General features: G+C 42.5%; 14 protein-coding genes across 29 annotated transcripts in view; 9 read left to right on the forward strand and 5 right to left on the reverse strand.

Moving 5' to 3' along the window:
* The window catches only part of LOC117754573 (ras-associated and pleckstrin homology domains-containing protein 1-like), a 48,696-nt gene extending 44,430 nt beyond the window's left edge, over positions 1-4,266 (reverse strand). For all 4 annotated transcript variants that reach the window (XM_034573537.1, XM_034573535.1, XM_034573536.1 and 1 more), the window contains exon 1: positions 4,073-4,266. The gene's annotated coding sequence lies outside the window, so the exon portion shown is untranslated. The remainder of the gene's footprint in view (positions 1-4,072) is intronic.
* Positions 4,267-7,519: 3,253 nt separating this feature from the next.
* On the forward strand, positions 7,520-11,873 carry cd28 (CD28 molecule). 2 transcript variants are annotated; one of them, XM_034575170.1, is made up of 7 exons: positions 7,520-7,539; positions 8,872-8,963; positions 9,055-9,136; positions 9,748-9,956; positions 10,368-10,524; positions 10,598-10,749; positions 11,462-11,873. In XM_034575170.1, the coding sequence occupies exons 2-7, from the start codon at positions 8,895-8,897 to the stop codon at positions 11,525-11,527; spliced, it is 735 nt and encodes a 244-aa protein (XP_034431061.1). In that variant the 5' UTR covers positions 7,520-7,539; positions 8,872-8,894; the 3' UTR covers positions 11,528-11,873. The 2 variants fall into 2 exon arrangements, with proteins under 2 accessions (XP_034431061.1, XP_034431062.1); XM_034575171.1 differs by lacking the exon at positions 7,520-7,539 and having other exon boundaries at positions 8,898-8,963; positions 9,072-9,136.
* Positions 11,874-14,368: 2,495 nt separating this feature from the next.
* LOC117755390 lies at positions 14,369-19,328 on the forward strand. Of its 2 annotated transcripts, none has more exons than XM_034575162.1 (7): positions 14,369-14,537; positions 15,283-15,421; positions 16,621-16,826; positions 17,656-17,773; positions 17,992-18,197; positions 18,567-18,742; positions 19,130-19,328. In XM_034575162.1, the coding sequence occupies exons 1-7, from the start codon at positions 14,474-14,476 to the stop codon at positions 19,205-19,207; spliced, it is 987 nt and encodes a 328-aa protein (XP_034431053.1). In that variant the 5' UTR covers positions 14,369-14,473; the 3' UTR covers positions 19,208-19,328. The 2 variants fall into 2 exon arrangements, with proteins under 2 accessions (XP_034431053.1, XP_034431055.1); XM_034575164.1 differs by having other exon boundaries at positions 18,582-18,742.
* Positions 19,329-23,550: 4,222 nt separating this feature from the next.
* Positions 23,551-25,423, reverse strand: LOC117755389 (trace amine-associated receptor 3-like). Of its 2 annotated transcripts, XR_004612587.1 has the most exons (3): positions 25,117-25,423; positions 24,067-24,992; positions 23,551-23,563 (listed from the first exon to the last, which is right to left on the reverse strand). XR_004612587.1 is itself a non-coding variant. In XM_034575161.1 (2 exons), the coding sequence occupies exons 1-2, from the start codon at positions 25,287-25,289 to the stop codon at positions 24,167-24,169; spliced, it is 999 nt and encodes a 332-aa protein (XP_034431052.1). In that variant the 5' UTR covers positions 25,290-25,423; the 3' UTR covers positions 23,750-24,166. The 2 variants fall into 2 exon arrangements, 1 of the variants encoding a protein (XP_034431052.1); XM_034575161.1 differs by lacking the exon at positions 23,551-23,563 and having other exon boundaries at positions 23,750-24,992.
* Positions 25,424-27,489: 2,066 nt separating this feature from the next.
* Positions 27,490-35,774, forward strand: LOC117755386. Its single transcript, XM_034575158.1, has 19 exons — positions 27,490-27,577; positions 28,161-28,222; positions 29,046-29,146; positions 29,266-29,493; positions 29,594-29,677; positions 29,830-29,935; positions 30,073-30,202; positions 30,300-30,543; positions 30,919-31,075; positions 31,551-31,638; positions 31,725-31,787; positions 32,408-32,607; positions 32,856-32,990; positions 33,422-33,609; positions 33,706-33,860; positions 33,969-34,214; positions 34,572-34,734; positions 35,063-35,155; positions 35,304-35,774. Exons 2-18 carry the CDS (start codon positions 28,180-28,182, stop codon positions 35,153-35,155), a joined length of 2,424 nt encoding a protein of 807 aa, XP_034431049.1. The 5' UTR covers positions 27,490-27,577; positions 28,161-28,179; the 3' UTR covers positions 35,304-35,774.
* A 2,470-nt stretch (positions 35,775-38,244) lies between these two features.
* On the forward strand, positions 38,245-39,412 carry LOC117755391 (trace amine-associated receptor 13c-like). The gene is made up of 2 exons (XM_034575165.1): positions 38,245-38,414; positions 38,599-39,412. The coding sequence occupies exons 1-2, from the start codon at positions 38,245-38,247 to the stop codon at positions 39,410-39,412; spliced, it is 984 nt and encodes a 327-aa protein (XP_034431056.1).
* Positions 39,413-40,962: 1,550 nt separating this feature from the next.
* Positions 40,963-42,872, forward strand: LOC117755393 (trace amine-associated receptor 8a-like). The gene is made up of 3 exons (XM_034575167.1): positions 40,963-41,126; positions 41,371-41,891; positions 42,574-42,872. Exons 1-3 carry the CDS (start codon positions 40,963-40,965, stop codon positions 42,870-42,872), a joined length of 984 nt encoding a protein of 327 aa, XP_034431058.1.
* Positions 42,873-44,316: 1,444 nt separating this feature from the next.
* On the forward strand, positions 44,317-46,226 carry LOC117755394 (trace amine-associated receptor 8a-like). The gene is made up of 3 exons (XM_034575168.1): positions 44,317-44,480; positions 44,725-45,245; positions 45,928-46,226. Exons 1-3 carry the CDS (start codon positions 44,317-44,319, stop codon positions 46,224-46,226), a joined length of 984 nt encoding a protein of 327 aa, XP_034431059.1.
* Positions 46,227-47,670: 1,444 nt separating this feature from the next.
* Positions 47,671-48,892, forward strand: LOC117755392 (trace amine-associated receptor 8a-like). Its single transcript, XM_034575166.1, has 2 exons — positions 47,671-47,834; positions 48,079-48,892. Exons 1-2 carry the CDS (start codon positions 47,671-47,673, stop codon positions 48,890-48,892), a joined length of 978 nt encoding a protein of 325 aa, XP_034431057.1.
* Positions 48,893-50,858: 1,966 nt separating this feature from the next.
* On the reverse strand, positions 50,859-52,829 carry maip1 (matrix AAA peptidase interacting protein 1). The gene is made up of 5 exons (XM_034575169.1): positions 52,481-52,829; positions 52,317-52,388; positions 52,095-52,221; positions 51,863-52,013; positions 50,859-51,767 (listed from the first exon to the last, which is right to left on the reverse strand). Exons 1-5 carry the CDS (start codon positions 52,787-52,789, stop codon positions 51,689-51,691), a joined length of 738 nt encoding a protein of 245 aa, XP_034431060.1. The 5' UTR covers positions 52,790-52,829; the 3' UTR covers positions 50,859-51,688.
* On the forward strand, positions 52,733-55,340 carry tyw5 (tRNA-yW synthesizing protein 5). Of its 2 annotated transcripts, XM_034575159.1 has the most exons (9): positions 52,733-52,869; positions 53,014-53,133; positions 53,668-53,822; positions 53,897-53,966; positions 54,049-54,093; positions 54,212-54,349; positions 54,508-54,595; positions 54,732-54,848; positions 54,958-55,340. In XM_034575159.1, the coding sequence occupies exons 2-9, from the start codon at positions 53,053-53,055 to the stop codon at positions 55,275-55,277; spliced, it is 1,014 nt and encodes a 337-aa protein (XP_034431050.1). In that variant the 5' UTR covers positions 52,733-52,869; positions 53,014-53,052; the 3' UTR covers positions 55,278-55,340. The 2 variants fall into 2 exon arrangements, with proteins under 2 accessions (XP_034431050.1, XP_034431051.1); XM_034575160.1 differs by lacking the exon at positions 52,733-52,869 and having other exon boundaries at positions 52,881-53,133; positions 53,668-53,816.
* A 326-nt stretch (positions 55,341-55,666) lies between these two features.
* Positions 55,667-87,156, reverse strand: lrrfip1a (leucine rich repeat (in FLII) interacting protein 1a). Of its 5 annotated transcripts, XM_034575173.1 has the most exons (28): positions 86,961-87,156; positions 76,218-76,304; positions 72,903-72,920; positions 72,683-72,754; positions 71,958-71,999; positions 71,166-71,216; positions 70,921-70,956; positions 70,259-70,315; positions 70,139-70,180; positions 69,927-69,993; positions 68,883-68,944; positions 68,161-68,244; positions 67,920-67,994; positions 67,431-67,508; positions 66,283-66,381; positions 65,794-65,820; positions 65,555-65,680; positions 65,143-65,214; positions 64,633-64,803; positions 64,354-64,446; positions 63,976-64,068; positions 63,758-63,850; positions 63,172-63,310; positions 57,972-58,021; positions 57,224-57,344; positions 57,058-57,137; positions 56,871-56,975; positions 55,667-56,782 (listed from the first exon to the last, which is right to left on the reverse strand). In XM_034575173.1, exons 1-28 carry the CDS (start codon positions 87,048-87,050, stop codon positions 56,675-56,677), a joined length of 2,238 nt encoding a protein of 745 aa, XP_034431064.1. In that variant the 5' UTR covers positions 87,051-87,156; the 3' UTR covers positions 55,667-56,674. The 5 variants fall into 5 exon arrangements, with proteins under 5 accessions (XP_034431064.1, XP_034431065.1, XP_034431066.1 ...); XM_034575174.1 differs by lacking the exons at positions 63,758-63,850; positions 63,976-64,068; XM_034575172.1 differs by lacking the exons at positions 55,667-56,782; positions 56,871-56,975; positions 57,058-57,137; positions 57,224-57,344; positions 57,972-58,021 and adding exons at positions 58,395-59,960; positions 59,997-60,069; positions 60,100-62,083 and having other exon boundaries at positions 68,883-68,942; positions 69,937-69,993.
* LOC117754942 (ras-related protein Rab-42-like) lies at positions 84,486-92,772 on the forward strand. The gene is made up of 6 exons (XM_034574304.1): positions 84,486-84,600; positions 86,851-87,231; positions 90,319-90,470; positions 90,561-90,686; positions 90,779-90,872; positions 91,531-92,772. Exons 1-6 carry the CDS (start codon positions 84,486-84,488, stop codon positions 91,659-91,661), a joined length of 999 nt encoding a protein of 332 aa, XP_034430195.1. The 3' UTR covers positions 91,662-92,772.
* A 3,992-nt stretch (positions 92,773-96,764) lies between these two features.
* Positions 96,765-118,845, reverse strand: mlphb (melanophilin b). Of its 5 annotated transcripts, none has more exons than XM_034575178.1 (15): positions 118,711-118,845; positions 116,112-116,261; positions 111,862-112,083; positions 111,348-111,487; positions 107,560-107,615; positions 106,032-106,121; positions 105,524-105,635; positions 105,036-105,286; positions 102,542-102,625; positions 100,685-100,975; positions 99,861-100,010; positions 99,704-99,772; positions 99,334-99,382; positions 98,781-98,875; positions 96,765-96,936 (listed from the first exon to the last, which is right to left on the reverse strand). In XM_034575178.1, exons 2-15 carry the CDS (start codon positions 116,234-116,236, stop codon positions 96,910-96,912), a joined length of 1,761 nt encoding a protein of 586 aa, XP_034431069.1. In that variant the 5' UTR covers positions 116,237-116,261; positions 118,711-118,845; the 3' UTR covers positions 96,765-96,909. The 5 variants fall into 5 exon arrangements, with proteins under 5 accessions (XP_034431069.1, XP_034431073.1, XP_034431072.1 ...); XM_034575179.1 differs by having other exon boundaries at positions 96,910-96,936; positions 107,560-107,612; XM_034575182.1 differs by lacking the exon at positions 106,032-106,121 and having other exon boundaries at positions 107,560-107,612.
* Between the last annotated feature and the right edge of the window lie 3,889 nt (positions 118,846-122,734).

Here is a 122,734-nt window from a genome sequence, read left to right on the forward strand (position 1 = left end):
AGAGAAGCAAACCACAACATCAGATGGTGACCTGCTCTGACCCCCTTAGCAGCTACCAATGAGAATACACCGACAGACGGCACCAGAGCAGCTGATCCAGATGTAACCAGTGTATCCAATTCGATGTTTACACGACGACTGCCGAGTTGCCGGAGGAAGCACGCAAGGCCAACATCGTCTCTGAACGCTGTCGGGCCGGTCCAGCGCCCGGAAATGCAGATGTGCGGTTCCCACAACAGACATGAATCCACTTCAGGGCCCCTGAGTTAGACAGGGAGGCCTCCAGCAGTCGCTGAGCATCGTTCTGGATAAGAGCGTTATCCAAACTAATTATCCACATTTCAGTTTTGTCTGAGTCATTTTATCAACTCTGCAACTTCTTGAGGACAAAACTTGACCCGACAGAGAAAGCAGCTCAACCTCTGGGGAGCATGAATGTGCTGTTACTTCAATTTAATACTCAGCTGCTCAATCAATAGGTGCTTTTGCATCACAAGTTCAAGAGGGTAAAAGTTCCTGCAGCTCCTTGTGACTTATGTCTCCACAAAAACAGTCAAAACCCTGAGGCGATCAAACTTAACGAGTCTCATGACACATCAGAAGCACAAAAGACGCCTTTTGTACATGTGTCTAATGTCGTCCTCTGCAAACATCTCAACGAATTCTGGACTTCATTGTTGTAAAATCAAATTTTCAGCAGCAGAGTAAAACTATCTCCAAATAACTTAATGTAGACCCTCGTTCTTTCAGTGGAAACATCAAAAGGTTCAAGTTCACCAATGAGAAGCTCCTGCAGTGGAAATTCACCAACTTTAACTTCTAGTTCGCACAACACGATCATTAGCCAGATTTTCCAGTCGCCAACAAGTTTTAGAAGTCGCCAACAAAAGATCTGAGACTAATTGGAGTTCATTCAAAAGTCGTCAATCACACAGTGTGAACTCTTCAAAGACACGAGTCGCTTCACAGACTATATTTCTAACAGGCAAATATAGAAGAGTCAGTGAGAACTACAGCGAATCAGAGCGCAGGACAGGGTGAAGGTACATCTAATGGTGAGGCCTCCCCTTGTTCTTTACACTGCACATGTCTGTAATCTGAGAAAACAAGCAATGGCCATGTGTGTCAGGGACAGAGAAACAGACTCAGCTTCTTTCATCAGGCTCAGGTCGCGTTCGGTCAGAGAAACACGCTCCAAGCCGCACTTTATTCTTTACAACTGTGATGTCCACTGAAGCGTTTCACCTCCTCCAGTTTGACATTTCACTCCGGGTCTGTTTTCGTGACCAAACATAGACCAGACATATGAGTCGGGGGGGTTTTCTCCTCTTTAAAGATCATGAAGTGTATAAACCCATCGGCTGCAGCCAGTTGTGCTGCATTGACTCACAATGGCTGCAAGACTCCCGGTCACAAGACAGCGAGTCGTGAAGTGTGAACTGCACGTTGATCTGACAACTTCCAATGTTGTGTAGCGTGAACTTGGAAGAAGGAAAAGAATGCCACCAACGAAATAAGGAGCGAAATGGATCGACAGTCTGTCAGTGGAAGCAGGAGCCTGCAGGTCTCAGGGGTAAAACTCAAGCTGAGTGGCTGGTTGGAAACAGTCGGAGCTGCCTTTAGATGAAGTAGGGCAGTGGGGATTTTCATACTCCAGTTAACCCTCAACACAACCGGGAGAAACTGAATTGCGTCCCACTTTGCTGCACGCGAGTGTGTTACAGAGGTGGAACCTCTCAAGTCTGTCATCACGATTCCACTGAAGCTCTGATGGGCCTGGTTACAGATTACAGCTCCCAGCAAGGGACTTCAACTTCGAAGCAGCTCAGTGTGATTATTTAATGTTCTCTTGCAAATTCTCTTATACATAGTATCAATACAATTATTTTAAAATCTAGTTACGATAAGCTTCTGTATTTCTACTCATGTTTAGATGACTTTTAACATTGGAAAACTTGTGAGTCATCAATTAAAAGAAATAAACAGGTTTGTAAAACAGTATATTTGTAGTTCTCAATATTAAGCATCACCTTTATCTTAAGCGTCAAAACTAAACCTCTGGATTGATGAGAAATAAATCATTTTTAAACAAAACCCAAACCAGATATCGCTGCATCGAAAACAGCATCTTCATTTATTTCAATGGAAAATCAATCCTGACTTTTTTGCCAAAACAGTCCAGCCTCATCTGTCTGATACGAATCATTCACTGCTGCACTGATGCTGTTTGGTTATAAAATATTATAGTTGACTCATTCAATGACTCATTCAATTTGTAAGGATATGATTTCAATAGATTATCACTGACTTTGTATGGGGAAGAAAAGGGCGTTTGACAAGTGTTCAATTATAATAAGTGAATATTTTGACATGGGACACATTTAAGTAAATAGCACAGAAATCCACTCAGAGAAAAGGGTGAAATAGATAAAAAAACGATGCTAACGTTAACTAGCCAGGATGAGCTGCACAGCACAGAAGCAATAACTGTGTGAGGACTGAAATGAAGTTTATTAAATCAGTAAAGTCCGGTGTGCTCCTGCTGAAGTGAATCTATTCCCTTTTCTACCCTAATTGATTCCTCACTAAAAAAAAACATGCAAAGGAGAATAAATCCACGTGTTGTCCCGTTGTTTTTCTTTCACCCTGAAGGATCTAAGACATTTACGTGTCTCCATAACGAGACTGTTAAAGAATGTCAACACAGAATGAAGGTCAGGTGAGGTAGAGGAGGGATTCACCTGCTCAGGGGAGGAGTTAAGAAGAGGAGGAATAACATCTCGTCTACTACGCATGTAAACAGTCGTAACACTGTAAAATACAGACTTTTTACTGCACAACAGCCGTTGGCAAAGACAACAGGGTCAGTGACACCGGTAATTGATTCTCCATGTTGTGTTCTAGGGGGTCACGTGACAGGAGACTGACGAATCAGCGAAAGGCTACGTCGTGACCGAAAAAACCCAATCAGAAAGCACCTGTGAGTTTCTACGTCATTGTTTTCAAACCTCGTCCAGAATAAAACGCGTTTACGAACTCCAGAGTAGAGTGTACGACAGATGTATGTTTTCCAAACGAAAACGTAGCAATGTGGATGTAGCCTAAGATCGGAATACTGCGAATGTGCGAATTTGATTATCGATTGATAAGTAGGCCTTATTCAGACGATCGTCTTAATCGGGTTAATATCGGAATTCTGGTGCCCATGTAAACGGAATAGGACGAGTCTGACAGCTAGAAGACATCCTGCAGGAAGATGGGTCTACCTGCCAGATGATGGTGAGACAGACAGACAGATGGACAGGAAGACAGACAGGCAGGCAGGCAGGCAGGCAGATGGCAGCCTGCATGTCTGATGATGCTGAATTGTAAACGAGCACTGGGTCAGACCACCTTCATCTTAACGATGCACCTTTTCAAACACACGTCCACGCGCACTGACGGGATATGACTGAACCGCACATGGTAGAGGTCCGTGGTGATGAGTGGCAGCTGCGGGGAACACGCCCATACCCGTGTTAAGACGATGCCACGCCTTGCCTGTGTCAGCACGGCTCGGCACGCCTGGCCTCCGAGCTGCAGCAGCACCACACACGGCTGGAGAGGCGCTGTCAGCCGGGGAACCTGCGCATCCAGGCCGGCGTGTGTGTGTGCGTGTGTGCGTGCGTGCGTGCGCTCTGCAGGCCCTGCGGCGTTTCATCAAATGGCACCAAAATTTACGCACAATGCAAAATGAGGCTGAGGTGCGCGCATGCAAACAGCAGAGATGCATTGAACCGCAGCTGCAGAGGATGAGGAGGTTTTTATCTGAGCCCCCCCCCCCCCCCCACCTTCACCACCACCACCACCCCTCCACCCCCCCCCCCCCCCCCCCCCCCCCCCCCCACCCCCCCCCTGCAGCCTCTAACGGGATTAATTGGCCTTTATTCCGGGGGATGATAATTAAAGGACGCGCTCAGTCCAGAGACTCGAGATGAGACAGACACGGTTTCGTGTCGCTGCTGCGGCGGAGGGGGGCAGCGGAGGGAGCGTGGATCCACCGGGATGCGTTAGGGGGATCGGGGATACTCACTGTGCGGATCCCGGAGGAGGAGGAGAGAACCGGACACGGAGGAGAGGCGTCCACCGGAGGAGCCCGCGGTGCGACGGCCGAGGCTTCGCGGGGATTCTGCCGCTGTAGTCCGGGTTTTCACCGACTCCCCTTCCCCGGATTTCCCAGATTTCCTCCGCGCTGCCACCGAGTCCCAGCTCCGCTAACACTGACGTCAAGCTGGTGGGGGGGGTGGGGGGGACGGGGACGCTCCACGTCCGGGAGAGACTTTCACAATAAAGTAAAAGAGGCGACTGTAATACACAAGTGATAACAGTGACACTGTGCAGTTTATGAATCATTTTTAAACGAAGCTTTAAACTTCTTATAGTTTTTAAGGAATATAAGTACTATAAAAATACATATATATTGTAAAGATCCAATATAATATTACAAAGCTCTAACGTTTAAATTTGAATGCTCTTCATCCCATATCTCATTAATTAGACCCAACCAGTCAATCAACCAACCAGTCAATCAACCAACCAGTTAATCAACCAACCAGTCAACCAACCAGTTAATCAACCAACCAGTTAATCAACCAACCAGTTAATCAACCAACCAGTCAATCAACCAACCAGTCAACCAACCAGTCAATCAACCAACCAGTCAATCAACCAACCAGTCAATCAACCAATCAACAATCAACCAACCAGTTAATCAACCAACCAGTTAATCAACCAACCAGTCAACCAACCAGTCAATCAACCAACCAGTTAATCAACCAACCAGTTAATCAACCAACCAGTTAATCAACCAACCAGTCAATCAACCAACCAGTCAATCAACCAATCAACACTCAACCAACCAGTCAATCAACCAATCAACCAATCAAATAATCAACCAATTAATGAATAATTCAATCAACCAATCAGATATTTTTTTCATTCTTATATTATCTAATGAACACACATCACACATGCAGGGCATACACACTCAAACACATCTACACATACACACACACACACACACACACACACACACACACACACGCACACACGCACACACACACACACGCACACACACACACACACACCGTTCAAATCTGTTAGTCTTTTACTGTGAAGCCAGTACAGCCTTACTTCCGGTGTGTCACACTGTGACTTGACACATCCTCGAGCTCTATACCGGATCCCAAAAAACTCCTCGGGAGCGCGTATCCATTCCCTGCGCGCTCCCGATGCCTGGTTTCCTGTCCTGCCCAACCCAGAAATTAGCCTGAGCCAATCAGCCCCGATGAGATCATTACACTATATTATTACATTTCATTATCATATAGTATGGTAGTTTTTATTATATTTATTATGTTACGTTATGTTTTATGTTATATTATGTTTAATATTATATTATATTATGTTAAGTTATGTTTTATTATATTATGTTATGTTATGTTATGTTATGTTATGTTATGTTATGTTATGTTATGTTATGTTATGCTATGCTATGTTATATTATTATATTATAGCATACTTACATCAATGTTATTATATATACTATTAAATATTCAGTTCTGATGTTTGGAGGATCTTTCTCTCTTTCCGTCTCTCTCTCATACACACACACACACACACGCTCACACACACACACACACACACACACACACACACACACACACACACACACACACACACACACAGAGAGAGAGAGTTCACCTCAGTTTTTAAGCCTTTTCTTTTCATACTAAAGTCTGACCTCTACTGGTCTGACGCTGCCAGTGTAGTGTAAATGTGTGTGCGTGTGTGTGTGTGTGCGTGTGTGTGTGTGTGTGTGTGTGTGTGTGTGTGTGTGTGTGTGTGTGTGTGTTTTGTCTTTATTTGTCCTCTTTGTGACACACTTATTAGCGGCTGTTCTGAATGATGATACATGAATACATTTGTTATTATTATTATAAACACTTTACGCTTTACAACATCCTAGGCAGGGTTAGTAAGTGTTCCTAATAAACTGCCAGCTGCTTGTTATATCTGTGATATATCTGATTCTTCTGAGTCAGAAAACCAACAGCAGATCTGCAGGATGTAGTTTTATCTGAAGTGATCCACGACGAGAACACGTCGTTCATCCAACAGCTGAAGAGTTCGTCAGAAAACGCAGAGGAAGGAAGAGGAGGGAGACCGAAGCATCAGAGTGAGTAGGAGGGAGCACCAGGTAAAACAAAACCTCAACCCCGACCTCAAGTCATCTGGAGGTTTCAGTAGATGTCAAACATCACATCGAAACCTGCACAGTGACGAGCAGCAGATTAAACAAGCGAGCAGAGAGGAGGGACGTCCCCTGTTTGATTTCAACTCATAGCTGATGGAATGAATGAATTCAAAGTTTCCATATGTATAATTGTTTTTGTAGCAGAAAACCTTTAAATCATAAGAAAAAATACATTAACTCTTTAACACATATCTCAGTGTCTTCACAACCTTTCCAGTCCACAGTTCATTGCTGTCTCAGCTAATCACTGCACTCCACCCACTGCAAATGTCTCTGTACATACGTTTACACTGTACATATTACATTTGACTCCATTAATACTTTTCTCATATATCCTTACATTATAGGCATACTACTTCTTATTACTTTACTAATTACTAATATAAATTAAGGCCCCTGTGGTAGTCACTCTTTCCTGTTTGGTAATCTGTCTCCAGCGTAAAAGCACAATGTTTGTTTTGTTCCTGAAATGCTTTACATTGAGCTGAATTACAGAACTTTTATTTTGAAAAGTTGTGAATGAGTTGGTTGTTTAACAGACTCTGAAATAGCCGACGTGCAATATATATATAAAAAAACAACATCACTTCAGTAAATCATTCAAACTTGTATATAAACCAAACACGTGAATAGTAATAAAAGCAAATTCAGTTTAATTTGATGAAAAATAAATATCTTCAGTGCAGATAAACCAGGTGGGATGAACACAAAGTTTTCTAACCTCACTCTGCACACACACACACACACACACACACACACACACACACACACACACACACACACACACACTTATATATAAGTTGCACCATCTGTCACCTCCAGATGCTCAGATCCCTTTCACACGTCTCCAGTCTCACACAGTTCATGTGATGCAGGAGTTAAATCTTTGTTGAGCATGAATTAAATCCAGTTCACAGCAAATTTCAGCTCAAACTGTGGTGAGATATTCTTTTTGATAAATGTTCTGTGATGTGTGAACGACGTCTTGGTTTCCACAGTGACGGACCTTCTGGTTAAATTTCAGCACTCTATTCTCAACACTGAACAATAGTGAAACGACGATGTAAGCAACAAAGAAACCGCTGTTTTCCAGGTGACTGTAGTTGTGACTGTAACTTCTGCAGTGAGAACAAATGGGGCTCAACCCCACAGACGGTTTCCAGGCAGAACGCACACATGTGACGTCAGCACGGCCCTGAAATCACAAAATCAGCACTTTCACCCTGATGCTTTTTAAATCTACGGTTAGTTATTTTCCACAGTTTGCAGCTTATCACCGGGCGTCGAAGAAACTCGCATGAGACGAAAACGCAAAAGCGGCTCTTTTTATTCCAAAGAAGAATCAACTGATGAAATGACAGTGGAAGATAAACGCTTACCCGTAATGTCAGAATAAAACGTGAAATTGACTTTTACTGCATCAGCCAGTTTTAAATTAGACTTTTAAACGCTTTGTCATTGCAAGGCCTTTTCAGTGTAAAGCTCTGAACTGATATAATCCACATTTGTTTGTGATCTGGTTGTAAATAAAGAAGTCGATGTACAAACATATCTATATGAAGGTAAATGGAGTGTTTAGTTATAATATGGTGCAGATAACTAACTTTACTCCTCTGTACCGACTGCAGCTTGTAAAGCAAAGTGTGCAGGCTCGGTCCGTTACTCACAAACGTATTATTATTATTTTTACTATTACTATTTTTACTATTATTTAGAATAAATGACCAAAACTCAGCTTTTTTATTACAATTAAAGTTGTAATTGTACATGTTTTCCTGTCAGGGACCACTAGTGGAGGACATCAGTTAGGACGCTTATAGACAAACTAATATCTTACAATCAATTTTATCTATCTCCTTTGTATCCAAGCATTTCCAACATATAGTTTGTTTTGTGCTCTAGTTTTTTTTAAACGGTTGTATTTTTGTATTTCTCAAACTGCTTCAGCAAACAGCCTCTGTTAAAGTTTAAAATATTATTATGTGAACCAAAAATGTATTTACTTCATTTATCCAGAGCTTTTTCTGTCAGAAATGTAATTTCTACCTAATATCTTCAGAATAAAGTTTGTACTGTGGGTCAGTCGTGGCTGCAGCTTAATTCAGAACACACAGGACAAAAAAAACACTTAAAAACACATAATTTATCTTCTTATTCAAATAAAGACTTAAATGTTCACAATCACACCCTGTAAAAGTTTCCTCTTGAACAAGTGGTTTGAGTTTCACAGTTTGTTTTTTCCACTGGAGTTCGATGGTTTAATAGATTCCTGAAGCAGATGAACCTGAAAGACACAAATCTCATAAAACAGAAAGTCTTTCCACTGAGCGCAGCAGCAACATCTGGAACAGAAGAAGAACACGATGTAGAGTTTGGATAAATTCTGGATTCAATTCGAATAAAGAAAATCTGTTGTGAATGCATGTTTTCCATAATGATACGCGAGAGGAGAAGTACTTTTTTTAATACTTTATTCATTTCACTGATTGATCAGGTTTTTGTTTCTCTGAGGAAAAAGACAAATAGTCTAATAGAAATTCAGATTTCATCTTCTCATCTTTCCTGAACAACCACAGCCTGTGATCAGCAAAACACCGTCATGATCATTTCCTGTGCTGGCAAAGGCGACAGTTTCCATGCGAGCCGAGGGACACGCTCAACTATAAAGGTGAGTTTCATTGTTTTTGTTGTATTCTACTGGAAGTGTGTGTTTTCAGTGAGAGTGTGCGTCCTCACCAGAGTTGTGTGAATTATAACAGTGTGTGTGTAACGGCAGCATGTTCCTGACTCTGATGGGATGGACCCTGGTGACCCTCAGCCTCTGTCGGCCCGTGTGGACCGGTGAGTAAACACCGACTCACACCGATGGGATGATTTCCTGTGTTTGTGTTGATGAGAACTTTTGACACAGTTCAGGGTTAATAGAAGTTAATAAAAGTTCATAATAATAAAAGTTTTCTGGACGTGTGGAGGAGGTGGAAACTAATATCGTGGCTCAATTTCTAACACTCAGATTCACACATTTAAGATTAGATCTGAGAAGTTAATCTTACTTAAAAATATAGAAAACAAACTGTATTGAGATAAGTAAATAAAACTATTATTCTTAAGTTATATTTACTTATATATACTTGTTATTTCAAGAAATTCTAATTTTAAGCCAATGACAATCGGACAAATGGAATTTTACAATCATGATACTTTAAATGCTTTAAATGATATTTAAAATAAATCTAGAAATACTGAAGATAATTTTTAATAGCTTGAGCTTGGCTTTGGGAACATATGACACTGAAGGGATTTCATACAGGCTGGAATTCAGAGAGATGGATCTTGTGAGATATTCTCAACTCTTATATTATTACCAATAAATCCAGACTGTTCCTGATGGATCAGACTCTTCATCCACTGAGCGTCACATCTTCCTCAGACCTTCTTTGTTTTTCCATCAGCGGCGAAGGTGATCCAGCCGTACAGAGTGACGAGCATCAGCGGCACAGCTCAGGTCCAGTGCTTCATCCGGACCCAATGGTCCGACTACCCTGACCCCGAGGAGGTCCGTGTGACTCTGCTCAGAGGCCTCCACGGCTCCCAGGGCCTCTGCTGCACCACGCTCAACTCCACCGAGCCCAGAGAGACAAGTGTGGAGGAGGTGGGGGAGGTAAGCTCATTTGTTTTCTCCATCATCCTCTCACTTGTCAAGCTTTTTTTTACTATACAAAGTGTGTGTACTGGCTCTGACTCCTGACAAGTGGCAGCCAGTGTTCGGAGCCATCATGTCCTCAGGTTGTCCGTCTGTTCGATTCTTCTGAACTCGATATCTCAAGAAAACTTAGAATTTCTTAAAATTTGCTACAAGTAGCCATGTCAGATTCACCTTTAGCCTCGGCGCACTCTCAAGTTCGGCCTGTTTCCTTGATCACAAGGCCAAGACACTTAAATTGTGCAGAAGACCTTCAAACGTACAAGGGATATTCACCTTCTTGTCCTGTGTTCTAAAATATATTACTGCTGGCATCATGTTATAGACAGTGACTCATGTTAAGAGAAGGTTGACCCTGTTGTGCTTCAGGTGCAGTGTTCTGCTGAGGTGATAGGGGGCGCCGTGCAGGTGACCGTGTCAGGACTGAAAGCCGCAGACACAGATTTGTATCGCTGTCAGATCCAGGTCCTCTACCCTCCTCCATACCTGCGGCTCACTGGAAACGGGACCCTCATCCATGTCCCAGGTGAGGACTCGCTCTCGTGCACGTTCGCCCGCCGCGCTCACAGCTCGTGTCTCACTTTCACGTTTGTCCACAGGCAACTGTGACTCTCCTGTGCAGGAGATGGTTCAGCAGAGTGATGAAGAGGAGGGTGAGGAGAGTGAGGAGGGGAAGGAGCCAGTCAGTGCCCCTGTGGTCACCCTGGTGATTCTGGTCATGTTCGTCCTCATCATCATCATCTTCTTCCAGGTCAGAACATTATTTTATTATTATATTATGTTTACATGGAATACATAATAATATGATATTGTCTTTATATTGTATCTTTACTTATTTATTACTCTTGATGATGTTTCTATTTTTCCTGTAACATGGCAAAGTTCCCCATAGATAGAATAGAAATACACTGTATCGTACCAGATCATGTAGTATTATTGTATTGCATCAAATCGTATCGAATTGTATCGTATATTAATGTATCGTATCAAATTGCAATGTATTGTATGAATAGTATCAAGTAGTATCGTATTCCATCGCATCGCATCGAATTGTATCAAATAGTATCGAATGGTATTGCATCGTATAGTAATGTATCATTTTATCTTTACTCATGATTTGCAGTAGTAGAATCAGTCTGTATATTGATTGAGCTGTTTTTGATGTTGTAGAATCCAATGATTGACGTAATGAGGGTCTTACTGAGGCCGTGAGGAGAGATGCTATGTCTAACTACTTCAGCTAATACAGTGTTTACATGGTGCACAAAGCAAACGACGTCTAATCAGATTAGTTCACAAACCTGAGGTCATATAAAGTTTCTTTTCAACAGAAAGAGAAGAAGGAAAAGAAGGTTTGCTGCTCATGAAGGGATTTTTGCCCCAAACCTCTTCGTTAATCTGACCAAGGGGCAGAAATATCAGTGAAAGTAGAACAACACTAAACGTGTGTTTTCCATTTGCAGACTCTCCAGTGTGAACGAGGGAAGAGGGACAGTGTTGTTCCTGCGTTTGCTGCTGGAAGCTGCTGAAACCCACAGCAGCAGCAGCAGCAGCGTGTCTGCCAGGAGCTTTAGAGTTAATGGATTAATGGTTAACGGATCGAGGGAGAGTCCGTGTCGAAGTCACCTCTGTTCTCATTGAGGTTCCACATGTGGACGTCGGTGCAGGAGTTATTTATTTAGCACCAAAGTAATGTTTACATTGTTGTAAACTCAAACTATATTAAAAAAGCTTTTTTATGTTTGTTTAAAAACAAAATCACTTGATTTTTTTATTTGGTAAATGCTTCAGATCATTAAGGTGCATTATGGCCATAAAGGTTATTTGCCTGCAGTCTATTCGTAACTACCTCATGTCTGTGTATTTTGCAATTTTCAGCAAATATTCATGTTGTATATTTACTTCAAGTAAAATGTTTCAACTTTAATTTGTACAATTTCTTATTCATCTCCTGTTTATATAGAACACATTGGCACCACATTAATAAACACCAGTATAAACCATGTAATTGAATCAATAATGTTCCACATCTGAAGTAACTAAGCAGGATAGAAAACATGAATATTACATCCAAGATTTATGTAAGATACATATTATGAAACATGCTGAGTTTAAAGTGACAAGAAATAGTAGATTAATAGTGCACAGTAGATCTGAAGTTGTAGAACCAGAACCACCAGGGGGCCTCACTGCAAGTTTGATGTATGACACTTAAACTAAATATGTTTTTAAAGGTAAACGACAGACAACAAATAATCCCTGTTTCTTAAAATCACCCGACGACACAACATCAAACCCTCTCACCGGGCGATAAGTCACCGGCTGCATCGCCGCTCTGGGTCCACAGCCACTTGGAGAATAAATCCCTTAGTGTGTCTTTATTTTCAAAGATGCAGTTTGATTGGCGGCTGTAAATCACTGTGGCTGACATTAAGTTCATCGGGAGCCAGTGAAGAGATCCAGGATGTGAAGTAACTGATCGTGAGCGTTCCAGCAGCCGTTCATGGTTCTGAGCCACATCCTCTGAATCTGCTTGAGATAAAGAAAAATGTGTTGAGATGAATAATGAATATTTAGTTTGTCAGCAGATGCAAGTTGCCCTGGTTACGCTGCTGGTGTGACGCTCAAGGTCCCACTGGCTGTTTTCCAGCCACGGAGACTTTTAGTGTGAAAACATTTCCTGCCTGTGGGTTTTAGTTCTCACCTCAAGTCAGTCTTGAGTTTCGATTCAAGCCAAAAACCAAAAAGAAGAAAAAAAGTATTTTTTGTTGTTGTTATTTTGTTTTAAAGATTCAGGTGAAAGGATCGATTGGTATAAATTGAGTATAAAATAATGCTAGTGATGTTTTTACTAGTGTGTAATAATCTAAATCGTAAAAATAGTTGTTTTCTTTACTCTAGAATGGACCCTTTATATTTTAATACTTTATATTTTAATACTTTATATTTTAATACTTTATATTTTAATACTTTATATTTACATCAGGAGTGGGTCCTGTAGCCCAGTAGCCCAGACCTAAATCCTACACACTGAACCTTTAAAAAAACAAAAAAACAAAAAGAAGAGAAAGAATAATTTTTGTTGTTTTGTTTTAAGCAGAAAACAAAAAAAGTTTTACATTTTGCTTCTTAAGTGAAAAACCCCAAAAAGTAAGGTTCTTTTTGTTTGAGGCCAAACATAAAAAATATATATATATATTTATATTGGATTATTAGTAATTAGACAATCCCTTAAGATGATTCTGCAACAAGAGCATCACTGACTTTATTTTCCTGGACATAGAATCTTCAAGTAGAACATATCTTCACCGGAGACGGTCTCCCACAGAAGGAGCAGACGGACCAATCTGAATTCAGTCGGACGATTGAGTCTGTGTGGTTTTCACTTCATTCAGTCACTTTCACAGAAGCACAGACCGTGAAAACAGGATGTGGGTTCGAAACGTCTGCTGACTCCTGTTGTGACAGATAATAGACAGATACTGTGATAGACAGCGGTAACTGCTGTTTTCCAACTTCACTCGAATATTTCTACTTTGAATATTAGACGAGGCGAGAGAAGCTTTGTGAGGTTACGGACCTTTTTAAAAGACGTGTGATTTGGCTGTGGACTGTTGAAATGGTGGGATTTAGATTTTCAGTTTGGACTCATGCTCTCATTTTGTTTGTGCTTTTGTTTTACATATTGGGATTTTAGGATCTATATCTTGTGCACCTGAATTCTTTCCTTCTGTGTAAATAGTCTCTGTCCACGCTAATGCGGATATTATGCACAAAAGAAATCGGCCACACCCATGAATTCACGTCAGAAAGTCTCCTTTCACGTATCGAAGCTTTGTCTTCACTACTGGAGATATGTTAATTTGAATGGATATTTTTACGAAATATCTCCGTCCAGAAACGACTATAATTTCTCAAAGAAGCATATTATGGGCCAGTAGGTGTCGATAAAAAAACAAGACGAGAGACTGAAACACGGAGGAAAAAGTCATCTGCATCTGGACGGAGCCACTTGGTCTCTTCAGTCCACTGTGAGCGTTCCAGCTTCTCCTGGTGTGGTCTCCTGTGAGCTTTGGGACCAGGCCTCGTTCTTTGACCTTCTCTTTATTCTCTGTGACTTTGACACCTCTGTGTAATGTGCTCTCTGATCCCCTGCGATTGGACGGACACACAGCGCCCCACTGTCGGGTCTGATAATAGTTTCTCAAAATTCACCTCCTCAAGAGACTCGTTGCTACAGGAAATGGTGTCACCCACAGAAACTTCATTTTATACAGCAGCAGTTTGATTGACAGTTGATAAAGGAACTAACCCAGACTTTGATGATATCAGCGCTGAGCTCCACCTCAAGGAAATGATTTTTTCTCACCTCAGTAGCAGAATGACGTGTGTGCGCTGTTGTCATAGTGGTTGTTGTGCTGACAGGTTTTCAGTTGTTGTCCAGGCTTTTACGAGAAAGGAGCAGAAACGCTGAGATGATCCTCAACATCTTCATCATCTTCATCAGCACAGTTTATCTGAGCTGCCAGCAAAGTCTCGGTACTGTCTATATTTACTGTATTATAATAATGAAAATACAGTATAACCAATATTGACGATTAGTGAAACATATACTGGTATTCACTTTTATTTTATACAAGCACTTTATTATTGTAAGAAATTTATTTTACATTGATTTTGATTATGCACTCGTATATGAGCACCAGACATAGAAGAAAAACGTGTGGAGGAAGATTATATTTTCCTTTTGCATTTTGAGACTAAAGTTGTAAAAAAGTTTTGTTTTGTATTTTGTGAGTAAGACGTAAGTTACAGGACGATTTTTAGAGATTTAACATTTTCAAAGATAAGCCGTATTATTGAGATTCAAGTTGAAATGTTGAGAATAAATTAAACTTCTTTGGTCGTTAAAAGTTCGGATATATTATCACTTCAGTGTGTTTATGACTAAGAGAGAATTTCCTTGTTACTAGAATTGATTCTGAAGAATAATTTCACCAGTTTATCTCTCATAAGGTGTTTTGTTTTTGTTTTTCTCAAAAGTTCAACTTTGATCTTGAAATTTTAAGATGATTCTCGACTTCCTGACTTTGTTCTTTCATGTGCTCGGCCCTTTAATATTCCTCCGTACACAGCAGCGTGTCCATGTGTTAAATAAATAAAGGAGTAAATCTTCAGATGAATGAAAGAAAAGAAAAAAGTGACGAATTGAAAATGGGAAACAAAGTTCTGAAGGAAGCAGAGGAAAAACTTTTCAGTAAGTTGTTTAAACTGGTGTTTTCAGAGAGTCCTTCTCAGTGGTCAGATTTCGTGGTGACGCAGCCGCGGTATCGGACGGTGAACCTGGACGGGTGGGCCGCCATCAGCTGTGAACACAACGCCCCAGTCACCTCCATTTTGGATGTTCGACTCAACCGTGTGTCGTATGTAAACTGGTTCTGCCTCCGATTGTATTTATGGTCTTGATTCTCTGTGGTTTCACTGTCTGTGCTTCTCACTTCTCACTGTTCATTATTTCCCCCCCGACAAGTAGCCTCGTCACAACGAAACACATGCTGCTCAGAAACACATTCTTATTGATGAATATTAATTTCACCCATTTAAAAAACATCTGCTGTGACTTTTTTCTGGTAAACGCATCTTCAGCTGCATCTTAGGGAATGAAATGTTTGAATAAGGTTTTATTATTGTTATTACATCAGAGACAGACCAAATATCTCAGCAACCACCGACTGGATTGACCTGACATTTTATACAGATCATAGACTTTGTTTAAAGATGGACGACCCTAAAATATCCTTAATACGGGCGCATCTTGTACTTCTGACATTCAACTGGAATCAGTCTGTGGAGCAGTGATCGTGGCGAGGTGAGCTCGACCAATCAGAAGCATCAGAGACATGAACAAACGTCAGTGGGATAAGAACGACCTGAAAAAATTATATTTATTATTATACTTATATTTTGATTCATGTCCCATCTGCTATGCTTTGGCTTCACTTTTGAGGAGCTGTCACGTCGTCCATCTTTAGTGAACAGTCTGTGGCAGTCGAAAGGCTTCGCCAAGATTGTGCACATGTCTTAGCTTAGCTTAGCTTAGCTTAGCTTAGCTTAGCATAAAAGACTGAAAACCGGGGGAAACATCGAACAAACGTGTTATATCTTTAGCCTGTGCTCAAAGGTTCAGTGCGTAAGATTTAGGTGATTTTTTTATTGGCAAAGAAATTGAATATAAAATATGTTTTCACCAGTGTGTTTCCTCTAAATTGTACGAATGATTGTTTCTTGTTTCTTTATTTTGTATTGTTGTTTCTTTACTCTAGAATGAGCTCTTTATATTTACATACTTTATATTTACATCTGGAGCAGGTCCTCTCTGGACAAACCAAACACCTTTTGAGTTTAATGACAACTGAAGGTTTCCACAGGTTCTCCTTCATGCTCAGCTGCAACATGCAACTTCACCACTAGATGTCACTATATTCTACACAGTGAACCTTTAAGCCAAAGTGTAAAAATGCCAGTCACACGTGAGACTGTTTCGTGGTGTCTTTCCCTAAACGTTGAAATATTCCCTTTAACTCATCAGCTGATTGATGATTATAACTTTATCTTTTCTCAGAGAGGGCAGAAACGAGATGCTCTGCCAGAAGGGAAAGAACGACTGTGAGAACATCGTCATGTATCCACAGAATCCCAACAAGTGTCTCTTCATCCTCCTGAAGCTCGGGCCTGAGGACATGGACGCCACGTACCAGTGTGAGTTCACCGTGAAGAAAGATGGCATTGATAAGACCAGGACGGGAACACCGACCAGACTGAGGCCAGGTACGTCTGAGGCTTAGTGAAACAAAATATTCTGTTTTCTTTTTGCTTGTAAAGAGACTTGCAATTTTCATGCTGCAACAAACTGACAAAAGTTCAGAAGGAAGACATTTTTTTTTTTAAGCGTTATATTGTTATTTCTGTTTTCATCAACTGTTAGAGAACAGGAAACAGATAAACTCTGCTGTGTGTTAGTGGTTTTAACGAATCAGAGCAGGAGGAAACACAAGCTCCGGCCACAGAAGAGTAAAAAGAAAAGTGACTCCTCCTACTCCTCCTCCTGCTTTCTTTTACATTGATGTTCATTATGCACTAGTATATGAGCACCAGACTAAATCACAGGAAGATTTTTAGAGATTTAACATTTTCAAAGATAAGCCATATTATTGAGATTCAAGTTGAAATGTTGAGAATAAATTAAACTTCTTTGGTCGTTAAAAGTTCGGATATATTATCACCTCAGTGTGTTTATGACTAAGAGAGAATTTCCTTGTTACTAGAATTGATTCTGAAGAATAATTTCACCAGTTTATCTCTCATAAGGTGTTTTGTTTTTGTTTTTCTTAAAAGTTCAACTTTGATCTTGAAATTTTAAGATGATTCTCGACTTCCTGACTTTGTTCTTTCATGTGCTCGGCCCTTTAATATTCCTCCGTACACAGCAGCGTGTCCATGTGTTAAATAAATAAAGGAGTAAATCTTCAGATGAATGAAAGAAAAGAAAAAAGTGATGAATTGAAAATGGGAAACAAAGTTCTGAAGGAAGCAGAAGAAAAACTTTTCAGTAAGTTGTTTAAACTGGTGTTTTCAGAGAGTCCTTTTCATTGGTTAGATTTCGTGGTGACGCAGCCGCGGTGTCAGACGGTGAACCTGGACGGGTGGGCCGCCATCAGCTGTGAACACAACGCCCCAGTCACCTCCATTTTGGATGTTCGACTCAACCGTGTGTCGTATGTAAACTGGTTCTGCCTCCGATTGTATTTATGGTCTCGATTCTCTGTGGTTTCACTGTCTGTGCTTCTCACTTCTCACTGTTCATTATTTCCCCCCCGACAAGTAGCCTCGTCACAACGAAACACATGCTGCTCAGAAACACATTCTTATTGATGAATATTAATTAAATTTAACTCATCAGCTGATTGATGATTATAACTTTATCTTTTCTCAGACAGGGCAATAGCTCGATGCTCTGCCGGAAGGGAAATAACGACTGTGAGAACATCGTCATGTATCCACAGAATCCCAACAAGTGTCTCTTCATCCTCCTGAAGCTCGGGCCTGAGGACATGGACGCCACGTACGAGTGTGAGTTCACCGTGAAGAAAGATGGCATTGATAAGACCAGGACGGGAACACCGACCAGACTGAGGCCAGGTACGTCTGAGGCTTAGTGAAACAAAATATTCTGTTTTCTTTTTGCTTGTAAAGAGACTTGCAATTTTCATGCTGCAACAAACTGACAAAAGTTCAGAAGGAAGAAATTTTTTCTTATTTTCAAGAAATCCAAAGCGTTATATTGTTATTTCTGTTTTCATCAACTGTTAGAGAACAGGAAACAGATAAACTGTGCTGTGTGTTAGTGGTTTTAACGAATCAGAGCAGGAGGAAACATCACGATGCAAACACAAGCTCCGGCCACAGAAGAGTAAAAAGAAAAGTGACATAGAAAATATAAGGACAATTTAAATAGATTGTAAAGGAGAAAAAACTGAGAATAACTTTTAAATGAAACTGTTTTATCAGCTCAAAATGTCACAGATTGGGACTGCGTCACTCCCCCTACTCCTCCTCCTGCTCTTCCTACTCCTGCTCCTCATCCTCAGCTTCCTGACCTCATCTGGATTCTGATTGGTCTGATAGCTCTGCTTCTCCTGTACGGCTGCATCATCACCTGCGTCTTCATCAGGCTGAGGGTGACTGTACGTCGTTGTTTTTCTGTCTCTGTGTAAAAATACCTGGGGATGATTTGAAGTATTGTAGGAATCTGTGACATGAAGGCCGCAGGAAGCTGTGAGGTCAGGGAATCTTTTTATGTTGGTGTAGTTCAGGTCAGAACAATATTTAAATCAACCATGTGGAACTATTACTTACTATTTACTCTATATTTTTGGAATGAACGCTGGAGCTAAAGCCTAGAGATTTTAATTATCAGCGATAATATTTGTATCCATCCTAGGAAGAAGGACCACAAGTTGTTATTCTCCTGTAGAGGTGACGAGACTACCCACAATCCTCAGCTGTGATCTTGACATGTTTTTACCCAGTGAGCTATGAACATTATATTTATTTCTGTTCCTGTTTTACAGAGCCAAAGTCACAGAGTTGTTCATCATGAGAACTCTACCTATGTGGAAATGAGGAAAGCTCCTCTGCTGGCGAAGTGACCTCTGACCTCTCCACGTCTGGTGGCTCGTGTCTTTTTGCCACCGACATAAAGCAGCGGACTTCCTCCGAGTCGAGCTAAAACACAACAGTCCCAAACTTTCACTTGATTTGCTTCTTTGTCGCGCGTCTCTTTTTGTAGCTGAAAACCGCTGCACTACTGCAGCTAAACTGCAGGAGGTGACAAAGAGATGTTTTCTGCTGCTGCACAAGTTCATCAGAGCTTTTACAGAAGAACAATATGTGGTAACATGCTATTATTCATTATATTGAATATAAATATATGTCCAACTCTTTTTAATCTACCGACGGTTGTTTTCATCTTCAGTAAATCCCTGCAGCTTAAACATCTGTTTTGTCGCTCGTGTGCAGCTTTTATTTGACTATATATCATCTGTTTAAATTATTTTTGTCATGAGTGTTTTCAGTTGGTATTATTATTAATTGTTCTACCAGGAGGTGAGAAGCTTAATATTAGCATAATGACATTTACTAATACAGTAAAACTGCTACAAATAAACACATAAACAAACACGACTGGATCCCGTCATAAACAAAGTAAAGCAGGTGGTTATTCTCACAGGGATTTTGTGAAGTGTTGAGTAAGAACAGAAGAAGAACAGAAGAAGAACAGAAGAAGAACAGCCTGTAATCACTGTCTGTGGGTTTGAGCTCTGAGACAATCAGGGAGATTAGAGGGGGGGGGTGGGGGGGAGGGGTGGAGCTGCTGTCTGGTGACTGATGATGACTTATTATCATGAACAGTACAGGTGAACGTGTCCTGGGCCAAGTTCACACGAGGCGTTCAATGACTCACAGGATCATGGAGGTGTCGTTAGCTCAGGAGCATCTGGAGGAGATTCAGTTGTTTTCCCCTGCCAGCTTCTCCATGCTCACCTAACCCTAACCTTATATAGATACGTGTGTGTAAAAGAAAGATTCCCCTTCATTTTTCTCCTTTTCATATTTCCTTATTTTACTTCTTATTTAAACTGATCATAGTTTCCTATTTTATCCCCTTTGCTGCTGGAACGGAACATTTTCCAATAGTGAGAATAATAAAAGAAAGTCGTATCTTGTCATATTGGTGTGTATCTTTAGATATCATATCGTATTTTTTCGTATCATATCGTATCTTATTGTATCTTACAACATCTTATAGTATCTTATTGTATCTTACAACATCTTATAGTATCTAATCGTATCTTATAACATTGTATCTAATCGTATCTTGTCTTATCGTATCTTATCTTGGTGAATCTTATCTTATTGTTTCTTACGGTATCCTATCGTATCTTTGTGTATCGTATCTCCTCGTATCTTATATCTTATCGTATCTTATCTAAATTCTACACATTTGTCCTGATACTTAATAAACGCTGTTTGAAAGATGTACACCTTGAAGATTTAGATTAAAATTTCACAATAAAGATGAGTTGATTCTGTTTATATCTCTTCTCCACGTTAATTTTTTGTAATGTTTCCTCGTCATTAGTCACGTTTTAGGGAGAATTCTGTTCGTGTTTCCTGTTTCTATCGTAAAGTTAAAGAGCAGCTGAAGAAGGCAGCGTCATTTAGAGAAGAAACACTCACATTGATGCTCAGGGTTTGTCTTGTTGAAGTTTAGACACACGTACACACATAAAACGCACAATTAGGCCACAAATGATGAATTGTAACGACATGAAAAGATGATTTATTTTTCATTTAAAACATTTATTGTCTTTAAGTGTTGCTCTTGTCAGGTTGCATCATCACATGCTGTGTTTTTGTTTGCGTCATGTGTCGATGTGTGTATTTGACATCATGTTGTTGCACTGGAACACGGATGTTTTCCTTCACACGACTGATTGGAGAAGAGCCGCTGAGATTAGAGGAGTTAATACAAGAAGGTGTGAATCCTTGATGAGAGCGATTCACGAGAGAGTCATTAACTACGTGTGGATGTTTGTGTCGTTAGGTCCAGAGTGTGTGTGTGTGTGTGTGTGTGTGTGTGTGTGTGTGTGTGTGTGCGTGTTCTGTTGTCTATCTCTCTGTTGGTCAGCGGGGAGTGTGGTTGTTGTTTTCTCCATGAAACTCTGAAAAGAATCTCCACATTTTTTCTAAATAATAATAACTTTATTTATAGAGCTTTTCAAAATCTAAGTTACAAAGTGCTTTACAAGGGCAGCGAAATAAAACCAGACTAAGGAATCACAAATATGAAAAAAAAACATATATTAATCTGAAAGAAGTCTAAAAGAAACAATTCTTTTAAATGAATTTTTAAAAACTAAATTCAATGAAATAGAATTAAAATTCAGGTAAAATCAGGAAATGCTCTCAGTACGAGGATCTCAATGTACGTGACGGCTCGTAAAATACTAAAAGGTCTGATATGCAGCTGCGAGAAAAGTCATGGAGAACTTTAAAAGTGATCAGTAAAAGTCCTTTTTCAAAATAAAAGTCTGTGATCCAATGAAAAGGCTTCAACACACGACTTTTATCCAAATGCTTTTACATGTAAGATGCACGTCTTAAATTATTCATGTACCTGTCACACCTGAACCTTTTCCTTTGCTCTTCGTTATTATACAAATACGTGACTGAGGAGTCAGAGTGTGTGACTCAAACACACAAATACACACGTGTTGTTTACAGCGTTTGTGGTTTTTCCACATTCCGTCTTCAGGGCACATGAACACACTGAAGTCGGACCTCACACCTCTGATTCTTCTGAGGAACCCACGTACGCCCAGTTTCAAACAGGAACACTGTGGTGGCCCTGAGGTCGTGTTTTCATGAGAACCAGTGTAACTGTTCTTCCAACCACTGGGCCGCTCATAACCACAGGTAAAGCAATATGGCCTGAACGAGACCATGAGTGTGATGTAGGCGAACATTATTAAAACTTAAATAAAGTAAAATCCAAAGGAGGTGAAATGAAATAGATTCCTCTCCTCCTTCCCCTGCACCTTCAGGCTGTGAGGCCTCTAATGTGTTTCATGTCACAATATAATTAAACACTTTTATTTCCTCTTTTTGAATCGTCCAGATTCTCCCACATTTGAGAAAGTAAATTTTAAAGTGTGAAATACAAAGAAAGTTGGTGCCGACTGATCAGAGACTAAACAAAAGGAAATAGATTTTTTAAAAATGAGAGCAGAGTTATAAAAATAAGAAATAAAGAGGTGAAAAGAATAAATCTGATTAAAAAAATTATTTACAGTACGGGAGCATGTTGCTGCCACAACTAAAGATGTTTTTCATGAGACAGTGAAAAGTTTATCTGAATAACAAGATGTTTGAATGACAGATTATCTTTATTATTCCAGAGACAGTAGAAATCAACTCCAGAGCTCGTGTGACAGACACTAAACTAGAATGTGCCTCAGTAGAGATACGAACATCCGACAAGTTCAATCAACCTGGAATGTAGAACGTGGATATTATCTGTTATGCAAGAGTTCATGGTTTCTACATTCTTTCTCTGCAGAACCTTCAGTGTTGTCACTTTACTGAAGGTGTTAAATCCTAGTTATTAAAAATAACGATTCTCATTTATCTGCAAAAGCTTTTATAAACATTTTATTTTATATATTTTATGTTAAAGGGGACATATCATGCAAATTCCACTTTGTTAGTGCTTCTACACATTAATGTGGGTATCTGGCTCATGTCTACCAACCCAAAAACTCTCGTGCGTTTTGTTATGGTTCCTCTAAGTCAGAAACGTCATGCTTGAGTGACTGGAATGAGCTTCCTGTGTAATGTGTCGTAACAATACACTGCAAGTCTCCCTACATGGCCTTTGTCAGCCCCATAGACTGTATATATAAGGTCAGCACGCGATTCTGCTTTCTCCGCTTGTTGTTGTACCCGTTGAATGTCGGGGTTCGGGGGTAAATGATGGTCTTCATAGCCCCCCCCACCCCTCTCTTTCTCTCTCTGTCTGTCTGCTTGTGTGCTTGTAGTGGATGGGCAGAGGGGGACATTTAATTATGTGATTGGGAAAATTAAAACTCCAGGACAACAGAGGGGGAATACAAAGTATGGGATGCATATTTGATAATTTATATCATATAAAATATGTAATTTATATCGTTTAAAATCATGGTGGGAGGGGGGGGGAGGGGGGAGCTGGCTCATTAGCATTTAAAGGAACAGGCACTCAAAACAGGTCACTCTGTGGAGGGCTGTTTTATACAGGGTAAAAAGGAGCTGTTTTATATGATCCTTGTGGTATTTTGACCAAAGTATGTTACAGACATTTCATTAAGACCCCAAGGAACCATATCAACTTGTGGTAAAATGGGCATACAATGTCCCCTTTAAGTTTATGGGATTTGTTTGGCTTTGTTTAGTTTTTTAACCTTTCTCTCTGTTACAGTGTTAGTTTTCCTCTCGGTGGTGACACAGCTCCTAAGTGTCTCCTGAAATATTTACAAGACCACAAACCCAAAGTGTCTTTATCAACCCCCCTAAAGCATAAAAATACCCACATCGTCTCTATTTTTAACTTATGTCCAACTTTTTATACAAATTCATTCTTCAAGTTTCAAGTTTCAAGTTTTATTTGTCATATTCAAGCTAATCCAGGTTTAAACAGTACAATGGAAAGTGCAGAAGGACAAGAACAGGTCAGCTCAGCAGTGTAATTAGAGCAATCATGAAATACATTCAAATAAAACAATGTAAAAGAGCTTAATGTAAAAAAGTCAAATACAATACTATAAAATTATATATATTAGAGGAGTGACAATTTAAACTCTATAGAAATATATATATGTATAAGTTAACAACAGATATGCAGAGGATTGTTGGACGTGAATTAAACTGTGAGTTTTTTTTCCATCTCTTCACCTCTTTTACTCTTTTTAACCTTTTGACTTTGAATTGATTTCCTTTAACTTCGTTTCTGTACAATAAATCTGGAATATACCCGTGCATGAAACGTGCATCATAAAAAACATCGTATTTGTTCAGTGTCTCAGCTCGCTCTTCACCAACTTGGAGTCAGAGGAGCCAGACTTCAGTATCTGCAGTGTAACGATGAGTTTCATGGATTTTCTGAACCAGGGGTAGAAGAAGGCGATGATCATGGGGTTGAGACAGGAGTTTAAGTAAAACAGACATATCAGAAAGGTATCAGATATAACGTTGACGGACTGGCCCTGGCCCGTGAGTGAAGCACAAAAATATGGACAGAGACAAATCAGAAACACAACAATGACAACACCGAGGGTCCTGGCTGCTTTGATTTCAGATTTCTTGACTCTGACTTTCACCAGAGCGACGGCTGTGATTTGGGAGCGCATGGCGCGGGCCTGAGCCACGACCACGAGGAACACCCTCACATGCAGAACGATGATGATGCTGACCGGGCCGATGAAGGACAGAAGTAGATCAACAAGTCCAGAAACTTGATCCTGAACTAACGCACATTCTCCGGAGCAGGAGTGGGAGCTGCCCGGGTCTATCAGGTTGTCCCTCAGCAGCACAATCTGAATCAGAGCTGAAGCCGCCCAACACCAACACACGTGGACTTTAACTCTTCTCTGAGTGAATTTGATCGGGTAATGCATGGGGTCACAAATAGCCACGTAGCGGTCGATCGATATCAGCACCATGTTTCCTATGGAGGCAGAGGTGATGATGTAATCCAAAATGATAAACACAGCACATATGTGGTCACCGAGCAGCCAGCAGCTGTCGAGGAGCACGGTTTGAAAGGACATGCGGAAGCCGATGAGGAAATCAGAGACGGCCAGAGAGAGGAGGAGGAGGTTGGTGGGAGTGTGGAGCTGCCTGGGGAGGAAAGACACCCAATACTTCACATCATTTACAGCATCAGTTATCATTGCACCGGCAGCCGCCGCAGTCGGAAATCTGTGAGAAGTCAAATAAATACATTCAAAACACATCTGATGACCTGAAGTGTGAGATGGAGATGATGACCAGCAGGTTGAGCGTCACCGTGAGCAGAGACATGGACGACAGCAGGAGGAAGGAGATCGTTCTCACAGGCTGAGGGAGCACGAGCTTCTTGCAGGACGAGTTGAGGAGCAGCGGGAAACAGAGCTGAGCCTCCTGGAGCGTTTGCATCACCAGAGCGAAGGAGGAGGCGAGAAGCCCACTGAAGCACCTCAGTCCCAGACCTGATTTATCTCTCCACCACGCACCTCCCTCCTTCTCTCTGGTGACAGTTCTCTCTCCACGGCAACCACCAAACTTCTCCTTTCTTCAGTCACTTCTTCTTTTTTCTTGCATCATCTATTCCCCCGACTTCATGTCACCCTCCCTTCCTCCACTGTTCGGCGTTCATCTTTTTAGATTTACGAAGCTTTTCCTTTTTCTTTGTTTATCATTGCCCCGTTAGGCTCATTATATAAACCACAGATTGTAAATAAAGATGGACAACGTGTCTCCACTTCCTCCTACAAACATCCCCCTAACATATCTTGCAAACAAACGCTGCCATCTTAGTCACGGACAGCTGAGATTGTCTCGTAATGGGTGGAGTGCGTGCGCATATCAGCAAGAGGAAGTTGAGATGTGTCGTCCATCTTCATTTTATTTTTCTTCAACAATATGTTTATTGAGTTTTCAACACAACACAAAAGTACAGAGAATGTAGCATAATAACAAATAAATAAATCAATAAAATGGTCCATTTGAAGACCGGTTGCGTCACAGCGGCGGGACCAGACTGTCCCATTTCAAAGGCTCCTTCAAAGGCTGCAACACATGCGTCCTCTGATCCCAGAGAAACAAAGGGTCCAACTGGTGGACCCCGCTTCAGCGATGAACCGCTTTTCCAAGAGGTAACGTCCAATCAACTCGACCGAACAGCAAACGCCACACAAAAGACCTACGAACACATGTCACGTGTCAGGATTTGCATACATCTTGGAGTTAACGTGCGTGTCTGCATTTGTGTGATGTTATGTAAAGCGGTAACTTTTTGCACTTTGTGATTGGTTGAACAAACCTGAACTTGTCATCACTCCGTCTTCTTCCCTGGAGCTAAAGCGCTGACGACACTGAACAATGAGCCCGTCAATCTCTTTCCTGCCCCGTTACATTCCAGACCAGATCAATTCAGCATTTAAGCTTCTAAAGATTTTGTTCTGTCTTGTACAATAGTTTAAAAAAAGCCAGCATGTCCAACCAGTTGTATATAGTGTGTGTTACAGAGCTAAATATAAATACAGCCGTGAGCAGGGATTTGCAGGTTGTAACCATTTCGTGCTTAAAGGCCAGAAAGGTTATTTCAGACATTTGAATTCTCTTTAAAGAAGAAGTCAGCTCTGTCTGGAGTTTGCATGTTCTCTAAGTCTCAGGTGCTTTTCTGTCCCCAGAATCAAAACTAAACATGGAGAAGCAGAGATCATCGTTCAGAGCAATGCTGAAGACTTTACTGTGTTTGCCACGGCCTTTTGTTAAATCCACTTATTACCCATTTCTTACACTAAACTGGTATTTTAACTCTTTTATTTTTGATTTTATTTAATTTGATTTTTATTCTCTATTTAACTCTTTAACATTTAACTTTTAATTTCTTTTCAAATGCATCTTTTTGTTGTTTTGTCTCATGTTGCTTTTATAATTTGTCTTGATGCTGTTCACATTATATATAAAGCACTTTGAATTGCCTTGTTAATGATAGATAAACTTTATACTTTATACAGTATGTCAGTGCTGTGACAGGATCGGTTCCAGCCCCCCCCCCCCCCCCATGACCCTTAAAGGATGAGCAGTATAGATGAAGGATGTCTTTTGGACTGGGTGGTACGGTGGTGCAGTGGTTGTTACTGTGGGCTCACAACAAGAATGTTCTGGGTTCGAACATGGTGGCTGACGAAGGAGCATTTAATCATCATATAGTTGTTCTCTGGGTTCCGCCGACACTTTAAAGACACTCAGAATATACGTGGAATAGATATTAAAATGTTTATAGACCAATCTGGGCCGTGTATCCACAACACTGTAAAAACGTATAGTTTGAGTCATAACACTGTTTGAATACTGTGTTGAATGTTGTTACTGATGAATAGTTGGAGCAACGTGCTCGTTAAGTCTCTGTGCTCCTTCAGGAGGAATCTTTGAACGATGGTGTTGATGAGCTTGACACCTGAACAGTGTCAGGTTGTCATCGCAGTCTGCATCACTAACCCTCAGTTAATTACACAGTGTTTGGAGCCTGGAATGTTCCGTGACAGAAGCCAGTTTGATCACAAGAACCAGAACGAGAATGTCCTGACTGTGCTGAGGTTAAAACAAGTGAACAGACACAGAGACACCTCAGCACGCTGTCAGACAGAGACCTGAGTCGTCCACACAGTGAAACGTCTCCTCCAACACAAAGCTGCCGCGCTTCAGTTCCTACCACGGTAAGAAAAACCTGGAAACTTCCCCTCCTGTCAGTTAATATGAGGAATAATGACTTTTAAGACAGGATACTTAATAATAATAATAACGTTATTTTTGAAGCACTTTTCCTGGTTTGTTAATACATTTTAATCTCTAATCTTTCAGAAGAAGTGATATTTGCACATCTGACAATACAGACATTTTAATAAAAAGGTAACTCACAGCTGTAGCTACGAGGGTCATTCATACGTGTGGATCGTTTTTGCTGTTAAAAAAAAAAGAAAAAGAAATTCAATATTTATTAATGGTCCCATCGATTGTGTTAACAGTGTTAATGTCATTTAGTTGGAGGCTCGATGGCTGAATGTTTAGTTCCCATGTGAGTTGTTCCCCTCTTTGTCTCTCCGACTGAATTCATCAAATAAAGAAGTTGAAAATCACTTTAGAAATATATAAATGCATACGTGTTGAATTTAGTTTGAATGCACCAGTTGAGAATGGAACACATCACAATTTAAATACGTCCATTTTATACTTTTGCACAATTTTCAGTTTGGAAAAAGTGTAACGGAGACTTTACAAGTGTGTGTAACTGTGTTTCAGATCCCGATCGGCCGCCAGCATGTTCTGCATATTATACCTGGCTGCACTCAGTGTGCTCGCAGGTGAGAGGTTTCACAACTCACACACAACCACTCACTTCTTTCACACTGATAAGATGTCGTTAGTAAGCCTCCTACAGATGAGCGACAAATTAACGAAAAAGAAAAGTGTTATGTGATGTTCTATCTTCTGTTTTAATATTAAAATAACATCATATTTTCAGTCAGAGGATCCTAAAATCCCCGATAAAAATAGAAACCTCCTGAAGAACTTGTAAAGGACGACAACCTGGAAACACCTGGAGGACTTGTAGAACTTCCTCAGTGACCAATACAGATGTGTCTGAATTCAAAGGGCAAATTAGAGCTGGACACGCTGAGAAGGTTTTAGTACGATTAGCTGTTCGGTTGAGTTGAAGCGTGACAGTCAAGCATTTGGCGTCTCCTCGCTTGCCGACGCCTTTACCTCCATGAAAGGGGTTTGTCACTGAGGGGGAATGAATCCTGGGATAAGTTGGGCTATAGGATGGATCCAACCTTTGATTCTCTGGGATGAAAGGACGCATTTGAAATAGCTTCGAAAAGAGAAAGTCTATTCACGCCACTGTGACGCAATCAGCTTTCAAATGGAAGCTCTGAAGGACGCAGCCGCTGAATTGAGACACATCTTTCAAACAGAGTAATGAAGCTACGAGAGGTGGAACCTGATTGGCCCTTCACTGTCACCTCATACACCCAAGTCAGCCCTTTACTTTGAAAATATGACCTCTTCTTTTATTTTCTTAAATCATAAAAATAAACCTTGACAAATTGACTCCTGAGATCTAAGTTTACTCTTAATGTAACAACAGATCCAACCAAAAACCATGTGTCTCAATATCTTCAGGTACGGCAACGACAACAAGCCAGAACTTTACCAGTTCAGGTGAGATGAACATCACGTCGTGCCCCATCACCTACTACGGACAGAGATATGACAAAGTATATGTGAGTAATATACAGTCAATGTGTTTTAATCAACCTACCAATTACGTAAATAACTAAATAATCAAATGTTTACAAGCTGACATGTTATTATGGATGTTGTGTCTCCTCCTGTCCAACAGGTGGGCTTCAACGCCAGCAGATTTGCTGTTTGCTTCAATGGCGAGTACGAACCTGGAATCAAGAACGACTGCATTCTGATGTCTGGAGGAACGGCTGACAGAGGTAGCATGAACATATACGCAAGAGAAATCCCAACTGGATCTGGGGTCCATGACCTTCTACCGAACCTGAAGCTCGCTGGGAAATGTGTCAACGTGATTACATTAAATGACAGTCAACAATCGGAGGTGAGAATCTGACGGGGACTTGTTCTGACCCGTGTTGTTTTCAGCTCTTCTGATTTTAAAAACATTTCTTTCCTGTGTTTTGTCCAAATTCTCTTCTCAGATTCAACAAATTGAACTTGGCAATTTTGGGCCACAAGCGATTCTGGCAATCCAGACGTATTCTGGATACACTTCTTTTGATGTCGTGAGTAAATTAATCAGGAGAGTATGACGGGTATGAGTCGGTCATTCTTCTGTTGGTTGTGTTGAGTCTCGTGTTTAATCCCGATTTATTAACGATAAATCTGTCGAAGTCTTGGACAGATTACTAAACATTTGTTTTTTGGCACTTTCCAGGAAGTAGACGAGCAGGTCAATGGCCTCACAGTCTCTAAACAGATATTCCATACAAATGAAACAAGAGCAGGCGTCATCACAGACATAAGCGGATGTAGACTCTCTGGTTAGTAAACAAAGTGGTTTTTAAAATCCAATTTTAGACCTCAAAAGCAAAAACCAAATGTTCTAAATCACAATTATGCTTTCTTGAGACTTTGGTGATTTTTTAAACCACCTAAATATAGTTTCCCTGACTTCTAGGCGTTGTTTACAAGACAAACACGACAGGTCGAGACCCAAGCATCTGCTCCACTGTTTCCTGTGATGCGAGTGGAGTTGCTGCTGCTGTCAGTGACTGTGGTCCCATGGAGCGCTGCAATGGAAATGGCAGGTAACATCGAATTCCATAAGTTCTTCATGAGTTTCAGTCGTTACCAAACACTGATGGTGTTTTGTTCCGTTTGAATATGCTCCTCCGCCTCCATCAGCTGCATCTCAAACAACGTGTGCACCGTGATCGGCTCCACGGTCATCGGTTTCGCTGGGCAGGTCCACGCTGTCCCGGACCGCTGTGGCTACACTCTGTTCAAGACCTCATCCATCCCCGGCTTCCAGGTGGTGGCCGTCTTCCAGGAGAGACGCCGTAAAGACTTCAGCTTTTTGAAACGTGTGATCCTGCAGCTGGACACGGCGGGAGTTCAAATCTCTCTGGAACAAGGGAGTCGAGTTCTGGTGAGTTACGGTCCATAGAACCCACTGCTGCACAAAGAGCTGTTCGTTCTGTTTGTTCAAAGTTTGGTGAAAGAACCCTGAACTGGAGAATCTGCTGATGTTGCTGTTGTCTTGATCGACAGCCGCCCCAGCCGCCGTTGATACAGAGCGCTAGAGTTTATTAATTTAATATTGAATCGTATGACTGAATTGGACATAAGATGAACGGTTCTCGAGATATGCGAGAGATTTCTGGAATCAGTAGACAGATGATTGTGATGCTTGTTTCTTTCTTTAATAATGAAAACCATGCTAACTATGAAAAAAGTTAAAATTGGATTCCACATTTTGCACGTGGTCTTTGTTCTGACTCGTTGCTCCGCTGCTGTGATGAAGCTTGACACCAGAGAGCTCAGACTCAACACCACAGCGATGCTGGTCCGTGGTGTGGAGCTCACCAAGGACCAAACTGGAGTGACGGCTAAGATGTCCGCCTTCAACTTCACAGTTTCTGTCCACTTCGATGGCTCCATCGCTCACGTCCACTTGACAGGTACAATCTAAATCCTTGATTCTTAGTAATTATAAAGGAATTATATTTGGGCTGAGGCTGAAGGTGCCATGTTGGGGGTGATGTATGTCGTCAAATTCAATCCTCGCTGAACAGGCACCACATACCTAATGAGAATCATATTTGTATGACTTGGTAGAGACAGTGATATGAGTACTATTTAAAATATATGTACTTTTCTGCATGTATATGTTGCATTTGATCTGTTTGTCATCTGCATTAAAGTGGACATGAAGTGCTGATTGATGGGTTTATTTGATCACAACCACCATCTGCTACCTTTCTTTGTTAATAACTGAGTCACATGCAAAACACAAGGTCTGATGATCTAATATGAGACGCTAATGCTAGAATCACTACGTTCGGTCTCGATCTGCTCGTCACTATTTGAAGCCTTTGTTTTGCTCCACTTGCAAAGTTCGTTGATCCGTCACTTCTCCTTTCTGAACCTGGTCAGGGCCAAATGGACCAGACGCACACGGTTTATGTGGAAATTCCAGTCGGACTGTGAGTGAAGAGAAAGTCTCCACACACAGTGTCACCGGGTGAGACCTCGAACACAGTGTCCCACACGAGCCAAGTTGTAGCTCAGATAAAATGAACTGATCTGACGTTGCTTATTGCCCCACAGCTGTGACACGCAGTATAACGAGGCTGCGGACCCGACTATCAACTGCAGCACCTCAACTGACTGGTAAATGCAAAACTGAACTAAGTTGTACTGAATCCTGGAATTAGACGAACTGGAGGTTTCTCTGTCCATAACCCTTATCACAATAACGTCGTGAAAACAAGAGTATAGTATTAGCATTAGCAGTATTTTAGCTTGAATGCAAGTTACTACACTTACTCTACCTACAGTTAGCTAGTTAGCTCCACCTTCGTGTATGTACCCTCACCGGTTTTGCAGAACATTTGGCAGAACAGCTCACTTTAATTAAGATTTGCAGGATTGATGACATGAAAGAGAGGTGGGTTGATTTTAGAAAGAGCCACATTGATCAAGAGCTGAGGACCACGACCAAAACCTGCCTCTGAAGTGACCGTTTACATTTCCACCAGGAAGTTTTACAAACTTTCACTGGAGACAAATGGGATTGATGTTTGTCTTGTGCCATAGGAACGGTCTAAATTATTAATGCGGATCTTATTTGATTTTAAATTTTGTATTATTGACTGATTGTATTTGCCTCTGTCCTGTCATATTTGATCTTGTTTTAACTTTGTAAAGCACTTTGTAACTTTGAAAAGTAATTGATATAATAATAATAATAATTTAATGTCCCGTCTTTATCCTCTGCCTCACTGGAACAGGTGTAACCTCCTGAAGCAGGCTCCCTTTAGTGCTTGCAACATGCAACATGACCCACAACCCTTCATTACTGCCTGCACACAAACGCTGTGTAATTACCCTGAAGTGGATGGTCTCAAATGTCAGTTCCTGGAGGCGTACGCCGGAGCCTGCAGCCTCTCCAACATCACAGTGGAGGAATGGAAGTCGCAGACCCGATGCTGTAAGGCTGTGACTCAGTATCTTCTGTCTTATGGTTTAAAATAAGACTATTTATCTCTACTTCAATATAAAGACAGGGTCCAGTTTCCAGTTGCAAATCTCAGCACTGGAACTGAAACATTACACGTTACAGGCCTGCTTTGTTGAATCAGACTCAAATACATTCACTCACATGTACTGACATTTTCTTGTGAACCTTCTGTGATCATTGTCTGCGATCAACACCTGTATCTGCGTGTGTGTTTGCAGCTGCTTTCTATCACGGCTTCTGTCAAGACACGTTCTGCAGTGATCACGAGTTCTGTGGGCAGAAGAACAAAGGGGGAACCGGCTGCGTCTGCCGGGCCATGTTCGCCTCCAAGTACAAATCAACCGGCTCCTTTGGTGAGTCGGCTTTGACTCAAGAGAGTCACAACTCTTTTTATCATTTGTCTCAGATTTACGGAACAACTGGAATATCCATAGACCTCACTTCAGGAATTAGAGGATCTGAATAGATGATGTGTCATCTGTCGTGGTGAGAAACCTCCTAACGAGGCCCTGTGTGTTTCATTGGCTTGCATGTTCAATTCCTTTGGCCCAATGAAGAGATTTGGCACCAAATAATTCCAAACATGATATGAATATAAATGTTAACAATCTTTTTCGTGCATGTAATAACATTAAGAAGTAATGTTAAAGAGACATGATATAAACTCTGGAAAGTGCCCGTTTGTCAGCCCCTTAAAAGATCTTATTCAACGTTGAATTTACATCTGCATGTTCCTCCTTCCTGCTATTTGGACAAAAGCTAACCGATCTTTATATGTTGTCAGGAGAGCCAATGGTCTGCGAGCAGAAAGCTGCTAAGCTGACTATGGCTAAATGTCTCTTGGAGGACAAAGGCATCGACTTCTCTGTCTTACATCTCAATGACGAGGCCTGCAAAGGTCAAATGGACAATGAGACCCACATGGTGACGTTCAGCTTTGACACGCACACAACCTGTGGAACCGTGATCCTGGTGGGTACCTCTCAGGAGAATGTAGAGTAACTGCTGCAGCCTTAAATGTTTAAATGAATGTGCAGTAACAATGTTTTTCTCCGTGTGTCCCTACAGGCAAACACCAGCCAAATCATCTACAAGAACACCATCGTGAACCGGAACAGCTCCACGTACGGCATCATCCACCGTCAGGACTCGGTTCATGTGGACTTCTCATGTCTTTACGATCAGCCGGACATCAGGAACTTTGCCTTCACACTCAGTGACAGGTGAGTGCTGGGTGTACGGTTCCAGAGGGGACGCCTTTGAGAACCAACAACTGAGCTTAACTTTTTAAGAGAGGAAGACTGAACTGAATTCTGTCTTTGCCTTTTCAGCTCCATCACCCATCATATTACTTCTGGACAATGGATTTACAATCTCTCCATGAAGGCCTTCAGGGACACTGACACCAAGGAAGCCTTACAACAAAGGGGTGAAACGCAACTGGACGAGAAGTTGTTGGTGGAGCTGAACGCGGATGGGCTGGATGATAAAATGGTTGTTTTGGTGACGGAGTCCTGCTGGGCGACCGACCAGCCCAGCCCAAACGGAAGCCTGAGATATGACCTCATCATCAAAGGGTGAGATCACAGACTGCATGACGATACGTCTCCATTTCCTCCCACTGTGCAAACATGAAGCCAAAAATATCCCAGTGATTGTGGAGCGGTATCAAGATCTCACTGATACACGAGCTCCACCAATCACGACCCAGCCTGAGAGGAAACTAATCGAGCCTTACCCGAACCCGACAGAGATTCAGTTTTTCCGGCACAAACCCGACCTCAGCCCAATGTTTTACCTGATCCAGATATTTTGGCCTCACTTTTTCTGAGCTTTCATGTCATCTATCTTTAAACACTCTATGGCTGAGACACACAAAGATGCTCGTGGGGATCATACCCCCTTCATGTCTGCTCTTCTGTCTGTTTGAGTAGCTGCCCTAACCCCATGGACTCCACGGTGACGGTGAAGAACAACGGACAGGGAGCATCCAACAGTTTCTCCTTTCACACATTCCAGTTCTTTGGCAAGGATGGTGAAGTCTTTTTGCACTGCAGAGTCGTGCTGTGTGTCAAGAAGGGTAACACCTGCATCCCAGTAGGTCGACAGCTCCTGACTAGATTCACATAAACACACACACAGATAATCATATTAAAGGGGACATAGCATGCAAATTCCACTTTGTTAGTGCTTCTACACGTTAATGTGGGTATCTGGCATGTCTACCAACCCAAAAACTCTGGGAAAAAAACACTCGCGCGTTTTGTTATGGTTCCTCTAAGTCAGAAACGTCATGCTTGAGCGACTCGATTGAGCTTCCTGGGTTTTGTGTCATAACAAGGAACTGGAAGTCTCCCTACATGGTCTAGATATTTTGTTTTGATGTTGGGTCTCAAACTGAACTTCTGTCATTTGATTTCCTCAGACATGTGGCGCGGGTGAGAGAAGACGCAGGTCCACCATGTCAAAGTATGAGGATGAAAACCCTGCCTTCATCAAACTGGCCTGGTCTTATTGAGTAAGTGCAATTCCCCTGCTGACGGATGTAGGGGTCCCCCTTATGCGTTGGAGGCTTCAACAACTGTCATTGTTGTCGATTGCGCAAGCACCAAGCGTTGGGTATAGATCAATGACTGACTATAACTTGGGTTTGGTTATTTTCTCAGGTTTCCATGGAGACTCGGAACGACCGAAGCTCAGGACACAGAAGGTTTCCTGTCCTGGTGAAGAGTCACTGATCTTTCTACAGATCTATGCTGGCACCAGACGTCAATGCTGATCCTTTCTAAGCTTTGAATATGTTTGGTCTTGATTTGGGGGTTTCTGGGCTTGTTTTCCCTGTCGGGGTGTAAATGATTTCTGCAGGAGAGGTATGGAATATATTCTCAGCTGAATGTGTGAGCGGGGCTTCCTTAGTGTTCTCCAGACTATACAGACTATGAAGAGTTGGCTATAAGGTTTTATATAGATGCAACTGGTGACAGCGCCACCATGTGGGTTAGAGTTAGTTAGTTCCTCCTGTAGAGCTTTGGTATGATTGTTGAAATCCAAGAAGAACTTGAACCTGGTCAGAATAAAAGTCATGTTCATTTACCTTTATTATGAAAGTGTATAATCAATAAAAAGCATCAGTGGAATGTAATGAGTTGTGTTTTCCGCTAATGAGGTTATGTTGTCGTCCCTTCCCATTGGTTGTGTGTCCATTTGTGAGGAGGCTGGTGCTACTTCTCAATGACCCGGTCCAAACTACTCAATAGGTCAAGAGAGAACTCGTAACATTTTGGTGTGGATCCAGTATTTTTCTTTTACGTTACCACATTTTTTTGTTACCACATAGCAAAAAAACATCCGTATGATGTCTGGGTTGTGTGTTTTTGAAATTTTCAAAGCTTGACAATTCATGGATTTTGATGAAAATAATCTGAATCTAGCAGATTTAAATGTAGGTTCATGAGGGAACTGTTGGACCTCGGTGGGGATATGAACTTGAGTGACATTTTAGTTATTGTCCCTAATTTCTGTATCGTCAAAACAGGAAGTTTTACCAAACAAACACACAAACACACACACACACACATGTTGTGTTAATAAACCCCTGCAGGGCTCGGTGTGACCCATGAGCTGCACCTCTGCGGATGAGGACAGTTTCACACCTGCTTTCATTAGCGTCCCATAATGACACGACTGCAATCAGAGGCGTCACTGCAGCACAACACAAACTCGACATCAACACACGATCAAACACATGATGCAACTATTGCTCCGTTCACCAACAGTTCAAAGTAAACAAGTAAACTTTGGAGTTTCACTTCAGCCACGACACATCAACATGAACCTGACGTGACCCACTGGCCCAAATCACAAACTAATCCACCTAAACTAACCTCTTGTGATATCAGCCTCACAAACAGGTTACAACAGTTTAACAGACGTCTCTTTACCAGACGTAATAGTGAGGCTGGTATTTTAAAACCTTTTAGATGTTTACATGTACGTGCATGTCATCATGCAACATGTGGTCTTGGACCGACTGAAGCAGAAACGACCACAGAAGCAGCTTTGAGGCGTTAACATGATTCATTATTTCCCCCACGACGGCATCTGAATCGTTTGTACAGGTTTGTAGCTGAGATCAGAGTGAAGGCCCAGTTTCATGATGGCCTGTAAATGGTTTGTATTTAAATTCATCTCGTCTCGATGGGGGGGGAAGTAAACTCCAAAGTTTTCTTCTGGAGTCTCAGAAGTAAACTTTGCAGCAGCCAAACTTCAGACAAACAACAGAAAGACCACAACATGCCTCCGTTCTGCTCGTGTGGAGTCACCCACGTGTCTGCAAGCCCCGGCCGTTCCATTCAACTGGAAGCGAGGTCATTGACACCATGTTTTCAGCCTAAAAGTCCAATGGAAGTGGCTAAACTAGCGGACTTAGCTACACGATGGTGTTTTTCCGAGGGTCCGTGAAGACATCACGCAGCACGTAGGACACATCAGAGGACACATCAGAGGACATTTCAGCACACTTCACCCACCCTCGATCAGCAGAGTGGTGATAATGGGTGAATTGTCATTTTTCTGTGAAATATCCCTTTAAATAAAACACCACATGTGACCACTGGAGCCAACTGGCGGTGTGGCTTGGTGACAGCGATGTCTTAAAGCCAGGCTGTGTAATATGTGCTGAGCAACAGCGCCCTCTGCTGCCACACACGGTGACTCCTTCTGGTTTTCATGTAGAGAAAAATCAAAGTCCATCAATGTGTCGAGTTCCTGAAACACAACTGAACACTGGATATTACCCATGATCCTCTGCTTCCTGAACCAGAAGAGCTTCGGTAGCAAATCCACCAAACTCTGTCAAGAAGAATTCTTCATGTTTTTAAAGTTTCCTGCTGAATATTGGAGATAAACTCTGGTTTTTAATAACTTCTAAGTCTTTTTAACTGATCCACAGTTCAGTGATGACGGTGCGGTGATAATAAAGTTTATTTATTTAGCACTTTTGGGGCTTTACAAAAAAATAACTTGTATGTCCCTCAGTAGAGTTCAGACCTGCGCCAAGGCCCAACAGCTGGCTTATGAAATCACATTCAAATTCACTAGATCCAGATGTTTAGATCTGCACCGAATTGAACAGGCTCATGAATATCAGTCTCTTTAACATGTCTGATGTCTTTCATCAAGATCCTTGAATTATTCTCTGAGTAATCAAAGAAAGTGTTGGAAAATGCCCTCGATCACAAAGTTAGTAAAAAACAATTCCTAATTCCTGGAATTCGTTCTGTCCTGATTCATTTCACATCTTCCCCCAAGTTCTGTGGTCATCTGTCCAGTAGTCGACAACATAATAACAATAAAACCAGACAATGGAGATAAAACGAGAGTGAGACAAAGGAGCGTTTTGTTATTATGGTTTTCATGAGAATGGGATGGACAGAAAAACCACAGCTGTCAGTCCAGTGCATGATGGAAAGCTTTGGGGAGGAGCTCTCCATAGGATCCCACGTCTCCATTGAGCTGTGGCATGAAGGAGGCACCGGGAGGAGCGAGATAAAAGAGCGTACGACTGGAGAGAACAACTTTGAGCAGTCGGCAGCTTCTCCTCTGACGATGGAGACTCCGGGGGGAGCTGTACTCTGCTTCCCACGACTCAACAACTCCTGCAGGAAGCCCAGCCACCCTTACACCGAGGCCATGCTGATCTACGTCCTGCTCTCCTCCATCTCCATCATCACCGTGGCTCTTAACCTGCTCGTCATCATCTCCATCTCCCACTTCAGGCAGATACGATCCTCTCACACGTTGTATTTTAAACACAGGTTCACAGATGTTGTCACACCTGCACATTAGAGTTCTTATCTACTGTGTATAATAGCTGCTTTCTTTCATTTAAACCCATGCTGGTATACCTGATGAAATGACTTCTGTGTATTACAGTACAGTGATGGTATTCTTCCTCTCCAGGCAGCTCCACACTCCCACCAACCTCCTCCTCCTCTCCCTGGCCATCTCAGACCTCTTCGTCGGCGTCCTGCTGATGCCGGTTGAAATCTTCTACGTGGAGAAATGCTGGTTCCTCGGTGACATTGTGTGCACGCTGTATTACGTCCTCGACTACATGATCACCTCGGCCTCGGTGGCCAACATGGTGCTGATATCGTTTGACCGCTACATCGCCATCTGTGACCCTCTGCATTACCCCGCCAGAGTGACGAAGAGACGGGCGCAAGTGTGTGTTTGCTTCTGTTGGGTTTCCTCTGTTTTCTACAGGATTCTGCTGCTGAACGATCACCTGCGGCAGCCAGGCAGGTCCAACTCCTGCTCAGGCGAGTGTGTCGTCGTCATCAGTTACATCGAGGGAGTCATTGACCTCGTCTTCACCTTCATCATCCCCATCGCTGTCATCATAGTTCTGTACCTGAGGGTGTTTGTGGCGGCTCTGGCTCAGGCTCGAGCCATCAGGTCTCACGTCGTGGCAACTCAGCGCTCAGGGACTGTGACTGTGAAGAAAGCAGAGATGAAAGCAGCCAGGACTCTGGGCATCGTGGTCTTTGTGTTTTTGATTTGTTTCTGTCCGTACTATTTCCCCACGCTGGCAGGTGAAGACACGTCCGTCGATGCCTCATCTGCAGCCGTCGAGATCTGGCTGACACATTTTAACTCCTGTCTGAACCCGGTCATCTACGCCTTCTTCTACCCCTGGTTCAGAAAATGTATTAAACTCATTCTCACACTGAAGATACTGAAACCTGGCTCCAGAGATATTAAATTACTGTAGCGACACACAGAGTCTTTAAACCAACATGCAAAGAGGTTCTAATGTTGTAAAGCACAAATCTCTGCTCATTATTGTTCTGTATATGTGTAAAAACCTTTTCATTAATGTTTGTCTTATGTTTAACATAAATTCAGAATCAGAATCTGGTTTTATTGCCAAGCAGGTTTACACATACAAGGAATTTGCTGTGGTGTATTTGTGCAAGTATAAATATAACAAATATAAATGATCTATGAGCCCACAGGTCTTATAGTTTGTGATTGATATAGTTTGTTAATAATCATTTAAACATAAAGACACAATCGTTGACAATGATGAATTAATGTAAGATAAAATGATAAATGGATAAATAGCAGCTGTGATATAGTGATGGAGAACTTTCAGTTTCCTCTGTTCTGTAGCTTTGTTTCAGAAAAGGTTTTTTAACTCACTTTAAAACAAGAATGTTCTTAAAACATGAATTTCAACTTGATCTCGTTGTTGAAATTCAGGAAAATTACAGGAACAAATATGTTGTTGTTTCAACTTGAGGCCAAACAGCAAATGTTCTGTGTTATTCATTTGTTTTAGTTATTCTTATATATAAATATGATAAACTTGTATAATGCAGTTGTGAACAGGTGAGTTATGGGGATTCAAAAGTGGTCATTTCATATTTCATTGTTTGTGTAATCTAACTCTTGTTTCCTAGAACAACAACAGACCAGAACAACATTGTTTAAATACATAGAGAATAACACACAGTCCTGTTGGATGTGAAGCTGCTTCAGAGTGAAATGAGGTTGACATGTGGAGAAATAGCAAAAGAAACGAGAACAATAGTAAAACAGTAACTGTAAAGGTCCTGATACAAACTCACACATCCACATACAGGGACACACACGTGCACATCCACGCACACACACACACACACACACACAGTTCAAGAACACGGGATGCAGTTAAAATGATGACTGCATCCCTGTTTCTATTAAATGACCCTTTACATCCATTTGCTGGTGAAAAGCAGTGATCAGCCAATTTAGTTTTTAATACTTGTCTGACAGGTGAAGAGTGAATTTGCACATATAGCTTGACGGGATAATATGATTTTTAAATGATCCTTATTATTGCAATTCAAAATGAGGAGATCATTGTATAGTTAAATTGTTTTGATCCTTTTCTTTTTATTTAGTTGTCTCAGTTCAGACTTTAAATTCAAAATGAATTTAAAAATGACTATATATAATAAATGCTATATAAATAAACTTGTAAAGTCGGGCATATTATTTCCCGTTCTCCACGTGTGTGTATGTTCATTTTTCGGTGAACTTTCCCTTTAAGCGGACTGCTGGGCCGTGGCAGAGGTTTGCTCTTTACTGATTAAAGTTTGTTTCATCATCTATCCTGCCTGACGACACTCAGCACTCTGAGCCTCAGTTTGACGTATTGTGCTTCGGCCTTCTGACAAGATTGAATTTGCATATGGGAGTGGAGGAAGAGACGAGATAAATCAGACTGAGACTTCACATCAGGGGGCAGTGAGAGCTCAGCAGCCTCCCTCTCTGGACATGGAGGCCCCGGAGGAGGCTGAACTCTGCTTTCCCAGAATCAACAGCTCCTGCAGGAGGACGCTGCTCCCTCACTCGGAGCTCATCTTCAGCGTCCTGTCCTGCATCACTCTGCTCACGGTGGCTCTCAACCTGCTCGTCATCATCTCCATCTCCCACTTCAGGCACAGATCAATTATCACATTTTCTCCACATCGCCTTTGAAATGCTTGTTTTTCTGGTTCCAGCTGATGAAACACTGATGAAAACAGTTTTGATTGATCAGTTTTTTAACATTACAGGCGACATAAATACTGTAATAGTAATATTGTGCTTAATTGAATCATGTTACAGAGTAATTCATGGTCCTATAACTGCTAAATACACGTCTACATGTATGTGTTCAGTGTTGATATTCTCCCATTTCAGGCAGCTCCACACCACCACCAACCTCCTGCTCCTCTCTCTGGCTGTGGCAGACTTCTGTGTGGGTGTCCTGCAGATGCCGGCTCTTCTTCTCCACAACCAAGGCTGCTGGTACCTGGGCGACCTCATGTGTGGCGCGCATTACTTTATAGGTTTCATCGTCATCAGCGTGTCCGTGGGAAGCATGGTGCTCATATCGGTCGACCGCTACATAGCCATTTGCGAGCCCATGTTCTACACCTCCAAAGTGACCCTGAGGAGGGTGAAACTCTCCGTGTGTCTGTGTTGGATGTTCTCTACCGTCCACAGCAGCTGGATCCTGAGGGACTTCTTAAAAGAGCCCGGCAGGTTTAACTCCTGTTACGGAAACTGTGTAGTTGTCGTCAACTTTGCTGAAGGACTCGTGGATCTTGTCGTGACCTTGTTAGGCCCCATTCTGATCATTGCCGTTTTGTACTTGCGAGTCTTTGCGGTGGCGGTGTCTCAGGCTCGAGCCATGCGCGGTCACATCGCAGCTGTAGAACGTTCAGAGTCTGCGAAAGCTACGAAGTCTGAGCTGAAAGCCGCCAGGACTCTGGGTATTGTAATCGTCGTGTTTCTACTCTGCTCCTGTCCGTATTACTGCTTCGCTGTTGCGGCTGAGAGTAACTTGGTCGGGGCGTCGTCTGCAGCCCTCGAGATTTGGTTGTTGTATTTTAATTCCTGTTTGAACCCTGTGATCTATGTTTTCTTCTACCCTTGGTTCAGAAAAACCATCAAACACATTGTGACGCTGAAGATTCTGCAGCCTGGCTCCGGAGAGGACAAGGTGCTGTAGAGAGAGAGTAGAGAGGAATGACTGGAAACTAAATATACTAGATTCAACCTCTGCTCATTATGTGGATACAAAAATGTGTTTGGTTCCGATGGACACCTGGTTTCAGGATAAATTAGGAAATTCACCATATATCATTATCAAATAAATTAAAATGATTCACACTAATACATGCTTTTCATTTAAGGATATTTTATTATATATTTCTTCCTAAGATTGAAGCCACTGGCATTAGAGGCAATAGTTCAGAGTACAGGCAAACTTTTTTATTCTAATACAAGCACAGTTATATAGCGACTTGCTTTAGCTGATTGTGAAAGTAAATAAATGTCAATTTTGTTTTTTTTACATTAAAAATTGAATATAAAGAGACAGGTCTCACGTCGTGGCAGCTCAGCGCTCAGGGACTGTGACTGTGAAGAAAGCAGAGATGAAAGCAGCCAGGACTCTGGGCATCGTGGTCGTTGTGTTTTTGATTTGTTTCTGTCCGTACTATTTCCCCACGCTGGCAGGTGAAGACACGTCCGTCGATGCCTCGTCTGCAGCCGTCGAGATCTGGCTGACACATTTTAACTCCTGTCTGAACCCGGTCATCTACGCCTTCTTCTACCCCTGGTTCAGAAAATGTATTAAACTCATTCTCACACTGAAGATACTGAAACCTGGCTCCAGAGATATTAAATTACTGTAGCGACACACAGAGTCTTTAAACCAACATGCAAAGAGGTTCTAATGTTGTAAAGCACAAATCTCTGCTCATTATTGTTCTGTATATGTGCAAAAACCTTTTGAATAATGTTTGTCTTATGTTTAATATAAATTAAGAATCAGAATCTGGTTTTATTGCCAAGCAGGTTTACACATACAAGGAATTTGCTGTGGTGTATTTGTGCAAGTATAAATATAACAAATATAAATGATCTATGAGCCCACAGGTCTTATAGTTTGTGATTGATATAGTTTGTTAATAATCATTTAAACATAAAGACACAATCGTTGACAATGATTAATTCATGTAAGATAGAATGATAAATGGATAAATAGCAGCTGTGATATAGTGATGGAGAACTTTCAGTTTCCTCTGTTCTGTAGCTTTGTTTCAGAAAAGGTTTTTTAACTCACTTTAAAACAAGAATGTTCTTAAAACATGAATTTCAACTTGATCTCGTTGTTGAAATTCAGGAAAATTACAGGAACAAATATGTTGTCGTTTCAACTTGAGGCCAAACAGCAAATGTTCTGTGTTATTCATTTGTTTTAGTTATTTTTATATATAAATATGTTAAACTTGTATAATGCAGTTGTGAACAGGTGAGTTATGGGGATTCAAAAGTGGTCATTTCATATTTCATTGTTTGTGTAATCTAACTCTTGTTTCCTAGAACAACAACAGACCAGAACAACATTGTTTAAATACATAGAGAATAACACACAGTCCTGTTGGATGTGAAGCTGCTTCAGAGTGAAATGAGGTTGACATGTGGAGAAATAGCAAAAGAAACGAGAACAATAGTAAAACAGTAACTGTAAAGGTCCTGATACAAACTCACACATCCACATACAGGGACACACACGTGCACATCCACGCACACACACACACACACACACACAGTTCAAGACCCTTATACTGTTTCTATTAAATGACCCTTTACATCCATTTGCTGGTGAAAAACATTGATCAGCCAATTTAGTTTTTAATACTTGTCTGACAGGTGAAGAGTCAATTTGCACATATAGCTTGACGGGATAATATGATTTTTAAATGATCCTTATTGTTGCAATTCAAAATGAATTTAAAAATGACAATATAAAATAAATGCTTTATAAAAAAACTTGTAAAGTGGGGCATATTATTTCCCGTTCTCCACGTGTGTGTATGTTCATTTTTCGGTGAACTTTCCCTTTAAGCGGACTGCTGGGCCGTGGCAGAAGTTTGCTCTTTACTGATTAAAGTTTGTTTCATCATCTATCCTGCCTGACGACACTCAGCACTCTGAGCCTCAGTTTGACGTATTGTGCTTCGGCCTTCTGACAAGATTGAATTTGCATATGGGAGTGGAGGAAGAGACGAGATAAATCAGACTGAGACTTCACATCAGGGGGCAGTGAGAGCTCAGCAGCCTCCCTCTCTGGACATGGAGGCCCCGGAGGAGGCTGAACTCTGCTTTCCCAGAATCAACAGCTCCTGCAGGAGGACGCTGCTCCCTCACTCGGAGCTCATCTTCAGCGTCCTGTCCTGCATCACTCTGCTCACGGTGGCTCTCAACCTGCTCGTCATCATCTCCATCTCCCACTTCAGGCACAGATCAATTATCACATTTTCTCCACATCGCCTTTGAAATGCTTGTTTTTCTGGTTCCAGCTGATGAAACACTGATGAAAACAGTTTTGATTGATCAGTTTTTTAACATTACAGGCGACATAAATACTGTAATAATAATATTGTGCTTAATTGAATCATGTTACAGAGTAATTCATGGTCCTATAACTGCTAAATACACGTCTACATGTATGTGTTCAGTGTTGATATTCTCCCATTTCAGGCAGCTCCACACCACCACCAACCTCCTGCTCCTCTCTCTGGCTGTGGCAGACTTCTGTGTGGGTGTCCTGCAGATGCCGGCTCTTCTTCTCCACAACCAAGGCTGCTGGTACCTGGGCGACCTCATGTGTGGCGCGCATTACTTTATAGGTTTCATCGTCATCAGCGTGTCCGTGGGAAGCATGGTGCTCATATCGGTCGACCGCTACATAGCCATTTGCGAGCCCATGTTCTACACCTCCAAAGTGACTCTGAGGAGGGTGAAACTCTCCGTGTGTCTGTGTTGGATGTTCTCTACCGTCCACAGCAGCTGGATCCTGAGGGACTTCTTAAAAGAGCCCGGCAGGTTTAACTCCTGTTACGGAAACTGTGTAGTTGTCGTCAACTTTGCTGAAGGACTCGTGGATCTTGTCGTGACCTTGTTAGGCCCCATTCTGATCATTGCCGTTTTGTACTTGCGAGTCTTTGCGGTGGCGGTGTCTCAGGCTCGAGCCATGCGCGGTCACATCGCAGCTGTAGAACGTTCAGAGTCTGCGAAAGCTACGAAGTCTGAGCTGAAAGCCGCCAGGACTCTGGGTATTGTAATCGTCGTGTTTCTACTCTGCTCCTGTCCGTATTACTGTTTCGCTGTTGCGGCTGAGAGCAACTTGGTCGGGGCGTCGTCTGCAGCCCTCGAGATTTGGTTGTTGTATTTTAATTCCTGTTTGAACCCTGTGATCTATGTTTTCTTCTACCCTTGGTTCAGAAAAACCATCAAACACATTGTGACGCTGAAGATTCTGCAGCCTGGCTCCGGAGAGGACAAGGTGCTGTAGAGAGAGAGTAGAGAGGAATGACTGGAAACTAAATATACTAGATTCAACCTCTGCTCATTATGTGGATACAAAAATGTGTTTGGTTCCGATGGACACCTGGTTTCAGGGTAAATTAGGAAATTCACTGTATATCATTATCAAATAAATTAAAATGATTCACACTAATACATGCTTTTCATTTAAGGGTATTTTATTATATATTTCTTCCTAAGATTGAAGCCACTGGCATTAGAGGCAATAGTTCAGAGTACAGGCAAACTTTTTTATTCTAATACAAGCACAGTTATATAGCGACTTGCTTTAGCTGATTGTGAAAGTAAATAAATGTCAATTTTGTTTTTTTTACATTAAAAATTGAATATAAAGAGACAGGTCTCACGTCGTGGCAGCTCAGCGCTCAGGGACTGTGACTGTGAAGAAAGCAGAGATGAAAGCAGCCAGGACTCTGGGCATCGTGGTCGTTGTGTTTTTGATTTGTTTCTGTCCGTACTATTTCCCCACGCTGGCAGGTGAAGACACGTCCGTCGATGCCTCGTCTGCAGCCGTCGAGATCTGGCTGACACATTTTAACTCCTGTCTGAACCCGGTCATCTACGCCTTCTTCTACCCCTGGTTCAGAAAATGTATTAAACTCATTCTCACACTGAAGATACTGAAACCTGGCTCCAGAGATATTAAATTACTGTAGCGACACACAGAGTCTTTAAACCAACATGCAAAGAGGTTCTAATGTTGTAAAGCACAAATCTCTGCTCATTATTGTTCTGTATATGTGTAAAAACCTTTTCATTAATGTTTGTCTTATGTTTAATATAAATTCAGAATCAGAATCTGGTTTTATTGCCAAGCAGGTTTACACATACAAGGAATTTGCTGTTGTGTATTTGTGCAAGTATAAATATAACAAATATAAATGATCTATGAGCCCACAGGTCTTATAGTTTGTGATTGATATAGTTTGTTAATAATCGTTTAAACATAAAGACACAATCGTTGACAATGATTAATTCATGTAAGATAAAATGATAAATGGATAAATAGCAGCTGTGATATAGTGATGGAGAACTTTCAGTTTCCTCTGTTCTGTAGCTTTGTTTCAGAAAATGTTTTTTAACTCACTTTAAAACAAGAATGTTCTTAAAACATGAATTTCAACTTGATCTCGTTGTTGAAATTCAGGAAAATTACAGGAACAAATATGTTGTCGTTTCAACTTGAGGCCAAACAGCAAATGTTCTGTGTTATTCATTTGTTTTAGTTATTTTTATATATAAACATGATAAACTTGTATAATGCAGTTGTGAACAGGTGAGTTATGGGGATTCAAAAGTGGTCATTTCATATTTCATTGTTTGTGTAATCTAACTCTTGTTTCCTAGAACAACAACAGACCAGAACAACATTGTTTAAATACATAGAGAATAACACACAGTCCTGTTGGATGTGAAGCTGCTTCAGAGTGAAATGAGGTTGACATGTGGAGAAATAGCAAAAGAAACGAGAACAATAGTAAAACAGTAACTGTAAAGGTCCTGATACAAACTCACACATCCACATACAGGGACACACACGTACACATCCACGCACACACACACACACACACACACAGTTCAAGACCCTTATACTGTTTCTATTAAATGACCCTTTACATCCATTTGCTGGTGAAAAGCAGTGATCAGCCAATTTAGTTTTTAATACTTGTCTGACAGGTGAAGAGTCAATTTGCACATATAGCTTGACGGGATAATATGATTTTTAAATGATCCTTATTGTTGCAATTCAAAATGAATTTAAAAATGACAATATAAAATAAATGCTTTATAAAAAAACTTGTAAAGTCGGGCATATTATTTCCCGTTCTCCACGTGTGTGTATGTTCATTTTTCGGTGAACTTTCCCTTTAAGCGGACTGCTGGGCCGTGGCAGAAGTTTGCTCTTTACTGATTAAAGTTTGTTTCATCATCTATCCTGCCTGACGACACTCAGCACTATGAGCCTCAGTTTGACGTATTGTGCTTCGGCCTTCTGACAAGATTGAATTTGCATATGGGAGTGGAGGAAGAGACGAGATAAATCAGACTGAGACTTCACATCAGGGGGCAGTGAGAGCTCAGCAGCCTCCCTCTCTGGACATGGAGGCCCCGGAGGAGGCTGAACTCTGCTTTCCCAGAATCAACAGCTCCTGCAGGAGGACGCTGCTCCCTCACTCGGAGCTCATCTTCAGCGTCCTGTCCTGCATCACTCTGCTCACGGTGGCTCTCAACCTGCTCGTCATCATCTCCATCTCCCACTTCAGGCACAGATCAATTATCACATTTTCTCCACATCGCCTTTGAAATGCTTGTTTTTCTGGTTCCAGCTGATGAAACACTGATGAAAACAGTTTTGATTGATCAGTTTTTTAACATTACAGGCGACATAAATACTGTAATAATAATATTGTGCTTAATTGAATCATGTTACAGAGTAATTCATGGTCCTATAACTGCTTAATACACGTCTACATGTATGTGTTCAGTGTTGATATTCTCCCATTTCAGGCAGCTCCACACCACCACCAACCTCCTGCTCCTCTCTCTGGCTGTGGCAGACTTCTGTGTGGGTGTCCTGCAGATGCCGGCTCTTCTTCTCCACAACCAAGGCTGCTGGTACCTGGGCGACCTCATGTGTGGCGCGCATTACTTTATAGGTTTCATCGTCATCAGCGTGTCCGTGGGAAGCATGGTGCTCATATCGGTCGACCGCTACATAGCCATTTGCGAGCCCATGTTCTACACCTCCAAAGTGACCCTGAGGAGGGTGAAACTCTCCGTGTGTCTGTGTTGGATGTTCTCTACCGTCCACAGCAGCTGGATCCTGAGGGACTTCTTAAAAGAGCCCGGCAGGTTTAACTCCTGTTACGGAAACTGTGTAGTTGTCGTCAATTTTGCTGAAGGACTCGTGGATCTTGTCGTGACCTTGTTAGGCCCCATTCTGATCATTGCCGTTTTGTACTTGCGAGTCTTTGCGGTGGCGGTGTCTCAGGCTCGAGCCATGCGCGGTCACATCGCAGCTGTAGAACGTTCAGAGTCTGCGAAAGCTACGAAGTCTGAGCTGAAAGCCGCCAGGACTCTGGGTATTGTAATCGTCGTGTTTCTACTCTGCTCCTGTCCGTATTACTGCTTCGCTGTTGCGGCTGAGAACAACTTGGTCGGGGCGTCGTCTGCAGCCCTCGAGATTTGGTTGTTGTGTTTTAATTCCTGTTTGAACCCTGTGATCTATGTTTTCTTCTACCCTTGGTTCAGAAAAACCATCAAACACATTGTGACGCTGAAGATTCTGCAGCCTGGCTCCGGAGAGGACAAGGTGCTGTAGAGAGAGAGTAGAGAGGAATGACTGGAAACTAAATATACTAGATTCAACCTCTGCTCATTATGTGGATACAAAAATGTGTTTGGTTCCGATGGACACCTGGTTTCAGGGTAAATTAGGAAATTAGCTGTACATCAAATAAATTAAAATGATTCACACTAATACATGCTTTTCATTTAAGGATATTTTTTGATATAGTACAGGCAAACGTTTCTATTCCAATACAAGCACAGTTATATAGCGACTTGCTTTTGCTGATTGTGAAAGTAAATAAATCTAAATTTTGTTCCTAATTTGCTCTTTTTTTTTTTACATTAAAAATTGAATATAAAGAGACAGATCATTCATAAAGTACTGGAATGAAAAGCAGAATCGGTAAGTCAATAAAAATTGACACAGCACAGAATTACAGGAAGAGTTTTCCCTCATTCATGGGTAAATATTATGTTTTGCATATAACTTGTTCAAACACACACGTTTTGCTCACACACAGAAATATAGAAACTGACCACAACAGATCAGACGTCTCAGAAACGTTATGTTTGCTTCAGGTCCTGTCCAGGGTGCTTTTATTTTTACTTTTCAGAACTGAACATGAAAGGTCCAGTGTGTAGGGATCAGGGGAATCTATCAGCAGGAGATGAAAATTAGGTCTTGTATTGTTGTTATTGTATAATCCCATGGAACTAAGAGTGATTGTGTTTTCGTTACCTTAGAACCAGTCTTTTATATCCACGTTAGAAGTGGGTCCTCTTCACCATGCTGCACAACGCACACATGTTTCTACAGTGGCCTGGAAGGGACAAACCAGGCCCTGGCTCCAGAGAGGATCCAGGGCCTGGTTTGTTACATCGTGGGTCCTCTGGAAGGGAGGTGAGGGGTTTTCAGTTGGTTGCATTATGCAACTTCACCACCAGATGTCGCTCTTGTATCACTGTAGTCACAATGACGGCATCTCCCCTGCACGTGAGGTAAACAACACTGTCAAGCCGGCTCGTGCTTCAAGTGACGTCACTCCCATAGGATTATGGGAGCTGTAGTCCCAACACCCGCCGCGGGTTCGAGGCTCCTGCAGCAACAATTCGTGATTCCCAAATTCTAGCAGGTAATCTGTTTCGTTATTCTGGAAAAATTCTAATATATATATCATAATATATTCAGCTATATAATAGGGTATATTATAGGGTGTATGTATGTATGTACGTATTTAATTTATTATACTTTTATTCCATTATCATTATTTTGTTGTTTTAACCTATATAAAATACCGTCATATATTTATTAATACTACAGTACAAACACCATCGCTCACACACACACACAATCACTTCAGCTGGATTATGTCTGTATGTCTTTTCATTATATGAACATGTATCTAACTTTCTGTTGTCACCATTTCACAAATTAAAATTAAAAACTAGTACAATGTATTTTTCAATGGATTGTAATGTTTTTTAAAACATAATTCAACTGAGTTAGAACAATGTGCAAACTTCATCAGGCCTTGATCTGCTCATCTAATTCAACTGTCAACATTAGTTCAACTCTGATGTCACAACACGCTAAGATGAACTGACCACACAGACACAAACTGACGTCCTTCTACACTTTCTGGTAAAATCATGAATATGATCTTTCCACAAAGAGCAGTTTAAGGTACTGGGAACATGTTTTATGATATTATGAGGACTCTAAGGTGGAATGGTTTGCAGAGGACGATGTCTGGGAGACAACAGGTTGCTGCAAACCAAATAAAAACTTCCTTCCACTGGGGAAACAGATTCCTTCTGAACATTGTGCAGATCTGATAACGACAGCAGCTGTTTCAAGGTTGTTGTTTCCTCCGCAGTTTCCACCAGTTATAAAACCTCAGAGTTCTCTCTTCCTCTTTAAACCAGCACCATGGATGTGTGAGGGAGGACAAAAAAGACAAAGCTGCATCACACACACTTTTCTTGCCAGTTTCCAGTAACACAACATACATTCCTCAAACCTTTAATAAAACAATCAATGGTTTTCTGCAGCTGCCTGAACCGCTACAGACAACAAGCAGCACACACACTGCATGTAGCTCAGTCACATGAACGCAGCAGGAAAAGACAATTTTGTGTTGGGAACATTGGACACAAATTGTAACACACAATCATACATATATTATGTATTGAAATGAAAGTGTTTGCAGCAGCAGCAGATCTTCGACGGCTCGAGGTCGCTGCCTCGGAACTTTCCTCTCTTGCTAATTGTCGCCAGGTTAGTGCGATTGTAAAATGTACAGTGTGAACCTGCTCTATGTGAAGTGTCCTGAGATATCATGTGATGATCTGCCTCTATATACATGAAACTGGAGAGATTAAAGAGAAGAATTGCAGATGAGGGTTTAGATGTTGTCATCTCACCATGTTCCAGACAATCAGGATGTGGTTTTTGTGATCACCTGACGTCCCTGTGGAACTCCGTCCTTCTGCCGTTAGTATAATAGTTAAAATAAGGCTATGATTAGTTTCCCAAAGCAACAGTTCACAGATCTGGTCAAGTTCTAGTCATTAGTCTCTGGGATATTAGAGATTGTGGAGAATACAATCAGAAACACTGACAAACTGCAGACAGGTGTGGAGAGCATCCTGGAGAATAGTGACTGAATCCAAGTCCTGGTGCTTTTCTCTGACTTCCCATGTCTTGTTTTCCTCTCTGGTTAGTTTGAGCTCATCTCATCTCTCAATTTAAGGAACCAAATACTGAGGAGAATTTCATGTCTTTGACTAGTTTCCACTGGAACATCTGCCTAGAAGCGAAACCAGCTTAATCCAAAAGCTTGGAGTGCTCTATCCTTGTAATGGTCCAGTCCGGTGGCACTCCTTTAGTGAACTCCCTTTGGAATCTGTCAGGAACAGCAGACACAAGGAAAGATCAGAACCATGTAAGAGTTTGCTCTTTTAAAATCTTATTCCATATGCACGAGACACATCTACTCACTCATAATTAGCAGTGAGCAGTCTTTTGGTTTCTGCTTCTCCTTCTCCACCAAGGGACACCTGGAAGATACGAGCTCCCTCCATGGTGTCGTCAGGAAGCGTCGCGCTGGTCAGGTACCAGAAGCGCATCAGGATACTGACAAACTTCCTTCCTGAAACAACAGTGCGTCTTTATATATATAGTATAAATAGTTTTTAATGGTATGTTTATTTATCAGCTGTTTCATACTCACCATTGTCGTCGTAGTAGATCCCCACGTCTCCGGGTGTTGTGTACATGATCTCATCCGGACCTGCAGAGAGGGCTTTCTGGCTGCTCAGTGGGAGCAGGCTGCACTTCTCCTCCAGCTTTCCAATCAACTGCGAGGATATGAACAGATAGATAATAACATATATATATAATAAATATCCATATTTGGATAATAAACACATAGATGATAATGGTTTGGACTCACGTCTTTGGCCACGAGTCCCTCCAGAGCCTCGAACTGACACCGGGACAGGAGCCTGGACACGTGGGAGAAAGCCTGCAACACCAAAACAAAGTCCTCTTCACCAACAGCAGCGAACCAACACGCCTTTGCTCAAGAGCACACGTCACCCGCCGGGTTCCACGCACCTGCTTCGCTCCCTCCGTGAACTCCTCGATGCGGAACTCCTTGTCGAAGTAGGTCCGGATCAGGAAGTAGTAGACCCGGGTGCGGAGCCAGATGAGGGGGTTGGGGATCCCGACCACCACCACCTTCTGGTTCTGCCTGTCCCCGCCCCGGTCCGAGCTGTAGGCCCGCAGCGGGGCCCCGGCCGCCGCGGGGGGAGCCGGCCGCGGGTTCCCGGAGCGGTGCAGGAGGACGCGTTCATTCAGGAACAGCCGAGTGAGGCTGAGTGTGGACGGAACCCTGTAACAGCCTCGCAACACGGGCAGCGCCATCTTTGAATGCCTCGGAACTCTTCTTATCCGAGTGCTTGTGTCTTCCGGAGAGGAACAAGCGGAACGGTTTAAAAACACAGGTGGTGACGCAACAGCACGTGGGGACACGTAAGCTTTTTAACATGAATCAAACTAAGTGTTTTTTTTGTTATGAGTAAGATTTACTGATCATTTAACCTCCGGACATTGACTTGTTTTTATTTTGTTTCTGGGGGGACCACTAGGAGTGTAACACCCGGTGTTTACCCCCGGACAGTTGGGACATGGAGGACCAGGAGAGGACACCGGTGTCCATATTCACACAAGTGGACAGGGACGTCTTCCTGCGAGACATCTGTCCAGAGGTAGAACCCAGGGCTTCCTCCATGGCTGCGTCTTCATTTCCTGTTTCACCGTTTTTTAGTCGATCGAATCGAGTAAAGTCCAGATTCGACCTGTTCACAGCAGAACCTTCCTTCACGTGACATCCTGCGTGTTTCCTGGTTGGGCTGTGATCTATGTCCGGTGGTGATGGGCTCTATGGTGCAGAGCGGACTCATCCTACCTGGTTTATCTGCAGTGAAGCTGTTCATGCATCTGTGATTTACTGGATTCTGATTTCTTTACACATTATATTTCATAAACTGCATGTCCACAACTTTCCAAAATAAAAGCGTTGATATAAAGCCTTGCAGCAATGAAAACAAACCTTGTGCTTTCACTTTATGAAGAAATTGCCAAACAGGAAGTGATTCTATGAATTTTGTTGCCGTGACAGAGATCACCGCGCACGTCACTTGTGAATGTCTGTGTAGGTCATATATGGTGAAGCGTTACGTCATGTAGGTAAACAAATTTGGAGTAAATTGTCTCCTAATCAATCGAGTATTGTCTTTCAGCGCAGACCTGCCTTGCTCAGAGGTGTGGATCTGGGGCCGTGTCTGGAGAAGTGGACCCTTGAATATCTCAGACTGAGAGGAGGAGACCAGGATGTGAAGATTCACGTATCCACAGTACCACAGATGGACTTCCTCCACAAGAACTTTGTGTACAAGTGAGCTCTCTCTCTCTCTCTCTCTCTCTCACTCTCTCACTTCAGATTTCTCAATCACTACTGATTCTTCACAGGACTTTACCTTTCAACGAGTTTGTGAAAAGGGCATCTGAGAAAAAACACTCAGACTTCTTCCTGTCTGAGGTAAGAATCATAAAATAACAGTATGGAAATATCTTTTTTCACAGTACGTTGTATTCTTTAAATGACACAAACTCCTTTTTAGGATGAGCACTATTATCTACGATCACTGGGAGAGGACGTGCGAAAGGTATGTAGACTTTTAAATTCGGTGAAAAAAACCTACTGTCCTTTTTACAATTAAACAAAAGGGTTTTTATGTATATATAAATATTAATACAGCAAAAAGTATTCCCCCTCCCCCACAGGAACCTGCGGACCTGAACAAACAGTTCCCGCACTTGGCAGAGGACTTTCATGTCCCACACTTCTTTGAACCGGATCAGTTCTTCTCCAGTGTTTTCCGTATCAGCTCCTGTGGTCTGCAGTTGTGGACCCACTACGATGTGAGTGATTTAATGTGATGTTGTTAATGTTGTCAAGAGGTGAGAGGTCGCCCGGGGGCGGGGGGGGCTTGTAGAAATGTCTGTGCACTAACAGACAAGACATTAGATGAGAAGCAGCCTCAATAAGCTGTCTCCTCTTGTCTCTGCTCGTCCTTCAGGTGATGGATAACCTGCTGGCTCAGGTGACAGGGAGGAAGAGAGTGGTCCTCTACAGCCCCCAGGATGCATTGCACCTTTACCTGTCAGGTGAGTAACGATGGACAGATGCATCCTGTTTGAATTCATGTCCGTTTTCATTTTAGGCTCTGATATTGAATTGTCTGTTTTTTTATCTTGGTATAATGCTACAGTGCTGCCTTTTAATCTGAACGTCGCCCAGCAGGTGATAAATCCGAGGTTCTGGACATCGATTCTCCAGATCTGAAACGATTTCCTGACTTTTTAAAGGCAAAGCTGTACGAGTGCGTGCTTGAGCCTGGAGACCTGCTCTTTATCCCCGGTAAGGAGTCGTCCACATTAGTCACAGAAGTAATAATGTACTAGAAATTATAAATGATTGATTACGTGAAACTGCCTCAGTCTTAATCCAGTGTCCCTGTGTCCTGCAGCCCTGTGGTTCCATAACACCACTGCACTGCAGTTTGGTGTGGGTGTGAACGTGTTCTGGCGCCACCTACCGGCTGACTGTTATGACAAAAAGGACCCATACGGTAACAAAGACCCAGTGGCTGCAGCTCGAGCCCTCCAGGCCCTGGAGAGGGCTCTTCACACTCTGGACGAACTTCCATCGGATTATCGGGACTTTTACGGTCGCAGGATGATTCAGCGCATTCAAAAGCGAACTTACTGCGACAGCGTGTCGGCCACAAAGACAAAGGAGGACTCTGACAGTACGTTACCCAGCAGGCCATTCACCAAACCTGGATGAGTGTGCAGAGAAACCTAAAATGTAGAATAGGCCCCATGGAGCCTGTGTCCTCCTCATGTGTTTATTTGACTTATTGACTGTTAATTATGAGTTATGTCCAGTACAAAACTTTCACTTCAGGTCCTTCAAAATAAAACTGCGTTATATCTCTTCATCATAGTCTCACCTATGTTACTTTCATTAAGTTTTCTAGATTGTCAGTGTTGTGACTTTATAAGAAATGTATAAACCACCATGACTCTTTAAAATCTTCACTTTAAACGGGATAACAAGGAAAAATATATGCATCGCCATAAATACAGTATAACTACTAACTGTACAACAATATTGTATTTCATACAGAAGATTTTACAATAAGTCTGGTGTCCACAGAAATGCCCACATGTTGATATGTTTGACATTTTATTGCACAGACATGACAGTTTCCTTACAAACATGGTAAAGCTATGTAAACAGTGGAGCAGCATCTCCACAGTGAGTTCAGTCTGACGGCACCTTGAGTCCTCGGTGCCGCGTTCCTTCAGTAAGTGTGAGCATGAGAGCCAACCAGTGACCGACTATAAGATGCAGAAACAAGCAGAGATATGAGTGTGCATCAGAAGGGCGGCTGCACACTGTGGGACAAACTGTTCAATGAACCTGCGACCGGCTGCTGGCCGACACCAGGCTGCAACAGCTCAAAGCATTTTCACCGTGACGATTATATTGTGTCGTAGAAACTAAACAAGCCGTGGTCAGTTTGTTTTAACGCAGAGAAACTGGACTGACACCCCAACATTTACCTTTTTAAATGTCATTTGGCTTTGGGTCAGAAAAGAAACAAAATACACTTGAGTTCCGCTCATTCATTCACAAAAACACACAAAAGCACTCGCGCCCTCTTAAGGGAAAAGTCTTGGGCCATGGCCGCTGGTACTGTCCACTGCACTGGGATCTGTGTCCACTTGGATTTCTCTGTCCTCAGTGGGAGCACGGCAAGTACACATCCTGAATCCTGACTAGAGGCAGTAGAAAGAGGGCGGTGCCACATTCCTGCTACAAGGGATAACGGACATGTCTTCTTGGTGCCGTTCTGTCCCCGGGCTCCTCATGTGCCCCCCCCCCCCATGCTAAACTAGAGCAGTGCAGAGGTTCAACCAAAGTCATGAGGTGCACAAACATCTCCTCCCCCACTTCATGAATTTCTTTCTCATCAGACAGAAAACAGAGAAAAATGGCACATTGCTTTGTGGACGTCTCTATTCTGTAGATTAAACAACTAACTTGGGTTTTTGGGGTTAATTTTTCCTAATGTTGCCGTCAGGCAGACGACGGACAGAGTGCAGGATGTCTGTTTTCCATGTGATCAGCCAGCTCTGGACACAGGTTGGTGGATTTGATGTGCGGGGGGGTTGGTGCTATGGAGTCTGTGCCATGCCGCGAGTGGACTTCATCTTCTCCATTCTTTTAGAGAGGTGGCTGTTGCTCGACTCGAGTTCTTCCACCTTGTCCAGGGACGACCGCAGCTGTTGGGTGAAACGTGGGAGATTGAGACGACTGCTGGTGGAAAGGAGCCAGCTGAACAACCTGCAGTGTGAGGAAGCAACACTCTACCTCTCTCTGGAGCTTCCGTTTCTCCGCCTTCAGCTCGTCCTCCACTTTCTCTGCGTTCTCGGCTGCAGACTTGTAGCGGGTCACCTGACCCTCCAGTCTGGTCACCTGGACGACAGAAAACAACTCGGACTCAGAACATTGTTGTGTTTTCAAACCCACCGAACAGCCACGACTCCTCTCGGCTTACGTTTTGCTCTAAAGCTGTGACTTCCTGTTCGGCCTTCACCAGTTTGAACTTCAAGTCGCTCATTTGCCTGCTCGAGTCTCCTGGAAAACATTCAAAACAAACATTGTTGATTCGAAGGAGGCAGCAGCAGAGACGTTCGAGTTAAATATCAATGTTCATCACTTACTCTGTACTTCTAGGATGTTAGGATCATTTCCATTTTCCAGAACCTCCCCGTCTGGGCTTGAGCCGCTGTCTGTGCCGTTCTTTGGTGATTTCTGTTCCAGCTGAGCTTTCAGCTTCTTCACCTGTTGATGGTGACACCAGATGAAAAGTCACTCACTCAGCTACTCAGTTATATTCTCTTTATTTTAATGATTCTCGGCTCCTAGTTGACTGGTTCCAGTTGAAAAGTAAATATTAAAAGCAGGTCTTTGTGGCAGCTGGAGCATTTTACACAGAGTTTCTTTACTATGGCTTATTGAGTTGATAACAGGGGAAACCACAAGGTGATCAACCTTTTATATGGATCAAAAAGGGTTGGGATGGAATCATACCTATATAGATGCTGTGCTATGATTTGCTTATAGTGATCAAGTGGTGAATTTACAGTGTTCAGTTCCCATGACAACATGTGGAGAGTAAATGTAAACTGTCACGACATCGCTCATATTTAAAGACTCTGCCTCCGTCAGATGAACAGACTCAAAACTGAAACAGTTGATGACCAGCTTTGTAGCACAAGTTATCCAGGACGGAGAATGTTAGGTTAAGTAAAGCCGGATAACAAAAACATATCCTAGGTATGTTAGAATATCCAAATAAACTAGCGTCTATATTCATTGTTATAAAAGTACATTGTGATCCCTCTTGGGGACGATTATCAAATCATCAGTAAACACTATTACTGTCTCAGAGGAGAATCACCGACTCACCTGTTCTATCATCTTTTCACGCTCATCCACCAGTTTCCTCAGGCGAATCTCTAAAAGACAAAACACACATCAAGACAACTCAAGCACCAGTCACTCACAACAGCTAGAGTCCATCTTTTAAATAAGAACCAAACCAGTGAACATACCAGGGGTGGGGAGAACCAGGGAGATGGTGAGGTGTGAGGGGTGCTGGGTCAAGCGAGGTTGATGCATGCAACACAACAGGAATCCATGTGGGGGGGTGTGACGGAGTGGGGTGTGAGGGGGGGGTGTGTGTTAGCATGCACAGACTGTGGAGAGGAGGGTCAGTGCAGCTGGTGGAGCTACAGTCACACGACATGTTTACAACCACACAATGTGTGACAACAGAGAAATACGGTTTTAACATTAAAAACCAAAATGAGTTTCCATCAACAGATCAAATAGGTATCAACAGGGGATTTATTGGTGTTTCATTGTTCAGGGACCACAGACATCTTCTCCATGAAGTGCAACATAATGTATAAAACATGTATTTATCAATTTATCATACATTAATGTGCTTTAGAATTCAGAGGCTTGGAAGTGTCTGAACTAAATATTTTCACTTTAACCTTCACAACATGTATAAAATGTAAAAAGCCAGATTGCTACAGTCTTAAAAGGTGCTATATGTAAGTTTACTCTGCTACCAAAAGGTGGCGTCTTTCTGGAAATGGTTGCCGGTGATGGTCGCTTGCCATGTTCGAGACACGAGGTCATAATAATACGTCCTCTGAGCAGCAGTGGACTGGATGCAGCAGTGACGCTATCGAAACTGAAGCTTTCTTTTACGCTGGGAAATAAACAGCTGTACATAGAGCGCTATGTAGTGATAACTTATATATAGCCTCTTTAATGAGAATGAGCTCTTTTAGGGAATAACAGTTGCATCAAGCAGAACAATTGGTCTGTGGCTCTATTCCAGAGACACGAAACAATATCAATAAAACGTCACAAGCAGCATATTACATGTGCATCAATACAAGTTCTGTCCACTGGTCAAACTACTGGTTCCTCTCAGTTTACATCTCTCCACAAATGAGCCTTTCTTTTGCACATGTGACCTCAATGAAAACTGATGTTTGGACTTTGACTGTGCATTTTTTAAAATAACATACATACACATACACCACTGTTCAAAAAAAGTGCTGCGAGGTTTTGCAAATATCTAATCTACCCCTTTTTAAGAGCTAAGCGACGACTACTGAAGGAGATAAATCTGTACTACAGTATAAAGCACCTGAACTAAGACATTTTACACTCCTCTTTGCCCTTTCCTTTGCCTTTCTTGCTGTTCTTCCTCACGTCTTTGCCTGAATGCGGTGGCTCTTTGTTACTGGCTACGTGGACGGGACTGTCCCCCTGCAACTCCGGCTTAACTAGTCCTTCCTCTACTGGAAAAGACGTTGCCTGGTTAACGTCCTCTGCCACAACACCCGACTCTCCAACATTTAAAACCGCTCCTTCCTCTGTGCTGTGCTTCGCCTCATGTGCTGTGGCCTCATGTGTTGTTTCTGACTCTACCTGGTCACACTCATCAAACTTAGACGCCTCATCGTTTCTCTCAGTTGACTCGTTTTGTGTATTTTCACTCGGATCCGACACGGCTTCAACTCCCTCCTCGATTTCCTCGTCTTCAATTTGATTTGTTTCAAAAGCTGCCTCAACATCTATGTCGTCAAAATCGAAAGATTGCCCTTCCTCATCTTCGCCATCCTCTTCATCACTGCCCTGCTGTTTAGGTGGAGACGGGTCATCCTCAGATTTGTCTTTGCTGGATTCATGCAGGAGCTCAGCCGGAGAACAGGAGGATTCTTTCTGAGGTGTATTTAGATTCTCACTGGTATCGATCTCATCTGTTTCTTTGGCATCTGATTCATCCTTCAGCTCCACACACTCTAATGTCTGGTTTTCTACATCATCTAAATGTTCCACCTGAGCTTCAGTCTCTAACAGACTCTTTTCGGTGTCTAACGCATCTGGGTTTGTCATTAATGATGCGCCGTCACCATTTTCATCCCGTGAGGAGCTTCCTGGCTCGATGAAACCTCCAGGTTCCTTCACGTCTCGGTCCAGCTCTTCTTCTTCTTCTTCTTCTTCTTCTTCTTCTTCTTCTTCTATCTCATCTGGTTTTAGCTCTGGAGCGGTGACACCTAGAGGAAAACACTGCTGCTCAGTCTCTGTTCCTGCCTCCTCTACGTCTTTTATCTCTTGTATTGCCTCAGTTTGCTCCTTGTCCTGCTCATTTGTAACTTGATCCTCTCTTGGTTCTGTGAAAGCTTCTTTGTGAGAAACGGTTTCAGTTGGTTCGAGCGATTTTGCTGCTTCTACTTCCTCAGTTTGTTGCCCCACCTGCTCTTTCTCTACTTGATCCATCTTTGATTCCTTGAGGATTTCAGAATCGTCTATCTCAGGTTCTGTTGTTGACCTATTATCTTTTTTATCTGGCTCTTCTTCTATCTCATCTGGTTTTAGCTCCGGAGCGGTGACACCGAGAGGAAAACACTCCTGCTCGGTCTCTGTTCCTGCCGCCTCTACGTCTTTCAGTGTCTCAGTTGTCTCCTCAGGATCTTCATCAGGAACCTCGATGGGAGACTCATCCCTCAGCGATGATGGCTCTGGTTGAGGCTCGGAGTCAGACGAGCTTTTGAGACAGACTGTGACGTCTTCAGAATCTGGCGACGAGGCCGACGTGAGGTCTATTCCCTCCTGAATGTTTGTGGACTCAGAGACATCAGCAGCAACATCGATGCTGCTCGGAACGTGTGGTTCATCTTCAGTGTTTCCCTCAGTTTTACATTCAGGTTTCATCTCATCAACTTCTTCATCCTCTGCATTATCAATGATTTTGGACTCACGATGGACGATGTGACCATTAGCTGAGAGATCTGACTCATCTACACTGTCAGTGAACTTTCTGTCTGGGCCATCGGTGCTCTCTGTGCTGTTGGAGGGGTCGGTGAGATCACATGCACTGAGACGGGTCTCTGGAGGACATGGTTCAACTTTCTCTGGTTCTTCTTCGCCCTGCTCATCCTCTCTGGGTTCTCTGCATAATTCCTTCGGGGTTTCACTTTGAGAAAAAGTTTCAGTCGGTGCCACCACCTCGATTATTTCTGCTGTTTCACTCTGATCTTTGTTCTGTTCACTTGTTACAGGACTTACTCTTATTTCCTCGGGAGTTACAGTGCAAGAAAGGGTTTCGCTTGGTGCCGCTTCTTTTATTTCTTGTATCGCCTCAGTTTGCTCCTTGTCCTGCTCGTTTGTAACATGATCCTCTCTTGGTTCTGTGGAAGCTTCTTTGAGAGAAACGGTTTCAGTTGGTTCGAGTGATTTTGCTGCTTCTACTTCCTCAGTTTGTTTCCCCACCTGCTCTTTCTCTACTTGATCCATCTTTGATTCCTTGAGGATTTCAGAATCGTCTATATCAGGTTCTGTTGTTGACCTATTATCTTTTTTATCTGGTTCTACACTCGCTTCTGTTTTGCTGCTTTCTTTTTCTGTTTCCTCTTTTTGTTGGTTCCCTTTCTTTTTGCCTCTTCTCTTCTTTTTCTTCCTTTTCCCTGACGCAGCAGCACCCTGAGATTTACTCGTTACTTCCTCTGCCTCGTCGTTCTCTACGTCTCTCGAGATGTCCTTCACATCTGTTTGCTGAGGACATGATTCTTTACTCCTCAAATCACTTTCCACAGCTGCTTCCTGTATATTTTCACTAAGCTTGTCGTCACATGTCTGTTTAAAATCATCCCTCTTGCTTTCGGTTTCTATCTCCACTAAACCTGCCTCACCTGTGGTTGTTTCTGTGTCTGGACTATTCTCCTCAGCACTTGTTACAATTATATCTTTGGCTTCAGTAACTGGATGATCAGGAATGTCAACATTCAAGTCTTTGCTGATGTCGCTTCCTCCAGTGCTCTCGTCCACTGTCTGTTGTTCGTCTGTAGGCTGTTCTTCTGCAGCTGCTGATGTTTCCATTGTGGACACAGCAGCATCACAGAGTTTATCAGAGCTCAACTGGTTCTCTTTGGCTTCCTCTTTCAAAATGTCTGGATGCTGATCTGGATCCACCTCCTCAGTCTCCTCTGTGTTGCCTGGGAGATCATGAAGAGCACATGGTGATAAAAGGCCAAAGAAACGTAGACTTTAAGACATGATTTTCAAAAAGTCTTCATCAGGAAGCACATTCGCAGATATGGGCAGAACACCCAATTGATTCAGAGGCCCGGAAAGAGAAGCACGAGAGTTAAGGTACCCAAGAGAAGCACAAGAAGAAGAAAGGCAGGAGCGACACCGAAGAGAAGATCTCGATCCCCCGAACAGCTGTTTGACAAGAAGAGAAGCCAGAGACTGGCAGCTCAAGAGCATCTGTATAACAATCCACATGTCTCTACACATCTGTCGATATGCTACGAGAGACCAGTCATCATCTACACACCAACACCACACACACGACCAGATTTGCTTGTGAAATGGAAATAACATGAACGATGCGAAAGGTGCAAGAGAAATGATATAAAAGGTCAAAACGTTAGCGATGAAGACGAGACAAGTTAGTGATCTTAGTTTCAAAGGATAAAGCTGGTGACTCTCAAAACCGTTCTTGATGATGTTGTTCGCCAATAATGAAAAGACTCAAGTTCAACATCCCACTCGTGTCTGTTGGTCTCAGACACAAGCCCGACAACTTTGTACTGAGAACGACGTACAAGCATTTGTCCAACAGGAGTAAATAGTGTGTGTGTTAGTGTTGTTATTATTTATGGCAGCAGGCAGCTCTATGGTAAAGTGTAAAACACATAGTAAAGTAAGTAGAATACATTATTGTTGTTGTTACTTGACTTGTTGAAACTTTGGCAGCTGTTCTGAATCCTTTAACAGTTTCAAACAACCTGGCAGAAAGTTGCCACAGACTTTGATTGTAATTCTCTTTAATAAAAGGCTCTCGTGGTGAGCTGCAGGCTCCAGAACATCTAGAACACTGACTTTGTGGTGAGATCATTCGTCACCCACTGTTTTCCAAGGCCCAGGGTTCCAAGGACTGATTCCAATCTCAAGAAAAATCTAGATTATCACCAGGTTTATCCTTTAAGATCAGTGCAAATCACAGTTAAAATAACACAAGTTAAAATGAGCCATGCGTTCAAAAGAAATAAAGTTGTAGTTCCACAGTGGGTTTTACCGAGCATGCTGTTCCCCTCTGTTGTCTGAGAGTCCGGAGCTGGTTGTTGAGCAGCGTCTCCAGAGGAGGAGCCGTCAACGTCTGCTTCACCAATGTCCCCATTGACGCTTAGATCAGGTCCCAACACGATTCCATGTTTCTAAACACAGGACAAAGTCACAACATTAGTTCAGTCAATGAGTCGACAGTTAAATGTCCGTTTGGCTTTTATAAGAACAAGTTTCATCGAATAGAATCAGCGAATTAAATCACATTTTCAGAGAATTTTAAACAACAGAACACAACAAGACACGTTATCTTTTGTCTGTGGTTTTATTCAACTGAAGAAGAGGACACCATTTACTTCAGTTGTATTGGATTCGGCTGCAACGCTGTTTACCCCTGAGACTCAAACACTTCACCCCCCCTCCATCGGCATAGTGGTGAGTAGATAACTATCCCTTTAAGATTCACTGTAGTTAACGCGGTAAGAATATATTGAAAACCTTATTTTTCACCATCATAGTTTCAAACTGTATTTCCCAAACGCTCACACATCGCTGACGTTGAGCACAAGAGGAATGAGACAGACATGTTCTCCGAGTACCTTCAGAATGTCTTTGAGCTTCACCGACTCCTCTCTGAGCTCATCCCGCTCAGTTCGGATTGCGTCCGTGTATTCTTTCTGTCGCTCTAAGGCCTGAGCCGAGCCGAGTGGCAGAGAGGAAGGGAGTTGTGGAAAAGAAGTGAAAGTAAAAGGTGTTCAGCATCATGCAAAGGAGAGACAATACCAAATGTTAAAGATAAAGGGTTCACAGGCCGTACCCCAATTTTTTTATCCTTCCACTCCACCGTCTCCTGCAGGTCAGATATTTCTCTAACAAAACCATCCTGTTTCAAACGCAGCTGACGGATCTCCTGAGTGGCAAGAAAGGAAAACAAAGCTTGAGAGGAAGAGAGAGGAAGAGAGAGAGAAAAGAGAAACGCAGCGCAGGCGAACGGTGGATGAAGAAAGAAGAAGCTTCTCTAAGTGACAGACTGAGTGACGAGCAGTGGTTTGTCAAACTGGACTGTTGAGTGGTCATCGAGACCAGAAGAGCGCCGTATAAATAAAGACCATTTCCCATCTGAACCCAGAGGAGGATCCATGTCCACTTCCACAGGTCAGTAAACACGTTATCCCACTGGGAGACAGATACTCACATTCAGCAGCTCTTCACTTTGTTTTAGTGTCTCTTTCATTTCACTGAACTGGAACTGAAGGACACCGTGGGCGTGTTTCTCTCGCTCGAAATCCTGTGGAGAGCGAAACAGAGTTTGACAACAGATAAAACTTGAGTGTTTTCATTTTTGAGCATCCGTCCTCGGTAAACAAGCAGTTTGAAGTCATCATCAAGGTTTGAGTCATTCGACTTTACTGGAATTTCAAGTGGCCAAACTCTATAAAGCTCTCAGACCATCATCCCGTCCTCCCTCATGTACCTTGACCTTCTCCTCGTATCCTCTATTGGACTCAGACAGCAGCTCCTCCAGCTCCATGAGCGAGTCCTTGAGCGTGTCCACCTGATACATATAGTTGTTCTTCTCGTTATCCAGCTGAGCGTTGGACACCATGGCTTTACGATACTTCTCCTCCACTTCTGATAACGTGTCCTGAGGTCACGAACACAAGAGAGAACAGACGGATGTAGGAGGTGACGACTTATCTGCATCTCACAGGTTTAAATGCTGGTTGAAGTAAAGACATGAAGGCCGTAATGAAGAAAGGCAGAAGCATGCAGATGCAAGTTTATCCATTTGCATTTTCACACAACTTGTCAACGTGTGTGAATATTTGTGTTGAGTCTAAAGCACCAGTATTGATCCTGTAGCAAATGTTTTACAGTTAGGAAAACTACAACTTTCATTTATTTCAGTTTCAGTTCAGAATCGTCAGTTGGTTTATCGATCTGCAGTAACCAGTGCACGCTCAGCAGATTTTGGGGCTTATACCTTAGCTTCTTTTAGGTTCTGCGTGTACTTGATTTCCACATCTTGAATCTGATCCTTCAGTTCATGAATCTCCTGGTGAAGAGGGCAGCAGCAGAGGCAGAGGCAGTGGTGACAGTGAGCAGAGAAGCACAGGGTGACAGCATCAGAAAGAGGGAAGCAGAAGGTTTGGTGCAACAGTCACACTGACAGAAGTGCTTTGAAGAAAGAATGCAAATGGTATGAACCGAGCACAGAACTGCATAGAAGAACATTTCCTTGGATCTGTTGTCTTCTTTCCACGCTCAGACAACAACTTCTTACTTAAACATCAACTGAGATTAAAGTTCTTATCATTTCTTTTTGATCAGAGTCTCATGTGGACGCACAGGAAGCTTCTCTCTCCTCTTCCTCCCTCTCATTTCTTCAGCATTACCTTGATTTCTCGTATGGACGTCTCAGCGTCTACAGTTAAGGACGTCTCTCCACTTCCCCTTCGGGAGGACGTCCCACCCAAGGATGGGAGCGTTGTTGCAGTTAAGGCAGAAGCTGCTCGAGATCCCTAAGAAAAGTGACAAAATACATATTTTAAAAAAGCTCTTAAATTCGCATTGTCAATGTTCTCCATGAACTGAAATCACTGAATGCATTTTGAGTGACGAGTGGTCCACTCACCTTCTCAAGATAATCTCTGTCCTCCACCTTTTGAGACAAAACAAACTACAGTCAGAGGAATCAGAGGATCATAGAGAGGCCACAAGGCCAAAAGGACTGAGGGGGGGGGAGGGGGGAACAGGCAGCAGTGATAAAACCTTGATGCTTCCTACTCAAAAAACCACACACAAAACAGCTCAACCTGTTTTATATTAATGAACACAGCTTATATTTTAATGTGGAACATCATGCAAATGATTAGTCGATGTGGAAATCGACTGGTCTGAAATCCATCTGACATTCTGCCCATTCAACAACAAATCATGTGTTAAAGCAATAATAGCAATAATCCACCATTTCTGCTTCAAGCCACACACACTCAGAAACAATCTGGTTGTTAGACAAACTGGGAGTCAGCACACAGAGAGTGAGGATGAGCGGCAAAACAAATCGAGCAGGAATCCAGCTCACATCCCAGCCTCTGCCGCCGGTGGGTGCCGACAGACTCACATCTGAAAAGTCAGGGATAGTAACATCGTCCAGGTCCCGGTGGAGGCCACTGCCACCGGCCGCACTCCTCAAATAACTGGCAACAGAGCTGCAGTTGTCCTACATCAGCCAGCAGGGGGCGAGACATGTCAACAATGGAGCCAAACATTTGCAACAAGAAACACCAGCCACTTCAAAAAACCAGTCGGAGAAACAAAGCATATGTAGAAGTGGAGAATTTACACATTCTTTTCTTTGGATTTAAAATAATCAAATCATCAACCTCCTATTTTTGTATTTTCTCAAAGAAAAAAGTAACTGGACAAGCTGCATGTTTGAAAGGGGATGAACTAGAACATTGATGAATGCATCACACTGTCCATTAATAAAAATAACATCTATAAATCATGATCATTCCTTTCCCAGTCACTGACGTCACATTCTGGTGCAGCCCATCGCTTCATACACTGACAGCTGATGGATCGACACACATCTAAATCCAAAACAAGCCTGAACTAAAGCCCAGTTGCTGCTACAGGCTGGGAACTGTGGGATGTTACCAGTTACCTAAGAGTTTCAATTCATGTCACCTCACTGAAGGGCCCTCGCACCTTTGTGCACATGCTGTGGCGTCAAAGAACCTTTAATGATCTTTGGATTCTGCACCGGTTGACACCAAGTTTTGGCACCAGCCATAAATAAAGTTTTTTATTTATTATTCTTTCAATTTCTCCTCATCCGTTAACGGCACAAGCTCATCGGTGATGTTCTTACTTCACTGCTGCTCCGGAGTAACCTCATCGCTTTCTTCCACTTTCATATTTCTCTCTAGTTGAAATGTCACACTGCATCTTGTTCTCCAGTTACAAAGTAGACTCCATGTCCACCACCTTCTTGTGCTAATGTGTTCACACAAGAGAACAATCTTGATGTTTAGTGCAGAACTCAAGGATCATGACGGTTCTGTATCTTGTCGCTCTGCAGTGACAGCACAGCATCTGCAATCTGCACAAATGGTGCGAGGGCCCTTTAATGCTGCGTGTAGCTTTAGGTGCGTCTTGGATTCTCTCTGATGTGAAACAGTGGATCATAACTCAATGCTGCAGTGTAAGAACATGACGACCTCATCATTTTGTGGGTAGCAGGGTGTCTGAGGAGGAAGAGCTCACCACTGGGCTGGCCCGGGCTGAACCGGCCCTGCTGGAGGCTCTGGACCCGGAGCTGCGATAACTAGTGTAGTCTAATGGCTGCGGAGAAAAACACACCGTCATGTTGCTGTGGACACGAGCAATCCAACGCAAGCAAGGCAATCTTTAAAGGATCACTTAGTCCAACACAACAGGCAGCACACGCATCGCGGGGAGATTCGTGACACAGCAATTCAGAATCTACGACACTATCAGCTTCGTGCAAAATGTGTCGTTTCCAAAACCACAACAGAACTGAAACGTTGAACTAGATCATAATAGATGCAAAGTCTTCCCCATGCAGCAGCAGCAACCCCTCTGTCAGTCAGTAAGTCAATAAGGTCCAACTCATGTCAGACAGAAAGCATCTGTAACTGTTAGTCGCACACCAACTCAGTTATTTCACAAAAACATGGCCACTCTCATGTTTGCCAAACCAACAAAACCCATATTTTTCCAACTAAGTCTTACATGGGAGCTGGATCCAGTGAGTCTGCGTGATCCACTGCAGATGCTGTCTTCATATAAGGAGTTCTGCACATGTGACTGCGCAGACACACACACGCACACACGCATACAGAGTAAACAGGAGGTTCGTGGTTCAGGGGTGTGAACACAGAACACTGTCTGTGAGATGCCCCTTTTCCAATTGTGAAAAGAAAACACAGCTAAACCTTTGTCAAGTGTTTGTGCGTCTGTCTGAGATACAGACCTGGTAACCATTGAAAGCTGAACCTGCGTTTCTAGAGGAGGACAGACCATTGAGGCCGTACAGGTCAGAGGAAGCAAAGGAGCTCTGAAATGATGAGAGGGGCAGAAGGAGGGAAGAGTAATGAGCCAAGAGAAGGAGGGAGATGGGAAAGAGACGACAGGAAGTTCAAAGCATGCGTTCTGGAAAGTCACCTCAACTTGTCAGCAAAGGTGTAACTTACACGCATTGTATTCATGCCATGGCACAAAAGTGTAACTCGGACTTTGTCTGTACAAGTTGAGTTAATCACATGCACAACACAACACAGACCAATGAAACTTTAACCTACAACAAAGCTTCTGTGGCTTTTCCCCAGGAAACAGTCATATCGCACACAGAAGTCATGACTAGAGCTCGTTTTTAAAACAGAAAAACAACTAGACAACTTGTGTGCTTGTAGAGACTTCAACACAAAGTCATTTAAAAAATATATCACTATACTGCTATGTAACAACTTTGGGAAATCCAACACAAAACAAAAATGTGCTGCACATGCATGCATTATTCAGGAAAGCTTATTTGACAAATCACTATATGACTCATTAAAAAACAAAAGGCCGTTAATAGAAACAAGTTAATATGGCAGCACACGATCACAACTTTTGTCCCTAAGAGAAGTGCACATCACAGGCCGTTAGTGGCACGAGAACAAAGACCACAGTCTGCAGAGCAGTGCCACCCACCGGCTGCAGCTCTGATCTCGAGGCACGAGACAACCGGCTCTCGTCACTCAGTCTGGAGCTCTGCGAGTGGGGGTGGGGGGAGTGGGGGTGGGGGGGGGGTGGGGGGGGGGGGGGTGGGGGGGAGAGAGAAGCACAGGCGACAACATCAAACCTCCACACACAAACACTAACGTCACCACATCCGTCTGACAGATGTTTTTAGGCAGTTACACAATTTGTTGGTCGACTGAGGAGCACAAGTGTTGAGGATGAACAGTAAATCATTTCTCTGGTGAAGACAAACGTCTTTATAAAGGCAGAGCTCTGTTCTGTTCAACACTGGCAGACAGACGGAGGGTCGAATTAAAGAAACAGGTTTTTTATACCATGTAAAAGTAGCAGGAGCGTTTTTCTGAATTAAAAGTATTTGCGTTGAGAAGCTTCAGGTCTGGGTCTATTTTCACCCAGAGGTCCTTCCTCTATGCAACACTATGCCACTTCTTTACCCAGCTTCAAAATGAGTTTGATGCTTCACTGACTTGGGAGAATGATGCTGGTGTCACTCCCTGAATGTCTGTTCTTGCTCTATGTAAATTTTGGTGAGTGGGAACGATTTCCTGTGAGAAGTCACTGACTGAGAGTCTCCGTTTCAACTGTCACCATCAGGTCCAGCAAGTTCAAGAGTAATGCAAAACCTTGTGGATCAGTTCAAAAGACAACAGAGGGCGCTGTAAAAGTTACACAGTTTTGCTTCAAGTTGCCAATTCCTCTGTTTTATTTCAAACTTTGCTTTGTGCAACTCTTTGTGCAGCAGAAATGGAAAATCCCTTCAAACTCTACAGACGTTTCCTCTTTTTGAAAGTTCTAATGAAGTCAACACATCACCCTGTTTGTGTCTGGCCTCAATCACACAAACTATCAATACCAGCTCACTCTCATACCTCTGTGGTTTTGTATAACGGTATTTTTCAAATGTCCATCAACACTAGATCACAGCTGGATATTGTAATAAGGCGTCAACATAAGACTTTTCAGTGACATGGATCTGGGGGGGGGGGGGGGGGGCAACACGCACCGTTAGGTCTAGCTTGGACCCGCGGGAAACTCTGCTTTCATCACTGAGTCTCGAGCTCTGACAGCAGGAGAGAGAAAAGAGAGGAATGAGTGATGGAAGGCAGCTTCTGTTACTTCCCTTCCCCAGGAGGAGTCATGCAATCAACTAAACAACCGACCAGATACAGACGTGCGTACAATCAGTCTGACACACAGCTACTGACCCTGCTGGACACGACACTGTGATCATCGTCATTGCCGTTCCCCTGTGAATAAAAGAACACGATTGAGAAACACTGAGGCCATTTCTGAAGGCGGTCTGTGCAGTTTGAGCTTTCACGTACATCTTTGTCTTTGTGCTTATGTTTCTTCTTTTTCTTCGGCTTCTTAAGTGAGGCGCCCTTTAAGTGAAGGGAGAGACGGAGAAACCATGAAGGACGAACACGAGCCGTCGAGACAAATCTCTTCTCGAGAATCCAGGCAACATGCAACACATCCACATGCACAATGAACGGACTCTTCAGGCCACTGGTGAAATGTACAGTCAAGGTCACAGTGGAACAACGTGCAAGACGAAAACAAACCACTTCAGCTGATAAACTGCCCAAAAAAAACACATCACTTAGAATCTAGAGACAAAACAGATCCTGAAATAGAACTGACGTGGGTTTTTTTCGGTTGAAGCCAAATAACACAGTGTTCTTTTTGTTGAAATCAAATCCGAACTTTCTCCAAGTTTGGCAATGACCCTTCACAAAAGCTCCAACAAATACATGAGCCAACATAAGAGACCGACTCAGTTAGTCCACATTCATGCAGAGTTTCCAACATAATGCGACCGTTAATGTGTCGTACGGTTTATGTCCGTTTTACTACTAAAATCTGTTTAATTCAAACATTACACACAAACATTCCTTGGGACTATGTGACTCCCTTCAGAACCAGGTGTTAGTCAAACAACGAGACAGGTTAGAAACCAGACTGTTTCAAGAAGATCGGCCCTTACCCCTCCAGCATAAGCCCCGACCGCATCAAGGGGCGACTGTGCAGAAAAACACAACAACATCAACACAACCAGCAACAAGTGACGCCCACACTGGCGCACCTCGTTTGATTATCAAGGACAGACACACACGGCCTCCACGCCACTAAAGCTCGAAGAAGACCAGGTCTGGTATTAAAAAGTAATTGTAGTAATAACGACTGAAAGAGAAAAGGGGTTTAAAGAGGAGTTGTTTGAGTGATACTGACCCTGACACTTCCCCGGCTTCCCACTGACATCCGCTCATCATCGTCAGAGAGCTGTGTGAGAGAGCATTGGAATGGATGGTTAGACTGGACATCAACATGTGACTGGGAACAGTGGATTTTAACATCTTTCTTACCAGTGGCTCCTTCTACGACTGCTCTATATGTGACCTGTGGTTTTAAATTGGGATTATTAACTTAATGCTGCTTTATGTACGTTTCCTCTGCTACAAAATGTGGTTTCTTGCTTTCTTAGTGATGCTCACACCAAAAGTTAAGTTACAAAATATCTTGACTGAATGACAAAAGCACATTTCTAAAAATTGCAATGATTTCCTGTCGTACTTTGTGAAACACAATCTCAAATAAAAGCCAAAATTCAAAGAGTTTCTTGGCTGCAAATAAAAGCCAGGTTACAGAAAACTGTGGTAAATGGAGAAACATATCTGAACATAGAACATTATAGTTTCTTTGGACAATGCAATGACTTAAGTGGCACTAATAGAATGAGGGTTGTGAAAACCTAGATTGTCCTGAATTATTAAAACAATAGAACATTTTAACAACAAATTAAACCAAGAACACATTAGAACGTTATCATAATTAATTATATTCCAGATAATAGACTTCAGCAATGTTTATAACAGTCACTACTCCACAGTACATGTTCATCAACCTGAATGTAACATTGAATAATGTGTTGTTCCCTTGTGTCTTTCTTTTCAAGTGATGGAAGACAGACTACGGTTCAGAGGAGAAGCGTGAGGAGACGGAAACAGAGGGAAAGCTACAAACCCTGGTTATCTGTGAAGAACGTGAGTATCGCTCACTGTCCTCCTGGACGACGGAGGGAGGTATGAGGGAGTAAACGTGGAGGAGGAGAGGGGGAGGGAGAGCGTGGAGGAGGAGAGAGATGTCAAAGATCAATGAGACGGATGGATGAAGGAGGAACACATCTTGTCCAGTTCAGGGAGTTGCATATTTACATTTCAGCCCACCAACGTTTCACAGGAGTCCTTTACAGTACGTGCTTGTGAGCATCACACTCAACCAGTAATCCAGCCAACAAACCACTGACGCACAGTTAGCAACAACAACATGGGAACACTGTCCCAAAACCCTGTCACCTCTCTTCCGACGCACCTTCAAAAACACACCGTGGTTAATACAATTAGTCGCACACAGGTTTCCTCCTGGTCGAACCTCTCTTATGATGCAGGACTGTTCAAACCAAGTAATCAATGTGTTAACCTCCATGCAGCCTCACACCAACAGGGCAGATAGTCGTGCTGATTGAAAGCCAAGTGGGCAGCCTGCTCCGTCAGTGAGATCAGCGTTAATGTCCAAGCTCTGACATATTATAATCTGTTCTTTTATAAAAAAAAAAAACAGGCTTATCAGGAATGATCCGGAAATTACAAGCAGACTGGGCACACTGTAAAACCACAAGATATAAACCCATGCAGAAATATTAAGTTCACGATAGGGTGGTTTTAATTGTTGTCACACGGAAACTGTACCATCCATTGTTCAATATCTCCCCATCTGTTGTCCACAGGCTCATCAAATTTGGTGTTCAGCCCATAATATTTCTAAAAGGAGACAGTACAGGTCAGAAAACAGAGCACAGGTGACTGGTTTACAATATTTTCTTGCACGTGCCAAAGATGATAAACATAACCAAGTTGGGATCAAGCTTAAGGCTGAGGTGAGGAAGAGGAAGAGGAAGAGGAAGCCTACCTTCTGCACCTGAAAGATCTACACACCAGCACCGGGGGGAGGGGAAGAGGGGAAATGTGGGAAGATATCAAACATGAAAAGAGGAGAAAATAATCAGCCTCATGAGAGGTATGACATGATGCGTCACTGAAAATCAACTGTAGCCAAGAAGAGACATGCAAAGGTGCAAGTATGTGCCTGGATGAGCACTGACACGTGTGGGTGTTGTATGAAATATGGGACGTTTGAGGACGTACACACATTAAAGCAAATAATCATTTAAACTTGTGGTAAATATGCCCCAAACATATATTGTTTGCCGTGTTCTATGCTGTTACATGCATTCACATCCACATCAAAGATCTGTGTTGAGAGCTTTCCTTTCATTTTCTGATTTAAACCGATAATTACTAAAAACATTTAACAGCACCAGAGAATGAGGTGAATTCTGCCTCCATTCACCTGCCAAAGTGGAATTAAACGTATTCAACCTGCCACAGTAAATCCACTTTCTTGTCTTTGTGATTAACACTGTGTACAAATCCTAATTGTTATTATATTTTGTTGTTCACTGCTGCTTCATTCAAGTAGCATCAGTGTTTCATGCATCTCAGAACCTCCCACCGATCAAACCCCAGCACAACACACTGAAATCACACCCCAACCTCACCGTTGCACTTTCCATCCCGTCGGCCCAGAACTTTAATCCAGATTTGCTGCCACTGTCTCCTTGTACAGTTGCCCAACATACAGATTTCCTGCTTTGTGATTCTGGCTCTCACAAATGGATTCGCAGCAGCGGACGTCTTTGTCTTAGAGGTCACATCCCCAGCTCTCATGCCAGAATACAGTAATTCATCAAATATCCCTATTGTTCTATGAGACAAACACATCCTGTCCCTGGAGAGTTAACACAGGAACATCTCTGCACTTGACCCCTGACTTCCAACTCTCTCCGGTTTCACCTTTGACATCTGCCCAAACGCTGTCATTTCCACTTTTAACATCAAATATAACATGTGAGAATTAACCAGAGTCCATAGCAGATAAATAACTGACTGGGTGGACTGTGTCTACTACTTATCAGTCATTACTCGTCTGGACACCCAATTAGCAAGTGAGCGAGGCGACGCCATATGCCCACTCATCGGTGAGTTACCCAATCAGCTTACATGTTTGCCACGGTTCCATTCAACTCACCGAGATCCCCTTCTTGACCAGAGGGGTTCTTGGGCGCCCAGTGAGGGCAGCCTTCAGCCCCCTCACTGTGAGCCGATGCCCGGCCGTCCTGCTGCCCTCAGGGAACCAGGACGGGTTGCATTCCTCAGCGGTCAGCAGGTAAGACCATGGCCAGTCATGTTGGAGAGCTCAGGGCAGGACGCAACGCTAAGACTTCAGAACGTCTCGTTTCCTGCTATGAAGCCAATAATCCACCTTTGCCTTCGGTCTTCAGTGTGTGAGAAGTGATCCGGAAACTCAGAACGTGGCCGTGAGCGCTGCGACCCATCGCTCACGTCAACAACATCGCAACAATAATAACTGCTCCACCGGAGCCTGGACCGAGGACCGCAACCTGCTAAGCTACTTTAGAACTCGGCTGAAGGGTTTAGGACGCACGGCTGGCGCACACACACACACATACACACGCACACAGGCATACACACCAGATTAACAATCATTGTTAAGCTGTCTGGTCTGTGTGTGTGTGTGTGTGTGTGTGTGTGTGAGAGAGAGACAGTGCGTGTGTGTGAGACGGTGTGTGTGTAGACTGTTGTTTTTGGGCTTTGTTGTGATTGCTTAATAACCGCCCAGTATACCTTGATGGTATAATGGAAAAATGGTTTATATATATCCTGCAGGTAAAGAGCAGGGAGCTTAACAAAGTGTGACTCTCCATGCTACAGACCTGTGTCAGTAAACCAGAGAAGGAGAAACACTACTGACCTGCAGTACAAACACACAACCACACACACAGACCTTTCAGATGTGCACCTGTTTCAACACAAATCAGAATATCGTGCCAGTGCCAACATTGACACTGGAGGTGCTGGACGCCGAGGCTCTCTCTGGTCTTTCTGCTCATCAACCATGTATAACGTACACTGATGAGTAAATATCGACTAAATATTGTGTTTATTTTAAAGAATAAAATTAAGCATGCATTTAAAACCAGTTTCCACTGCTGAAGACAGGGCCACAAAAAAGAGCCATGATAAAAACCAACTGGCCAGATTTGTATATTACAGATAACAGAGAATGAATAATTATTGGTTTGTAAGAACTGGTGAAACGTTAAGGGTTATTATCTGGTCTTTGCTCTTTCATCTCCACAAAGCTCTTGCCATGTTGATAAGACTTCTAAATGAATGTGTCTTGGAAAGTTTCCATTCAAAGCCCTGGAAGAGTTTTTGGCGTGCGATTAATTGGAAAAGGTTCAAACCCTTCTTGAGAGTAATTAGTGAGCCTCTTTAAGGACTTTCTACTCATTGCTTTGGCCGACTCTGCACTAATCCTCCCAACAGGAACCTACACTGTAAGAAATATCCACATCTACTGACCATCTAACATTTAGACTCTTACTTCGCTTAATATTCCCCAACAGAATATTCCCAAAGTACAATGCATGACTAAGAAATAAGAAAACGTCTCTTCAGGGATCTTGTATCGTTGTGAATATTGTGGAGTGGATTATCTGTAATCCCCCATTAGCCCGGCGTCAGCTATTAAATATAATTTACAGCGTGTGAAGGGATTTTAGGATAGAACTGATTTATCAAGAGTTTATAAGCTGATCCTGACTTATATTCAATATGTTTTAGAATTACTTTAATCTTGTAAAACCAGTGTGATGATAAACACACGTTGGAATCTTGCATTCTCTTACGTCTTAAACTGTACCTGTGCATTTTTCTTTATTCACTTACACTTTGCAGTGTTAGTTATAACACTGTGTTTACTCCTCGGACCTTTGACCAGCAGGATCAAAGGAGTCTTTCAGCTTAACACTGCATGTCGACAGGAAAAACAATCTGCCGACACAGGGTTGAAACAACAACCTCTTACTATTCTGCATATCAACCAATAACACCTAGCGTCAAATATCTGATGTAATAATGCTGCATGAATGTGTTGAAGTCCAACAACACCGAGCTGCTTTAGGTGTAATTCAAGTACCAGACAGAAACTCCCTGATGTGCTACATGCAACTCTTCACAAACGGTTTCTCTTTGGATCAAACCAACGTACTACACCAGGCCACATGTGGGCAGTGTTAGCCAAACAGTGCCTGGTATTTCACCGTTTGAAACGTGAGAGAGTGTATTCTGACTCGTATACCTCCTTCTGTTGCCTCTCCAGCTCCTTCATGCGGATCTCTCTGGCCTCTGCCCTGGCCGCCCTCTTCGCTGCCAGCCTGGCCTCGGCCTGCGGGACAGATAAAGAATAGAAAATAGAAAAGGAGAGAAAGGAGACGGGAGCTGAATTAGACACATTCAATTGCCAAATCATAACACACATTATCTCAAGGCATTTCACATATTAGGGTCGAGAGCTTAAAAAGTATAGAGAAACACAACAGCTCCCTCAATGAGCAAGCAAAACCTTGAACATGTTTCACTTGATGTAACATTGTTGGGAGATGAATGCACCAGACACCAACTTGCCAGCTGTAAAATCAAAAGGAATAAGTGGTTCCTTTGCTGGATGGTGAAGTGTTATATCGATAATCCAAACAAATAGGACTAAAGATTCATATCACAAGTGTCACACTACGCTAGATGAAAGTATCTATGACCAGAGTATTATATCGCATCTGCTGATCTGTATTTACAAGTCAACCATCTTGTGACAATCTCCAGACATGCAGTCACAACAGTGTGTAAATGTGTGGATGTATTTAGACGTCTGTATTCGAGGGCTTTGCCTCTGCTCCACTCTGCTCTGGTAGGAGCTCAGCCTTTTCCTTAAAAGGACCTCTCTCACAGTGTGTACTGTGTGTGTGTACTGTGTGTACTGTGTGTGTGTGTGTGTGTGTGCGTGTGTACTGTGTGCGTGCAACAGAGTGTGGGTAAGCATTTCCTTCCTCTGACTTTGCGGTGGACACTTTTACAGCTTGTTCGCCTCTAGGTGGAGTCACTGCACCCCCCTCCCTCTGACCGTCACTCAAATGCATTTCCCCCCCCGTGTCAGTCATTATGACCAAGCAACAGGAAGCAACAGACAAAGAGCCAGTTTAGAAAGCCCTCCACCCAAAACGCACACACACCCACAACCACACAAAGTTTCAGTCCATGATTCACTCTGTTCACATTCATTTTTTTTAAAAAGAAAAAAGTAAAACATGTTCTGTTCCAGCGAGTAAAGAATCTGCTCCATCTCCAGGACACCGACAGGATGAAGGTTGAATACTTTGCATAGTTTGTCACTTGTCACTAGTTTGCATTAACTACACGAAAAACAGGTTCACAGACTTCATTCAAATGAGAGAAGTACACACATACTTTACAACATACAACTACACACACAAAACAATACACTGAGAGGCAGGACAGGCAGACAATCATATCATGTTGAAGTAGACTTTCCTGTGAACAACTAACTTGCCAGTCTGTGAATTGTGTGGACGCAGTAAACCCCCACCACAGAACACCAAGCAGGAAGTCTATTCCCCATGTGCCAGAACTGATGGTTGACTCACTATGTCATCGACTATTCAGTTAAATAAGGCGGCAACATGCACAACGAAGTCTAGATATTTTCCTGAAAGTTCTCAGGGCTGCACATGAGAACTCAACAGTCAGAATCAATTGGGACATTCAGGACATACTTCATACTTCTGACTTTTTCCAGCCAGGAAAATGTGAGCGAGTGAATCCATGTGAGAACAAGGCAGGAAAAGTTAGAAAGTGGGCCTGTTGTGGACATTTCTCACACACCACAGTAGAGAAACTGGAAGAAGAGACACAGAAGACGTCGGTGAAGATGTCAACTGAGAAAGAAAATGAGATTTGACAACTTTAGGCGATGAGGCCCCACCCCTGTGTCCATGTGCTGTAAACGTAAATGTCACGTCCTGCCTCCTGCACTCTCTCTACCCAGGTCACCCCTCATCTGAGTGTTGGGAAACGTTCCTGTTGTGACCACGTCTGACCCCAGTTTACGTCTGAAAACAGCTTGAAACAATATTTGAGGAAATGAGTTCATCAGAACCAGGGAGAGTTCTGCATTTCTCCTCACGCACTTTCTCCTACACTGTCTATTATTCAGGAACTTGTTGAGCATGTCTAGCAGGAATCCTTCACAGTCACTGGTGAACAACTATAGATGTCCAGAAATAGAAATCAGGTCCAGCAGGACTGATATTCCCCCGTCACCTCCAGTGCAGATAGACAGTTAACACACATCAGTATAAACCCCGTATATGATGTACAATTATCTGTCTATGTATAAAAACAACAAGTCAGACATTCTTGCTGATACAATCATGATGTCAGCCATTGTAAATGAAAAAAGCCCCCATATTATCTGCAACTCCAGATGCCTGTATATATTGTAGGTGGCTCTAGATAGAACGTTTGACCTAACTAGGGCAGTAGACAGCATCACACGTGCTTTTTATTCCTCATTCACAGCTATTTATAATGACCCACATGGACCTGGGTTCCATCAAAACTGTGCTAATTCAGTGGTGTGACTGTTCTCAAGGGAACCAATGAGCTCATTACACAGATCGAGGCTCTAACAAGATCGACCGCTTGGACATTACGTCTGAAATGGTTAACGTATGAAGGAAATTAAGAGTTTTAAAAGTTTGAATCAATCAACGGGAGGGTGTAAGGAGCTTTAATTACACAAAGGATGGTTTTGAGTTGCACTTCATGACCTTACACTGTGCATGTGACACGGTGACTGCAGAGGACAGCTGTGTTGGCCTGGACTCTGTCAACCTGAGCCCTTGTGTCCACTGACAATCTCAAAAGGGCACCAAACCTTCAAGTGCCACCACAGCTCAAAGCCTGTCTGGCCTGCCTCTATCTGCTGTGAGATTATTTCCCACGCCCTGAGTGCCGGTCGTCAGCAGCCAAAATGAACGGGTATTTTAATGACCACGAGGGCTGACAGGACGGACAATGACAGCAAACAGAAAATACTGCAGATTTCTAACCAACTGGGGGTTTGACTGGGTTTGAAGTGAGGCAGGACCATTAAGTGCACACAGTTTTTTTTTTATTATCCAGTCAAGGGCGATAATGACTGAGTCGGGAAAAAGAATATAAAGTTTCTTTCCTCTTTGGAAAACCTTCTCCCATGTGCTGCCTAGAAGGGAGCGGCGGAGGAAAAGCTGGGCTCATTACGGTGCCACAGACATGAGTCAGCTGAATGGATGTAATTTTCTCAAACGGTGGGAGAAAAGAATAAATAAGCCTTTGTCCCAAAACCCTTAGAAAAAGAAAAGTATTAAGGAAACCCATTCATTGGATGATTTACAGAGCTGCAGTGTGGCGCAGGTCTGCAGCAGCGGTTGAGGTGTCGTGTTGAATACAAGGATGTGGACGTTGGTATCACAGATCTGACCTCAGTTTCAGAATCGTTAATTTACTGACAAGTTAGAAGCTGTGGCAGCAGCAACATCTCACCTGTTTTTTAATTTTATTTTGAATAAATCCGTCTGAATAAGCAAAATCCCCTCATGATCCAATCATGAGCTGTTCAAGGAGTAATTAGTCCAGAGACTGTTGAAAGCTCTGGATAAAACAAGCTGGTGACTGAAACTTCAGCTGGGATTATTCTGTCCTATCACTTGCTTATTAAAAAGTCACCAAAAGCTGATAATAGAACCAATGTATTTCAAAATTAGCCAATATCGTATTTGTCAGCAGCCACTATGGACGGGATGGATGTGACTGATATGAGCTGTTGAACCAGATAAAATCTGGATATAGCTGATGTAAAGGTGGTTTCATCAGCAGAGGTATACGGTCTACCTAGTGCCATTTTAGTTTTGTACTAGGTCGGTAGCTCTTCCACTGCAGAACATTACAACATTGACCTCAATGATAGAAATTCTCAGTTTCTACCCTGATAAAAGACCCATGCAAACAAAGCAGACTCATCACGCTGTGCAGGGCTGTGATGTTCCGAGGACACATCACGGAACAGCTGAAGAGCTCCCGGCACAGCAAACAAACTGGTAAGCAACTGTGCGCTGGCTACTTCAGGCCAGGAATAAAATAAATAGGGTGCTTCAGACATTTCTAAAAATAAAACAACAGAGGCGTCTGGAGCTTTAACAGTGAAGAAATACGATGCAGCCAAGGAAATTATATAAACTTGTCCCCAAAGTGTAAATATTAAACTTACTAGCAAACTTTGAACTACTAAGAGACGACAAGTAATCATTAGCCGCCCCTTCACCACACACGACACTAAACTGTGCTTCTGTAGAAGTTGTGGCTCTAACTAGAACAACACTGTGACATTCTTCATCGAGCTTCAGTGAATTTATCTCGGTGGATTGACAGTGTAAGGTCCTCCTTGTTTTTCCTTGTGGATGTAATAGGAAGCATCTTGTAGCCTGGACGATGGCGCTTCAGGCAACAGTTTATGTTGCAACTGTCGCACTGCTACTGAAGCATGATGGGAGTATGCAGGAGCTTCCAGGAAGTTACACAATGCAGTTCTGTGAGCAAACAGGAGATCAGTGGCAGAGAGGAATTTCTGCGACATGTTTATTTCCAAAAGATGATTTATTTCTTCACTCTACTTCCATGAAGCTGCACACATTCATATAAACACTGTTTCCCCCCCCCTTATGCCTCAGGGCTGTGACACCCAAGAAGCTGAGGGTCTCGCTCACGGCCACACGAACATGACTTCAAGAGGGACTGTACTGACTTTGACCTCGAGCGATTGCTAAAGAGAAAAGGGAAGGGGTGTAACAGCATACTGTCTTTCAGAGAATACACAGAAGAGAAACCAAGCCTCACGCATCTGGGGATTTTGTGGGGCTTTTCTTTCCCATGTACATATTTCTTTATGATGCGAGTTTGCTTGCAGTGAAAAGTGGAATTACGGCGCCAGCACACAAATGGGATGCATCCTCCACACAAGCTGAGGCAAGAGAGCTAGGGGTCAGGAGACATGGAATCCAGAGTAACTAATACTGACGAAAATTAAAATACTGACATTAAAAAACACACAAACTGATCATGTGTCAAACCCTGGGTCAAAATCACCTCCAGATCATTTTGATTATCTGATTATTATCATTATATCGAACTGACACAGACATTCACTGTGGTTGCGAGTGCTGATCTCCATCATGTTCATAGAACCACTTCCTCTAGTTAAAGCACAAAGTTTGTTTTGTTGCTGTAATGCTTTATGTGAAGCTTTTATTTTGAAAGGTTGTGAACTTGGCTCTGAGGATTGTGAACAGTGATGAAGCAACTTGTAAGATGAACGTTAACAATAAAAACAATAAAAGTGACATTATCTTATTACAGTTTGAGGAGGACTCACTATAACGACGAGGGATAATTCTGAAGTAGCTCCAGAGCTTTAACACAGGAGAAGAGAACAGCCCATTTCAAAGTGCCAGGTTCACCACAGGCACTGCACGGTTTAAGTTATTTTAAAGCAAAACAAAGAAAGAAATCACTGGCAACAAATTAGGATTTTACTCCAAATGTCACGTTCTCTGTCATTTGCATGTAAATTAATAACTAACAAACATTTTGACTCGTAAAAGTGGGATGGACACGTTTCTGTATTTTACATTTTGTTCGACAAAAGAGACAAATAATTTTCCACTCTGCTCATCAGTGGCAGCAGGTTAATCATTGGTTTGAATACGTGTTTGGACGATTTGTCTTGTTTGTCGTATCCTCGCTGCTTTGCCTTCGAGCGCCTCAGGGTTTTCTATCTGAGGAACTCTAATATACCTGCATTCAAATCCCCACCGAGCCACACCCCCCACTGTTCCCTCAGCTCTGGAGGAAAACTCAGTCGTGGGGAACAAACAGGAAGGAGTTTGTGATTACAATCTGCACGGGCTGTGCGAGTGATGTCGTCATCAAGAGGAAGCCAACACACAGAGAGCCTCCACTTCCTTTTAAGGAGACATGAGACTGGCACGCCAAACCGAAGGCAGTGTTTGTGTATACAGCAAACACGTATCAGCAAATACACAAGTAATCGTTTGGCCCATTAGTGCCAGTGTAAGTGCTTCATGGTTACAATGTGTGTTCTCTGGGAAATGTCTGTGAGGTGCCCTACACAGCTGTTGGACTCATCTGGATGGATGTGCAGGAAACTCCTAATGCAGCACATTTAAACCTTTACATGACATTGAGATTGGACACAACACAGTAAAAAAACTTCCATATTTACTCAGTGACGATTTGAACTGTGTAAATTTGTGATGCTTCTCCCCTTGTATTAACCATTAACTCGGCCATGACAGCGTGAAGGACTGAGCCGTGTTGCCTTGCTCCCCAGATAAGTGGAAGAACCAAGAGGGGGATTGTGTGGTGGGCTTCCCCTTCCTTGCCGTCAAGCCCCAGACTAATCCGCTCTAAATACTCTTCAACGCTTCGCTGAGCTTCGAACAGGCACCCAGCACCGACCTGGTAGCTTAATCTCCAGTTTAGACTGTCTTCTAGAAACAGACACTACAAAAGACACAATCACAAGGAACCTGACGAGGAGCTGTGGACGGAGGTCTGGTGCTCACACCTTGACCTTATTGGAAAATCGTATAATTCATCTGACTTTCTGAGGAATATCAGTAAAGTAATTTGCCTGTTTTTCTATGTCATATAATCAAGATTAACCTTCACTCTAAATATCTCTGTTGAGTAAATTTTGGGTTGAGGACAGAGGACGTTGCACCTTATGCGCCATATGAGACAAATTGTGATTCGTGAAGATGGGCTTTACAAATAATGATTGATTGATTGTGAATTCATTCATGAGGAAAGATGCTCGTCTTGCTTTTGTGGAAGTTTGGGGTCTGAAGCCCATATTATTAACAAAGCAAGACTTTGACATAAATTCAATCTATACAATGAAAGTGTATTCAAAGTAAAAGTGGGCGTATTTCCTGTGTGAAGAAGAGTGTGTGTGCGCAGTAGATAACTGGTTTTGACTTTCCAACCCATCAGGACATTTAGGATCATAACTCCTAAGCTACTAGTCAATATTTGTCCCATTGAATATAACAACCTTCACAGGCCAAGTATGTGCTCAGTGTCTAGATTTACACTGTGACACATCTGGGTGAGACCTCCGGGTGTAACACAAACTCTCTGTGTGAGTCTTTACCTCATGAAAGTAAGAGTTTGCCTTGGGCCAACTCCAGGAATGTTAGTGGGGCTCGGCCGGTGTAAACACCTTTAAACCACTTTGAAAACAGGTGTCTCACTTGACTCAGCAGATGCTCCTGATTTGAATTTGATGGGACTGAAGCCATTTTCTTTAGAAATGAACTCCGGAAGATGTCGGCACAGTTGGGTCCAGACTTTCATGTCATGACCAGGATGACAAATGTCTTTTAGTTTGCATGTCAAACCAGTTTAAGCTTGTAGACCGGAGCAGGAAAACCAGATCCACTCAGCTCTAACTGTCAATATCTGACACCAACCTGAGGGGAAACGGAGGAACACCATGATAAACTGTGTCTCATGGCCTGTTGATGATTAATACACTAACAATATCGCTCAAGTGGAAAAATATCTCTAACAGAGCCCTTCAAAATCATTATTAATTAATTATCAAGAATATTTTTGAAGATGATTATCTTTCTTTCTTTGTTAAAGGAGGAAATCTAAAGGTGATGTCAGATATTCAACATCTTGCTAACTTGAGACACATGAGACCACATCTTTTCATACACGCTGTGATTTTCTCCCACACTACATATTGTTTCACGAGCTTGTCACAGGTAGACGAATGTGAGACTGACTTCACAGGGAGACATTAAAACCACTGGACCAAAAAGGCCAACAGCTCTTCACCACTGCCACATTGTACAAAAAAAAGGCACAGCGGTGTCACCTCATAGCAGGACACACTGTGTGCAGACTACACGGTCGCTGCAGGACAGAACAAAATGACTCACAGAAGACATTTAGACTTGTCATAGTAATAAAAGGCACCGTGTTATTAACGGCTCTGTTCTATTCCAGTGCCCCGGTGTGGTATCAGCTCTACAGTGAAACAGCATAAAACTCTACCAGGAGCCGAACACTGCAGCAGCTACACAGTTTAGGACCAAGGTCACTTCTTAAAATGTTGTGTTTGATTGTAGACTTTCATTCAATAAGTAAACTTTGTTCTTTTTCACATTTCCGTCTATTTGAGAGAAGCTGATCCACAGTGAGCCGTCCTCAGACGAAATCAATGTTTACAAACCGGATTCCAACGGTTTGACAGACAAACCAGATCCCTAAAGATCAGAACAGCTAATGCTCTGGTATTCGGTGGTGACAGTCTGTCTTGCTGTGGGGTCTCCTCCCATTTGGTCGACCATTAACCAGGTTCACAGAATTACCAGTTCCTCTGAGCCCTGTGATACTAAAGGGCAGCGGAGGATCGTTCAGAAACATGACACCCAAGGACCAGAAGTTTCCACAAACAGACTCGGCTCCTACTCTCAACTTCTTCAGCCTTCTGTTCTACTCTGGAACACCAATGTTCTTGCTGCCAGGACGGACAGTTGGTGAGCCACATCTCTCCACCTCCACCCCCGCTCCCACTGGTCAAATCTAAAACTGGGGTGCAGCAACAGCTGATCTTTCAGGAGCATCTATTTTTAAAACTCTTCTTTCAGAATGGGCCAACTCATCAGGGCGGACATGCCATCCCGTCAGGTGACTGCCAGTGAGGGACCTGACCCCTATGCTACTTAAAGGCACACACACTTTCTCCCTGTTGCACATGTGGGAGAAAACTGGCTGAACTTACAGATTGTCGTATCCTGTTTGGATGTTTTGTGATCGCTGCTGCATCCTGGTGACACTGCTGCCACACAAGATAGAGACGACAACAAGAAACCAGTAGCAGAAATGTGCAGTGTGACCAGTTTTACTTGCTACCACTCATAGCTAAAAAGTGATGACTAAATCGTGTGCGTGTCAGTTACAAGTGAGTTGCAAGTTAGGTGAAACATCCGGGCTGGGTTAGCACAGACTCAACTTCCTCCTACAGCTACACACACTTTTAAAAACTGCCCTGAATGAGAGCAGAGGATGGGACGGTGGGTTTCAGGTTTTTATGTTCATCACTTTACAGGAGGAGAAACACACATTTTGCTGAGTAACAAGCAGCAGCGTCCACACTAAATATACATTTGTGACCGAAAAGAAATGACACTGAATTGTCATTAATCCGTTTTGGACAAATATGAATCTATATCTATCTGCTAATTCCACAAACGTCCATCTGTCTGTATGTGGAACGCATATCTAAATTCGTCCTCAAAGTAAAAGCACAATGTTCATTTGGATGCTGCATAGCTTTATATCCATCTGAATTACAGAGCTTTTATTTTGAAATGTTGTGAACCTGGTTCTGAAGATAGTGTTGATTGATGCCAAACTGAAAAGTCAAATGGCCGCCATGAAATGTATGAAACCACCAGTTAAATCACTCAAGCGTGTATATGAGCCACACATGTGAACTGTAATAAACCAGAAGCTGTTTTATTGAATAAAAAAACATTTAACTGTAGAATCTTCATTGCAGATAAACTAAGATAAACACAAAGTTTTCTAACTTCACTCCTCGTCTGCACCGTAGTCCAGCACACAAACAACAAAAGGTGACAGTTTATTGCAGAACTGTTTAAGGGAGATTCATTAATGACAAGGAATAATTCAGAAGTAGATCTGTGCTGGTATCTTCAAGGACAGAAGCACAATGTTGCTTCTTAATATACTGTTTCCTTTATAGACGGTAGGAATTTTACTTTGAAATCATACTGAAACAGTGATTCTTTACTTGTGTGTTGCCCCTCAGGGACTGAAGCGTAGACAAAAGCGTGCCGGGTATCACACTTCAGACACCGACTTAATTCCTGAGGACACATGGGGCCTTACATCTGCCACAAAACATCAATTCCTCGTGCTCCAGACTCATCACAATAAAGAGATTAGAGGCCTAGTAAACCTGTCACAACACGACTTCACCACCTGTTGGAAACAATGGAGAGCAACTGCTGCTAACTCCAGACTGACACAACATCTCCTGCACGTTAGAACATGAAAAGGCTCATAATCCTTAAGTACAGTATTATTAATCTGCTGTGGGTCGTGTTTATAAGAGCTGCTACTGCACCTCGTCTCATACGGACTTTTAATCACTTGCCCTAATTGTTTAGCTATGTTCATATCACTTTGCTATTCATTTATTTTGAAAAATAAAAGGTCTGTTAAGGTCAAGTTAGTGTAAATTGGGTTATTGTGCCATTGATGGGAACTTTACCTCTTCAGCTTGTAAAATACTTAGTTTCAGTTCTATATATTTTGTTGGATTTGTTTTCTTTTATTTATAGCTATTCATAATAAAGTTTACAACCCCAAAAAGGTATGAATAAATCCACGTAGGAAGTCTAACTAACTCTAACAACTAAGAACTTGGAGCACACTTTGGAACATGTCACCATGATCACCATTTACTTCCATTGTATTGGATTCTGCTGTAACGCTGTTTACCCCTGAAACCCCCCATCAGCATAGTGGTGAGTGGATAATGAGTGAACTTTCATTTTGGGGTGAACCATCCCTTTAAGAAGAGTAATTGTGGATAATTGATTAATTAATTAAAAGATGTGCTTAATTGTAAAATACCAGTAAAAAACAAAAGATACCTGTGCCAGTCGTAATCAAACAGCAGTGAGTGTGTGAGTGTGTGTGAGTGTGTGTGTGTGTGTGTGTACGTGTGTACCGGGGTCACCCCTCACCCCCAGCAGTGAGACATGTCTCCTCACTGGGACTGGGTGAGGAAGAGCCCCCTGTGGACTCTTCCTCACCCAGTCCCAGACCTTCCGGGTACAGCTCTTCCTCCTCCTCCTCCTCTCACCTCTCTCGCTACGAGGTTCAGGGCATCGTCCTCCGCCGTGGTCTTCTCCCTCTTGCTGGACCTCTTCCGTCCCGCGCCCTGAGTCCCCATGTCCGCTCGGCAGCAGTAATCCGGCCCGGGCGGCGGCTGAGGCTCGTGTGCGGCCGCGCAGCTCGAGTCAAACGCGGACACGCGGAACAAGCAGGGTCATTGTCACGCATCCGCTCCAACACGTCTTCCTGCACCGGAACTGACTCGAGACTGACTAACCCGCGCCAAGCTGCGGCCGCACGTGCGTCTCTCCCACAGAGCGCGCGCTCACTTACAACTGTGCGTTCACGGCGCGCGCGTTTTCTGTGGGGAATCAAACACACGCGTGAACTTCAGCTTCGTCACTGAAGCGTTGGAATAAAGTGTGTGTTGTTCTCTCCGGCAGCGGGTGTGACGGTGTGACGGGCTCCCGGACTCGTACCTGTGACACGCAGCAACTTCAAAGCCTCAACTCAAACCGCGCTGCCTTCACGTGCTGTCGGACATCTCACTCCAGCACAGTGAGGCGATGTCACATCCGTGGACTGTGTCCTCTCTGTTTGAAATCAGAGAACACACAACGGATAACACAACTTTATGGAAACACAACAGCTGCCTGTGCTGGAACGACGTCACGTTTCAGTGTGGGGGGGGAGTTATCCTATCACTAACATCAAAGCCCAAATGATGTTTTTAGGATATGTGCAGTGATAACACTAACATCTGGATTTGTGTGTCTGTGTTGCCTGTAGAAACGTTTCAACTCAAGCTGTAAATGTCATAATAACACAAGCAAGTCAATACTGGTGACACCAAACCAAACTGGTCAATCAGTTTTTATAAACCTCCTATAATAAATAAATAAACATCAGAATAAGTGAAAGTTCAGTTTTATTGTCATTATTGGATTTGGTCCTTGAACGCAGCACCGGCCGCTGGCTCCGAACATGTTCGGGGGGTGGGGGGGGGTTGAAACCACAGCTCCTGTTGGGAGATCTCACTCTCTCACACTCCCACTGCTATTTTTAATGGTGACCAGCGAGGACTAAAAACAGGCTGGTGCTTCTTAAAGAGGCAGACGACCGAGAGCTCGCTGACTTTACTGCAGCTCATCCAACACAATGTGAATATGTGAATCCCATAATCCTCGGTGCGCACGTGCCAGTACAGTGTGGCAGGCGAGTTCATAATGACCTCAATACATATTTTGATACCCTGTGATATCACTGTTATAACATTTGTCAACGCCTGTAATATAACACAGAGACTTTTTCTTCCATGATATCTTCATCTAAATGTAACGAGTCATGTCAAGACACGTGCACTTTAATTATTCTTAATTGGGGTGTGTTTCTTATTTATTAATTAAAATCTATGTGGATCACTGGTTTGCAATGTTACAGGAACACAACTTTGAATTTTTGTTTAGATAAAGCTGAATTTCACATGATGCTTAAAGGTCCAGTGTATATAAATATAAAATAATCCTAGCGATGTTTTCACTAGTGTGTTTCATCTAAATTGTACGAATTGTTGTTTGCTTTCCCTACGAATAGACCCTTTATATTAAAATACTTTATATTTATATACTTTATATTGAATTACTTTATATTTACATCAGGAGCGGCTCCTCTCTACGGAGGCAGCCATGTTTTTTACAGTCGTCCAAACTGTACAAACTAAACCTTTTGAGTTTTTATGACAACTGAAGCTACCCCAGGTTCTCTTCCATGTTTGGAAGAGGAGGGTGAGGTGAGGTGAGGGGTGTTCAGCTGCAACATGACACTTCACCACTAGATGTCCCCAGATTCTACACTCTGAACCTTTAAACCTGTACAATGGATTAATGTGAGTCTGGACTCACATGAGGAGCGAAAGGCTCAAGGTTAAAATGTGATATATTTTTCTTTGTGGAGAAAGTGACAGTTATCTTATGCTCGTATCTGATGAGGTTGTAAAAGCATTTAAAACACAGTTCTCTGTGTATTTAAATGAGTTATGTCTATATGGACATGATTCCCAAACCAAACACATTTCAAAATGGTAATGCTAATGAACGAACATGCATTTCAGTGAATAACTTTGTATTTGTGCTGTTCTTCATATAATTGACATTCAAAACAAACTGCAGATCCTTTACAGAGGAAAATAAAAGAGTGAATTCAACACGTGTTCACAGACTGAGAGGCTCGATACCTGGTTGTGACTGGTACAGCAGGAGGTGTAATCAGTGCAATGCCGCCTCCCTGTGGTGAAGAGGTGTCATGTGAGGAGCTAACGCAGGAAGAAACAGTCCAGATTTATGTTGTTATGACTCAGTGGGGAAGTGAGATTGTGTTGTTAAGACTGGACTTTGGTTTTACTTTTCATTTCTAAGGTCAAGCTGACGCTGCGACAAACTCTCTCGACAAAGCAGCCGTATCAGCTCCTCTGTGCAGTTTGGAGTAGCTGTTGCTTCTTTAGAAGGAAAACATTTATCTGTACCGGATCAGGATTAACAGACTTTGCTCCACCTGCTCCGAGTTCCTTTCATGGGGGAGAATCTCCCGAGGTCGCCAGGAGGAGCTCGTCCGAGGAGACCTGTGCAAACCCTCAGGGCTAAGATGGTTCTTCTTGGGAGCTCTGGTGTGGGGAAGTCATGTTTGGCTCTGCGATTTGGGAAGGATGAGTTCAGGAGCGCATCGCCTACTGTTGGCTGTGAGTTCACGATAAGATCGATTTGTATCTTGTCTTTGTGTGAAATGTGTGTTTCTGCTCTTTTGCTGGAAGCAGATCGATGCCCCTCATGTGTGTACACACTAAAAGTAAAGTTATACAGTGAATCAAATACAGCCTGGAAACTGTATCCAGAGGTTAACAAAGACAAACACCTCCAGATGTCTCAGCCAACCTAGTTAATGTTTGCCAGTGGTTTATAGGCTTGACTGATTTTGCCCAACATGAAAACACCACTTGTTGTTTTTACAATTCATTTTCTTAGCTATCGAGCTCCAGAGGTGCTGGTTTGTGTTAACTGTGTCCAGTCCTGATGCTAAGCTAGGCTAACTGACTCCTTACTATACCCTCATCATACGTCTGAATAACACCCAGACTTGAGAGTAGCTTCGATCTTCTGATTTTAATAAAGTAAATACATTCATTTCCCAAACTATCGAACTTAAATGTTGTCATTAAACAAAAGTTTGATCTAGTTGTATCATACAAAAGCACTTTACACATATTTCACACACCCGATGATAACTCAAAAACAAGTAAACATGTAATGGAGTCAAGATCAACTCTAAAAACTCACTGGGAGACAATTAAATCTTTAATCTTGAATCTTAAATTTTGCCATCTGACCCTCCAGGTGCCTACCTGACCCGTATGGTGCATTTGAGTGACGTCAATCTTCGCTTCGAGATATGGGACACGGCAGGGCAAGAGAAATACCACAGCGTCACCCCTCTTTACTACAGAGGAGCCCACGCTGCCATCCTGGTCTACGATATCAGCAAGAGGGTAAAAGAAAAAAGATAAATGACTCGTCTGGGCTTGTCTTGGCTGGTTTTGCATCTGTTTGTATACTTGCATGTGCTCGTGTCGCTGTAGGAAACATTTCTCAGAGCTCAGGTGTGGCTCAGAGAGCTTGAGCAACAGGTCATCCCAGGATCTACTGTCCTGTGGCTGGTGGGCAACAAGGGGGATCTGGCTGAGGAGAGGCAAGTCTCAGTGCAGGTACACGCAAAGACAACGACACAATAAACGGTATCACAATCAATCCCCGTTTATATAGTCACACAATTTCTGATTTGTCTGCTGTCTCACAGGAAGGACAGGGGCTGGCCAGCGACAGGGGGTTGTTCTTTTCAGAGACATCTGCAATGTCGGGGTTCCAGGTCAACGAGTTGTTAGCAGCTATAGGTAAGTAAATGTGTTGAGTCATTTAGAATAGAATAGAATAGAATAGAATAGAATAGAATAGAATAGAACTGTAATGTCTGCAAAAGTGGAAAATTGTCTTTGGCTCCCCAACAAACGAAGCGACAACACACAAAACACAACAACGACTTTGCAGAGTTAAGAAAACTAAGAGCACTTGGAGTGAAAGACTTTTAAAAAACATTTGAGTTGCCAGAGAGACTCTACAGCGCCCCCTGGAGCTCAAAGGCTCAAACTGGCTCAAACATTTTTAAGTCGTCACTAAACGTAAACACAAAAAAGAGAGACCTCTGTTTTGCCTATGGTCTGAGCTTTGACCTAACAGGCCCCATCAATCAAAAACTTTTAGATGTGAAGATTATATTCATTGCTAATCTTACCTGGATTTAGAAACCATCTGAAAATGGTGTCACCCAGTGGAAAGGCCACACATCTACCCCTAGTGGGCAGCAGATACCAACAGAAGCAGCACTGGTTCATCATCAATCTGACACTTCCTGACAGCTTGGAAACTATAAAGCTCAAGTTCTTTAACTAGTGACCTGCCTTCGTTCACTTCTTGACCTCCTGACCTCTGACTGGTTCTTGTTTAATACCAGAGTGCATGTGATGCATGTGCTGACAGAGCTGTGTGGTTCAGCCCACAGCGTGTACGAGTGTGTCGGAGCCCAGCAGGAGGGTCTGTCAGAGTGGAGGGAGACACCGGTGGTGAATCTGCATCACAGGGACACGCTCACTTCTGCTGCTCCCTGCTGCAGAGTTGGGCCCTAGAAGAGAAGAGGAGAAAAGAGGGAAAGAGACGGAGGTAACGTTATGAAATCAGCTGCATTGGTTGGAGCAGAGCGATATTAGACGACTTGGGACGACAGGAACGTTTGATAACTTAATTTATTACAGTTATTGTGACTGTCCATCTTTATATTAACATGTTGGAAAACCTACAAAATAATGAGATAAACACACTTTTTTATATTAAGAGTAACTAAAGTTGTGCCTCTTTTTTGTAAGGTTCAAGTTTCAGGTCGTTTCACTTCACAGGAATTGAGGCTATAAACAATTTTCTTGCCTTAACCCCGTTTTTAGTTTATTGTTTTTAATTTTCTTTGAAGTAAAAGTGATTTAACTTAAATAGTTCAGACTGTATTAAACTGAGACATGAGTCTCAGTTTCCTCTGCACAGAAACAGCCGGTAGAAATTAACTTTTTACTTTTATATGTACATTTCAGAGCCTGTACTTATATACTTTTATTAAAGTAAAGAGGTTTAATCAATACTTTTCTACCTTTACTTGAGTTGTTTTTAACACAGGTTAATCTGCTTCTTCTACTTGAGTAAAGGACGTGTGAACTTATATCACCTCTGCCTCGGACATGTACCAGGAGGACAGCAGGAGGAGGGACAGGGGGCGTTGTACGTTCTTTAGGATCCACCTGCAGGAACCCCCCCCCCCCCCCCCCAAGCAGAGTTCCCCTGAGTTCTCCCGATTCCTTTAGTGATCAACACTCATGAATAACACAAATATATTCCCTGTGCATCAATAACATTGGGATTAAGTGGATTCCTGACTGTTGGTGAAACAGTATTTCTGTCTGCATTTGGCTGCATCAACGCTTTCTTATGTAAACCGACTTCTCTCCCCTGCAGTCGGGCTCTTGCTAAATGTTTGGTCGTGTTTTCACACACACAACTGTGATCCTCTAAGTGTGAACTTTGTATTACTGATTTCAAGCATCACTCAGAAGAGGCTTTATTGAGCTGATTGAAACCAAGCTTGTGCAGAGCCAGAGGAACTGATGGTCTTGGTTTAGTTAAAGAAAAAGAAAGACACCAGACCTCCTGCTGAGAAGATGACATGAAGTAAATAAAACAATAAAACAGGAATCATTTGGTTTTCATTGTATGTAAATATTGAGAATCTAAAAAACAGATGTTTGCAGATGTTGTGTAAACCCCCGGAATTATCTCAGTGAAAAGTGTGTCTTCATTTTAACAGCTGAGCTATGGACACAACCAAAGTGATAATTAAACAACGAATAAGTTACCTAATGACTTCAAAGTTATTGTTGAACTGAAGTGCTTCACTATGTCAACACAAGATACAAGGCACAAAAAGTGATTGAAAAGCAAAATGAAATATTAGAATAGCTGCGTGAGTTAAGTAAATGTATGAGGGGCAATCAGGAACATTATTCAGAATTAAAAACGTGACATTCTCAGTGTGTTTGTAAAAGGTTTCTTCAAAAAGTTTCTTTCAGTTTTATAAACTTAATTTTACGAGAGCTTTTCAGTTGTGTGTTTGTATAAGAACACACCAGTGATACACACACTGCATTAAGACTTTATTGTCTCATGTTGTTTATTGAATTTACAAAGCAATCTTCAAGAAAACACATTTTTAATGGACTTTGTATGAAAGGCCAAAACTATCCGAGCTTTTGTATTGAAGGAAACAACACAAGTATTTTACAGAAAATGACAAAAACTAAACAAAATGTTCAATATGTTATAGAAAACTCCAAAGAAATGAGAGCCGAGTAGACTTTGTCGGCAGATTTCTCCATCGTGGGACTGATAAAGGATTCTCTTATCTTATCTTATCTTATCTTATCTTATCTTATCTTATCTTATCTCATCTCATCTCATCTTGTATCCTCCAGTGGTTGTCATCACTGATGGATCCAGATTCTGCCGTCTCTGTCAGATTTGAGTCTGTAAACTCTGGCTGTGACACGATGCTCATTTGTCCTCGTAGCTCTTCGGCCAAACCTCCCCACAGGTCTGATCCCTCTGCCCGTGTACCAGGACGCATCGATGTTTGGATCTGAAGGAACCAGGAGGAAATAAAAAACAGACATGAAAACAACAGACAAATCAAATCCCACCGTCATCGTGGATGAGTCTCATGACTTTGCTACTGCAGGTGTAGTTAGGAGCAAAATCATAAGGTGAAACATGAAACATGATATAGTTCTGTATCCTTTGTATTGTGCTTGTAATGATTTCATTTGTCCTTTAGTCGGGTCGATTTCCAGTGTTGTGAAAATAAATAAAATAAATAAACATACTAAGAGGAGAAGCTGCAAAATGTCACTTTATTGTTTTCAGCCCAAAACAATAAAGGAGAATATAAGTTTGCTTGTGTTTGCTCACAGGACTGAAAACACAGGAGTTATCATCTGGTAAGTAATAAATACAAAAAAGTGTTTTCATATACATACACACACACACACATATAATAAAATTAGTAATAATAAGTTATAATTAAAGTAAATTCAATCCAATCAATCAAATGACCTAATTCAACCTCTTTTTATTCACTCGTTTTTTTCTTATTTAAAAAAAATAAATTGGTGGATCTTTTCACTATTTATCGCATGCAGTCTTTTTATATAATTCCAGTTTTCTTAATGGTATTTTCCCCAATGGTCATGTAACTTAGTAAATGAAGCACTAGGAATAAAATGGCAACAAACTTTTCATAATCACTTTATGCATTGATTTGATTTTGGGATCCCTTACTTCTTATGATGATGGAACCGTCTCCATTAGAGTCGCTTAGAGCCGGACTCAGCAACAGCAGGACGACACAGAGGACTGCACACAGCCCCATCACTGAGCTAAAGACAAAACACACAACCACCACAACAACAACACACAGTCAATCACATCTGAAGGAATATTTTGCTTTTGTTTAAAAATCTCAGCAGCATGTGTGTTGGCCGAATCAACACATCAGCTATTTTTTAAGCATCAACACATTGATGCTTCCAATTTCAGCTTTTGCTAAATTTCCGCAGACTGTTTGACTTTGCTCTTGAATGTTTATTCTCATGTTCTTCAGAAAGTGAAAACACTGCAGGAATATTAAACCAAGATGAGGACTTACTGTTGAATGACTGTAGGGATGTCTTCTTCCTGATATCCCAGTAGAAACCGAAGTAGCGGTTCCCAGTAGAATCCCTGTGAAATGAAAGCCCGGTCAAAACCACACGAGATTGGACCAAAGCAGATAATGCGACTGTGACAGACACAGATTGATTTGAGATCTCACCTGCACTGGAAGGACGATGCTGTCTCTGGACGTCGGTTTCACTTAATCACTTCTTACATCATCTCTTTATATTCCAGCTGGGGTGGGGGGGGGAGTTGCTGATGCGCTGATGTCACCGACCTCCCGAGGAAAATATGTACGATACTAACAATACACAAGACTTACATTGGAAAACGATCACTTCTGATCTTAAAGGGAAAGTTCACTTGAAGAATTTAGCTTCTGCTTCTGGACGAAGTGATTCTGTGACAGGAGCTTCAGGAGAAACCTCTGGCTGGTTCACAACACTACAAAATGACTTTGTTCTCTCACGATGTTCATTTCATTTGTGTTCAAAACCCATAAATAAAGTTATTATCGTTGCTATTAAATAAATTCAGTGAAAATGACAGTTGAGAATTGGAAATTCCACTGAACTCCCAGTCGACTTTCACACATAAGCAGTGAATTAAAGGAAGTATTTTATTTATTATTTTTAAGACTGTTTTCATTACCGGGATGTTTCTGCAGCACAGATCATCTGGAATCATCATTGATGTTGGAAAGTGAAGCTACAAGTCGCGTGTAAGTGTAATGTTCAGCATGTGGAGGTGTTTTATACATGTTCCTGTATATTCAGATAACTGGTAACATGTCGTGTCACTGCCTCAGGTGAGTGATTTCTATATGAAGATGTCAAATGATTTGTCAAGGTTATGGTGAGACGATGCAGATCTGCTACAGGCACAGGCAGCAGCGGCCAAACAGGAAATCTCATGTTACATTTATAACAACAACAATAAAAGACAAAAATAAATAAAAAAAAGATTTAGTTTGTAAATAATTTAATAAGAAATAGATAAGGAATAGAATTCATGTTGAGACACACAGTATATTAATCATCTATTAGGATTCTTCTCTGATCTCAAACTGTACAGAAGCATTTGCTCTGGTTTTGTGTCTCATTGAGCGTTTTCATTTCATTTGTCACCCGACTGCATGAACACAAACTAATGCAAATCATTGGATCATCTTCAAAAACACAATTTCCTTCAACATCTGGATTCAGAATATGCAGCATGCAGATGACTGACATTAATTGATTGAGGAGATAATGAGAAAAAATAAATAGTTCTTGTTTCTGTGCACTTTGTTACAATCTGAGTTTAGGTTGAATATAAACCTACTGATTATGTTGATTTAGAAAAAGTCACATATCTTTAAGTGTCTTGTTGCTATAAATATGCAGAAAAACCTAACAAACATATATTTTTAATATTATGTCACAATACAAAACGTGTATTTATATATATATATTTTTTTAAAAAGACTAATTATGACTTATGGTCTCCTCTGGTCAGGAGGTGAATAATATGCAGTATGTTGCAGTTGTGTTGTCTTGGTCACCAGCTGCACTCCACTGTTTGTGTATTTCTCTACACACTGAATTAATTTCATTCACATTCACACTCACATACCTTTAAAGTAGATATTTAAACTTGCTGTTCATTTCTCCTTGACAAAGATATTAATGAAATATCACAAAACATTAACAACATGTGACAGATGATATTAAAGTGTTTACAGACTGGCTAGCTACCAGCATGCAGGATTTAACATGCTGCAACATGTCCATCTTTTCATTTGCACTGCAACATTGGAATAAGCATTTTAACAATATCAGATTATTATGACAAATGTAAATGCTTTTGCAATCGAAGCAATGTTAGTGCACATCGTGTGTAACTGAATCATAAACTATAAATATTGTAAAATGGCATAATAATATGAAAAGGGCACATTTTTTATAAAACATAAAGCTGTCCTGCTCCAGGTGACAGTCTCTGAAATATAAGTCATTCACCCTTTAACTGGACTAAAGTTCATTATGCTAAACGTCCAGTTATGACGACTGTAATAAACTGACTGAATGTGGTCAGTGACAGTGACAACGTGACAGCTGGGTCACAAAAGGCTCAGCCTCCTCCTCAGGAGCCCTGAGTCATGACTGGTTTCTGCAAAGAGAGAGAGAGAGAGAGAGAGAGAGAGAGAGAGAGAGAGAGAGAGAGAGAGAGAGAGAGAGAGAGAGAGAGAGAGAGAGAGAGAGAGAGAGAGAGAGAGAGAGAGAGAGAGAGACAGTGAGCAGCTGTTTGAATGAGACAAAGAGATGATCAATCGTTTCATGCTTCAATTCGGTTAATTAATCAAATATTATTCACAGCAACTGAGACAAACAACAAGTGACAGGAACAGGACGACCACTTCAACTGGTTTATAAGGTCTGTGCTAAATCTCATAAACCAGTTGACTTATAAATCATCATGTGAAAGTTTGAGTGATTACTAACATGAAAGTGAGAATACATTTGAACACATTTAAGGGAAATCAACCCCAAAGAAACACATTGAACAGGTCATTCCCATCATTTCATTAAAAAGTGAAGCATAAGCACGAAGCAGACAGCGATAATCAAAGGAAGGAGAAAGTTCTCATAGACCAGTGAACTGTGGCTCAGTCCTCGACTGCTGGAGACTGAACAGAGGCTGAGCCCATCTCATCGAGACCGAAGCTACTCAGACCTGCACTGAACTCCAGATAATCTCTTGACATTCTCCAGAGGGACAGCAGGACATCCTCCACGGGGTTTAACGTGAGCAGGCAGGGGCTGTTGATGACGTCTCTAAAACAACATCACTGAAAAACAGTGTCTCATTCATGCTTAAAGGTTCAGTGTGTAGAATCTAGTGACATCTAGTGGTGAAGAGTCATGTTGCAGCTGAACACCCCCTCACCTCACCATCCTCTTCCAAACATGAAGGAGAACCTGTGGTAGCTTCAGTCGTCATAAAAACTCAAAAGGTTTAGTTTGTCCAGTTTGGACGACTGTAAAAAACATGGCGGCCTCCATGGAGAGGACCCGCTCCTGATGTAAATATAAAGTATGTAAATATAAAGGGGAAAATCTTTAGCGGTATACTTAAATATATCATTTTGTTCCTCATCCAACTCAGGATCCGAGCACAGGTTTATTCAGATTAGGCAGAATAAAGACGCAAGCAAGTGTATTTATTAGTAGAGTCAGTGCCTGTGTAGAAGAACAGATCCTTACCTTACAAGTGAAGAAAATTGGTAAAAATCAATGCATTATTATAGCTTGAATGATTCTGCATGTGGGGGGGGGGGGGGGGGGGGGGCGAACGTCATTTGATCGAACAGCAGGAAGCAGAACTAGAAGAAAATGCAGTTATGTCAAACCACCACACAGCCGGACTGACGGGAAACCAGCCACCACCACGTGAGGCAAAGCCCAGTGTTACTGTGACGTGAAGAGTTCAATTCCAACGTTAGATAGGGGGGGGGGGGGGTTGAAATCCATCTACACCAGCAGCTCTAGGAGGTCAGTGACTCACACGTTAGAATCTGAAGTGTGAAAACCACAAGCTGCTGCGGTGGGTTATGTGCCTGGACTCTTTCCTGGCAAAGAGCGGTGACTTCCAGATGTGCTCAGTTTGGAGCTTTACCAGATCATCAGACAGAGCCAGGGCTGGATTTATTATAGACACACAGGTCGACAGGAGGTTCACTGTTGGTATTTAGATTTGCACTGGCACACAGGATCTCTGCTTATGTATTTATATTTCATTTACAGTTGTATTAATTCAGCTTTAGCTTCTGACTCTGACTTTCCCATTTAAATATAGACAGATTCTCATGTGACTTTCCTCAAGAAAAAAATTCCAAACTTCTGCCTTGAGGTTTACATTGAATTAGATTATATGTTATCTTTGTCAAATGGCTGCTATGTCATTCTGGAATTGAACCCTTCACCGCACCCAGCACCGCAGCGTGGGGGCCGTACCGCACAGTTTGCTCCGGTCTTGGGCTTGGCCACGGGGTTCCTCTGCGTCAGGGAGCCCCTGTAGAGGGAGTTCCTCGCAAACCTGTTCACCTGGCCTGGAGACAAACAGCAACTACATGGTCTGTCCACAGTCTACTGGCGTCTTTTCAAAAACACAGCGAGGAAGTAGGACTCGCCGCAAAACACGTGTCTCTCTACAAACCTCAAAGCTGGAAGCAAATGGGTTTAGTAATGACAACAACCTTTTTGTTAGGGACACTGAAACAATATGGTTGTAGGAAAAGTATCAGGGGGGAAAGTTAATTTCAAACATTCTCTCTGTAACTGTAACTGTAACTGTTCAGGACCAAGAAACGTATGTGTGACCACTATTCTGCCTTAAAACATGCTATGCACCCCCACTGGGACATTTAAAGCTGCAGGACAATAGGACACAGTGTTCATCAGTTCACATCGTGTTCCTGAGTTTGACTTTAACAAAATGAGCATGTTTTGAGGCAGCGTGGAGGCCCCGGGGATCAATGCTCCAGGGGCGGGCGGTGCTGGTTCTTACTTGAGGGGAAGTTGTGGGAAAGTCTTCTCGGGTGGATCGGGATCGCAGACTACAAACAGAAAGACAAAAAAAAAGAGACAGTGTAAGAATGTGAGAAAATATATGGCCTTGGAGAGTAGACTCATTTATGAGAGGCAGATCTGCTTTGGAGATAGAAATGATTTCATTGGTTCATTTGAATCTAAGCCCGTGGGGCCACAGAGCTGGAAATCAAGTCAGTATGTCGAGCACAAGAGGATTAAATCTTATTAATAACTCCAATGTGTTAGATTTTTTACACCGGAGGAAACAACGATTTCCATCTGCTGACTCTAAACAGATCTGACTCTGAAACACCTTCAGGACTTTAAGGAAGTTGGAAAGCCTTTACCCTTTTCCTTTTATCCACAGGCATGCCGGCAGCGTTCAGAGCAGCGATTCTGTCCTCTATGTAAGAGACCTCGGGATAGAAAAACACACAGACTAACATTAGTGATTCTTCTAAACCTATTTATTACTGCTTCACTCAGCCTCTGGTCTGTTCTCACCTCGCTCTCGGTGTTTTGGACATCGGCAGCTGCTTGAGCTACCTGGCCTTCCAGTTCGACCAGTAAAGCTGTCGAGCCTCTGAAGCTCGACGTCGATCCCTCCTCCAGGGGGAGCCACTTCCTCTCCACACTCTCTGTCATATGGTTTGTCTGCAAGGACACAAGAGTCCACGTTCGTTTGCCTTTCACATCAAAAGATGATCCAGTACTTTAAATTTAATCTCAATCTCAAGAAAGCAGCCCATTCGAAGCAGGAGTTATTTGAATCTCTCTTCTTTATATATCCTGCTGTGGGTATAGGTTGTTATTCATGTCTTATTAAAGTCATTTATTGAAGCAGAAAAAGTAGTTTTTAACAGAAGACAAAGACTGAGAGGTCGGTCAGAGGTTAATAACAGTGGATCTTTGCCCCCCTCGGTCATATTGGCAACAAGACGGTCACGCTGCGAAAGGAAACATCAGGTTATATCTTCAGAGAAGCGCGTTCTCCTGCTTCCTGTGTTATGTAAAACTTTAAATCCTCAGAGAGGGGTTTGTCTGTAGGTCAGGCCTGTGGACATGAGCGTGTCATCACTCAACAGAGCACCGCACTGTCCTCGTTCCAATGGGAGACGCATCTGCATGTGGTCGACACAAAGGGAAAATAAACGCTGAGGCTGAGTGACGTGATTTATGACAGCAGCATGTGCTGGAGCTGGATTCCTGCCAGGGCTGGTATGGAAGTTAATGAGCCAGTTTGTTTAAAGAACAGAATGTGCAACCAGCCAGATGGAGAGAGTGGATGTTTTTGATTAACTTCTAATGTTTTACTCTTTTAATTCTACCTTCTGAGAGTCGGTCTGCTGAGGCTCCTCCTCCAGGATGGAGTCCACGGTGCTTGTTCTGGACGAAGGCCTGGTCGGGAGTCTGGAAGGTTTACTGTCCGCCTCTGGGCTCCTCCACGCCGGGATCTCCTGCGAGGAATGAGGCCCGCTGGACTCGTCCTCGTCGGAGGTCAGGCTGTGGTCGCTGATGTCGTTCGTCATGTCGTGCAGCTTCTGCCTGAGCTGCTGCTCCTCCAGGTCCACTCCCTCCCACTGAGGAAGACGAGAGCTGCTGTTTGGGGTTAGGGACGCCTGATTGGTGAACAGGAACACAACAGAGATAATGAGCCGGGGGAGGAAAGCACAGGTGTAATTAAAAACTGTTCCTATGACTGTGTATAAAGACAACAGCTGACAGTTGTAGGGCATAAACTCCGCCCCCTCCGTTGTAGCAGATGGGAGGTCAAAGTAGGGCGAGAAGTCATGATGGACAGCGGGACCTTGATGACACAGTTTCACTCCTCGATCCTAATTATGTTAAAAAATGTCAGCGCTCGAATCTGAGATGTATTGGCTTCATTTCTGCGATATGAGGGGAAGTGGAGTCGACCATCTTTCTATACAGTCATTGCTCTGATCTGTTCAAGTGTCCCAGTAGGAAAGTGAGACAGAAACAGCCAGGACCACAACACTAAGCAGCTAAATGGAATTCAGCCATTACTTATTCTATTTTCCCTCTTCCATTAATTACGCCACGAGTTAAAGATAAAATCTTTGATCTTAAATGACTTGATCGTCAAATTGATGAGAATCCTTTGCGATATTTAAAATGTTTTGCTCCAGTAAGAGCCAGACTCATTGTGTGTCATGGGCTCAGCACTGATTGTGTTTATGTGGGAGCTCCAGGTTTCACCCACAGTCTAAAGACAAACACATCACAAAGCACTTTGGTGGGCTGAGTTAAAGACCCTGGAATCACAACATCACTTAATCAGAGTCTTGCATATTTCGCTTTTCAAGCTTTGCAACCAGCAACTCCTGCAGAACTGGCTAACTCTGTTTCTGTGGCTTGGCCCAGTCTCTAATGATACTGGTGTGGATTTAAAAAACGCATTTCCAGAGTAAAAGCAGCACTCGAGACATCAAGTGCTGCTGATGAGAGGAAGATGAATATAAGTCAATGTGTCAGAATGCTTCAAACGATGAGCTTCCAGTAAACCAACTCGTAATGCAACATTTTCTACAAAGTTAAGGGTTCTCCAATTAGAGTGGGAAGAGATTCAACAAAATAAAATCCAATCCTTTCCATCCACTGTTCTATGGAGAATAACTAGAAACAGGTTTATGAGGAAAAACTACTTTTTATATTATATATTATTTTATATTATCAGCTACTATCCAGCATTCACTGACTTGTTTGAGTGTTTTTGTTGACAACAGATGCCTGCTGCATTTTCAAAGGACTCTGGTTGGACTCAATCAAAACCGTGAAATCGAAACAATGAGCTGGAAGATGGAAGAACGTCGACGGGGAGCTGATGAGGTCGGAGCTGTTTTGTGTCTCTTTCCTATTACACATGTGCAATTTTTACAGGAGGCTAGAATATTAATGGTGTTTGTGTAGCTGCAGCATGTAGTCACATTTTAATACAGTTTAATGTGATCCACAGCTAAACCTTCTGCAGACACCTCAGTCCCTCAGGGGTCCGTCCGTTGTTGTGTGTGTGGGGAGAGACACCCACGACATGCTCCTCTACATCCTCAGCGTCCACACCCATAATGTTCACATGTATAACTTCATAACAGTAAATATAATTCCTATGACAACTAGTCTGACAGAGCTTAAATACGACGGTTACACAGCAGTATCAGATTTACCTGGTCATATGTGGAGGTGACCTTCTGTTCTAAGCGACTCAAGATGGTCTCTATGTTTGATATTTGTCTGTTCAGGTCAGTGATCTAAAGAAAGACATAAGTTAGGGACACTACAGCTGATTGGTGGACACCAGATATGATGTAAAAAAAAAAGAAAAGAAACATCAGCACTAGTACTAAAGTGTAGATATAGATAATTAAGTTGTTCTTGCACAATACAAGTACTAGAGGACAATTTCACGAGTATAAAAACTAAGTAACAACATTTCATATTGTTTTAATTTCACTCAGTGAGCAAATCAAAAGACAATATGGTAAATGAATTTGTTTTTCAAATACAGGTTGTTAGATAATGTCCGTGCTGCACTTTCACATGGTCTCATCGGAGTCTGCGCTCTCAGTCAAATCTGATTTCACAACAAGGGAAATGTTCTTCTGAGAAAAGGAATATCATAATTCTACTGGGAAAATAAATACTTGCAATGCAGTGTTTTTTTCATTTTATTAACTGGGGTCCCTGAAAGGCAGGAAGAGTCATATTCAGTCCAGGAAGTCATGGAGACAGAAATCTGATAAATCTTTGAAGTGTAAATGACTCGTGCTTCTCAGACACTTCCTCTGTCCCAGTCCAGCCTCAACAAACCATATGTTGGATTCTCACACTCAAAAATAATATTATTTATCTTCAGTCACCTTCTTACTATGACTGACTTGTTCCTACATGAACACACAATTTAATATTTTTGTTATTGACTTGAAAGATTTCATTTTTTTAAAAACAAGCTCTTCTCTCTGGTTCCGGACGAGAACTTGTTGAAAAAGGCAAGAAATATTTCACATTTAAACCACATTTCCATTACAAAATATATATGTATATATATATATATATGTAAAGGAGAAACTTGGTTGTATATTTGTGTTTGTTTGTGGTGTTGGTGCGTTCTCGTGTCACTCAAAAATATCTTGTAGGTATTAATCTAAATTCTGTTAACCATAATCATGCCCCTCATGTGCCTTGAGTTACTGAGTCCGAACTTGTTGACTCATTCTGAAATCCTGTTCCACAAACATAATCAAGTAGCAAACATCACTTGACTTTCTAGGTAAATCGCCGGTTTGAGAATGTTTTTCCGAATCCGATATCAACAGATGCAGCAGGAGCTCCGGTCTCGTGACTAATCTGGGAACTGGAGAAGTGTAACGTGTGTTCTTTGTTGTGTGACAGGCACATGCCTGTGTGTCTCTCATGTTTCTCCCGGTGTGTTGCCCATCTGGGAGACAAATTTGCCGTGACATTGGATACTGAGGCTGGAAATGAGTTGAGGTTTCAGGTGGGTCTGATAACACCAGAGCTTAATCACATGCTTTGTGTTCAGATCCCGTATCGCTGATGACTACAAAGAACATCTCCTGATTCGGATAATAGGATTTACTCCTCGGCAGGTGGACATTATCTTCTGTAGTGTGTCAGAGTCAAGTCAAAGACACATGAAGACAAGTGATTGCTGCTCGGAGTCCGTCCGACTAATGGTAAACACAATCTGTCTTTATCTGCTTCCCACGAACGGACCAGTAACGGTTGTTGTGTTCCTTTCCAGGGACTGAGCCCGGTGCCAACACGTAAACAGACACTGATGCAATGTGTGCAACCGTCCTCTGATCTCGCAGCTGTCTCCCCTGCATCAGCCTGCAGAGTGTGTGTGTGTGTGTGTGTGTGTGTGTGTGTGTGTGTGTGTGTGTGTGTGTGTGTGTGTGTGTGTGTGTGTGTGTGTGTGTGTGTGCATGTGTGTGCACTCTGCTCAAAAGGCCTGGAATGTCTGACGGAGAATCACTACAGTAGAAAAGACCCAATTATTTGGTGGACAGATCCGAACACATTGTGAGAATTAGTAGAGTTTAGTGCCAATTTATCTGTCTTTTATAAAAACCCGTCCAGGGCGAGATTAAGTGCATGTTTATGGTCCTATCGCACCTTTTATAGCTCATATAAATGAAGCTAATTGTTTCCAACACGCCATGTTGCAGTGAGCTCACAGCTGCACCACCACGTCAAATATTCTCATTGTCTTCCATAACTATAGGCTTCTATCTTTAAACTGCATTCAATTTAAAAGTACCTCAAGATGTTGGTCCCATACTACCAAGATAAAACAAAGCATTGTTTTCTGCAAACTGTGGCAAGAGCATCCAACTTTTATTATCTACCATTAAAAGCCACATGGGTAAAACATAAATCAGTGAAGTTTATTAATATCAGACAGAATATCTGAGCGCAGTGGGGTTTGATTACGTAAATGTAAATATTCCCAGTTTATAATGTGTGGTATGCACGCACAATGTCAAACAAGGCCGTTCCTCAACCCACAGAATTCTGACCTGATGTTTTACAGCATAGAAACCATCCAAACTGGATTTAACTGAGTCCCACTGCAGCTGCAGGGGGAACGTGATGTAGTGAAGATTGAGAAACAGTAACATGAAGCATGCTAGAGACCTGCGGTGGGGGGTTGACTGAGTTCAAGCTCTCCTGGGACGTGTGGCTGCAGGGGCCCAGGTGAGAGTGGTAGAGCAGGTAGGGCCGGCAGGGGTCATCGTCCTCCTCCTCCCCAGAGTCGTCAGGGCCGGGCAGGTAGCTGCCGCTGCCCCGGGGGGGGCCCCCCGCGCTGCCGCTGCCACAGGAGGTGTGACTGAGCTGGGAGACGGAGCGGGACGGGACGGTTCGACTGTCCGAGAACACCAGGTCATCTACGAGGGGAACATCAATGTGGTTAATACATCTCATCACACTCAGGTTAAAGGAGATGAGGCAAATCTGATGTTTGCAAAATGAAAATGTCACTTTACTTTCAATACTTCAAGTTATCTGGTTGTTTTTATGTCCTATGTTAACTATATATTTTTAACTTATACTCTCTCGTGGTTCTAATACAGTACGAGCTCCTTTATCGGGGCTTTCTTGTGGACACATTCCCGGGTCAGCACCTGCACGTTGCTGCTCCGACATCTGATGGAAAACAGAGGCCATGTCGGCTTCAGCGAGGTTCAACTCCCCCCCACCGACATCCATGACCAGGATGTCATGGGAACCCGGGGCCTGGGAGGGAGGGTGAGGAGTGAGGAGAGAGAAAGGAGGAGGAAGGTTAGTGCTGCTCTGACAAACTGATACTAGAGGAGGGAGCAGTGTGATTTCACTGGGGTTTTCACAAAGGTATGAAAATGAACTGCTGCTTTACATGAATTAACTACAAACCTTCGTAAATTCATATTAGATGGGAAGAGAAAATTAAAAATTGCTCTTGGTTACTGAGTAAGACATTGGCCGAATATGGCCGACTTGTTTGTGTCTCTATACACAAGCAAACACATTTGTGATATAATACCATCACCTCACTAAAGTAGATGTTTATTAAAAAGAGAAAACAGAAAAGGAGGCATGCAGATCAGTTCTGTTTGGGGGAAAGCTGGTTGTGGTTAGTTGTCCAGCTTCTACCTGGTTCGACTGTCCTCTTGACTCGGAGTAGTCACGGCCCGGTTGGAAATCAATGGGATCGACAGTTAGCCTCCTTTTGGACTTTTTTATCTTTTGACAGTGAAAGGGGACGACCACCACCGAAGAGGAGTTGAGGAAGAGGAGGAAACATGGAAAAGGTACAAATGAAGAAGAGCAGATGGACACGATCCCAACAAAAGACTCATCACCACAGGAGGTTACCAAGCACAACTCGTTAAGACTCTATGTGTCGTTAACAAACTTTCATTAATAAAAATCATTTCTTTATGAGAACATCAGCCTCAGTTTGTTCCTCGTGCCTCTAAGCATCACACACACTGTGTTAATTATACAGAAATATATATATATATATTGATCTGCACATGTATCTTGGCTCTTTTTCTAAAACACAAGGAAAATATCAAAACCTTTGTATGAAAATTTTAAATCTATGGTTTAGATCCAATGTCCTTTCATATAAAAAACACCTTGGTCTACTTTAGGTGCCTAAACATATTAATATTCGGTTCTGGTTCATCTTGCACAAAGATCCAGGTTACCATCTTTGTGTAGGTTAGGAAAAACTCCACTTTGCCCAAGAACACTTGAGCAAGGCAGTGAATCGAAGCTCCAAACACTGTCCTGTCCCGAGCAGCAGAAGGCAGTACTCTATTTAGAACAGTAGGTGGCACTGAGTGAGATCAGACGGGGGGTGCAGTGATCACTGACTGGCCTCTCAACCAAAGTTTATCATTTATGATGCAAATAAAACCTTAGTTGTTTGTCCCGTTGAAAACGAGACGCAGCATGTGGACGTCCTGCAGAGCCCCAGAGTCCCGTCAGCAGTTTGTTCTCCACTCGACAGCCGCAGCCGTGAAACAAACAAAACCAGTCTTGGTTTTATGATGAATTCCAGTGGACTCGCTGCCCTTTCAACTATGCTTGTAATATTTTTTTAACGACATAGTCTGGTATTTACCCACAATACACGGCGGGTTAGGGCCAGTTCAACTGTTCCTAACCTTGGGTGTCACCAGCTGTCAAGGCATTCCAGATATTCTTGGGGGCTGGGTTCTATCATGTGGATAACCTGTGTAGGACCTGTCAGCGTGATGAAGATCAGTGCTGCCCACAGCCGAGCCTCAGACACTCGCTGGTTTCAGACACTCACACGGGCAGAGCGCTGGTTTCAACTTGATGGAAATTGTCTCTGTTGCAGAGGAGCACTGACACATGTTTTAATGAAAGAACAGTAAATTTTGTTTTGACAACACAAATGAATCAGGTGTGTACTTGGCATTTGTGTCAAGATCCTAAACAACATTAAACTAACTAATGATCTCGATGGTTCTTGTTTAATAATTCAAATCACTGAAATCCACAAAGTTGCTTAAAGGTAATTATCCACAAAACAGCTACAAAATTAAATTTAATCATATATTTTTTTCACAAGTGCAACAGGAGGAGCTCATGTACTGGTTCATCACCTCTAAGAGAAAGTGTGTGAGTAGAAAAAGAGTTGTCTTACCCTTTTGTAGTGTTGTGAGTCCGTGGCATCCAGACTGTGCTCCTCATATCCATCTGCTGGTGTAGAGGGACACACATGTTAGTGTTGAACCTTTTCACAATCACTGAACGACAACATAGAAAGTATTCGATTACGGGACAAATGGTGAGTGAATGAATATGAATATATATATAAAAGTATCACATCTTTCAATTGTCTTTACAGGGAGAAGCACATAGTATTTCTTCCATCAGGCAGAAAGAGAAAAAGGCAAAAGAAGGAACATTATGTGATGTCATTTGTTCTTCAGATCCATTTCATGAGTAAGTAAAGAACTGTGAACCTTCACTGCATCACTTCTTTATCATTTCAGATTTCATAAAGTCTCTGTTTCCGACATGAATAGATTGTTTTCTAATATCTGACAGAATTGTGCAGATGAATATCATATTATCAGCGCCAGCATCACCGACACTACCACAACCTCAAATGATAATGACATAATAATAGTAATGATTTCCATTATCGTTTTGTTATGCTTCTGGCTCGGCCTGAATAAATCAATGGGCCAATGTGAATAAAAGCCAGATGAGCAGTGACTGTGCCAGTTTAACCAGAACTCTCTGATCTGCTCCAAAACCACTGCACCCACCATGAGAGAACTTTCAAAATGGATCATTTTGTAGTGTAACGTCAATATTCAGTTCATAATGACTCAGTATTGTTGCGAGTGCACCAGGCAGTGAACCACTTCGGAACTATTTACATTCACCCAGGACTAATCTAAGGAGGACCACACACACACTGGATTAACCCTCTGGGAGGCCCAGGGTGGAACGACATGTGACTCCTGTTTGAGGTTCATTAAGAAAACCAGTCCCCCCCCATGACAATACAACAGGACTAGCCTTAAGTTTTTTTTAAATGCATAGCCTCATTACCATGCATTACCATTATTATTATTATTATTATAAAGCTGTGATGCACACGGAGCCTTCGTGGCCTCTGGGGTCGTGAATCTTCATGAGACAGTTTCTTGCTTTGTCAGTTTTTATCCCACAGTTTAAAAGAAAAACAGAAGAAATCTCAGGACAGATAGTTGGTTCACGTCCAGTTCATTGTTATGAATCCATTATGGTGAGCGCCTGGCTTTTCCTGTGTGTGTGTGTGTGTGTGTGTGTGTGTGTATATGTGTGTTTATATATATATATATACATACGCGAAAACTTGCCAGACTGTTATGAGTAAAGGGGAAAGTATGTAAATTGAAGAGGTCTGAAAGGCTCACACTCTGGGAGACCAAGGAGAGAATCACCTTCTCCCTGAAGGAGGTTAGGTTTGCAAATTTGCCATAAATTTCTTGTAGCTATTACCTCAGTAAATTGATAATTTATCTCATCGTGACTTTCCACGTGAAGTGATAACCAGAAGCAGGAGCAGCAGTAGCAGCATTGAACGAAGGAGCCAGAGTTACTGAAGCCAACAAACTGAGCTCAGCTCTTTTTTCTGTCCAGTGTGTGTGAACACAGACACAGCAGCAGTGTTACATTTCTCCTCCTGCACAAAGAAACTGCACACAGGGGATGACACCGTCCAAACTGGGGGGGCCCGACGGACCACAGCACAACACACACAGTGAGAAGACGGCAGCAGAAAGTGATGTGTGTGTGTGGGAGAGTGAGTGTCCAGTCATGCATGTTGAATTTAATCCAGGTGGTCACATGAATCTGTGCATGTGACGAGTTCCTGATTTGACCACAATGCATCTGTTCACATTCGTATTAAAACATCCATCTGTGCTCACTGGAGGAGCTGGACTCCCCATCAGAACATGACAGAACAAAGTGTTGCTCCCCCTCCCTCAGTCTCCCCTCTTCTTCTCTCTAACGCCTCCGGTTGCCGGAGGCCTGCAGAAGTGAATCGTTCAGTTCCAGACGCAGAATAGAAGCCATGTGACTGGAGGATCACAAGGCCCGCTGGGCTAAGCCAACTAACTGTGTGCCCTCCCAAAAATCCTCCAGGGTGACTCAGCGTAAGCAGAACCAGGAGTCCCGGCTGCCTCCTTGTGAATTCATAGATCTGAAGCTATGATCTCACTGTGTGGTACAATACTGCTGATATGCACTTCAGTGTAGAAGGAGACTTGCTTTCTGGGCTCTGGGTGCAGCCACAGGATATTTGCAGCTTGAGCCACTTCAAATACAGAGGATGGAACGTTTTTTAATGAGGAATGTCATCGCGTCACTGCCTCAAAATTTAAACAAGAGGAGAGAACATAAACAGGCCTTATCACCGCATCGGTATCTCTGGTAATTACGTCTCCAAACACACAGCAGACAATGTGTGTAGCTCAACTTCTGCAACCCACTGGTCAGTTTGGGACAAAACTATCCGGACACTGCGGGGGCTGTTCTGAGCCATTTTCAGGCCTGAGAACCTGGGAAACTGAGAAGCTGGTCTGTGATCGCACTCGGCACAGCTGCTGTGACAAGTCTGAGCCGGAAAATCAGGAAAGATGGAAGAGATTAGATCCCATGACGGGTTTGGCAGCCTGCTCACGATTGGCTTACAATCTGAAACAGAGAAAAAAGGACTTTCTGGTGACTCAGTGTCACAAAACTTAAAAAGGTCTCACGGACAGATGGGTGACGAATGAAAGAAAAACACCGACACTAAGGTGACGTCCCTGGCCGAGCGTTTTACCTTCTTATCAGAAGAAATCCAACATCCATTCACCTGAACACTCATATGACGTCACGACCACTCACATGTGCTGATCATGCACGTGCTGGTGTAAAGTCCTGACCGATAAGATCCAGTCAGGCAGAGTGATGTCTAAACTCCAAAAAGGTGTTGCACTGGATTCATTTGGCCATGTCACAGGTGTTGGTGTAGTAAGTCTGTTGAAAGTCTACACATCTTCCTCCGCAGGCTATAAACACATCTCGTCCGACTACGCCTTGGTTAAGAAGATGATGGTCTAATAACCATCATCAAAAAAATAAACAAATTAAGTTTAGTTGCACTTATATGAAGCACTTTGTAGTTTGGCTCTTTCGAAGCTAATGTACTTACGTGATTCTTGCTGTTCTGGGTTTGTTCCCTCACGGTTGAATGCACTTGTTGTATAAATTGTAATGTAATGTAATGTAATGTAATGTAATGTAATGCTACTTGCATGTATTTCAAGAAAATGTATTTAGTTTTTTGGTCTATGAGCTGACTTCACTTTTAATTCCTGAACTTGACGCAGCTCACACTTCTCATGGTGACGTTGGACTTGTTTGAAAACCGCCTGAGTGTGATTCCTTCCAGCTGACAGATGCTCCACATGCAGTTACTGTACAATGTGCAGCTGTTGATCCTCCACCAAGCATTTTCATTTACTGGGGATTTCACATCATAAGCTCAAGCAGACTTCCAGCAATGCTCTGCCACTGGAGCAGAATACACTTGTGATGTGCAGCACCCCCCCGAGGGCTTGTGAAAGTGGAAACAGATGGAAATTCGCCCCGTTCAAAGAAACCCTGAACCGAGACCTGCATTCTACCTCAGTTTGTAACCTTTGATTTTCTCTGCTCAACATCCACATGTACATTCCCACATGACAGCTGTGCAGAAGAGGGTTTGAACGTTGAGCAGTAACGGAGACTAATCTTTGTGCTGTCAGGCCACCACGGCAGTATCAACCATTTACTTGTTGCATTCAGCTTTTCACAAGTGGATTAGGGATTAAAACATCCAGTTAAAACAACAGGTTTAACAATAAAGAGAAAAACTAACCACAGAATCCAACGTGGACCACTCACCTCCGTAGTCACTCTGAGAGCCGCTGTGTTCCCCGTTCAGCCTCTTGAAGAGCGAGCGCATCACCTTGGCGCTGCCGAAGCGTTTAAAGCGGGTGCGGACATTTTCATGGAACCACTCCAACGTGCCGATCTTCAGGACCCTGGACACATGAAGGAGAGGCTACAGATAAATGTACACACAGACCAGGTTGATTCAAAATATACCTGTTCACAAAGTTGTTCTGGTTGTGACGAGTCCACAGGGCAATTCTATGCTCAAGTTAATTCCAATTGAATATAGAAGAAGTGCTGCTCATTGTGGGAACTGTTGGGTTCCTCCATCATTTTTAAGGTCTTGACCTTCTGTATTATATGAGATAATGTATATAATGATTTCGGCGCTATACAAATAAAACGGAATTGAATTGAATAGAAGACATGTTCCATAAGCAATGTTTTGTACCCTGTAACCAGCCATTTTGGCCGTAAGCATAAACATAAAAAGGTTTCACATGTTTAATGTGTGTTTTCCCACCTGGCCATGTGACAGGGATCACACACTGAGCCGTGCTCCTTCTTGTTGTAGCGGCTGCAGGACTTGCAGATGTAATGGTGGCAGTCCAGACACTGACGTCTGCTGTTGACCAGGAACTTGAAGGGCTGGAGACACCGAATGCAGTAGGACTCAGTCAGGCTGGTCTGGTTCCCTAACAGCTCCGTTTTAGTGTCCTCCTTCTCAATCTTGGTCTTCAGGTCCCTGAAAACACAACGTCATGAATTCTAGAGGGAAATAACTTTAATGTCGTTAACATCTTGTAGTTAATATGAATCATTCAGAATGCAAAAGAAGAGATATTTTTATTGTTGGTAGCAACAGAATATCAGAGAAATGTGGCTTATATTCACATATACTTTATTAGTACTCTGGCAAATCCTGTGTTTGTATCTGTGTGATGTGAAAAACTTGTGTCCTTTCACCTCCAGGTCTGTAATTGACATTGATGCATGATTCAAGTCTGACTGATTTCTGTATAGAGCTAACAGATGTCACACTACAGTAGATGTGCTCGATGCAGCTATTGAAATTATCATCCAGATCATTTTTTTGCTAAATGCGATACAGCCGCTGGCCACTAGAGGTAACACCTACACACACTGCTCACTGCAGGAATCACTGACAAACCTGGTTTTGTATGAACATCCAGGGACAGGAAATTGTTTTTGCAGATAATGTTCTGAGTGGAAACTGCACAGTGTTCTTCCTGTGAAAACCTTTGGTGCCATCATTCCTGCACGAAGACTTAAACCTAAATGTGGAGCTGTGGAGCTCTTGTGTGTACATTTCTGTCTCATTACTCATTGTGTGTTTCTACAGCTAGAAAAACAAACTTTATGAGTCCAAATCTGACACGTCTACGATGGTTGTCATGGACACATAAACATTATGTCTTCTTGTTTTATGGAAAATCAAGTAGGGGAACTGAATGCTGCAGGAAACATTATGAAGTTGAAAAGAATTGATGGATATAGATGAGATATGTGTCCGTTCTATTGATTTCTCTCTTGAAAATTGAAAGGGTTTAATGTCGTCTTTCTTTATTTTGTATTTATCAAACATCTACTGTCTGTGAATAGCAATTGCTCTAAGTTTACAATACATCATCTGTTAGTTTTACCAGTACAGAATGCACATGAATGTACAAGTGAGCAAGGTGTGATGTTATCCTGTAGCACTTCATAAATATTAATATCAGAGGGGGAGGGATGATCTCATCTCTGTCTGTCCCTGTGATACGCTGGTGACCTGGGTGTACCCTGTCCAACGTCAGCTTGGATTGGCTCCACTCATCCTTTGAGGGTTGAACCGGGGGGGGGGGGGGGAAATACAACCCTCAAAGGATAAGTGTTTCAGTCATTTTCAGTAATTACACGGAAATTAGCGATCTCAGTCTTTAATCTGTTCCCATTGATGTACAGTAAATGAACACTCTCTTTCCCTGTTGGCAAACTCTGGAAGTTAGTTAGTTTGAAAGTACAGCTCATGATTTATACCTGCACGATGCAATAAGTGCACCGAAAAACTCAATTACCACTTAACAGCTTTAAGACGTGAAGCTTGATCCTTCTCAAGCGAACACGTCTTCCCTTCCTCCTCCTCTTTTTTTCCAGCAAAGTCTAAAGCAAACTTGTGCTGATGGTCAAACTCAGCCTCCCTCAGCACAACCAGATGCTGACAGATGCTGGGGAGGAAACACGTGTGGGTGGAGCTTTGCAAAACGATTATTCAGGAAGAGAGGATGTTTGGTTTATTAGAGCTTCTTCAGAACCACATGCTTTTTGATTGACAGCCCAGATCAGTGGATAAATGTCGTGTAGGGGAGGGCTGTCCCCGATACTGGTTGGGATGGGGGGGGGCCAAGTGTCCGGGCTGTACAGTCCTGGAAACTGAGTTTTTTCAGACCCACACTTCAAACCGAGGGCTATGAGAATTTCCCAGAATGCCTTGCGAATCACCGGCACCTGGGAGAGAGACTCACAAATGTTGTATCTTCCCCATTAATAAGGATTAATAAGTTATGAAAACAATTGTAATATGTTAGTTTAATATCATTTCAATGTATTATGGTCATTTATTCATAACAAGCGTAAACAAATAATGCATGATAATCCTGTATTTTCACATAATTTCATATCACAACCCCCCCTCTTTGAAGACACACGATGCAGTTGATTGAACCAGCGTATAGCGTATTATGAAATAATGCAGAACATCCAAGCTTTTCAATTTCAAATGTCATTGCTTCACCTGCATTAGCATAGATGTTATAAGGATGTTATAGAAATATCATTGGTTTATTTAAGATCTCAACAGTGTTATTACAATGACATCTGTCTTGTCAGAATCCTTATTTTCCCTCTGTACTTGATTAAGAGCAGGTAGTGCAGTAGATTAGCTTGCCTGGAAACGCTCTGGAATCCGGGTGTGACTGCTTGACGTGCACTTTGTTCCTTTGCTCTTCAGAGTGTGTGAGTGTCCCCAGACATCGTGATTCTCTCCACGTCTCCACAAAATTATTTTTGGAATATTGTAAGTTAACTCCCGTGTTAGTAAATCAAATCTTAACAAAGCACAATAAAACAACAAAAATCTTTTTCGGAGAATCTCACTTCTGTTCTAACAGAAGGTCTAAATCATGACCGAGATAAGTTGTTTCATTTTGTGGTCCGACGTATGTGGCTTTACAAGATTTAGGTCTGACAGTTTTATATGTGAACCACATGGAGATGTGTATCTATTCATAGGCTGCAGAGGCCTCGGATGGAAACACGAGTTCCCTGTGCGGGACAACAACAGCTCGTTTGGATGGAGAGCGAGCGGCTGAAGAAGAACCTTGGCAGGGAGACCGCAGACTAAGTGGCTGGAATTTAGGGACAGTGCCTGTCCTTGTATTTGCGAAAAAAAGCTTAGTAGCTATCTGCATAACTCAATAGAATCGCCAAGTCTTCAGTCAGCTGCTTGACCAACAATAGAGTGAGTTGTGGAAAAAACAGCATGTATGGAAAAAGCACAATAAAAACAAAACAAAACAAACGTCAGACTTTCTCCATTTACTGCCTTGTAGAGAAAAGCACACGCACACACGCACAGTGAAGCTTATTGGACGAGGACGATTCTGCTCTCCGTCTGAAAATAAGAGCAGGAAATCAGAATGATATCAAAAAGTGCCTCAGAGTCTGGAACACTTTAAAATGGTTCAGATTAGAATCACAGAAGTACCGAGAAGTCCCTGGAGATCAAAGCAGTAAAGAAGCAGAAAAAATCAATTTGTCTTTGATAAGAAATCTTGTTACGATTCTTACAGTTTGAGAAGCGTTTTGCCAGCGACTCAATAAAAGATTTGTTACTGAGATGGAATGTTTTTTTTCTGACTTCCTGTTTTACCAAATAAAGGCGCAGCACGACATCAGGAGCTTTTCATCCTGGCTCATCGTCAGGTGAAGCCTTGTGGAAATTGCAGGATGTCAGTGAACTTTACTCTGGAGATGTGTCCACACACAAAGTCCTGGAAGTCGGAGATAACCAACTGGGCAAAGTGGGCGGGTAACTTTCCAGGAGCTATGATGTCCTCACTTTGAGATTTCAAACGGGATCTCATCTTATTTATGCCTCAGGGCCCCTTAACGACTGGCTCTGTATTTTTTTTACCAATTAATTAATTAAGAAAACATTGTATATGAATGTTAAGAGGTCATCCCACTTTACAGGATAATGATCCTCCTCCCTCAGCTTCATATCTAAACCCTTCATCACTCACTGTCACCAAGGAGACACGGAGCAAATCAACGAATCATCTGACCCTAACCCCAGAGTTAGGCCAGCCTTCAAAAATACATGACAGTAACATGTGCAAATTTGTTTCAAAGAAATAATGGTTTAATAACTGTTTTATACAACTGTGTTTTTCCAGTGGTGTCATAAGCAACATAACATTCTGCTGCTCGGTGTAAAGGACTCCGGGGTTTTGCTTCCACTGTGTCGGTCCGTTGTGACCAGAAGCCGATGGGTTGCTATTAGCTCAATTTTGGAAACTTAATTAGCTATTTTTGTGTTTTGTTGTTTTGTTATGTTACTATGACGATTCATCTCCATTGTGCTTTCAGCTACAATCACCGGTGTAATCGTCTTCAATGCACCGGGGGCCCAAAGGGTGTTGGGGGTCATAGATTGAGATCTTGGATAATGCCTGACATCAGCTACAGAAGTGTTTTATATTCATAACTTGCCCGAGTCGGTCTTCCTCCTTCTTCCGCAGGTCGAAGTCTCGCTGGACGACGTCCCACACATGTTTGGCCTCCTCGTCCGTGAGCCTGGAAAGATCCAGCTTCTTCCCGGTGGCGGTGCCAGGCATAATGAAGAGTGGGTGGTGCTGGGCTGTAATGGAGTAATAAAGAAAATGGGTTGTTTTTATGTTTAAGCATTAACAGTGTCAATAAATGCGTAACATGGGAAGGATGTATAAACACTGAACTATTTCAAAAGTTAGTTGCAGGGGCAGTGCAGAGAAATCACTCAAAACCAGGTCACCTGCAGTCTGTTTCCAAATTCTACCAATTCTATGGCAGATTATGTGCTGTGTCACTTTAACACCAGCGTTAAACCAGTTGGTCAGGGGCGGCATGATCACGGTACACATTCCTGTGCCATTATTAACCCTAGACATCGATTATTCATGTGAAATGAGCATGTGAAGATCTCTGAAAGTCACACTGACAGAGGTGCTTCTCTTTCTATATTGAATTATGTTGAAAAGAAAAGCAAAGGGCTTTTTAAAGTCTATCTTGCACACATCAATATGCTCCTATCTAAAGTGACTACACACTGAGAAGAGACCCAATCATCACTGGGTGAGAATCTCAGAACAGAAGCCAAGATCAATCGTAGGACTGGAACAGAAAGTCGTCCCTGGAACTATCACCGTGAGCAGCTTGAGATGTGAACAGTGCTTGAGTTGCTGAAGTGAGTCAACCCCAGAACACGCCAGCATCACGTCGTCATGTAAAACCTGAATGAAAGGAGCCTGGACGGGGAAATCAAGTCCTGCAGGGAAGGAATAAACTATCCCTGACGCACTCTAATTATTTCTGCTGGATCCGTAATAAAACCTGCAGACTCACTAATATAACTCCACCTCCATCCCAGCACTGGGAACTGGGTTTCTGCTCATTCTCATGGTTGTCATGACGAAAGAAACATCTGTGATTCATTGTCAGTTTGACAATCTAAACACAGAACTTGTTTTCTGATGGTGATCTGGTGAAAGTTACTGCATTCTGTGATGATCCATGAGTTGATAAAACACTGATCCGGTCTGTGAGACTTTCTATTCACTTAAAAGTTTGGCCAGGTTCACACAAGTTAAACGACTTGGTGATGTTTGATGAAAAGACCTTTCAGCTCATCTTCTCTTTTGAGGAAACAGATCCCTTGGACAGTGTCTTGTATTAATCAGCTGTCTCGTGTTTGTGTTTCAGTCTTTCTAAAGGTTTTGTGTCAGATGTCAAACTCGTACATTTTGGAGAAAGTTTAAAAAACAGTTTAATCCCAACAAAGCAGAGCAGAATAACTGTGTGAGGTGAACTGCTGTTCAATGTGGCGTTTCATGTTTGTTATGTTAAAGCTTCTTGAGATATGAATTAGAAATAAGAAGTTGCTACAGACGCTGTGATGCATTGTATTGGATTATTGTTGTGCAGTTTACCATGTATCCGTATTGTATCCGTCTCTATTAAATAAACAATCCAACCAATCCCTATGCTTGGGGGATGTTTTTACAAGATAGAGCCTCTGCCAATATTTCACATGATGTAGTTTCATAATGCATCAGAGGATCTGGTAAGTTCACTCAAGCTGACAGAGCGAGACACACACACATGCACACGCGCACACGCACACACACACACACACACACACACACACACACACACACACACACACACACACAGTGAGTTGTACGTAAGCACCCAGACACAGTGAGGGAGGAGTGAAGGAATGCTCAGGGACATCACATAATGATAATCAAGTGATTGAGCAGCCTAATCTGATTTCTGCTTATGCAACTGGGCAGTGATGGTAAAAACAAGCCTGCGACTTTGACAGAGACACGAGTCTAACTGGTGGAATCTTAGTAGAACATTCACTTATTGATATTAACTCTTCCACCATTATATTCTTGCACTTGAGCAGCCAAGCACTGTGCACAGGCTCTGTGTGTGTTTGCTTAACAGGTGTGGTACCGTACTGCTGTAGTAAGAGAACATTAAGAAAACAGATTAAAATTCCACTATCATATTTACTGCAGCTTTTTAAGTCTTCAAACTCTTGGCCAGTAAAAAGCTTTAAGGTCTAAAGGATTTTCAGCATTAAATTAAAACCTTGATGCACTCAACTCGACAGGTGCACATTTAAAAGGCTCCTTGTGTTTGCAGAAGGAAGGTTGTGTTTGATTTCAGGTGCGGAGACACACAAACCTGGAATAGTTTCAGAACAAAAGAACGGCACAGAAAAATCACACGTTTACGCTGAATTTACATTCTCATACGTTGACTTTTCATTGTTTCAACCTCAGCTAATAAGATTTACGAGAGATGAGAACAGCTCCGTGGAATCTGCCTCAAATAAATCAGACGACATCCAGATACTCTCAATCTTTGTTAACACTAAAATGAAATTCTTGTGTGGTCCAGTGAAATGAGCAGAAATCTCTGTCTTCCACTTGAGTCCAAATAACAGGATTAAAAACAAGTGAACGCCTCTGACGGCCTCCGATGCAGATTCTAAAATCAAAAAGTTTTTAAATCTCTGAATCAAAAGGTGACTTACCTTTGCTGCGGACTGAGTGGCCCTCTGGCTGTAAATCCTCCGAAGGCACAGCCGGCTGACTGGAGGGCAAACCAAGGAGCAGACGGCAATGCTAATCACATGTCTGGTTAACCAGGAGGAAGAAAGGCGGTAAGACAAGCCTCCACTCCGCCTTCAAAGGGTCAGGCTGTGTGCTTTGCCCCCTCCGGCCTCATTCCCAGCACATTTCTTTCATTGTAACGCGTTAGTTTCTTCACAGTTATGTCAGGAGAGTAACTGATCGTGCTATATTTATATTTAATATCGGTTTGGAAGGAATTCAGTGATTCCAGGGGCCGGTTGGGTTTAAGTCGCCGGTCACATGTCAGGGATCCTGAGTTACTGGAGGTGGTGAAGCGTAACCTCAACACCACTAACTGACCAGCAACTTCTCTTTGTTGCCTGATATCCTGGATTTAGGTCTTTTATGGAAAACTCTGAGCTGCAGCAGGAGAACGCAAAACACACTTTCTTATCTGTGTCAATAAGGGATGCAGTGTTGGTTTTAAGGGTACTTGGTCGTTAAGGGTACTTAAGAGACGGAATCTACTTGTAAGACCTATTTGTCCAGCGGGCGGGTCAACCTTCCTTTATTAGAGAGGAAACAAGAGCCAGTGATGAAGCCAAACATTTCCAACTGGGATTAAGACTGGGAGGGAACAAGTTTCCATATCATGACAGTTCACCTCATGTGATGTGAACGCAGGGTTGGGAGCAGTGAGAGAGGACGTATAGGAAACTCCCGATCCAGGACGTGAACTCACATTCAGAATCCAAATAAATGGACAAATTAATTAATTTATCTCGTTCTCGTAAACAAATCAATTTCCTCTTATTTCCCTCACTTGGTCAGAGGCTGATTTGATCAGGTGACCGTCCAGTTTTCTTGTTTGCTCATCAACCACCAGGTCCGGTCGTCCTTCCCTGGAGTGAACAGACTTCACATCACTGTAGGTTTATTACATTCTGCTCACAGACACAATTCAGACTCAGCCTGGATAGTTTGGGAGGTGAAAAAGCTTTTAATTTAAAAGCACAACATATTTGCAAATGGGTCAACACACCGCAGTAGATTTGACAAATTCCAGGCTTTCTCAACTAAATACCATTTTTACACATCTGGTTTTTGCACTTATAATAACTTAAATACATTTTAAGATACGGAAAGATGGCCGGTGGGTCAGGATGTACAAAACCAGATGAGTGAAACACCTGATAAAACTTCCACAGCCTCACACACAGAATAACAAACACATTAACACAAACTAAGGTTTGGCTTCAGCACCTGTTTTATCTTGGATGCCACCCAGTGCAAACAAGCTAATGTGTAAATCCGGCAAGTGATCGACCTGTTTGCACGTTTGACTTAAGAAAAACAACCAGAGCTTTTCAAGGTAACTTGTATCACAGAGTGTCAGTAAACACACAATCCTGTTCTGAAGTGTTTACTATCAATTAAAAAAATCCCTGAATGCCTTTGAGTATGTTTGAACTCTGAATAAATAATGCTCAGGGTTGAAATGATCCTTCTCTTGTACTCATTGTGAATGTTTGGCATCGTATCCGGTTCATTCCATCCCATAATGATAATAATAATAATAATAAACCAAATTTAAGTGCATACAGTAAATTAGACCTTAAATGATCTGGTAGTCGTGATGTAGCTCCATCTTCTATTCAGTCCTTAGCTAGAGAAGGTCAGGGAGAGTGTGGGTTTCTAGTGTGATTACTGTATTTCAAAACTCTACTGTATGAAGCTGTGCATCTGCTGGTACTGCAAATATTTCAAAATAAAAACCTTGTCAAAACAAATGAATGGATCCATTCAACAGAAACGCACTAAAAGCAGTTACCCAAAGTGTTGGAGATATTTATTTCTGTGACATGTTCAACAGATATGGTAAATGCTCTGTATTTATATAGAGAGAGATCTTGGCCCAGTCAGTCTCTGATGTCCTTCCCAGTGTCTCTACCCTGTACAGGTGAGGCCTGGTGGATTCGTCTGTCTGCCAGAAGAAGAGGGGGGGGGGGGGGGGGGGGGGGGACACGGACATCCTGAGCAGCCGCCTGAGGAGCTTGAGAGAGGGGCGGTGCCATTAGTGCTGAGGAGAGACGAGTGGCAGAGTCTAAATGTGCAAGTGGAGGGTGGTACAAAACCTCCCCCTATTGGTGTACTGGTTGCACTGAACTAAACACACACACACACACACACACACACACACACACACACACACACACACACACACACACACACACACACACACAGAGTAAACCACCATCCTACTGTCCACGTTTATGGTGAATTCCTGAAAAGCTTTTGGTTTGGTCATAAATGTTCCTGTTCTTAAGATCCAGCATCGCCCGGTGGGTGTGGATCGGTTTCCTCTGGTTAACGGCAGCAGTGTTGTGGCCACTGAAAAGTGTAGTAACCGACTGAGAATTGCAACAGAGATAGAAACGTTATATTCAAAGGTTCTTTGTGTGTTTTCTAATGGGCATTGTGGTGCCAGCAGTTTATAGGAATCCCCCACTTAAAAACTTTGCAAGCTTTCTACTGGAAAAGTTTCCCCTCACTCGTCCAGCTGGACGCTGGTGGCTGCCAATGCATTTTCATCTAATGTGACAAAGGCTCATTATAGGAGAAGTTCCAGTGCTGCAGCAAACATGGTTCATTTACAGATTGTCTGAAACTATAGAGGAAATATGAATCTGAATCCGTCTTCCTCTTGTTCTTTATTGTGTGGAAGTTTGGGTTGAGTGAGAGAGAGAAATATAAAGATAATGCCATTTACTCTTGCTTTTGTTTAATTACCTGAAGTTATTTCTGTTCCTTTATCCCTTTACAGGATTACAACTTCATTAAAAAGCCCTTCTGTTGCTAAAATCTCTTTAGCCATCTTCAAGTGGCTCTTATTTTGAAATGCAGCACCAACAACCAGCAACATCACGTGCAAAGATTCACCTTTACCTTAAGCTGCTGTGAAGAACCATGCAAATAACTCATTGTGTTAGCTTGTGTTAGAAACGATGGCCTGTAAGATATTGCGACATCACATAGAAAAATCTTTGAAAAACTAAAATCATCAGTGATAGTCCTGAGGGTCCACTGTTCCCACCAACGCTTCCTTCAGAAACACTGTGTTACTGGGGGCGACAGCTGGGAGCATCATCATGTTCTTTCCGAGTTCTCAGGCCAAATAATCTCCGAGATATTTCTCCTGCTGAATCATGAACAAAGTAAGTCACTGGAGGAAGGATGGAGGAAGTGCAAAACGTTCGAATGAACTTCGCCACAACTGCAGTTAAAAGAAAATTCGAAGACTTGGTGATACGCCTTATCTGAATAAAATAAATAAAATAAAAATAACATACAACTTTGTGGATTTCAGACAAAAAGGATGTTCACAGTTTATTGCAACTTCGGTCTTCAGAGAGAAACTTATGATAGTGGCAATTATTTCACCACAACAATTTCCAAATCTCTCTGTTTACTGTAGAACTGTTAGAATTACCTTAAATATGGTTAAGATAATCTGGTTAAACCATCATTCCAATGTCACTGAGTTGATAGATCTTTTACCAAAACAGAGCAACAGTAAGTATGTAGGAGTTGATAACCTCGAAGCTGTGACCAGTAAAAAGTAGAATTACCCTCTAACATGGGACAGAAGGCCGGAGACGTAATAAATCTGTTGTGTTGCAGGAACACTGAGAAAAGTCTAAATTATACAGGAAATTGAGTTTTACCAGATGTAACAGTGAAATCACATAATTATAATTGGCAGCCGCAGCTATTCATCCGAAAAGCTGCAATGATTTTTTTTTGTGTGACTCTGGAGTCCAGATCTCCTGGTTTGCAACCTCGTCAGTAAAATGTGTTGGTCCTGCTCACTCGACAGACTCTGGAGTTCCACGTGCAATAAAAGATTATAATAGGAACAAATTGCATCTGCAGTAAGGGAACTAGCACTTCAATGCAGTGACACGTTGATAAGCAGTAAAATTAGCA

This window comes from Hippoglossus hippoglossus, chromosome 21, assembly GCF_009819705.1.
Source record: "Hippoglossus hippoglossus isolate fHipHip1 chromosome 21, fHipHip1.pri, whole genome shotgun sequence".
Classification (NCBI taxonomy): domain Eukaryota; kingdom Metazoa; phylum Chordata; class Actinopteri; order Pleuronectiformes; family Pleuronectidae; genus Hippoglossus; species Hippoglossus hippoglossus.

Coding starts and splice junctions, on each gene's coding strand:
- maip1 (XM_034575169.1), bottom strand. CDS start 52,789: ATGGCGCTGCCCGTGTTGCGAGGCTGTTACAGGGTTCCGTCCACACTC. Junction 52,222..52,316: donor AGGGACTCGTGGCCAAAGAC/GTGAGTCCAAAC, acceptor ATATCCTCGCAG/TTGATTGGAAAGCTGGAGGA. Junction 52,014..52,094: donor GATCTACTACGACGACAATG/GTGAGTATGAAA, acceptor CTGTTGTTTCAG/GAAGGAAGTTTGTCAGTATC.
- LOC117755390 (XM_034575162.1), top strand. CDS start 14,474: ATGATCCTCAACATCTTCATCATCTTCATCAGCACAGTTTATCTGAGC. Junction 15,422..16,620: donor GTTCGACTCAACCGTGTGTC/GTATGTAAACTG, acceptor ATCTTTTCTCAG/AGAGGGCAGAAACGAGATGC. Junction 16,827..17,655: donor ACCGACCAGACTGAGGCCAG/GTACGTCTGAGG, acceptor TTCATTGGTTAG/ATTTCGTGGTGACGCAGCCG.
- lrrfip1a (XM_034575172.1), bottom strand. CDS start 87,050: ATGGGGACTCAGGGCGCGGGACGGAAGAGGTCCAGCAAGAGGGAGAAG. Junction 72,000..72,682: donor GAGATATTGAACAATGGATG/GTACAGTTTCCG, acceptor TCCGTCGTCCAG/GAGGACAGTGAGCGATACTC. Junction 66,382..67,430: donor CAGCCCGGGCCAGCCCAGTG/GTGAGCTCTTCC, acceptor TGGCTGATGTAG/GACAACTGCAGCTCTGTTGC.
- tyw5 (XM_034575159.1), top strand. CDS start 53,053: ATGGAGGACCAGGAGAGGACACCGGTGTCCATATTCACACAAGTGGAC. Junction 53,134..53,667: donor TGCGAGACATCTGTCCAGAG/GTAGAACCCAGG, acceptor ATTGTCTTTCAG/CGCAGACCTGCCTTGCTCAG. Junction 53,823..53,896: donor CACAAGAACTTTGTGTACAA/GTGAGCTCTCTC, acceptor GATTCTTCACAG/GACTTTACCTTTCAACGAGT.
- LOC117754942 (XM_034574304.1), top strand. CDS start 84,486: ATGACACCCAAGGACCAGAAGTTTCCACAAACAGACTCGGCTCCTACT. Junction 87,232..90,318: donor GCGCCAAGCTGCGGCCGCAC/GTGCGTCTCTCC, acceptor CTGACCCTCCAG/GTGCCTACCTGACCCGTATG. Junction 90,687..90,778: donor AGAGGCAAGTCTCAGTGCAG/GTACACGCAAAG, acceptor GCTGTCTCACAG/GAAGGACAGGGGCTGGCCAG.
- LOC117755391 (XM_034575165.1), top strand. CDS start 38,245: ATGGAGACTCCGGGGGGAGCTGTACTCTGCTTCCCACGACTCAACAAC. Junction 38,415..38,598: donor ATCTCCATCTCCCACTTCAG/GCAGATACGATC, acceptor CTTCCTCTCCAG/GCAGCTCCACACTCCCACCA.
- LOC117755389 (XM_034575161.1), bottom strand. CDS start 25,289: ATGCAAACGCTCCAGGAGGCTCAGCTCTGTTTCCCGCTGCTCCTCAAC. Junction 24,993..25,116: donor ATCTCCATCTCACACTTCAG/GTCATCAGATGT, acceptor TTTCCTCCCCAG/GCAGCTCCACACTCCCACCA.
- LOC117755393 (XM_034575167.1), top strand. CDS start 40,963: ATGGAGGCCCCGGAGGAGGCTGAACTCTGCTTTCCCAGAATCAACAGC. Junction 41,127..41,370: donor ATCTCCATCTCCCACTTCAG/GCACAGATCAAT, acceptor CTCCCATTTCAG/GCAGCTCCACACCACCACCA. Junction 41,892..42,573: donor TCACATCGCAGCTGTAGAAC/GTTCAGAGTCTG, acceptor ACGTCGTGGCAG/CTCAGCGCTCAGGGACTGTG.
- mlphb (XM_034575178.1), bottom strand. CDS start 116,236: ATGCCTGGCACCGCCACCGGGAAGAAGCTGGATCTTTCCAGGCTCACG. Junction 105,287..105,523: donor GTCGGAGCAGCAACGTGCAG/GTGCTGACCCGG, acceptor TTCCCCTCGTAG/ATGACCTGGTGTTCTCGGAC. Junction 100,011..100,684: donor AGCAGACCGACTCTCAGAAG/GTAGAATTAAAA, acceptor GTGTCCTTGCAG/ACAAACCATATGACAGAGAG.
- LOC117755392 (XM_034575166.1), top strand. CDS start 47,671: ATGGAGGCCCCGGAGGAGGCTGAACTCTGCTTTCCCAGAATCAACAGC. Junction 47,835..48,078: donor ATCTCCATCTCCCACTTCAG/GCACAGATCAAT, acceptor CTCCCATTTCAG/GCAGCTCCACACCACCACCA.
- LOC117755386 (XM_034575158.1), top strand. CDS start 28,180: ATGTTCTGCATATTATACCTGGCTGCACTCAGTGTGCTCGCAG. Junction 33,610..33,705: donor CCTGTGGAACCGTGATCCTG/GTGGGTACCTCT, acceptor GTGTCCCTACAG/GCAAACACCAGCCAAATCAT. Junction 34,735..35,062: donor AGGGTAACACCTGCATCCCA/GTAGGTCGACAG, acceptor TGATTTCCTCAG/ACATGTGGCGCGGGTGAGAG.
- LOC117755394 (XM_034575168.1), top strand. CDS start 44,317: ATGGAGGCCCCGGAGGAGGCTGAACTCTGCTTTCCCAGAATCAACAGC. Junction 44,481..44,724: donor ATCTCCATCTCCCACTTCAG/GCACAGATCAAT, acceptor CTCCCATTTCAG/GCAGCTCCACACCACCACCA. Junction 45,246..45,927: donor TCACATCGCAGCTGTAGAAC/GTTCAGAGTCTG, acceptor ACGTCGTGGCAG/CTCAGCGCTCAGGGACTGTG.
- cd28 (XM_034575170.1), top strand. CDS start 8,895: ATGATCATTTCCTGTGCTGGCAAAGGCGACAGTTTCCATGCGAGCCGA. Junction 8,964..9,054: donor GGACACGCTCAACTATAAAG/GTGAGTTTCATT, acceptor GAATTATAACAG/TGTGTGTGTAACGGCAGCAT. Junction 9,957..10,367: donor GTGTGGAGGAGGTGGGGGAG/GTAAGCTCATTT, acceptor GTTGTGCTTCAG/GTGCAGTGTTCTGCTGAGGT.